This window comes from Oryctolagus cuniculus, chromosome 7, assembly GCF_964237555.1.
Source record: "Oryctolagus cuniculus chromosome 7, mOryCun1.1, whole genome shotgun sequence".
In the NCBI taxonomy this organism is placed as follows: Eukaryota; Metazoa; Chordata; class Mammalia; order Lagomorpha; family Leporidae; genus Oryctolagus; species Oryctolagus cuniculus.
The window spans coordinates 48,017,795-48,154,114 of NC_091438.1; the positions used below are offsets into that span (position 1 = coordinate 48,017,795).

A 136,320-nucleotide genomic window follows, 5' to 3' on the forward strand; every position below is an offset into this window, starting at 1 on the left:
TCCTGCCCCCTCACAGTTTCCAACACTCCAGAACCAGAAGATAAGATCTGGGCTCGGCTAGAGAAGGGAGTCTGAGTGTTTCTCTCCCGGTTCCCCAGTTTTCCCCATCTTTTTAAGGCTCCTCCATTTCCTCTCCACTCCTCCAGAACTGTGTGTCTTCTCCTTTAAGGGGCTGGGCATCCCTCCCGGCCTCTCCAGAGTCGACCGAAGTTCCCGAGGAGCCTACTCTGGCTGGGCTGGACACACCTTTCAAAAGACCCCCAAAACTACTCCGTGCACCTCAAATGCTCCTTCCCCTCGTGCCCTCCCCCCGCCCCTCCCCCAACCCCTCTCCTCTCAACTACAGGATTCAGCCTGTCCCCAGAGGGGCTGAGCATCCTTGAGGTTTCCCACCCTTAAAGGTTCCGTACCCGGATGGAGCCAGAGAAATGTGGTGGGGGGGCAGGGGCCAGAGTTTCAACATTGCCCCCCACAAGGAGGAGCCCGAGATGGGGGTAAGGAGAAGGAATTGGGGGATGGGGCTGGCAAGAGGGTGTGGATGGGGATGAGGTAGAGGTACAAGGGGGAAGAGAGGCATCTAGACAAGGAGGAGGAGGAGGAGGGTGTGTCCGTCATATCAGCTTTGGTTGATGGGGCCTGGTGTGCCCTTTTCAGTCTCAAGTTCGTGGTTCATTATCCATTAACCAGCCCCTCCCTTCACTGTCTGCCAGCCCTGGTCCTGAGCTCCCCATAGCCACCGATCTCAGTTTTCCCCCCTGAGAGTGTGTGTAGGTTTCCAAAGGAGGCTGCTGAGGTCATCCCAGACCCCAGCAGTGGAGAGGCCTGGGCATTAACCTCTACGCTTCTCAGCTCCGCGGACCCAAGTCTGACCAGGGTGGCAGGATGCCGGAGCCCAGGAGTCGTCGGCTTGGCGGTTGCCTGGCTTCTGGATGCCTCCCAGGTAATCATGCCCTCCCAATGCCTCTGACCCCCAGAGTCGCCTCCAGAATGCGCCCCAGCCAACCTAGTTTCATACCCTCACCAAAGACACCTGTGTGGTCCTCTCCCGGCTCCAAGTGCTCCTGCCTGAAGCTTGCTCTCCTCTCTGTCCTGAGCTGGTCCTTGATAGCCGCTCTGTTTCCTTGACCCTCTCACTCAGCACTTTTCTCATTTAATTATTCAATAAATACTTGAGTGTCGACTATGTGCCAGGCCCTGGTCTCGTTACAGAGCTAAAATAATACCACATCATTTCCTCATAAGCTTGCATTGTACTGCATTAGAGGAAGATTTTTTTTTTCTTTGTTTAAGATTTATTTATTTTGAAAGAGTTAGGAGGGAGGGAGGGAGGGAGAGAGAGACAGAGAGAGAGAGAGAGAGAGAGAGAGAACTATCTTTTATCTATTGGTTCGCCTCCCAGATGGCAGCAATGGCCAGTGCTGGGACAGGCTGAAGCCAGGAGACAGGAGCTTCATCCAGGTCTTCATCTGGATCTCCCACATGGGTGGCAGGGGCCTGAATACTTGGGTCATCTTGCACTGCTTTCCTAGGCACATTAGCAGGGAGCTGGATCAGAAGTGGAGCAGCTGGGACTTCAATCAGTGCCCATATAAGATACCGGCATCACAGATGATGGTTTACCTGCTACACTACAAAGCCAGTCCCTAGGAGAAGATTTTATTATTCCCTCTTGTCTCAGGAGTGGGTGTGTACAAGAAATGGTGATAACAGGGCTTCCTTTCTTCCCCTTTAGGGGAGCAGATCCTAGCATGGGCTCCAGGGCTGAGGAAGGGGCTGGAACCTGAATTGCCTGGCACCTTGATCTGCACCAACTTTAGGGTCACCTTCCAGCCCCATGGATGGCAGCGGAGTCAGGTGAGATGGTTAGAGCAACAGAAAGGGCACCTAGATGAGAATGGGTAGGGGAGTCCAGATGGATGTAGACAACCAGTGGGGGTTAAGGGCTGTTGTTTGAATGTTCCAGTAATGTTCAATGGGGACTATGTCTACGGGGGGCGCCCACAGAGGCAGTCGGGGGCTGCTAAGGTGGAAAGCGAGCTGATTTCAGACGTCTGTAACGTCAGCAATGTGTCTCTTCTAGGACACTCCCCTGAGCAGTGACTATGATTTTGCCCTGGTCAACATCGGGCGGTTAGAGGCTGGTGAGTCTGGAGGTTTGCTAAGGAGCTCGCTGGGGGCACCGGAAGCCCTCCTCTTCCTTGTAGCTCAGAAAACTGCCAGGGAAGGAGTGGACGGGCTGCCGTGGAGGGGGCTGGAAGAGTTCCTCCCGGAGGGACCCTGATCCGTGGTTACACTGCTTTCAGTGAGTGGCTTGTCCCGAGTCCAGCTCCTGCGTCCGGGGTCCCAGCTGAAGTTTGTCCCGGAGGAGCTTCTGATTCACGGCCGAGACTTCCGGCTGCTCAGAGTTGGTTTTGAGGCTGGAGGACTAGAGCCTCAAGCCTGGCAGGTAAGAGGCCCCTAGCCTGAGGATCCGACCTCTCCTCAGAACCTGGGGATCCTGTCCCAATACTCCCCACCGTCTGGGGTCCCTCCCATCATCCCCTCTACTGCTTTCCTCAAGGAGAGGCCAACGGGCTGCGGTAGATGGCCGTATTGGCGCGTAAGGGCCTGATTCTAGCCGGCTCTGCTGGTTACCAGCAGTGTGGTGAGGGTGGGTTTGGCCTCTGAAAAATGGGAAGGGAGAGGAGATTCTTCCCAAAATTGCTCCCAGGATGAACATTTCATGAGTCTGTGGTTCTAGATTTGTTCTCGCAATCCCAGTGCCCATGGCCTGCAGCAGCCCTTTCTCTGGCTACGTGTCCTCTGTTGGTGGCAAGGACAGTGGGGCAACACGTGGCTCCACTTCCTTCTCTCCACTTCTTCAGTCTGAGCCCGCAGGATGGGCTGCCCTTTCCTCCACAGGTGACCATGGCCATTGTCCAAGCCAGAGCTCAGAGCAGTCAAGCGCAGCAGTGTTTGGGGCTGCCACTGACCAAGGCTGGTGAGTGAGGGCGCTTTAGGGTGGGAAGTCTGACAAAGCAGAGGCTGCCTGAAGACCAAAGAGCTGAGAAGCTTCTCGGGTTCCTTTTCTTCTGTTTGGCCACCTCACACCTGCTCCAGGCCAGGGTTCTGACTCGAGAAAGCCACCTATTCCTCTCTTGGAGACATCGGAAGACTGGGAGTTTGAGCGGAAGAAGCAGGGGGCCAGAGGCTGGAGGGTGAGCACAGTCAATGAGAGGTTCGACGTAGCTACCAGGTGAGGTCCCAGTTCACCCCAACCCCTGTTGCCCTCCCAATCTCTCATGGTCCCAGATCCGATAAAGCTAGGACATCACCCTTGCCGCTAAGCCCCAGCTCCCTTGGGAATGGTCGCCCTAGAGCAGCTTTCTTTGCATGACAACGTGCCTACAAGCCACACTGCAATTTTGCACTCTCAATTTTGCAGCCTCCCCCGTTACTTCTTGGTTCCTAGCCGAGTTCTGGACAGTGAGGTCAGGAGAGCATTTGGCCACTTCCATCAGGGCCGTGGACCGGTCAGTGTGAGGGTGGGGACTGGGAGTCACAGGGGGTGGGTCAGGGGTCGATGTGGAGGGGGGGGGTCCCTGCAGGGTCACTGTGGGGGCAAGGGTGGCTGGGTCCAGAGGATCTCCTGCAGTGACCCTCTTTCACCCATCTGAAGCGCCTGTCCTGGCACCACCCTGGGGGCAGTGACCTTCTCCGCTGTGGAGGCTTCTACACAGCCAGTGACCCTAACAAGGAAGATATCAGGTGAGGGGAGGTGAGGGGAGGGGACGCAGGGTTCGGTGTTCAGGGCAGACTCCTTCCCTTATTTTCTGGCTCCATGGCCTCCAGAGCAGTGGAGTCGATGCTACAGGCTGGGCATTCTGACGTCGTCCTGGTAGACGTCGTGGATGAGCTGCCTGGTCTCGCTGATGTCCAGCTCGCCCACTTGAGGCTGAGGGCCCTCTGCGTGCCTGGTAAGAATGACCTTGGACGCCTCGCCCTCACCCCTAGGTCTGCTGACCCCAGCATGCTTTGCTCTTTTGCCCACTGTGCAGGAGTAGCCGTTCAGCCCGATGATTCTTAGTTTTCTATTCAACTCCCATCTCCTCCCAGACTCACTGCTTTTCTGTCTTCTGGACCCTAACTTAGATTTTTAAATAGCTTTATTGAGATACAATGTACAGACCACAAAACTCACCCTTCACCTATCTTTAATGTACAATTCAATTTACAGTGTTGTATAATCATTACCACACTTTAAATCTTAGAAACCTCATAGCCATTCACAGTTACTTTTCATTCCAACTCTCAGCCATAGGCAACCACTACCCAAGTTATTCTGTTAAGTGTTTACTTATTTGAAAGAGTGACTGGGGGTGGGGAGAGAGAGAGAGAGAAAGAAGGGTGTCTTTATCCACTGATTCACTCCCCAAATGCTGCATAGACCAAAACCAAGAGCCTAGCACTCTTCCTGGGCCTCCCACGCTGGTGGCAGGGATTCAAGCACTTGGGTCATCATCTGCTGCCTTCCCAGGTGCATTTGCAAGAAGCTGGATCAGAAACAGAGTATCTGGGAATCAAACCAGTGCTCGGATTTGAGACGTGAGCAGTGGTTTAACCCGCTGTGCAACAACACCTGTCCCCTATCCAACTTCTTCTTCTTCTTTTTTTTTTTTTTTAAGATTTATTTGAGGCAGAGTTATAGAGAGGCAGAGGCAGAGACAGACAGAGACAGAGAGAGAGGTCTTCCATCCACTGGTTCACTCCCCACATGGCCGCAATGGCAGGAGCTGGGCTGCTCCGAAGCCAGGAGCCAGGAGCTTCTTCCAGTTTCCCCACAAGGGTTCAGGGGTCCAAGGACCTGGGCCATCTTCTACTGTTTTCTCAGGCCATAGCAGAGAGCTGGATCGGAAGTGGTGCAGACGGGACTCGAACCAGCACCCTTTTAACCAATTAGCCTATAGACTTGAATCCTGTTCTCATCTCTGCCCTTATCCCTCTATTCGCTATCAGATTCATCTGTAGCTGAGGACAAATGGCTGTCAGCTCTGGAGGGAACACGATGGTTGGACTATGTCAGGTACTCCCAGCTTAATCTATAATTCAACCTTTCCCAGCCTTTCATGAACTTGGACTCCTAAATGGCCTTCCATTATGTTCTCCTGGTTTCCCGAGAAGACTGTCATCTGCTAGTCCTTGGAAGAAGGGGCAGGACTTTGGAGTCTGCCTCTATTCCATTCCCCCCTCTCTTCCTCAACTTCCCCTCCAGGTCTTGTCTTCGCAAGGCCAGCGACATCTCAGTCTTAGTGACATCCAGGGTTCGTTCTGTAGTTCTTCAAGGTGAGTCCCTTGGGTCCGCCTCCTCCATTCCTTTCCTTTTTCCTTCACCCACCTGACTGGATTTGTTCCTGGAGGAAGACCACAGGGCTTCCTGTCCCCTTCTAGTGCTAGCATCTTCCGGTCACTAGGAAGTACCCATCCTTGAGTGCCACCTCTGCTGACCACTGCAGCCTGGGGACCTGAACATGGCTGTGTTCTCAGCTCCTCCGTGCCCATCCTTCCGTTAGTGCACGGGTGCACGGGGATGGGGGTTGGATTGGGAAGAGCAATGCAGAAACTGCTTTGAGAATTGTGGTTCTGTCTCCTCTGTGTAAAACTGGGTATTTCTATCCAGGGGTAGTCTACAAAATGAATCATTCCTGGTCTTTGTTTTCTCTTCACTTCTACGTGCCCTCTCAATCCTACTTTCCCCAAACTTTTCCCTCTGTGCCTCCCACTTCTTGCTGTGTCTCCTTCTCTCCTTCTCTCTTGTCCTAGTTTCCTGGGCCTCCCTTCTTTGTCCCATCCCTTCTTCCTCTTTGTCACCCAGAGCGCGGTGATCGTGATCTCAATGGCCTCCTCTCTTCACTCGTCCAGCTGCTCTCAGCCCCTGAAGCCCGAACACTGTGTGGCTTCCAATCACTAGTGCAGCGAGAGTGGGTGGCCGCTGGACACCCTTTCCTGACCCGGCTTGGGGGAACAGGGGCCAGTGAGGAGGTAAGAATCATTTGGGAGTGTTTCGGGTGTTGCAGGGGAGTATTACCAAAGAAGTAAGGGGATAAGAAAAATTACATAGTGCAGTCCACAGAAAGTGCACCTGCTCACGATGGTCCTGAGGTTAACTAAGCTTGAGGAACCGGGATGAGTGAAGCTCCCAACACCCTACGCCCTCAGTTCATATTGTCATCCCTTCACCTTCATAATGCCCCTCATGTCCTGTGTCCCCCAGGCCCATCATTTGTCATCCTCCCTCCTTGGGTCTCTGCCACCCTTCCAACCTCTTGCCTTCCCTTCCCAGGCGCCGGTGTTCCTCCTGTTCCTAGACTGTGTCTGGCAGCTCCTCCAGCAGTTTCCAGCTGAGTTTGAATTCTCTGAGTTTTTCCTTCTTGCTCTTCATGACAGTGTCAGGGTTCCTGACACCCTTACTTTTCTGAGGAATACTCCCTGGGAGCGTGGAAAGCAGAGTGGACAGGTCAGCGACCTCTATATTTTTGACTGGTCATTTGTTCTCATTGAGAAGAGCTGTGTGAAGTTCAGTCTTGATCTGTTTTATGAGAAGTGCGGTCCATGGGTGGGGAGGGGAGGTCACGCTTGCTCTCAGGACTAGGTTTTGCCCTCCATCTGATTCCTGGAGTAAGAGGGGAGAGTTTCATAATGTCTAGATTCAGGAGGAGGATTATATTACTCTATGTAACCATCCTTTTTCCTGCTTCCTCGGTCCAGTTCAGTTCCTACACACAAGTCTATACCCCAGGGTACTCCCACCCCCCAGCTGGGAATTCCATTAACCTGCAGCTGTCTGTCTGGGACTGGGATTTACGCTACAGTAATGAACAGATACTACAATTCCATAATCCTGGCTATAACCCAGAACACGGCCCAGATGCCTGGCTTCCGAGACAGCAGGTGAGGCATCTGACTTCTTCAACTCCCTTGACTTTCTCCACAGGCTTATGCTACTAGATGCAGAGAGACATAATGTCTGAGTTCCTCCCGGGAAGCCTCCCCACTTCTCTTCTGCAGCTGTCAGTCTCTGACTTTCCCCAGGAAGACACAAGTCCTAGGACAGAATAGAGGCTTATACTTTTGTCTTTCTCATTCCTGTTTCTCAGTCTTCCTGTTTCACACATACATTTTACAAGTTGCCCTAAAATCAACTTTCATCGGTCCCGAGCCCTAGTTGCAGCCTGATGAGGACAGTTCTGAGCGCAGGCCTGGGGTTCTGGTTGCCAGTGCAAGTGTAGATAGGAGTCCCATGCCCTTCCTAACAGACTGGGGACACTGAGCTTGTCTGGTTTCTCAGTTGCCAGTTGATTTCCCTTTCCCATTTAGCCAAGCTTCCTGGTTCCTGGCCCTCCCAGTTCTGTGTGGCTGTTCTCTAAAGGGGCCCTGACCCCTCTACACCAGCTCTGTCCGTGGCGGGAGAGTCCCTCTCTGCTGGCGGTCTCTTCTCGTTGGCTACCCCGGATGGCTGTCTCCTCTGAAAGCCTGGCTGACCAAGAGTGGGGGCTCCCTTTACACTGGGGAGCTTGCCCTTTACCTCCAGGGCTGCTGCTGCCTGGGTATCTGGGACCTCAGATCAGGCTCTGGAGACGCTGCTACCTGAGGGGACGGCCCGAGGTCCAGGTGAGTAAAGAAGACAGGGACTGGGAGTGGGGGAAGGGGCTTGACAGCTGAACCAGATGAACAGAGCTGGGAAGGCAAGGGGCTGGGCGGGCTGGGAAATGAAGTACCGTTAGAGGAAACTGCTAGAAGCTTACATTAAATGGAATTTAGGGCAGAGTTGGGAGGGGAAAGACAATTAGGCACCACAAGTAGCGGGCAGATCTTAGAAGCAGGGGTCTAGAGCTGCAATGACGTTTCTCTCTGTCCCTATTGGCACCCTTCCCAGATGGGCCTCTCAGCTCTCACAGTCTCTGGCCTCCAGGATGAACTATCCCATCTTCAGGAACTATTAAGGAAGTGGACACCAAGAGCGTTTCCTGGTGATCACTCCAAGAAAAGAGATCCAAGTACCATTCTCTCTCATTCCTGCTGAAATTGCTGGCATTCTCAAAGAGCAGCGGGGGATCTGGGTTGAGGGAGAGTCCTAATACTGCAGTGTTTTGTATATGGCCTTGTTGCCTCAGCTTTCACACTCCAGCTCTTAAGCAAACTCACTTAGAATTGAGTTTGTTGTGGACGGTGGTGCTAATCTTTAATTCTTGTCCTTTTATTTGGTTCCTGAAGCTGTTGTTTCCTGGGAGTTGAAGAATTAAGAAACAAAACAATCCACAATGTAATTGCTTTATAGATAGCCAGCTATTTAAGTTGTGACACCAGAGACGCTGTTCACCAGTTCCAACAGTATGGCCTAAAGACCTCATTCTTGCCCCTTCTTGCTGCCTATTTTAATTCCAATTTCTGTTTCTTCCTGTATAGTTTCTTTTGGAAACAAAGTGGATATGAAACACACCCTCTCTTCCAACTGTACATTTTTGTAGTGGCATTTCTATTTAAGTTCATTAAAGCACAATATTTATACACATTGCTGGCACTGATTCTTGGATTTGAATGAAGGATCCTAGATAGCAAAGACTTGAGAAAAGGTCCCCATCGTATGATTTCTAAGAAAGGAATGGATTTGGACCACGTGAGGCTCAGAATTCTCATCTCCCATTTAGAGGCAGACAGCCAAGAGCATATTATGACGTTGCTGGGGCCAGAAAGTGCTCTTGGAGTTGCAGCTTTGGTCACACTCCATCCGGGGAGCCTCAGATTCTGCTCACACTCCGGCTCAGACATTACCTCGAGCCAGCCAGAGGCATGAGGCCAAAACTAAGACGCTTGTGGAGCAGAGTCCTTAGGTTGAGGGGTCCCTGAGAACCTTTTCCTTTGGGTGACAAAAGGATCAGCTGGCTACAAAATACACGAAGAGTTACTATTTTTAGCTTGAAAGAGAGGAACAGACAACTTCCATCCGCTGGTTCACTCCCCCAAATGCCTCTAACAGTCGGGGCCATGCCAGACGCAGACCGGGAGCGGGGAACAATCCAGGTCTCCGACATGGGTGGCAGGGACCAAACTTGGGGTTTCTGCTGCCTCCCAAGGTGTGCATTTACAGGAAGCTCGAGTCGGGGGAAACCGGGGCTCGGACCCTGTAATTCTTGACTGAGGATGCTGTGGCTTAACCGCTGTGCCAAACGCCCGCACCGGTGGGAGACGTCTGGCACTGCTTTCAGAGGGCCTGCGCTTTCCTGCCCCGCCCTCCTCGCTACGACCGCTCGCCCCGGAACCTCGGCGCAAATCCAAACGCCTCTGAACCGGGACGCCACAGCACCGTCAAGTCCCGCGGGATCCTAAGATGGCCGCAGCCGCTTCCGGCCCCGCCCCCGTCCGGGCCCCGCCCAGCGTCACGTAAGTCTTCGCCCCGGAAGTGGAAGTAGTGACCGCGGCCAGAGGGCGGAGCCGCTGCTTGGAGGCGGCGGGATTCTTTTCGCCATGGCTGCCGGGCCGATCTCCGAGCGGAACCAGGGTGACTGGGCGGGGAGACGAGTCCGGAATGGGCCCGGGAGGGTGGGAAGCCCCAGCTAAGGCCAGTAGCGTCTCCAAGGCGGGAAACTGGACCCCCGTCCCCCGGAGGGCGCGAGACTCGCTTCCGTGGCTGGTGCGGGCGGGTTGGCCGGGTGCAGGCTGAGGCCTGGACGTGTGATGTTTCGTGCAGTCCCCCTGCTGCCTTTTCTGAGTGGGACGGAATTTGCAGCAGACACTAAAGTGAACTTCAGAAGGGGCTCTAGGTCCTGCGAAGAGGACGATTTAGGGCTTATTTGGATGCTTTCCACCTCCCCCTTTTCGCTTCTGTCCCACATCCCCGCCTGCAGTTCCTCTAACTGGGTTCCATCTTTATGTCCCGGTCAGCTCCTTTCCTGTCATATTCGTCCCCATCCTAAATTCCTGCATCCTCCCTCCAGATGCTACTGTGTACGTGGGGGGCCTGGACGAGAAGGTTAGCGAACCTCTGCTGTGGGAGCTCTTCCTGCAGGCAGGACCGGTGGTCAACACTCACATGCCGAAGGACAGAGTCACTGGCCAGCACCAAGGTGAGTCCGCGCCAAGAGGCCACTTTATGTATCTGACAGCTGCTCCTGAGGGTCCCAGCGGTATTTATACTTGTTTCAGAATGAGCGACCAGAAGATTGCTTCCTCTTCTTTTCTCTTTTTTAAAGATTTATCTATTTACTTGGGAGGCAGAGTTACAGACAGAGAGAGGGAGAGACAGAGAGAGGCCTTCCATCCACTGATTCACTCCCCAAATGGCCGCACTGGCCGGAGCTGGGCCAGTCTGAAGCCAGGAGCTTCTTCAGGTCTCCCACCCTGGTGCAGAGACCCAGAGACTTGGGCCATCTTCTCCTGCTTTCCCAGGCCATCAGCAGGGAGCTGGATCAGAAGTAGGGTAGCTGGGACTTGAGCTGGCGCCCATATGGGATGCTGGTGCTGCAGGCAGATGCCCAACCCACTGTGCCTCAGCACCGGCCCCAGATTGCTTTCTCTTAATCCTCAGTTCACAGTTTGTTTCTAAAATCATTTTCTTGTTCTTTGTGATTGGAGGGTGGGTGAGTTTTACCCAGTTTCGGGTATCTTCGCTCTAGTTGCTAATCTCCTCTCTGCCTGCTTAGGCTATGGCTTTGTGGAATTCTTGAGTGAAGAAGATGCTGACTATGCCATTAAGATCATGAACATGATCAAACTCTATGGGAAGCCAATACGAGTGAACAAGGCATCAGCTCACAACAAAAACCTGGATGTCGGGGCCAACATTTTCATCGGGAACCTGGACCCGGAGATTGACGAGAAGCTGCTTTACGATACTTTTAGCGCCTTTGGGGTCATCTTACAAACCCCCAAGATCATGCGGGACCCTGACACAGGCAACTCCAAAGGTTATGCCTTTATTAATTTTGCTTCATTTGATGCCTCGGATGCAGCAATTGAGGCCATGAATGGGCAGTACCTCTGTAACCGCCCCATCACCGTGTCTTATGCCTTCAAGAAGGACTCCAAGGGTGAGCGCCATGGCTCCGCAGCTGAACGACTTCTGGCAGCCCAGAACCCACTCTCCCAGGCTGATCGCCCACATCAGCTGTTTGCAGATGCACCCCCTCCACCCTCTGCTCCCAACCCTGTGGTATCATCACTGGGGTCTGGGCTTCCTCCACCAGGTAAAGCTTTTGGTTCGCAAATACGTTTGTCTTGGGGCTGCAGTGAGGAGAACAAAGAACCTGGAAAGGGAAGATCTCCTGAGTCAGTGGGTGATGAGAAGGGAGTTAGGAGGTGGTGGGTGGGAGGGGTGTGAAGAACTCTGTCGGGCTTCTCCAGGGAGGTAGGATTATTTGAGTAGTGCAACATGGCTTGTGACCTTAGAGCACTGGGAGGAGGGGGCAAGAACTCACCCTGCATAGACAGGTCAAACTGGGACAGGTTCTTTAAAGGCATTCTTTGCCCACCGCCATTAATCCTTCTTCTGATTTCTATATAGGCATGCCTCCTCCTGGCTCTTTCCCACCCCCAGTGCCGCCTCCTGGAGCCCTCCCACCTGGAATACCTCCAGCCATGCCCCCCCCACCAATGCCTCCTGGGGCTGGAGGACATGGCCCTCCATCAGCAGGCACCCCGGGGGCTGGACATCCTGGTCATGGACACTCACATCCTCACCCCTTCCCACCAGGTGGCATGCCCCATCCAGGTAGGTGTTCTTGGCTGGGAAAGGGAGGGATGTGCGTGAACGAACAAAATGCTCTCTTTAGTTTACTACTTACCACCTGTCCTGTTGTGTAAGTCTTTCTGCAGAGTAGCCTATACTTGCTGTTTGTTTGTTCCCTGTTGTTTCCCTTCTCTCTGACTCAACCCCAGAGCAGTGGTCTAGGGGATACTTCGACTTCTTAGATGGTTTGCCCTCTGCTGTATTTGAAACTAGCTGTGTACTCCTGTTTGAAATTCTTGTCTGTTTTTTTCATCTGTTTTTTGGATTCTCCACCTGACACCTCAGTTTCAGTCAATTTGATAAACTGATTTTTCTCTGGGTCTAGATTAAGTATACACTGATGTCTCCTAGTCTGTATCTCTAGTTCATGATTATTAACAATCTAAATCCATAATCCTGTTGCTCAGTGGACAGATCCACTTTTGTACCTCTCCCCTTCAGACCTTTCTCTTTTTAAAAAAATACGTGTAGGGGCCAGCGCTGTGGCACAGCAGGTTAACACCCTGGCCTGAAGCTCCGGCATCCCATATAGGTGCTGGTTCTAGTCCCGGCTGCTCCTCTTCCAATACAGCTCTCTGCTATGGCCTGGGAAAGCAGTGGAAGATGGCCCAAGTCCTTGGGCTCTTGTACCCGCGTGGGAGACCCGGAGGAGGCTCCTGGCTCCTGGCTTCGGATCGGCACAGCTCTGGCCATTGCAGCCTATTGAGGAGTGAACCATCAGATGGAAGACCTTTCTCTTTCTCTGCCTCTTTTCTCTCTGTGAATAAAAAGAAAAAAAAGAAAAAAAAAAACAAAAAAAACCTAGGGAGTCCAAATGGATTGTGCGCTCACCTTTGCCTCTCTACTGAGCCGCCCTCCTGGCCTGCCCAGGTGTAATTCTCTCTTTTCAACCTTGTAACCTCGCTCTCCCCCAGTTTCAGCGACTGGGCACTCTGTCTCTTCCGTTCAAAAAAAATTTCTTTATGTAATTATTTATTTGAAAGGCAGAGTTACAAAGAAGATGAGACAGAGAAAGAGAGCTTCCATCTACTAGTTCAAATGGCTGCAATGGCCAGGGCTGGATCAGGCCAAAACCAGGAGCCAGGAACTCCATTTGTGTCTCCCATGTGGGTGAGCAAGGACCCAAGTACTTGGACCATCGTCTGCAGCTTTCCCGGGCTCACTAGCAGGGATCTGAAGTGGAGCAGTCAGAACTTGAGCCTTTGCTCCATGTGGGATGCTGGAGTTACCAGCAGCTGCTTGACTTGCTGTGCCACAGTGCGGGGCCCTCCCCCTTCAAACCTATTCTATAAGTCTTCCGTATTTTTCAGGTGCATAATTCATGAGTCTAGGGCTGTGTTTGATTATTCCCTGTCACCTCACTTCCTGCTTTTAAATATTAATTTTATTTATTTGAAAGGCAGAACTACAGAGAAATCAATCTTCATCTGCTGGTTTACTCCCCAAATGGCTGCAACGTCCTGGGCTGTGCCAGGCCAAAGCCAGGAGCCAGAAGCTTCATCTGGGTCTCAAACTGGCGCCCATAAGGATGCCAGCATTGTAGACAGCACTTAACCTGCTGTGCCACAGCACTGCGCCCTCGCCTCACTTGTCATACGAACTCTTAGACTTGTGGTATCTGCCTCCCCTGCCAGTGCCCTAGTGCAAGCTCTTAGTCCCTTGTTATTTCACACTTAACTGTGCTGATCTCTTGCCACTTTGATTACAGTGTTGTCCTGAATCTATTTTCCCAGATGTTTTTCCGCCAGGTATTCAGATACCCTTTCTCAAAATTCTGTTGTGCCCTTCTACCTGCAGAGTAAAGCTTCCCCACACACTCAGTACCGTGGCTTTCAGGGCGTTTCCTGATCTGGTCCTGCCATCACCCCCATAGCCACTGCTCCAGATTATTGCTGAGTTACTGGTATTTGCCGAGACGAGACGTCTGTGCTCTTTGACACGCCTGTGATTCTCAAATGCTCACCTTTCTGCCTTGGACAGTTTGTTTCCATGTTCTCATCCTCCTGAAACATTCTGTCCTTTAGGTGGCTGTTGGGGCAGCCTGTCCTGTCAGTGGAGTAATCCCTCCAGTGGTTACACACTTGTGCATTACTATTCCAGTGCCTGGGTCATTGAGGAACCATGACGTGCGGTGGTTTGTCCTGTTGGGGTGGGAGCAGGGACAGGAGCACCTTGGATTTTCTAGCCCCTTCTCTTCCTGATGTCATTTTCTTTCTCATGTTGCTCTCTTCTCCATCTTTGTTCTCTTCCTGATTTTCCCCTTGTCTCTTATTTTCACAGGGATGTCTCAGATGCAGCTGGCCCACCATGGCCCTCATGGCTTAGGACACCCCCATGCTGGGCCCCCAGGCTCTGGGGGACAGCCACCACCACGCCCACCTCCTGGAATGCCTCATCCTGGACCTCCTCCAATGGGCATGCCCCCCAGAGGACCTCCGTTTGGATCTCCCATGGGTGAGTGGGCTGTAGCCTCCTCCTGTCTGCATATGTATCATTCTCACAGCTTTCTTTGTCAGCTTTCCCATGCCTGTTCTTTTCTTTCTCACGTTTCTTTAAGTCACTTTTTCCTCTTCCCACAGGTCTTCCAACATCAACTGTCTCCTGTAACTCACTGCTACTAATTTCTGTTTCCCTTTTTGCAGGTCACCCAGGCCCTATGCCTCCACATGGTATGCGAGGACCCCCTCCACTGATGCCGCCTCATGGGTACACTGGTCCTCCACGGCCCCCGCCCTATGGCTACCAGCGGGGCCCCCTTCCTCCACCCAGACCCACTCCCCGGCCTCCAGTTCCCCCTCGAGGCCCACTTCGGGGCCCTCTTCCTCAATAAACTCCAATTCTCCTTCCTATTATTTTCAGCTGAAGTTTTTTCGATTCCTTGGACCAATCAGAGTTGCTGTAGCTAGCTTCTCTGAGCTCTCCATTTTTAATGTAATTTTTCCCCACAAGATTTTTCCTTTTTTATGTTGGTCCTAAGTGTTTTGCAAATGCACATGGAAAATAAAACTGTACTTGTTTATTCTTTGTGGTGTTATCCTTGGCAAAGTAACTTTTCTCTTTTTCTCCAAGAAGTGTCGGGTCTTGTGAGAGAAATGGTAAGGATTCTGTGATGTGCCGTTGGAATAGCTGGTCTCTGAGGTGCCCTGGAGTGGCTATTTCCTTGCATAGAGCTTATCTCTAGTTTATCCCATGGGGTCCCAGTATCTCGAACATAAGAGTATTATAGTAAGATGAGAAAAGAAGTAAGATGCCTAGAGATAGGCTGGCATAAATAGCAAGTAGAATGCACAAAGCTGTTCATTGTAACTCTCTTTGTGGTAAGAGGAGATTGGTAACACCTCACATATCCATCTGGTTTGACAAATAACAACACTGCCTGGTGTTGGAGGCAGGCTGAGGTCGGAGCTGGTTCGGATCATAGCTTTTCAACTCCTCCACAGTGAGGTACAGAACCATTGGAAACATCGAGGTAAAGGAGGAGAGCACTTGGGGCTGCAGGTTCTTGGCTCGGAATTCCAGCTGCTCTAGCTTGACGTGCTAAGTAGATATTCAGGCAGTGGTGTTGAGAAGGTAGACAGCGATTCTGAGGGCGGGCTTGATGGGGAGGTCTGGACTGGAGGGAAATGTGGGGAGCATGTGTTTAAATAGCATGCTCGTAGGACTGCCTGAGCGGAGCGAGAGAGTAGGTGAGAAGGGTCACAACTAAGCCCCTAGGGCCTCTTCAGTGGGCCCAGGTAAGGGGGCTGTGGCGCCTGAGGAAAATGATTATCTTCCCCCAGAACTTAAAAGTGCTTCTTCCAAGAGTACAAGATTTCTATTTTAGCAAGTAATGAATCAATAACGGGGAGTAGCGAAGTCCCCTGGAAGAGGAGAAATGGCTCCCTCCTTGCAGGACTTGGCTATAACCTAATTGCAATATTAACATTTAAATAAAGAATGTATCAACCTCAAGGGCCAGCAAGGAAAGCCTAGTAAAGGCAGAGTCCCTGAGGCCCAGTGGGCAGAGCCATTGCAAGTACCAAGTACCACCCTGGAAAGCGCGCTTTAGCCATAATTTTATAGAGGTCCAGGAGCATTGGCAAGGCTGCCTGCAGCACGGAGGTGAGGATATAGAGTTGTTGCCAGGAAGTTTTCTGGACCCGTTGGCATTTGGGGATTGTGGGGAAATTAGGCACACGAGGCAATTCAAAGGTGGGCAGTATCCAAAGTCGAGAAGGTAGACAGCGATTCTGAGGGCGGGCTTGATGGGGAGGTCTGGACTGGAGTCGTTTACCACCAAAGCTGATTGGCCGTGCAGCATCATGGGAGGTGACGACAACTGATGACCAGTGTACAGACATATGGGTGGTCCTGTAAAAAGTCGCCCTGTAAAATGACTTTTTAAGTAATTGGTTGGTCCTTATGCCCTGCCCCAGTAATCCTGCGGTCTTGTTTTAAAAGGCATTGCTACGCATGCAATAAATGAGTTCTTGCTTACTTGACTTGACTCCCTGCTGCGTCTGACTGACCCCGGGATGGGGGGGTAGGGCTGGGGAACCGGCGAGCGGCACACTTAGCTTTCTTCGGACCCAGTCCATCCTTGTTTGGGTGGACTAAGACCCTGCAGGGGATGGCGAGATGCCATTAAAGATACAGATACTCCAGTTCTGTCGTCGGGGCATTTATACATTGACATTGTCATTCTGATTTGGCTTCAAGGAGAAAAGACACATAGACATGAATTTTCAGTCTGGTTGACAGTAAAATTTTCATGGTGGGCTAATCCATGTTGTGGCTTTACATTTTAGTAAATGGTGAATTTTGTTCGCACACATGAGTATTTCCGAGACCCAGCTTTGGAGCCTATAAAACGTAGGCCTGCATCTCTCTCAGTGGTAAATTCAACATGGCAGATGCCCCCCGTGAGATCCCTTGGGACACAGCCTGTGAACCTTTTCCACGTCATATATCCCAGCACTCTGAAACTTCCGCATGGAATGAGGATCACATACTGTTAGATGTGAAAAGGATCGGATGAAGCATCCAGCCCAACCTCTCCACTTCCCAGATAAGAAAACTGAGTTTCGCAGAAGTTAGAGAGCTTGGAACCGGTGCATTTGGCACAAGGGTTAAGCCACCACTTGGGATGTGTGCATCCCATATTGGGATGCCTGGTTGAGTCCCAGCTACTTGACTTGTAATCCAGTTTCCAGCTAATGTGCACTGTGGGAGGCAACAGATGATGGCTCAAGTACTTGGGTCACCCATGTGGGAGACCCAGATTGAGTTCTAGGCTCCTGGCTTTGGCCTGGCTGAGCCCTAGATGTTGACAGGCGTTTGGAGAGTGAACCAGCAGATGGGAGACCCCCCCCCCCCTTTCCTTCTCTGTCCTTATGTTTTTCAAATAAAATGAAAAATACATTTTTAAAAATTAAAATGATATAAACTAAAAAGCTATAGGAAAAAAAAAAAGTAGAGAACTTGACCAAGAGCTGACAGCTTGTTAGAAGTGAGAACCCAGGTCAGGCCAGCCTATGCCAAGGCCCTGCCTGCAATAGGCTCGCTCAGGATGTACAGCCCCAAACCACCCCTGTAGCCTCTCATTGTCCCCGGAGTAGCCGTGGTCCCCCAGTGTCACCAAGTAGTATGTCCAGTTTATTGGTACAGGGACAAAGGAAAGATAGAACTGAAACCAATTCACGCCTGTCTGCCTGCAAGTGGGTGGCGGGGGGGGGGGGGGGAGTGAGAGTGAGAGTGAGAGTGAGAGATAGAGAGGCCGGGCTATGATGGAGGGAGGGAGTGAAGCAAAGAGGAGAAGGGCTTTGTGGGGGCTCCTGTTTAAGTCCTTGGAGCATGAATGGCAGGGGCACTCACTGCCAGATCTGCAAAAAGCCCCTTCGCTTCTGCAGTCCCCATCCCTGCTGCACCCAGTGCCCGGAGGAGCGGGCTGAAGGAGAGCTGGCAGGGCTCCAGCAGGCTTGGCCTCCGGCTGTGCGCGATGAAAGCCACACCTTGTTAGCCCCGCCATCTCCTAAACACCCAGGTAAAGGTGGAGCACTCTCCTTAGGGGAGGAGGCTGTGGGAAAGGGGTTTGCCTAGGAGCCGTGGAGCCCGTGGAAGGCGGGCGTTTTGCAGAGAGCAAGAGCCCCTGACCCTCGTGGGTTCTGCCACACTGGGTCGGGGGTGCCCAGGAAGGGGCTGCCTTCTCCCCCACCTCCCTGTCTGTGCGCTCCTCTTGTTGGCGTCACGATTTCTGTCTTTCCTTACTTCAGGGTTGACTGGGAAGGGGCTGCGAAGGGCTGTTGGGCATTTTCTGCTGTAGCCGCGACAGTCTCCTCTAGCCCCTCATCTTTCTCCACGGTGCCCTGGGTCCCTCCATCCTCTTTGCTTCGCCCCCCCAACAATGGTCTCTCCCGCCGCTCAGTGGCGCGGGGAGGGGGGGGGCGCGGAGGCGGGGCCGGGGGGGGGGGCAGGTCTGCATTGCCGCTTCCCCCGGTGCCCGAGCAGTCGCCGCTGCCGCCTCAGCCCGCCGCCCGGACCCCCGCCCTCTCCCGGGACCAGCTGGCCGGGGTAGCCCAGCCCAGGTGAGACCCTGCTCGCAGCCTCTCATCTCCACCCCGCCCTGCCAGAAGCATCCTTGCCTTGCCTTGCAGCCATTTTACCCTCGGATGCTTTGCTAACGGGGAGGGTGACAGTCCCCGCTCCAAGGGTGGGGTGGGGGGTGGTTTGAAGGTAGACGTTTATTTCAGAGGTTGGGCTGTTCAGGATAGAAAAACGTATGCGTATATGTGTACATTTATTATGTGTGCATATATATGGCGAAATGGGAGGAAGGGGTATATTTTTTCTCCATTCGCCAAGTCCCTACCTCCTCTGAAGATAAGTGAGGTGGGGGGGTTGTTAGGTGGGGTGGGGTTCCCTCAAACTCCAGTTCCCCCCTCATCTCATCCTCCCCTCTTTCTGCCCCCAGCCATGAATGAGAAATGACCTTGGCTGGGGCCAGGGAATGGATGCTGCCTTGGTCAGCTGGCCTGGACCAGGCTGGGTGGGGGCATGGAGGGAAGGGGGCCGAAGAAAGCCCCACTGGGGGGGGCAGAGATGGAACAGACCAGGTGTTGGGGGCACGGATGGGGTGGGGGAGGGGGGTTGAGTGACAGTGGGCACTTGTCCAGAGCAGCCCCAGGGTGCACAGGTGCTCAGAGGAGCAATTCTGTGGGTTATAGGGGCTCATCCTTTGTACCAGAGCTGAGGAGATGGGCGCAGTGGGGGTGGGGTGGGGGGTCAGCGCAGAGGCTGTGTCTGTGCCCCTGCCCGGGGAGGGGGGGGTCTCCCGCATCCCTGCCCCTCTGCCTGCCTCCCCGTGTGCATTCCTCCTGTGCTTTCTCAGCTGACACCTTCATTTTTTTTCTCTCAGGCTGTGGATGCTCCCCTTTTCCTAGCCCCTGGGGTAGGCTGTGGGCAAGAGAGACGCAGTCTTGTTCTTTGGGTAGGGGCTGAAGCCCAGTCACCCAGTTGCAGTTGGGAGGGGGCTCCAGCACCTTCTACCCCCCCCCCATGCCACCCTTGCATTTGATAAGTGGCTGCTTCCTACTGACCTTGTCCCTGGGGCTGGAGGGGACTGGGTGACAAGGTCTGGATGGCCCTCTAAGTCAGGGGCTTTGACTGGGCAGTGGGGGCTCTGGACCCCCTTACCCAGGGCTGGGCAGGTTGTCCTGAAAGGAAGTGTTTGCCCAGGAGTCGCTGCCCCCTTCTGCCCTCTGCAGAAAATCTCCTGGGCACGTTTTTCCGGTCAGGTGAAGCCAGTCAGCCTTAAAGGGCTGTGCAACCCTGAGTCTCCTCTCCTCCAACCTCTGCCTCCCCAAGTCTTGTCTCTCTCCCACAAGGCTCAGCCACCCTGTGCTGCTTTGGGGGCTAAAAATAGCATGACTGCCTCACCAGCTCAGAGAATGTGTCTCCTTTCTCTGCCTCCTGGCCGGGTGGGCCCTGGGGGAGCCGCGGGGCGGGCGTCGCCGCCAGGACTCTCAGTGTCAGCAGGAACAGGGCCGGCTCCTGGTGGTCCCTCTGCCTCCCTCGGGGTTTGAGGGGCGATCTTGGTGGGGAAGAGAGGGAAGGCCAGTGAATTGTCACACACTGGGGGGATCCCCCAGCTCCCTGTCTTTCGTGGGGGATGGTAGGGCCCTGAACCCTGGAGGAAGGAAGGTGATGTGGGGGTCACTGCTCTGGGTACCGTGGTCCAGTGCTTACATTTGTCCTGAGGGGGGAAGGCTCTGCTTGCCAGTGCTTCTCTCTGGAACCACATAGCATTACTTACCCTCTGCTAGGGAGCCGGGTGCGTGTGTGTGTGTGTGTGTGTGTGTGTGTCTGTGAGAGAGAGAGAGACTGAATGAAGGCCCTGGGTGGGCAGAAGGAGGCAGGATAATTCTAGGGCTGTGATCTCTGATTGGAATCTGGGCCTGCTTCCTCTCTTCTACGAAGGAAGGGAGGGTTATCCCAAGCCTTCTCCTGAAAGGTGTCTCGTCCAAGGAGGCCCAAGGCCCCCTTAGCTGTACGCCAGCCTCCTACGCAATGCAGTATTTGTGGACTCCTTTTCCTTGACTCCTGGAGAAGGAGCAGAAAGGATTAAGGAGGATTAAGGAGGGAGGCCCTGGAGGAATGAAGTACAACCATAGACCTCAGGTTCTCATGATGGAAACAAATGCGTTTGATCATATAGTTAGAGGGGAGAGAGAGAGAGAGAGAGAGAGAGAGGAGAGAGAGAGATCGATCTTCCATCTGTTCCATCTGTTGGTTCACTTCCCAAATGTCTACAACAGCCAGGATTGGGCCAGGTGGAAGCCAGGTGACAAGAACTCAATCCAGGTCTCTAACATGGGCAGCAGGGACCCAAGAACCTGGGCCATCATCTGCTACCTTCCCAGGTGCTTTAGCAGGAAGCTGGATCAGAAGCCAAGGAACCAGTACTCAAACCAGCACCCCTATATGGGATGCTGGCTCCCGAAGGGTAGCTTAACTCACTGTTCCACCATTGCCTGCCTCAGTGCTGGTACCCTCTGTGGCTGCCCTTAAAGGGCATCCAGTGACAGCTTGTGTTTTGGTCCTTGTGGCGGAGGACGGGGCATGTCACTCCATTGCCATCACCAACCGGCAATAGCCACTATTTATTCCTTGCTTTCTACGTGCCAGGCTCTGTGGTAAGGAGTTTATTGCATTGTGTCACTTAAGCCTTACTTTCCCCTTTCTAAATAAGAGGAAACTGAGGCTTGCATGCTCAGAAGCATGCCTGTGGTCACTTAGCTGCTAAGTGCTAAACCCAAGCCTGCCTGGCCAGGTGTGCCGGGCTCTTACCCACTTGGCTATGCTGGGAGGAGACCCCTCAGTGGGAGGCTTACACACGTGTAAGCAAAGGCCATGAAAGTCCAACCTTCAGATGCCCACTGTGGACTGAAGACAACAGTAGGAGGCCTTCTTCTCCTACTCCTCTTCCTCAAGCTCTGCCCCCAGCAAGCAGCCCAGACCAGAATAGCACAGGGAATTCTGGTTCCTCGTGTTTTCTGTTTTGTTCTTTGCAGATCGGTAGTAAGGCAAGGGGTCTGAACCGGGCGTGGGGCAGGGGATCAGGGAGCGGGTTCAGGGGAGGTGATTGCGACTCTGTAGCATTCCCCATGGTTCTAGTCCCCAAGGTCAAAGGAAAGGGACCTACACTTGAATGACCCATGGATGGCCCAGAGAGTCACCCCTCGTTACCGAGTGGGGCCCTGAGCAAGGAGGCCAGCTCTGCACTGCAAGACTTCCTCTCCCTCCCCCTTGTTTTTTTCCTTAGGTCTCCGGAGGCCCCTGGGAGAGACATAGGCAGCCCTGCCTGAGTTGTGGCTCCGCACCTTCTCCTCACCACCTGGCTCCTCTTCCCCTCCCCAGCTCCCCACTCCTTCTCTCCCTGCCCCATCCGCCCTGCTGAGCCGGGTGTAGACGGAAGCTCTCTGCTCTCCCCTCCTAGAGACTCACTGGCCAGGTCCCGTTTCCCCCTGTTCTGTGCACCCAGATCCTGGAACACAGAGGGGAGGGATCCTTTTGACTCCACAAGTCCTTAAGCAGAAAGACTGAAGACCGCGGAGAGCAGGGGCGTGCCGGTGAGCTGCCCCACAGCCCCATCATGGAAGAGGGCTTCCGGGACCGGGCAGCTTTCATCCGCGGGGCCAAGGACATCGCCAAGGAGGTGAAGAAGCATGCGACCAAGAAGGTGGTGAAAGGCCTGGACCGGGTCCAGGACGAATACTCGCGCAGATCCTACTCCCGCTTTGAGGAGGAGGACGATGACGATGACTACCCTGCCCCCGCTGATGGCTACTACCGTGGAGAAGGGGCCCAGGACGAGGAGGAAGGTGGGGCATCCAGTGACGCCACTGAGGGCCACGACGAGGAGGATGAGATCTACGAGGGGGAGTATCAGGGGATCCCCCGGGCAGAGTCAGGGGGCAAGGGCGAGCGCTTGGCAGATGGGGCGCCCCTGGCTGGAGTGCGGGGAGGCTTGAGTGACGGCGAGGGCCCCCCCGGAGGCCGGGGAGAAGCGCAGCGGCGGAAGGAGCGGGAAGAACTGGCTCAGCAGTATGAAGCCATCCTGCGGGAGTGCGGCCACGGCCGCTTCCAGTGGACGCTCTATTTCGTGCTTGGACTGGCTCTGATGGCTGATGGTGTGGAGATCTTTGTGGTGGGCTTCGTGCTGCCTAGCGCCGAGAAAGACATGTGCCTGTCCGACTCCAACAAGGGCATGCTGGGTAAGACGCCTCGGGGGTATTCCAGCTCTTTCCTGCCTCCAACTCTGTAAACACCCTTCCTCCTGGTAACTGTTCCAGGCTTACCGCTGAGCTTCCTGGGGTCCGGTTCCCAACATGTTTCCAAAGAGTTCTGCACACTCTCCCCGCTGGTCCCTGACCCACCCTCTTCTGGGGTTGGGTCTTGGTGAAATCGCATTTGACAGAGGGGCCTGGGCTGGTGGCTGCGTTGTGGTGTCTCTGCTGAGCCCTGCAGGAGGCAGCCACGGTGGCATAAATCACCATTTACTGTTTCTTCATAACCTTCTCCCTGCTCTCCTGTTCCCCCTCTCTCCCTGGTATACACTGGGAGGGTCAGACTGGGGTGATGCAGGTAGGAGAAGGGTCCTGAGACTCTCCCAGGCCGAGGAAGCTGGTCACACTGAGAGAGAGAGAGAGAGAGAGAACACCTTTGGTTCTCTCACTCACTTTTTTTTTTTTTTAAGATTTATTTATTTATTTGAAAGTCAGAGTTACAGAGAGAGGGAGAGACACACAGAGAGGTCTTCCATCTGCTGGTTCACTCCACAGATGGCTACAATAGCTAGGGCTGGGCCAGGCAGAAGCCAGGGACCAGGAGCCATGAGCTTCTTCCAGGGTGGCAGGCGCCTAAGCACTTGGGCCACCCTCAGCTACTTCCCCACATGCATTAGCAGAGAGCTGGATCGGAAGTAGAGCAGCCAGGCCAGGAACTGGAGCCCATATGGGATGCGGGTGCCACAGGCAGTGGCTTTTCCTGCTACATCACAACAACGACATCCCTCACGCACTGTTATCTGGTAGCTTCCAGAAGTTCTTCAGCGCTTAGATCCCTTCAGCTGCAGTTTGAGTGCCGGTGACCCCAGCTGTGCGCTAGTGGGAGAACTGAGGTTATCCTGTTTCCCACCCCCATTCCAGGGCTCATCGTCTACCTGGGCATGATGGTGGGAGCCTTCCTCTGGGGCGGTCTGGCTGATCGCCTGGGTCGCAGGCAGTGTCTGCTCATCTCGCTCTCAGTCAACAGCGTCTTCGCCTTCTTCTCGTCTTTTGTCCAGGGTTATGGCACTTTCCTCTTCTGCCGCCTCCTTTCCGGGGTTGGGTGAGTGTTCAGCTTCCTAAGCCCCTTGGAGGTAGTGCTGTGCCCTGGCCACTATCGCACCTTCAGGGCCTCTTACAGTGCCAGGCACACCAGGTGTGCTGAATGAATGAATGAATTCCTTTCTTCCCCCACCGTCTTTCCCCGTTTCTGCCGCTGTCCAGAATGCCAGCTCCTGTCTGGTCCCCTCCTAGCTCCTCTACCCACTTCCGGTTCTTCTGAGCCTGCCTCCCTGAGGAGGCCTCTGGGCACCTGTGGACCCTGGAATCGCCCCTCCCAGAGTCAGCGTATTTCCTGCATTTGGCCCAAACCTTGCACATGCCTGCAAGAGCCAGAACCAGAAGGCTTGGGGCATAGACACCTCCCGTCACCCAGGCAGCAGCAGGCACCTCCTCCACCCTCCGTCCACGCTGGCTTCTGGCTTGCTCTGTACCACTGCCCTCAGACCCCCACCCCCAGCTTTCTCTTCTTTTCTGCGAGTGTCTTCTTTCCCTCCCAACGCTGTAATCATCTTCAAGGTTGGATGCTTGTTCCTGCCCTCTCCCGGGGATCTGCTTGTTTTCTGCAGTCCCAGGGATGCGTGCTTGATGGCTGGTGGTGGTGGGGGGGGGGGGGGAGGAGGGGCTCAGTGGGCATTATATATGAGACGGAGTTTCTTCCAAAGGTGCAGGAGAGGAAAGGGGCTTGGGGATCCGGAGTGCGGGGGCAGGGGGTCAGGAAGGACGGTGGCCACTGTCTAATGCTGGATCCCTGAAATGCCCTCCAGGATTGGAGGGTCCATCCCCATCGTCTTCTCCTATTTCTCGGAGTTTCTGGCCCAGGAGAAACGTGGGGAACATTTGAGTTGGCTCTGCATGTTCTGGATGATTGGTGGCGTGTACGCAGCTGCGATGGCCTGGGCCATCATCCCCCACTACGGTGAGTGGCCCCTGGGAATTGCCCAGACTCCTCCTCCTCTCTGGTGCTCCCCGTGGAGGGAGCCCCCACCCCTGGGTTCCCTGTTGACACTGCGACTCTGTCTCTGCCAGGGTGGAGTTTCCAGATGGGCTCCGCTTACCAGTTCCACAGCTGGAGGGTCTTTGTCCTCGTCTGCGCCTTTCCTTCCGTGTTTGCCATTGGGGCCCTCACCACACAGCCTGAGAGCCCCCGCTTCTTCCTGGAGGTGAGCGGGGCTGGGCTGGGGTAGGGTGGAGAGGGCAGCGGGGGCTCCTGTGTTTAAACACCCACCGTGGGCTGCTTGCCGTCTCCACTGGGTCCCTGCTCTGGGGACTTTCTCTTGTTTCCTTTGGCTGAGAATGGATCTCCAGAGCAGTTCTGCGGGTGGAGAAACCGGGGTGGGGGGGTGTTAAGATTTTGCAGGCAGGGGCCTTGGTCCTGGCCCTGACTTCACAACTCAAGAGAAGTCCCCGCCTCCTGCCCCTGCCTGTCCTGCACCATCTCGGTCCAGCAGGGTTGGGCTGCTGCCCCTCTCCGCCTCCTCGCCCGTCACTTCCCTGTTCTCTCTACTGTAGTGGGGGTCCCAGGACCTGCGCTTGCATTTGTCCTCTGGGTCCCCTGCCCCATTCCTGCCCGGGGCTGGAGCGGGATCTTTCAGAGGGCATGATGCATGCCCACAGGTCGGGATTGGGGGTGGGAAAAGCCAAGCTGGAGGGAGGGAAGGAGGGAGCCTGTAACCCTGGGTCAGGGAGAGGCTGATCCTGGTGTGGGGCTTATGTTTGTGGCTCTAGAACGGGAAGCATGATGAGGCCTGGATGGTGCTGAAGCAAGTTCATGACACCAACATGCGAGCCAAGGGGCATCCTGAGCGAGTATTCTCAGTAAGCACCACCCCCACCCCCTATCTCCAACCCCTGCAGCCCCAGCCCCCACCTGGCTCTTCTGTGGACGTCTCAGAGCAGACCCCACCTCAGTGAGAGTCTCAGGGTGTCACGTATGTCCCCGCCTCTCATTCACTACTGTAGGGGAAACCGACCCGACTCACCTGCAAAGGGGGGAAGTACAGAGTGGTGCTCTTGACCCTAGGTAACCCACATCAAGACGATTCATCAGGAGGATGAATTGATTGAGATCCAGTCGGACACAGGGACCTGGTATCAGCGCTGGGGGGTCCGGGCCTTGAGCCTGGGGGGACAGGTAATGCAGAATGGGATGGGGGCGAGGAAGAAGGGAGTGGGAGGGCTGGAGGGAAAGATAGGGCTTGAGCCTGTGTTTGGGGGTGAGGGATGAACTGAAGGCAAGTGTAGGGCAGAAAAATGGAGCTCTATGGGTGCTAGAAGTTAGCCCCGCCTCCCTCTGCCTTTGCTGGCTTCTTGTAGGTCTGGGGAAATTTCCTCTCCTGCTTTGGTCCCGAATACCGGCGCATCACTCTGATGATGATGGGTGTGTGGTTCACCATGTCCTTCAGGTGAGGGGGGGCGGGCGCTGCAAGAGAGGGGGGAGGGGCATGTAAATGAGGGGGTGCAGAAAGAGGGAGGGGGTTGCTCAGATCCCCTCTGCTGCTCCCGCCAGCTCCTCCACTTCGTGCAGTAAGTCAGCAGACTTGGGTCACAGGCTCAGCAGCATGACATTTCTGTTCTGTGCTGGGATGCAACCAGCATCTGTGGTCTTGGTTCTCATGGAGTTTACGTTTGGTCTGAGTTAGGTTAAAACCAGCTAAGAGGCAGTGTGACAAGTGTCCCTGTGGGGGCAGAAGGGAGTGCTGTGGGAGCACCTGGGGGCTGGGGGCCGGACATAGGAACAGTAGCAGTTAGTTAGACAGGCTGAGTGGCTCAGGTTGCGGGCTGGGGAGAGGGCTGTAGGTCAAGGGAGGAGCAAATGGCTGGGAGGGAAGAAAGAGCCTCTGGTGGCCTGGAGGAGGCTGAAGACCTCACAGCCAGAGCCTTAGAGGAGGGAGGAGTTCGAGAGGCGGGGCTGGGGGTGAGTGGGTCCTGTGAGGAGCTGCCCCAGCATCCTCCTCCCTTTGAGCCGCCTGGTTCTTGTCTCTGAGCTCGGATTCCGTCCCCCTTGCTTCTTCAGCTACTATGGACTGACTGTCTGGTTTCCCGACATGATCCGCCATCTCCAGGCGGTGGACTACGCGGCCCGCACCAAAGTGTTCCCCGGGGAGCGCGTCGAGCACGTGACTTTTAACTTCACCCTGGAGAATCAGATCCACCGAGGGGGGCAGTACTTCAATGACAAGTATGTCAGGGACCACCGCCCCTGCCCTGGCCCTTCTACCCCCGGTCTCTTTCATGGGTCTGGGAGTTCAAGATGAGGCATTTTTGGGGCAAATCCCTGTGGTTTCTCCTCAGTGCTGAGCCTCTCGCTCACCCAGGGAGTGGTGCTGGAGGAGGGTGTGAGGATGAGGGGGAAGTGTCTCTCGTCACCTTGACCTTGCAGGTTCATTGGGCTGCGTCTGAAGTCAGTGTCCTTTGAGGACTCCCTGTTTGAGGAGTGTTATTTTGAGGATGTCACATCCACCAACACATTCTTCCGCAATTGCACGTTCATCAACACCGTGTTCTACAACACTGGTAAGGCGGGGTGCCCACTGGGCGTCGGACCAAAGGGTTGGGTGGTCGTTGGTGATGGGAGAAGGAACCGCTCTCACTGACCAGCTCTGGTTCTCGAAGGGCCCTCTGGAGTTCCAGAGGAAGGTGGTTTGGCAGTCTGATAGTTCTCACCAATTGTTCAGAAAATCTAGTGGAAATTAGACATTTTCCTGTGATTATCTGACAAAAACAAGTTTCTTTGACCTTGGCTGGGATTATTATAACTTAGTGTGATGATAACTCCAAACAGGGTCCTAGGGAGAAAGAAAATTAATAAAATGGGTATTTGGTGGGGAAAAGGTTGGGGACCGTTGCATTAATCCACTTCTTTAGCGGCAATTCTCAAACTCTGAAATTGCAGTTTTGTGAGCTAGACTGAGGTTTGCCATCATGGAGTGGAATACTGGGTGAGCTTTTCCTACCATGCAGAAAGAAGAAAGAGTGGATAGGAATTTTTGTTACTTTTAATATTTTTCCCAGAAAATTTTCCTTAACCCATGGCACTGCCACTGCTTCTATTCAGTTAGGGCAGACTGAAAGAATGAATAAGAACTGAAGACTGCCATTGGGAAAACTTGGAAGCAGACACCCCGCTTGATTGATCATGGTCATTTTCTGCTATAAAGGTTTCTGGTTCCCATGGTGATATTGTTTCATGTTTTACACTGAGTTCCCTGAATAATTCTGAGAGCGCCTCACTGCTAACCTCCGCAAATGCAGAGCTCTGAGCCACATGCTGTAGTGACCTCCATCTCACCTTGGCTGTGACCCCTGCCCATCTTGGCTTTCACCCCTAGACCTGTTTGAGTATAAGTTTGTGAACAGCCGTCTGGTGAACAGCACGTTCCTGCACAACAAGGAGGGCTGCCCGCTGGATGTGACGGGGACAGGCGAAGGAGCCTACATGGTGTACTTTGTCAGCTTCTTGGGGTCCCTGGCTGTGCTTCCCGGGAACATTGTGTCTGCCCTGCTCATGGACAAGATTGGCAGGCTCCGGATGCTTGGTAAGGAGGAGAGGCTGGGTGGTGGTGTCAGGACTGCTGGGGAGAGGGCGCTGTCCGGGGGAAGCTGGCCCTGGTCTTCTCACTTTGGGCTGCGGAAGAGATTGGTGTCCGAGTGTCTTGGGTGTTGTAGGATTGGGTGGGTCCTTGTACAGAGGCTTCTCTGGGGTTGGGGGAGGTAGGCAGAATAGCAAGTGGTTGGGGCACAGGCTTTGGGGCCAACCACAGGTTTGAGCTTTGGCTGCACCACCTACCCCGGACACTTTACTTAATCCCTTGGCACCTGGCTGGCTGAGCTGCAAAAAGGGGGTGGTCTTAGTGCCTGCCCAGTGGACTGGACCAAGACATGGAAGCAGTAAGCAGCAGCTTGGCCCAAAGGTGGCATTGCCTCGGTGGCTGTTACTGACATGGTTTGTAAACAGGTACTTATCAGGGAGGTGGAAGGCTGAGTGGAGAGTTGTCCTGGGCAGTCTCACAGCTGGCCGGAGGCCAGGCAGGCTGGGGGCTTTCACTGTGGTCACACTTGCACTCTCTCCTCTCCCGGCTCCAGCTGGCTCCAGCGTGATGTCCTGTGTCTCCTGCTTCTTCCTGTCCTTTGGGAACAGCGAGTCAGCCATGATTGCTTTGCTCTGCCTTTTTGGGGGGGTCAGCATTGCGTCCTGGAACGCGCTGGACGTGCTGACCGTCGAACTCTATCCCTCGGACAAAAGGTAGTTGGCGTTTGATGGGGACGGGGCAGCGGGTTTGGGGCCCTGCCTGGGGGAGTGGGGTGATGAAGGGGGCTGAGTGGGAAAAGCGTTCTGAGGGGTGAGAGGACACACAGGTCCACCAGGTCTCCTCTCACAGTGGCAGCTGTTGTGTCCACTCTTTGCCGTCTGCACTATTAACCTCACTTTCTCCTTTCTCCCCGACTCCCAATCTATCTACATTTCCCCTACATCCTTCTCCGTCTCTCTTGAACACTGCCTTCCATCTTCCTCCCCTTCATGTCCTTGGTCTCCCCCGGCGCCCTCCGCTTGCTCTGCCTCGGGCGATTCCCGAGCAGGACCACGGCCTTCGGCTTCCTGAACGCCCTGTGCAAGCTGGCGGCCGTGCTGGGCATCAGCATCTTCACGTCCTTTGTGGGAATCACCAAGGCCGCCCCCATCCTCTTTGCCTCAGCTGCCCTTGCCCTTGGCAGCTCTCTGGCCCTGAAGCTGCCCGAGACCCGGGGGCAGGTGCTGCAATGAGGGCGTCTCTGGAGCTTCAGGGGTGGCAGGCACACTGTGAGACCAACTCCTTCTTCCCCTCCCTGCCCTGCCATCCCGGCCCCCAGAGCCCTCGCTCCCCACTCCCCTGTGTTTGGTGTCTTCGCTGTGTGTGCGCGTGTGCATGTGTGACCCCCATGGGGAGGGACCACAGGGAAGGTTCCTTCACCCCAGCTTTGGGGTGAAGCTCCACTCCCCACCCCGTCACCCTGGACTTTGCACAAAAGAAGGCTAAGCCTCACCCTTCTCCCCCCAGTGTTAGCGAGGGCTCCTGCTTCCCTACTCCAGGGGTTCGAGAACAGGCCTCCTGCATCCCCCCACCATTCCCTCTGCCTAGGCCCTGGTGAAGCCATGAGTATGCAGTTCCGTTGGGGGCTGGGGCTTGGGTGTAGACCATGGACCAAAAGAACTTGCCGAGCTGGAAGGGCCTTGAGTGGCCTCTCACGCCTCCGGTGGGATGCTGGAGGAGTAGCAATAAACCTCAGCCGCTGGCCTCCACTTCCCCTCAACGTGGGCTACAAAGGTGAAGCCTGAGTTCTATGAAACGAGCTGATTATTTATTTATATGTTCAGTTCTGAGGCAGCTCAGCAGGACTGTGTGTGTGTGAATGTGTGTACTCCTGTGTGTGTGTGCGTGTGTGTGCGTGCGCTATGGGGCGGGGGTGTCACTATGCTGTCCTAAAATAGAAGCCAAGGGTAATTTCAGCAGACACACACGCAGCCCTGCCTCCCACAGTACCTCCCCTAACACTGTTTCCATGGCCGGCCTGGGAGCCTGGGAGGCAGGAGTGCTAGACCGGCTGGAGTAAGAGCCCCGCCATCCAGCGAGACGGGAGGGCATCGGGCAAGGTCTGTCTCTTTTCTTGTTCTTAAGAAGCACAGGCTGGCTGCCGTGAGAGGCTCCACCTACCACAGCGCAGACAGAAGCCGAGCAGCTGCCCTCCCACGCCCCCAGCCTGTCCCCACAGGGCCAGGAGAGCAGGGAGAGAAAGAAACCAGGCACATGGTCAAACCAGCAGATCAAAAAGCACAAGGAGCTAGGGCAGGGGCGGGAAATGGGGCACCCAACCCCCGTCAACTCCTCTAAAACCGGGAGAGGTTGGGCAGTAAATGGGGGACCCCCCAATGCAGGGACCAGAAGCCTCAGTTTCCCCATATCACCCTTCCACACAATAGCCTCTGTAGGTTAGGCTACCCCAGCCCCACCCAACTCTGTGTGGCTGCTTTCCCTGGTGCCCTCTCCCGGCCCCACTGTAGCTGTGATGTGTTGTAGTTTTTAGCCGTTTGTAAAATGTTAAAGAAAAACAAATGTGAAAAGGAAAAAAAAAAAGTGAAAATAACAAAAAAGAAAATCCAAATCACCTTCCTCATGCTGTGTCTGGTGCCCCCCCCCCCCCCCCCCAGTCACTCTGCCCATTTTGTAACACTGCACCAGGTGGTGTCTGTGCTCCAAGGACTGCCTCCTCCCCCAGCGCCCCCTGTGCGAGTGTGTGCCCTCTTTGCCGACCCTCACCTGCTGGACGTAGCCCTGCCCCTGCACTCCCTGGGAGGGCCCATCCATCTCCCTTGCTCTCCTGGGGAACCCTACGCCCAACTCTGTTGATGTGAATAATGAAATGAGAAATACTGATGACAAATAAAACAAATCCTGTAAATCTCAAATGGCCGTGTCTACTCCTTGGCTGCTCCACCTTTGACAGTGCTAGGAGGGAAAAATGGCAAGACAGAAAAACCTGGGGCCTGTGCAGTGGCACAGCTGGTGGAGCTGCCGCCTGCGATGCCCTCATCCCACATGGGCGTGTCCCAGCTGCTCCTCTTCCCATCCAGCTCCATTAATGGCCTGGGAAAAGCAGTGGAGGATGGCCCAGGCACTTGGGCCCCTACCACCTATGTGGGAGACCTGGAAGGAGTTCTTGGCTTCTGGCTTCAGCTTGGCTCAGCCCCGGTTGTTGCAGCTGTCTGAGGAGTGAACCAGCAGATGGAAGACCTCTCTCTCTGTCTTTCCCTCTCTCTGTGTGACTTTTTCAAATAAATAAATAAATAAATAAATAAATAAATAAATCTTGGCCGGCGCTGCGGCTCACTTGGCTAATCCTCCGCCTGCGGCGCCGGCACCCTGGGTTCTAGTCCCGGTTGGGGCGCTGGATTCCGTCCCGGTTGCTCCTCTTCCAGTCCAGCTCTCTGCTGTGGCCTGGGAGGGCAGTGGAGGATGGCCCAAGTGCTTGGGCCCTGCACCTGCATGGGAGACCAGGAAGAAGCACCTTGCTCCTGGCTTTGGATCAGTGCAGTGCGCTGGCCGTAGCAGCCACTTGGCGGGGGGGTGAACCAACGGAAAAGGAAGACCTTTCTCTCTCTCTCTCTCACTGTCTAACTCTGCCTGTCAAAAAAATAAAAAAAAATAAAAAAATAAAAAAAATCTTAAGGAAAAGAAAACCACAGCAAACCTCTCCAAAATCATATATGTATTACATTTATTACTAAACTTTGCCCCCTACCCCGACCTTTCCACTTTAAAAAAATATATATATATTTTAAAATATATATATTAAATTAAAAATATATATTTTACTTATTTGAAAGACAGAGAGAGTGAGAGAAACAGAGACATCTTCCATCTGCTGGTTCACTCCTCAAATAGCCACAATGGCTGGGGCTGGGCCAGGCTGGAGCTTCATCAGGGTCTCCCATGTGAGTAAAGGGGTCCAAACACTTGGGCCATCCTCTGCCATGCATTAGCAGGGAGCTGGATCGGAAGTGGAGCAGCAGCTGGGACTCAAACCGGTGCCCTTATGGGATGCTGGCATCGCAGGTGGTAGCTTAATTCACTACGCCCCAGCACTGGCCCCATGACTTTGCATTTCTACATTGAGGGCCCCAAATCTCCCAGATTTGAAAACTTGGAATAATGTTTCTTAAGAATTCAACTAAATCCCTCCAAATCTTTAGGTGCGCCTTTTAAAAATAGTTTCCAGACTCCATCCTTGACTTGTGGAATTACAATCTTTTTTTTTTTTTTTTTTTTTTTAAGGGAATGGACCTTGGATCTAAATTTTAAACAAGCTCCCTTGGGGTTTCTTATTCCTGAGGGAATCTCTGCCTGCAGGTTACCCCTTACTTCTCTAATCCTTTTGTGTTCTAATCTGATTTTTTTTTTTTTTTGGAAAGGCAGAGTTAGATAGTGAGAGAGAGAGAGAGAGAGAGAGAGAGAGAGAAAGGTCTTCCTTCCATTGGTTCACCCCCCAAATGGCTGCCACGGCCAACGTGCTGCGCTGATCCGAAGCCAGAAGCCAGGTGCTTCCTCCTGGTCTCCCATGCAGGTGCAGGGCCCAAGCACTTGGGCCATCCTCCACTGTACTCCTGGGCCACAGCAGAGAGCTGGACTGGAAGAGGGGCAACCGGGACAGAATCCGGCGCCCTACCGGGACTAGAACCCGGGGTGCCGGCGATGCAGGCAGAGAATTAGCCAAGTGAGCCAAGGCGCTGGCCCTAATCTGATTTTTTAAATGATAATTCTCAGCTAAACTCGTTCCTTTCCATTCTCACAGCTAAGCTCCAATTCAGGATTCCATCTTTCCTTTTTTTTTTTTTTTTTTTTTTTTTTTTAAGATTTATTTATTTATTTATTTGAAAGTCAGAGTAATACAGAAAGAGAAGGAGAGGCAGAGAGAGAGGTCTTCCTTCCACTGCTCACTCCCCAATTGGCCACAATGGCTGGAGCTGTGCCATTCTGAAGCCAGGAGCCAGGAGCTTCTTCTGGGTCTCCCACGCAGGTATAGGGGCCCAAGGACTTGGGCCATCTTCTACTGCTTTCCCAGGCCATAGCAGAGAGCTGGATTGGAAGAGGAGCAGCCAGGACTAGAACTGGCACCCATATGAGATGCTGGCACTGTAGGCAGCCTTACCTGTTACGCCACAGCGCTGGCCCCTACTTTTTTAAGATTTATTTATTTGAGGGGCCGGCACTGTGGCACAACAGGTAAAAGCCCTGGCCTGAAATGCTGGCATCCCAAATGGGCACTGGTTCTAGTCCCGCCTGCTCCTCTTCCAATCCAGCTCTCTGCTAAGGCCTGGGCAAGCAGAAGATGGCCTAAGTCCTTGGGCCCCTGCACCCACGTGGGAGACCCGGAAGAAGCTCTCACTCCAGGCTTCGGATCGGCACAGCTCTGGCCATTGCGGCCATCTGGGGAGTGAACCAGTAGATGGAAGACCTCTCTCTCTGTCTCTATCTATCTCTGTAACTCTTTCAAATAAATAAATCTTAAAAAAAAAAAGATTTATTTATTTGAAAGGCAAAGTTATACAGACAGATCTTTCATCTGCTGGTTCCCTCCCCAAATGGCCATAACAGCCAGGGCTGGGCCAGGAACTTCATCTAGGTCTTCCCATGAGTGGCAGGAGTCCAAGCACTTGGGCCATCTTCTGATGCTTTCCCAGACACATCAGCAAGGAGCTGCATTGGAAGCAGAGAAGCTGGATCTGGAACCAGTGCTCATACGGGATGCCAGCAACACAGGTGGCAGCTTAACCTGCTGTACCATGATCCTGGCTCCCCATGTTGACTTTTTGAAAAAAAATTTTCATTTTATTTGGAAAGTGGAGAGACACACACAGAGATAAATCTTTCCATCCAGTGTACTCCCTGAATGCCAGGATGAAGTTAGGAGCCTGGAACTCAATTTGGGTCTCCCACATGAGTGGCAGTGACTCAAACACTTGAATGATTACCTGCTGCGTCCAGGGTGCACACCAGCAGGAATGAGCCCAGGCACTCCAGTATGGGATGTGGCTGTCCCCAGAGCCATGTGAACTCACTACACCAAATGCCCATTTCCCCACCTCATGCTTCATCTCGTGCTTCCAATAACCCACTTACATTAATAGGTCATTCTGCCTCAAAACACTCTAAATTCTTCAGCCAGAAGTGATCAAGGTACATTAACAAAGCTTTTTCTCTAATCTCCACACTGATTATCAGAATATTGCATTTGTGGACATTATTTAGCTCCCCTCAAAAACAACTCAACATTTGGAAAGCTCCTAAGAGAAGGGACACATGTGGGGCCAGTATTGTGGTGCTGCCCGCTAACTGGCACCCCGTATCAGAGCAGGGGTGGGGAGTCCTGGCTGCACTGTTACCCATCCAGCTCCTTGCTAACGTGCCAGAGAGGCCGCAGATGATGACCCCAAGTACTTGGATTCCTGCCACCCATATGGGAGACCTGGCTCCTGGCTTTGGCTTAGCCCAGCTCTAATCATCGTGGCCACTTGGGGAGTGAATCGTTGGATGGAAGATCTGTTTGTCTTCTCCTCTCTGGTACTTTTCTTTTTGATAGGCAGCGTTAGACAGTGAGAGAGAGAGAGAGAGAAAGGTCTTCCTTCCGTTGGTTCAGCCCCCAAATGGCCGCTACGGCCGGCACTGCACCCATCCAAAGCCAGGAGCCAGGTGCTTCCTCCTGGTCTCCCATGCGGGTGCAGGGCCCAAGCACTTGGGCCATCCTCTACTGCCTTCCCAGGCCACAGCAGAGAGCTGGACTGGAAGAGGAGCAACCGGGACAGAATCTGGTGCCCCAACTGGGACTAGAACCCTGGGTACTGGTACCGCAGGCAGAGGATTAGTCTAGTGAGCTGCGGTGTCGGCCTACCTCTGTCACTTTGCTTTTCAAATAAATGAAATTCATTTTAAAAAAATGTAAAGAGCTACATAAATGTCTATCATCCGTAATCCTTTCTAGGTCGTTATCCTCTTTTCACTGCTACAGGGGTTTAAGAGACATTCCTTATAAACAAAATATAAGTACTTTTCAGAAATGGTCAGAAATCAAACTTCCTTCAATATCAAATTAAAAATACTTGGGGGCTGGTACTGTAGCACAGAAGGTTAAAGCCCCAGCCTGCAGTGCTGGCATCCCATATGGGCACCGGTTCAAGTCCCGGCTGCTCCACTTCAGATCCAGTCCCCTGCTAATGCGCCTGGGAAAGCAGAAGATGGCCCAAGTACTTGAGTCCCTGCTCCCACATGGGAGACCTGGAAGAAGCTCCTGGCTCCCGGCTTTGGATTGGCTCAGACTAAAAATGCCTGTGACCCCTGCCTTGTCCAACAACTCACTACCAAGTCCAGTTTCTATGTCATTACTCAGGTTCTTCCCACTGTTTGCAATCCCTTTCTTCTTTTTTGGTTTAATTCTGGGCTTTCCTTTGAAGATCCAACCAGGTCACTTCCCCCATCAAGCCCTTCATTACTACCCCGGTCTACAGGTATCTCTCTTCTCATCTGTAGCCCTCACTGATTCACGGAGCATTAGGAACACACACAGCAATGCACGTGGTATGGTAATTTCTGTTTTAATGTACAGAATTGTTTGCAACTCAAGTCTGGTGCAGTTTCTTAGTTATAACTTAACAAGGAGCAATTAGGCAGCACTTCCAGGACAGTCCAGGGCAAGAGCCGTAGCGAGAGAACCTGCTCTTGCCGCGAGTTAGCTGACTTGACATGCGCAGTCTTCTCCACAGGATGGATTTGCGGCACACTGCGTGGTCAGGAAAAAGGTCCTTTGTCCTCTCCCAGCCCATTTTGATCCTGGTCTTCCACCTCTCTTGGGGTTCAGGGAGTTTCTCGAGTCTTCTTGCTGCCACCTAGGCAGGGGGGGCTGGTGTCCAGCTGAGGGTTCTCCTTCCACTGGGCGGGGGTCCGTGCCTGGATGGCCAGCGCGTGGACAGGCCCGGCCAGCTCCTCGGCCAGCGCTGCATGGACCAGTCGGTGCCGCTGCAGGGGGCTCAGTCCTTCGAAGCGGGAGCTCACCACGGCCACGCGGAAATGCGTCTCGCTGCCGCGGGGGACCGCGTGGCCGCCGCTCTCATTGCGCAGCTCAAGCACCTCGGGGCTCAGGGCCTGCTCCAGCTTTGCACGGATGGCGGCTTCCACCGGACCAACGGGCCCAGATCCGGCGCTGGACCGGGACAAACAGACGCGGCCGGCCATGGAGACCAGCTGTCGGACCAACTGCCCCCTCAGCATCAGCTACGGCAGAGACGCGGACGCGAGGAGTGAGGGCCAGGGCCGAACCGAACCCCCACCCCCACCCCCAGGAAGTCCCCACCCGCCTCCTGTAGGGAGCCCGCCCAGGCACCGACAGGGAGACCCGAAGGGAACCGGACGCTGCCTCTTTTCTGTGCCGTGGGTTAGTCTGGCCTCCGGCTGCGGGCGGTGGAGCTACAAGAGGCTATCAGGCCTGCGCGCGAGGCGCGTTCATTACGAAGGGAATTTAGATGGAGTGGGCCTGAGGTTGCAAAACCAGGGTATGTGCAACTCCGTGGTTTTCGTTGTGCGAGTAACCCGGTGTCCCCTATGAACCCCAGGCGGGGACCCTTCTACCTGCAACTCAACCTCGGCAACCGCAATTCCCGCTCGGAGCCGGGACTCCCAGCGTTCTAGGGGGAAATGCAGGCCCGGCGTCCCGAAGCAAGCTGGGAAATGGAGTCCTCGCTCGCGGCAGCAGAACGGGCAGCGCCACGCGCTGGCCCGAGGGTTCATGGGAATTGTAGTCTCCGACATCTTCCCCCGCCTCCCCACCCCGCCCCGCCCCGGGAGGAACCCGAGCAAAGAAAAAAGGATTTCCCGCGGTGAGAGTATGCGATGTATTTTATTGCCAACAGATCTTGTGGATCAACAAGCCCAACTCCTTTATTTTACATACAAGAGAACGGAAGTCTGTTCCATTTATTGAGTACACGGTTGCTGTGTGCCGGAATAATGTTGGACCAATGCTGGGGCGTAGACCAGGCCCTGGCCTAGTTTACAGAATCCTGAAGAAGATGGACAAATGAGAGGGCGGCTGCCATACCAAGTGCTAAGTGTTCTGATGAACCGAAGCAAGGGAAGCTAAGCAGGCGCGTCCTTCAGAAGTGGGGGTGGGGTCGCAGGCCCAGCACACTTCCAGGAGGAGATTTAGGGGAGCAGAGCGGGAGAGATGGCACGAGAGATCGCCTTTCCCTTGCAGCCAGGCTGGGGTAGCTCCACGTGCACAGGTCAGGAGGAGGGAACTTTGAAGTTCCTTCCAGAGCCGTTACTGTGGGTCTGTAGGGAGCGGGTCCAGGGAGCAGCGATGTTGGGGAGAGGGCAGTCTTTTGGGTGGGCCCATGCGGGCCTTGTCGCATGATTTTATCTAAGCCCAGGAGCAGTGGGGAGCCACAGAGGGTTTTAAGCACGGGTGCAAGAAGATGAGATTTTTTTTACAAGATGAAATATAACTTTCAAATTTATTTAATTTTGTTTTGTATCCTTAATATTTTACATATTTATGAGCCTTCTCAGTATTGCTCCCCGACTTCTTATTTATTATTTTTTAAAGATATTAATGTTTTAAGATTTTTTTTTCTTTATTTGAAAGGCAGTTAGAGAGAGGAGGAGAGAAACAGAGAGAGGGAGAAACATACGTGGGTTCACTCCCCAGATGGCTGCAACAGCTGGGGTGGGGCTGGGCCAAGCTGAAACCAGGATCAAGGAGCTTCTTCCAGGTCTCCCAGGTGGGTGCAGGGCTGCTTTTCCAGGCACATTAATAGGGGGCTGTATCGGAAGTGGAGTAGCTGGGACTAGAACCGGCGCCTATATCGGCAGAGGCTTAACCTGCTACGCCACAACACCATCCCCCAAGTTCGTATTTTGGAAAATTTCAAGCACAAAAAAGCTGAATAGTCCAAAACAATGCCATCTAGCTTCCATGAAATTCACCACTTTTAATTTATATATTATATACTTATATGTTTAATCACCTCATATGTAGTTTTAAAATGCATTTATATACTTTTTCAGCTGAGCAATCTGAAAATAAGTTGCAGATGGATGACATTTCATTGCTAAGTTCTCCAACATGTATTTCCTAAAAACAAGGATGTTCTATGTAAACACAATACCTTTATCATATTCAAGAAGTTTAACATGTAATAACACAATATTTTCCCTAGCCTTTAAAAAAAATTAAAACTTCGAGAAAGTTTGCAAGACTAGTACAATGAGCGACTCATTTACCTTCTGGTCAGTCACCTTGATTTATTGATAACACTTTGCCCGACTTGCTCTTCAATATGTACATATGTGTGTAATAGCAGTAAAAATAAATATTTTTGCTGAATGACTTGAGTTAGGGGCAAATTTTTTTTTAAGTTAAAATTGTTTGGGAGGTAGCAGGGTGGGAGCATCCCCTATTCTCTAGTTTATTCCCCAAATGGAGCTGGGAATTCAATCCAGCTCTCCCACACTGGTGGCAGGGACCCAACTGCTTGAGTCATTACTTGTTGCATCCTAGGCTTGCCTTAGCAAGAAGCTGCAATTGGAAGCCAGAGCTTGGACTGAAACCCAAGTACTCTAATATGGGACACTTATTCCTACTCCGTCCATGTGTGAAATTCTTTACATTTCTCTGCTATGTATTTTCAACATATATCTCTAAGAGCAAGGACATTTGCCTATATAACCACAATGACATTTTCACAGCTAAGACATTTGATATTCATACAGTATTACTAAGATAGAGGCAACATTCAAATTTCCCCACTGGCCTCTATTTTCTGCCATGGTTTGAATATGTCTCTTCAAAATTAATGTTGAGGGGCCACGCTGTAGCACAGTGGGTTAAAGCCCTGGCCTGAAGCGCCAATTTCCCATATGGGCGCCGGTTCTAGTCCTTGCTGCTCCTCTTCCGATCCAGCTCTCTGTTATGGCCTGGGAAAGCAGTGGAAGATGGCCCAAGTCCTTGTTCCCCTGCACCCCCGTGGGAGACCCGGGAAGAAGCTCCTGGCTCCTGGCTTTGGATCGGTGCAGCTCCGGCCATTGAGGCCATCTGGGGAGTGAGCCAGCAGATGGAAGACTTCGCTCTCTGTCTCTACCTCTCTCTGTGATTCTGTCTTTCAAAAAAATAAAATAAATCTTTAAAAATAACAAAAAACCACCCCAAATTAATATTGAAACATAATCACCATTGTATTGGTTTTAAGGGGTGGGACCTGTAGGAAATGATGAGACCCTGAGGGCTGTGTTTTCATGAGTAGATTAGTGCCTTATAAAAGGGCTTGATGGGGCAAGTTTACCCCTTCTGCCCTGTGTCTGGGTGGCACCATTTATGAGGAACTGGCTTTCACTAGATCCTGAACCTGCTAGTGGTTTGATCTTGGACTTACCAGCTTCCAGAACTGTGAGAATACATCTCTGTTCTTTGTAAGCTACCCAGTCTGTGGTATTTTGTTATAGAAGCACAAATGGACTATGACAGTGCCCTTTATAAAGTTTAATTTTCAGAAACACAATCAGGGATCATGTATTGCATCCAGCTGACATTAAATTTTATTTTTCAAAGAGCATTGGCTGCAGTGTGGAGAATGGATTGCAGAGGAAACAACCATGGAAACAGAGAGACCAGTTGGGAGGTTAGTGAAGCAGCGTCGGTGAGAGATGCTGGCTTGGACCAAGGTGAAGGGAGTGGTGATGGAAAAAAATTGTGGCTACAAGATATACTTGTATATTAGGAAAGTAAAATCCATAGGATGTAGTAATAGGTTAGCTATGGGAAGGGGATTTTCAAGAATAATTACCAGGTTTGTGCATCTGAAGTTACAAAAATAGTAAATAATTTCTATATATCTTTCATATTGATACTCAAATTACTCAAATGTTAACATTTTATCAGGTTTACTTTATTTCTATGTATCTACCTATACATATATAGTTTTTTCTGAACCACTTGAAAGTTTCTAAGATAAAACTCATTACCTCTAAACCACCAGTGATGATTAATTTTATGTTTCCGCTTGCTTGAGATATGAGTGCCCAGCTATTTCGCCAACATATTCTTTTTTTTTTTTTTTTTTTTTTTGACAGGCAGAGTGGACAGTGAGAGAGAGAGACAGAGAGAAAGGTCCTCCCTTTGCCGTTGGTTCACCCTCCAATGGCTGCCACGGCTGGCTCACTATGGCCGGTGCACCGCGCTGATCCGGCAGGAGCCAGGTACTTATCCTGGTCTCCCATGGGGTGCAGGGCCCAAGCACTTGGGCCATCCTCCACTGCACTCCCTGGCCACAGCAGAGAGCTGGCCTGGAAGAGGGGCAACCGGGACAGAATCCGGCGCCCCAACCGGGACTAGAACCTGGTGTGCCAGCGCGCAAGGCAGAGGATTAGCCTATTGAGCCATGGAGCCGGCTGCCAAACATATTCTTGGTGTTTTAAATGCAATTAGGGCTAAGTAAAGCAAATTGCGCTCCCTAATGTGAGTGGGCCTCATCCAATCAGTTCAATAGAACAAAAAGTCTGACTCTCTCCTGGATAAGAGAGACTTCTTCCTGTTCAGTTGTCTTGGGACTGGACCATTGGCTTTTTCCTGCTTTCAGTCTCAAAACTGAAGCACTGCCTTCTCCTAGGTCTTGAGCCTGGCCTCTGGACTGGAAGTGCACCATTCTCAGGCCCTGGACTTGAACTGGAGCTATACCACCCACTCTCCTGGGTCTCCAGCTTGCCAATTCACCCTGAAGATCTTGGGAAACTTGGGACTTGCTATCCTCCATTATCAAAGAGCTAATTCCTTAGAATCAACCAATCTAGTATCATCCATTGATTCCGCTTCTCTGGAGAACCTTGACTAATATATATTTATATACATGTGCTTCTGAAAATAAAAAGGAATTTTTCCCAATTATTCCCCGGAATATAATTGTTATACTGTGGAAATTAACATGGCTATAGTATTATTATTTAATCTACAGACCTTACTCAAAATTTTCCAACTGTTCCATTCATGTCTCATACATAAAGTGAAAACAATTTAAGCTACCTCATGTATAATCAAACAAAACAAACGCCACTAAACACTAATCTGTAACATCAGGTTGGGATGCCTGACAAAGTACTTAGTGTTTCTCCTTATGATGATTATCTCAGTATTTTTTCATTAAAAAATTAGTTTATGGGGCTGATGTCATGGTATAGCTGGTAAACTGTCATTTGTGATGCCAGCATCCCATATGGGCACCACTTAGAGACAAGGCTGCTCCACTTCTGATCCAGCTCCCCGCTAATGCACCTGGGAAAGCAGTGGAGGATGGCCCAAGGGCTTGGGCCCCTGCACCTGCGTGGGGAACCCGGATGAATCTCCTGGCTTCCGCCTGGCTCAGCCTTAGCCATTTTGTGGCTGGGGAGTGAACCAGTGGATGGAAGGTCTCTCTCTCTCTCTCTCTTGCTGTAACTCTGACTTTCAAATAAATAAATAAATATTTTAAACTTTGTTCTTGTTGAGGTCTAATTTACCCATAAGTAATTCACAAATGTTATAGGTACAGCTTCATCTTGCGTAAGTACACCTATATATATCATGAGTCATCCACATCCGTGGCAGTAATTTGTTCATTGAATTGGCGTTGTGAAGGACAGTGCACAGATCCTACTGCATTCTTGTGTACACATTTTGTTGGAGATGAACGTTCATTTCTGTTTGCTTATATCCAGAAGTGGAATTACTGGGCTGTAGGATAAACCCAATGTTTATTTTTACAATGACAAATTCATCCAAAGAAGCTTTGGGATACCCCTGCTTTGTTGGTGGCAGGTACCATTCATAATGTCTGACATTTATCAACTCTTTTAATTCTTATAATAGCCCCATAAAGTAGTTACGGTTATCACCCTTGCTTCACATGAGGAAGCAGAGACTCTTAGAGGTTAGCTGACTTGCCCCTGGTCTCAGATCTGGAAAACAACCCAGAGAGTCAGGCTTCAGGCCTTAATCAGGGCTCTTGACTTCTCCAGAGAAACAGAACCACAGGACAGACAGGGAGCTAGAGAGGTGCAAAGACAGGAGATCTGTTAGGAGGACTCGGCTCATAAGCTTGTGGAGGCTGGGCAGCCCCATGATCTGCGGGCTGGAGAACCAGGAATGCCAGTGGTGTTTTACAGTCTAAACCCAAAGGCCTGAGACCCAGGGAAGCCAAGAGTGTAACTGTGGATCGGAGCCTGCAGGCCTAAGAACCGAGCTTATGCCGAGAGGCCCGACCCAAGTCTGAAGGCCCAAGACCCAGGAGTGCGATGTCCATGGGCACGAGAATGAGTCTGTCCTGCCCTTGTCTTTTTGGTCTTTGCTAAGGCCCATAATGGACTGGATGGTGCCCACCAGCATTGGTGGTGGTGGTGGGTCCTCTTTTCTCAGCCAATTCAGATGCTAATTTGGAAATACCCTGGCAGGTACACCGGGAAATAATGTTTTATTGCCTATTTGGCTCAGTCAAGTTGACACATAACATTAACCATCACAGTCTCCTAATCTGGCTTTGGGATCTCGAAGGTTCCTGCCTATTTACTGGGTTCTTTACATTTATTTGAACAAGTCTGTTGCGTCATGGTATATTATTTTTATTTAATTGATGAGCTTCTATTGTATGTTCCATCGTTCTATCTGCCACAGTGTACTATTTATGGTGGGCACTTGCGGAACAGTAGTTGACTAAAGAGAAATATTTTAGGAAAGAAAATGCTGATTTCCTAAGAGTATAGTCTTCATACCAGATACATTTAGTTAACCTGTTAAGAGCCAGACCGAAGGAATCAAGAGCTACTGCTTAAAGAATTCAAGGAAGAGATGGTCTCTGCCTTGAAATAGTTATGGAAAGGAGTGAGAGCAACATCAGAGCAGAATGGAAATGCTGTCGGCAGATGTGCACAGAGATGGGCCGCATCACGGCTGTGTGCAAAGAGTGAGGCATCCTGAAGCGAGGGGTGTCTGGGATGAAACTGGACCAGTGAAGATTTTGCTAGGTCGGGAGAAGGATGACGCAGTAGAGGCAGCCACGTGTGTAGTGGCAGGGGGCTGTGCAGAGGTCTTACTCCTCCTGTGAACGGTGTGCATCTCAGCCTGGAGGGGGTGGGGTGGCGAGGGGAAATGAGAAGTGGGATGGTGTGGGAATTGTAGTCAGGAGCTGCAGTGCAAAACAAATGTTTAACCAAATTGCCTGGGAAGAAACTCAGTTGCCTATGGTGAAAAATCCCAGAGGCAGTAAAGGAAATAAGATCCAGCCTGTTTGTCTGCGATGGCGTATGCTTTTACAAATGGCCTGCTCTATTTCATTTTATAATAGTCTGGAAAGAGTGCTGGGAAAGGAGCTCTGGGGAGCAGTATATACTAATTGAGTCTGTATAATCTGTAGGGTATTTGCCCATTTAGACCTATCTAATGAAGTTTGGTTTGGAGTCTAAAGTATTAAATCTAATTCTCTCTCTCTCTCTCTCTCTCTCTCGAAGAAAGCAAGTCTGGATAAGTGACTTCATTAAGCCTAAAATAGAATTAGTGAAGAGTATATTCTTTGAGTCAAGCAGACTTTGTTACTAATCATGTCTTTTTTAAAAAATTTTATTTACGTATTTAAAAGGCAGAATTAGAGAGAGGGAGAGAGAAGGAGAGATAGAGAGGTCTTCCAATTGCTGGTTCACTCCCCAAATGGCTGCAATGGTCGGCCAGGGCTTGGCCAGGTCAAAATCTGGAGCCAGGAACTCCATCCAGGTCTCTCACATGGGTGACAGGAGCCCAAACACTCGGACCATCTGCTGCTTTCCCAGGCACATTAGCAAGGAGCTGGATGAGAAGCAGAGCAGCTGAGACATGAACTGGCGCCCATATAGGATGCGGGCATGGTGGGCAGTGGCTTCACATAGAGTGCCACAGCCACGTCTTAATCAGCCGCTGTGTGACCTTTGGCAAATGCCTTAATCCTACTGAGCCTCAGTTCCTTTTCTGTGAAACAGTTATATCTGCTTTGTAACACAGGCCTTGTTACTTAGTAAGCTGCAGCAAATCTCCTTTCCCTTCACTCTTCCTCACAGCACAGAGCACCAAAATAGACAAACAAAACAGAGCTCAAATAGAAAGGGAGGGGGCCACTGTTGTGGCACAGCAACTTAAGCTTCTGACTGCAACATGGGCATCCCATATGGGTGCTGCTTCCAGTCCTGGTGCCTCCACTTCTGATCCAGCTCTCTGCTAATGGCCTAGGAAAGCAGCAGATGGGCCGAGGGCTTGGATCCCTGCACCCACAAGGGAGACTCGGAGGAAGCTCCTGGCTCCCCTGCACCCACAAGGGAGACTTGGAGGAAGCTCCTGGCTCCTGGCTTCAGTCTGGCCCAGCCCCAGCTGCTGTGGCTGTTCTGGGAGTGAACCAGCAGATGGAAGATCTCTTTATCTCTCTCCCTCTGTCTCTGTAACTCTGCCTTTCAAATATCAAATAGATAACATAAATCTTTTTTTTTTTTTTTAGAGAGAGAGAGAGAGAAAGGGTGGTCATCAGCCTCTCAAGCATGGCCTCTTAGGGTACCACCGTTGTGATGGGGTCCCTGTTACCTGGGTTTTATTCTCAGCCTGGTAGGGCTGAAAAGTTGACATTATTAGTAATTGCCTAGCTTCTTGGGGAGGAATCCACACTAATAGAATACTCAGGAAATAAATTACTGATTCAGAATGCAAATTCATTGACTTCTGGTGATTGATGTATCTTCCCATAACTGTCTCTCCCCGTTTCAGGCTCATGTTTTTATCTTGGAGTAGAATAAGCAGAAAGTTGTTCACTGAGCACAGACTCTGAGCTCTGCAGAGAGTTCACCCAGGCCTTGAGAAAAGGCTGTTACTGTGGGCATCGAGACCTCTTCTCAAGCAGCTCAAGCCTTTGTGGCTACAAGACACACACTCCGGACTGGACAAACAGCGTATTCCTCCTATAACTGCCTGCAAGACCCACACTTTCCTGCTAACATACTCATCTTTTCAAATGATATAATCAACTGGGTTTGACTTGTTTCAGTTATAGTCTACTATTGAGGGAACACCCTCAACACCTTTGACTGGACCTTGGTGGTCCCCAAATCTATGCCTGCATTCTTACCAGGGGTAATCTCCACAGATGGCTGGTACTGACTGATTTAACTCACATTTAACTCAGACCTCGCCAGATTCTCTCCATGTTCTGGAGATATTTCATCACAGACTTCTCCGTACTAGCCTCCATGACCTGTACACTCAATGCCCAACAGCACACACGCAACGCATGCTGGTTGAATAAAGGTGAGGATACCAAAGAGAGCTTCAGAAAAAGTCTTCAAGGCCAGAATTTAAGTGTGTCCTTTTGTCCAAAGCGTTCCACCTCCTGCCCTTATAGGCTCCTAAGGAAAGAATGAAAACAGAGTCGGGGGTGTAGAGCTCCCTGAGATGGGAGCAGGAGACAGAGGGAGTTTCAGGGGAGAAGCAGGGGCAGGTGGAGGGCGCCTGCCGGTCTGTGGAGCCTGACAGCCTGTGGAGCCTCATGGCCAAGTTCCAAGAGGGTGGTGAAGCAGATGAGGGAAGCAAGAAAAAATGGCCGAGGAAGTTACAGTAAAGACATGCTGTTGAGATGAAGGGAAGAGTAGAGTAGGTCCTAGATGTTGGTATAATTCAGAGCAAGAGGGAGGGGTTGTTTGCATGAGTTTGCTGTTTGGATAGGCGGCAGTTGAGTTTTTTGTTCTTTAGATTTATTTTTGTTAATTTGAAACACAGAATTACAGAGAGAGAAGTCTTCCATATGCTGGTTCACTCCCCCAAATAGCTGTAATTGCCAGAGCTGAGCTGACGCGAAGCCAGAAGCCAGGAGGAGCTTCTGGGTCTCCCACGTGGGTGCAGGGGCCCAAGGACTTGGGCCATCCTCTGCTGCTTTCCCAGGTGCATTAGTAGGGAGCTGATGGGCAGTGGAGCAGCCAGGACTTGAACTGCCGCCCGTTTGGGATGACGGCGCTGCTTGCAGGCCGCGGCTTTAACGCGCCAGGCCACAGCGTCAGCCTCATGAAGTTGAGTCGGAGGTGCTTGCTGGGACCAACAGGGCGAAGCATCCATGAAGCAGACAGAAGGGACTGAGCATTTGAAACAAACTAGTGCGTTAGTTGAAACGGGGAAAATGTCGGGAAGAGTGGCCTGGGGATAGGCAGAGCAGAGTCAAAGCAGAATCGCGTTTTTAGAGATGGCAGAGGAATAGGCCCAGGACAAGCGAAGCCAGAGAGGTAAGAAACGTGTGTGTGTGTGTGTGTGTGTGTGTGTGTGTGGTGGGTGGGTGGGGCACATGTTGAACGCCTAGGGGACGAATTCTAAGGCGGCCTAGGACGCCTCCTGGAGGTCACGAGCAGGACGGCAGACCAATTCTGCCCGTTAGCCAAACCCGATTCCGAGGGGCACAGGTGGGTGGCGAGGGGCACAGGTGGGTGGCGGAGGGAGGGCGAAGCCACTCTGAGGCCAGCGGCTGCACTGAGCTGACAGGAGACAGCCGTAATAATGTTTACCGAGAGAGTCTGGCTGTGACGCGGCAGGAAGGGCGGGCCTCGGTCATTAGGCCTCAGGGGACACTCGGTTTCACAACCCGGTACCTTGCGAGGGAGGGCTTTCCCTCTGAGAGTCCTTTGGGGGTCTTTTATGGAGTTCCATTACCCTAATGTGGAGTAAAAGAAACCCCACATGTTGCCACTCAGTGAAAAAGAAAGCATTTAAAAAAAAAAAAACACCTTCTCTCTTTAAAAATCCTGGCATGCAAATAAGGGGCTTTAATGTGGCTCTCAGCGATTGGTAGGTAGATACAAAAGCCGTCATTTCCTCGCAGCCGCAGGATGCAAACCGAAAGGCCGAGTGCCGCTTTCCTATTGGCTGCCGCTCTCGGCCAATAAAACTGCCTCCCTTCACCCCTCCCGGTAGCTCTTATAAATTACATCAAATTGCCTATCCTTTCCATAGCCTCTCCTAGAAAAACAAGCTGAAATCAGGTTTTTAGCCGTCATGTCTGGACGCGGAAAGCAAGGCGGCAAGGCGCGCGCCAAGGCCAAGTCGCGGTCATCGCGCGCCGGGCTGCAGTTCCCCGTGGGCCGGGTGCACCGGCTGCTGCGCAAGGGCAACTACGCCGAGCGCGTCGGCGCCGGCGCCCCGGTGTACCTGGCGGCCGTGCTCGAGTACCTGACGGCCGAGATCCTGGAGCTGGCGGGCAACGCGGCGCGCGACAACAAGAAGACGCGCATCATCCCGCGCCACCTGCAGCTGGCCGTGAGAAATGACGAGGAGCTCAACAAGTTACTCGGGGGTGTCACCATCGCGCAGGGCGGCGTGCTGCCCAACATCCAGGCCGTGCTGCTGCCCAAGAAGACGGAGAGCCACAAGCCTGGCAAGAGCAAGTGATTGATTAGGCGTGACACCACTCCCGTCCACCCAAAAGGCTCTTTTAAGAGCCACCACAGTGTCAAGCGGAGGGCTGATAACAAGCAGCGCGTTAGCTCTTTCTTTGACAACTTGGGTGGCTCTAAAAAGAGCCTTTGGTCTTTGGTTCAGGTCGTCAAATTTATTTGCTTTTGGCTTTGTGGCTTTCGGTTTTCTTTGGCAGCAGCACAGCCTGGATGTTGGGCAGCACGCCGCCCTGCGCGATCGTCACCTTGCCCAGCAGCTTGTTGAGCTCCTCGTCGTTGCGGATGGCCAGCTGCAGGTGGCGCGGGATGATGCGCGTCTTCTTGTTGTCGCGCGCCGCGTTGCCCGCCAGCTCCAGGATCTCGGCCGTCAGGTACTCGAGCACGGCCGCCATGTAGACGGGCGCGCCGGCGCCGACGCGCTCGGCGTAGTTGCCCTTGCGCAGCAGCCGGTGCACCCGGCCCACGGGGAACTGCAGCCCGGCGCGCGACGACCGCGACTTGGCCTTGGCGCGCGCCTTGCCTCCTTGCTTGCCACGACCAGACATAGTTAAGAAAAAGAAACCAAACCCAGCTAGGGCGCAGAACCTCGCAACAAAACAAGATTGAAAGGAACCCACGAAGAAAGCCTTTATAAGCTTCCCTGGGGGTGGGGTCAGGAACGAGCTTTTCATTGGTCCTAATATGGCTTCAGAAACAGCCAATAAAGTCGAGCTGTTGTCATTACGCAGGCTTTTACCGAAAACGCAACTTTCCTGCACGGACCAATGGAAACGAAAGCCATTTTGATTCCTAATTTGCATAAGATGGTTATAAGAGGATCAGGCCCGCCCATCCTCTTATTCCTTTTCCCCGCTGTATCGCGTTGGTGTGGTGTTTACCATGCCCGAGCCAGCCAAGTCCGCGCCCGCGCCCAAGAAGGGCTCCAAGAAAGCTGTCACCAAGGCGCAGAAGAAAGACGGCAAGAAGCGCAAGCGCAGCCGCAAGGAGAGCTACTCCATCTACGTGTACAAGGTGCTCAAGCAAGTGCACCCCGACACCGGCATCTCGTCCAAGGCCATGGGCATCATGAACTCGTTCGTCAACGACATCTTCGAGCGCATCGCCGGCGAGGCGTCGCGCCTGGCGCACTACAACAAGCGCTCGACCATCACGTCCCGGGAGATCCAGACGGCCGTGCGCCTGCTTCTGCCCGGCGAGCTGGCCAAGCACGCCGTGTCCGAGGGCACCAAGGCTGTCACCAAGTACACCAGCTCCAAGTGAGGCCCTGCCGTGCCGCTAACCCACAAAGGCTCTTTTCAGAGCCACCCATCTGATCGGGAAAGAGCCGTGTTCACATAACGTCCCCCCTTAGTCCCTTCGCACAAGTAAGTTACTGCAGCCCAGACGTAGTGGGGGTGGAGTACTTGGCATTCTCTAAGACGTTCCGACCCCGAGGTTCCCGGCGCGTGATTGGACTTGCGTTGAGTGCCAAGTGCGTCTTCACTCCTAACAGCGGCGATGGCCCGCCCCTACCCCTCTGCGTTGCGGCAGTGGCCGGGCGGCTTTGTTACACACGCTGGGCCGTCTTAAACTCGAGTGGCTGATTGCAGCTATTGGTTTAGGAAGACTGCAGGACACAAGTAGGCGCGTCCGGCGGCCGCTGTGTACAGCAGCAGCTTAGCACCGGAAGCGGCGGGGTGGCCAGCTCGGCGCGGGGAGGGCTCGGCCTGCGGGCCTGCGGGCCTGCGGGTGACCGGTGCTGTGCTCTGGGGCGGAGCCCGCGCCGCTGAGGGTCAGACTTTTCCTGATTGGGCGGCATGAATATTCAAAATTCGCGCCACTCGAGAATTCTTAAAGACTTTGTTTTCCGCCTCTGACGTTGTAGCTTGGAGAGTCCTAGGATTCCTTAAGTCCGTAAATGATTTTTGCATTTAATGCTCTGTGCTGGGAAGCCTGCCCCAGGTCACTGCAAGACACGGGTGGTTTAGCTCGGGGATTAAGAACCGCTGCCAGCGGCATCCGCTCAGGAGCCTGCCCTTTGGCCCTGTCTGTTGTGTGTTTTCATCTTCGTCCACGCAGCTGGCTGAAATTCGCTGGCTCATTTGCTTTCTCGTTAATGGTCTTTCTTCAAACCGGGACAAAGGCCCTGCTGGCCTGCTTTTCCTCCGTATCTTCAGCGCCCATCAGTGCCTGGCACGTAGCGGACACAAACGGCTTGAACCGATATCGACGGATTCGTTTTTCTATCCCGCCAATTTCGTAATCGCTTCCGTGGGTGGGGGGTGGGCGCTGTTTATTTCCATCAGATGTGAAGATACGATGAAGATGGAAATGTTTTTGTAGCTCCTTGACCAAATATGTCGTTAATCACCTCGGTGCAACTGCTTTGGGGCGGGTGAGGGGTGGGGGGAGGCCTGGTGCCAAGATTTTTTTTTTTTTTTGCATCGGGAGGAGGCGGCAGTAGCGGGTCTTCCCCGCAGGCTCCCCGCTTTAGGGTGACCCGTTTTAGGTTTCCGTTCAATTGAGAGCAGTGGTCAGCGAGAAGAGCCTTCACCCTCTGTTCACACTGGGAGGAGCTTTCAGTTCATCCCCACCAACCCGGCTGCTTTTTCAGGAGGCCCTAACAAGCAGAGCAGACAGAGCTGCAATATCCCTCACACAGCGAGCGCTGCTTTTGTCTTCTGCGATGTGATCACAGGTGTATTTTGGTCGTATCTGATGCAATTACGCAATACCGAATCTTCCTGTCCGAGCCTTGATGGTGCCAGGGGAGGTCCTGAGTGCTCAGTAACTGGACTCTGCTCAGGGCTCCTGGAGTTGATTGCAAGGGTTTTGTGAACCCAGATGTGCTCCACATAGCAAATCATAGGCTGAGATCTTGAGCCTGCTGCGCGTGTGCTTTCAAATCTGTGTAGATGCTGTTATTAATAAAGTGCCCAACTCATTTTAAGGCTTTGCTATATCCTTTTATCGGCCATATATGAAGTGAAATTGACAGGGACAGTCACCACTGGGTACATGTGTGGAAAGGGTGGAGAAGGAATATTTAGAAGCCGTCAGCTAAACTTTTACCCCAGATGGGCAATGGGGCTGAACCAGGCTGTCACAAGGCTTTCCGCAGTCCTTGCAAAATACGTGAGCATGAAGAAGAAGCACTACAAACAACGTGGAAGACATACAGTCCTTAACCAAGGTGGGCTAACACCGACAGACACTTAACATGTGTTCCCGATTCATGCACAACATTCTCTCATTCTCACAAGAGCCTCCTAAAGTAGGTAGACTTGTCATCTCCCACTGGACAGGGAGGGAAACTGAGCCACAGAGCGGCCTTTCCTCAGAAACTCACCAGAGAAAAAGCTCCTTGTTTAGTGCTAAAAGGATGTAAGAAAGCAGGGCTGCTCTCTGAGAACCTGGACTCCTCCCTGGATTAGGGGGGAAATAGCTGTGCTTTAAAATAAAGAAAAAAAAAAAGCCACCTGCTTTATCGTCCAGAATGCGACCTGGATGTGAATCTGCGCATGGTGGGGACTGGGAGTCCCCATTCCGGAGGCCGCAGCTCACTCAGGTCAGCTTGTCCCCACAGAGTGGGCAGTTCTGCACTCCCCCTTGGGCATGGTCACTGGGGAGGCAGCGATGGTGAGAAGGGAAGGCAGTCTGGAGGAGTCATCGCGGATGAGATTGCTCTCCTAAACAACCTCTGACCATTTCTCTCCTGCCCAGAGGCCTTTCAGCATGTGCTTACCTTGGGCTTGGCAACAGTGATTGTACTTACTGAATGCCTGACCATGAGCGTTCGCCCGATTCCCTGCTAAATGACTTACAGGCACTGCCCCACAGAATCTTCACAGCTGCCTTAGAAAGACAGGTTCCATGGTTAACAGCCTTATTCTACAGATGAAAGAAACAGGCTTAGAAAGCATAACTCCTCCAGAATCATTCAGCAAGTGCCTGGAACTGCAGTGCAATGCATACCCCTTAAAGCCTGGTTTCAGCATCTATCATCTGCCTCTTGGTTCTTGCACAGGTCTGTCTCCCACTGTTCTATCATGGGGGTTTTCTGCTCTAGTCAAAATGGTCTGTTTACCTCCTGCTGAACCTGCTGGCTTTTTCCCAGGTCTGGCTCGGCCAGAGTTTGCTTTCCAGTCAAGGCCATACCTTCTAAGATCCAGCTCAAATACCATTTCATAACTCACTCTTTTTTTTTTTTTTTTTTTGGACAGGCAGAGTGGACAGTGAGAGAGAGAGAGAGACAGAGAGAAAGGTCTTCCTTTGCCGTTGGTTCACCTTCCAATGACCACCGCAGCCGGCGCGCTGCGGCCGGCACACTGTGCTGATCCGAAGCCAGGAGCCAGGTGCTTCTCCTGGTCTCCCCACGGGTACAGGGCCAAGCACTTGGGCCAACCTCCACTGCACTCCCTGGCCACAGCAAAGAGCTGGCCTGGAAGAGGGGCAACCGGGACAGAATCCAGCGCCCCAACCAGGACTAGAACCCGGTGTGCCGGCGCCGCAAGGCAGAGGGTTAGCCTATTGAGCCACGGTGCCGGCCTTATAACTCACTTTTCTGTCAGCCAACAACTTTATTGTGAAATTGGCATGCAATAAACTCTGGGTATTTAAATTACAATGTGCTAAGTTTTGAAAGCATCGCCACAATAAAAATAAAGAGCGTGTCCATCATCCCCCAAGTTTCCTACAATCCTTCCCTTCTGTCTCCTCCACCAATGTTCTTCTTTGCTCCATCCCCATCCTCAGGCAACCATTGTTACTTTGTAGATGGTGTGCGCTTTCTGTATTTTATATAAATGGAAGCACACACTGTATTCTTTGTGTCTGCCTGCATTTACTCAGCACTATTGAGGTTCATTCATACTGCTACAGGTCTCCTAATTCATTTCTTTCTTTTTCTTGCTGAGTAGCATTCCATTGTAGGGTCACACTGGTTATAACCCAGTCACCTTTTGATGGACAACTGTGTTTTTGCTAGTGCTTTCTCCACTTTTTAATGCAGTCTAACTTTGGCATGTTGGTTTCACAGACGAGGGTGGGATGAAGTGTATACACAAATGTCTATTCTATTCTAGTGCGAGATAAGGTTTCACCTCTTCCCCTGGCTCAAAATCACTCTAACCCATTCTCTGTTCTGCTGTGAATATCATCTTTGACAGCCAGATTCAACCCCATCACTTACCTGGCTCACAAACCTCCCTTGGCTGCCTTCACAGCATCAGCATGGCCTTCAAAAAATAATAAAATAAAATATAGTAAAATGAAAGTGTGAAACTTCAGTAGCAATGCCTGTATCTTATCTGGCTTCACAGTGTGGGCTGGGAAGTCTTGTGCCTTTAGGAGGGAGACTCTTGAATCCCCAACGTGGCTCATCAGTGATCAGGGAGTAAGCTCTGGAGTTCTGTCTGCATTTCAGAGACTGACCCTTCACTGAGAGAATGTCTCTCTGACTGATGCGACCAAGTTTGATGGTTCATTTAATATATGTGAGTGAATAGTGTATTTACTAATTTTATTAATGCTTATTACCTATTAATACTGTTTTAAATTTTGTTTACTTATGTATTTTTATTTGAAGAGCAGAAAGATACATATGTACACACACCCACACCCACCCACCCACACCACACGCATGCACACACACAGAGCTTCCATCTGCTGGTGCACTCCACAAATGCCTACAACAGCTGGGACTGGGCCAGGTTGATCAAGAGCCAGAAACTCAATCCAGGTCTCTCATGCGGTTGGGGGGACCCAAGTACTTAAGCCATCACTTGCTATCTCCCAGGGTGCACATGAGCAGGCAGCTGGAATCAGGAGTAGAGCCAGGACTTGAATCCCGGTACTATGAAATGGGATGTGGGGGTCCCAAGTGGCATCTTAATGACCATGTGCCTGCCTGGGGTGTAATCTTTTTTGTGTAATTTAGTAATAACTCAAAATTCCCTTTTATATGTACACACAAAACAAAAACCCCAAAATGAAAAACTTTAAGATAAAGTGCTTATCTAGTGATGCTTAACAATCTAAAGAATTATCTTTTAAATTCTTGATAATAGAGAACTTCAAACATATACACAGATGGCACTGGGTGCATTGTCTAGCTTCAACAATGATCCACTCAACCATTCTGCAGCATTTTGAAGGCAATCCCAGGCAACATGTGACTTGTTTTCTCTCTTTTTTAAATTTATTTGAAAGGCAGAGTTATAGAGGGAGGGAGGGAGGAAGGGAGAGAGAGGAGAGAGAGAGAGAGAGAGAGATCCTCTATCTGCTGGTTCATTCCCCAAATGGCTACAACAGCCTGGAGCTTCTTCTGGATCTCCCAACGAATGCAGCGGCCCAAGGACCTGGGCCATCTTCCACTGCTTTCCCAGGCCATAGCAGAGAGCAGGATTGGAAGTGGAGCAGCCGGGACTCACTTGAACTGGTGTCCACAGGGATGCTGGCACAGCAGGCGGCAGCTTTACCTGCCTCATGTGTCATATCTTTTAAAAATACTTTGTCTCGGGGCTGGTGCTGTGGCATATCAGATTAACGCCCTGGTCTGAGGCGCTGGCATCCCATATGGGCACTGGTTTGAGACCCGGCTGCTCCACTTCCAATCCAGCTCTCTGCTATAGCCTGGGAAAGCAGTGGAAGATGGCCCAAGTCCTTGAGCCCCTGCACCCGCATGGGAGACCAGGAGGAAGCACCTGGCTCCTGGCTTCGGATTGGCGCAGTTCCGGCTGTTACAGCCAACTGGAGAGTGAACCAGCAGATGGAATACCTCTCTCTCTCTGCCTCTCCTCTCTCTGTGTAACTCTGACTTTCAAATAAATAAATATTTTTTTTAAATGCTTTGTCTCTCCCTCTCTCTGTAACTCTGCCTCTTACGTAAATAAAATAATCTTTAAAAAAAAATACTTTGTTGTTTTGGGGTCAGTGCTGTGGTGCAGTAGGTTAATCCTCTGCCTGTGGGGTCGGCATCCCATATGGGCGCCGGTTCGAGTTCCGGCTGCACCTCTTCCAATCCAGCTCCCTGCTATGGCCTGGGAAAGCAGTAGAAGATGGCCCAAGTCCTTGGGGCCCTGTACCCGTGTGAGAGACCTAGAAGAAGCACCCAGAAGAAGCTCCTGGCTTCTGATTGGCGCAGCTCTGGCTGTTGTGGCCAACGGAAGGAAGACCTTTCTCTCTGTCTCTCACTCTCACTGTCTATAACTCTACCTCTCTAATAAATAAATAAAATCTTAAAAAAAAAATCTTTGTTTGGAAGCCAGTGTTGTGACATAGCAGGTAAAGCTGCCACTGTCATCCCTTATGGGTACTGCTTTGAGACCAGGCTGCCCCTCTTCCAATCCAGTTCCCTGCTAATGCACCTAGGAAAGCAGTGGAAGATGGCTCAAGTACTTGGACTCCTGCACCTACATAGGAGGCCCGGAAGAAGCTCCTGGCTCCTGGCTTTGGATCGGTGCAGCTCTGGCCGTTGCGGCCAATTGGAGAGTAAACCAGTGGGTGGAAGACCTCTCTCTCTCTCTGCCTCTCCTTCTCTCTCTTTGTAACTCTGACTTTCAAATAAATAAATACATCTTAAAAAAAATTACTTTGACTCTGAAGCCAAAAATCCAACATATAGTGATGTTTCCTGTCCATCTCCTTTTCCTTGTAATTCCTTTGTTGAGGAAAATGGGTCTTTTCCAGCAGTGGAATGTAGACTTTGCTGACTGCTTCCCTCTCGCATAGTGCATCATAGCCCTTTGTCCTCTCTCTCCTCTCAGTGCTGGAGGCTTGTGTAGATTTGCATTCACTTTTCAACCCTGACAAGACTACTTCATGGGTGGTACTTTCCTTTTTTTTTTTCTCATCAGGAGACATAATGGCTACCTGCTTTGTGTTTCTGTTGTACTTTTTATTGATAGATAATTATTCATATTTATGATATAATATGATGTTTCAATACATATATGTTGTATAATAATTGATGAGAGGAGTTAGCATATCCATTGCTGCAAACATTTATCATTTCTCTGTAGTGAGAACATTAAAAATCTTAGCGTATCCTCTGCTACTATTGCTAACCACAGTCACCCCATTGTGTAGCAGAACACCGGAAGCTAATCCTTCTGTCTAACTCACATTGTGCCCACAGCCCACCCCTAGGTATCACTCCTTTCCACAGCCTCTGATAACCAGCATTCTATTCTCAACTTCTAAGACATCAACACTTTTGGACTCTACATATGAGTGAGATGTGTGGTATTTGTCTTTCTGTGCTGTGGGTACATCCATGTTGTCTCAAGTGACAGGATCTCAACCTTTCAATGGCTGAATAATATTCCACTAATGTATATAGAGCCCATGGTCTGTATCTGTTCATCTGTTGATGGACACCTGGGTGGATCTGATACCTTGGTTAATGTGAACAGTGCTGCAATAGACGTGGGAGTGCAGATGTCTCTTTGAAAGACTGATTTCTGGGATCGCCAGCAACTGCTTTTCTTTTTGTAATAATAGCAACTGCTGATTCTCAGTTTGTAATTAATTCATCAGTAATTATAAAATAATATTCTGTCACCCTTGTTCATATATGAGTATTAGCTAGAATATTTCAATAAAGAGAAGGTAGTAGTATTTTTAGCACTAGGTGTCTCAAGACAAATATGTCTATTAGGTGGCACTAAATTATTAGGGCTCCTTTTGGCATAAATAAGAGGATCTCTGTGTGTCAGTGCATCCCTAGGTATACTCTGGTGTGAAATAAAACGTTTTTCTGGAATTTCACACAACTGGTAATAATGACTTCTCTTAAGGAAAACTTGATGGGACCAGAGGGAGGCTTTTACTTTTTCCTTTACATCTTTCAGTACTGTCTGAATCAATGTGCAGTCAAAAACACTGATAGTACAATTTATATGGGCAACAGGATTATTAGTCATTAAAAAAAAGTGGTGTGAAATAAAAATATTTTTGGTGAAAATAATGCATTTAAAAATACCCATCCTAGTGTCTGGCCAGCTAGTAAAACCTCAGCACAATTTAGTTAATTATGAAAACAGTTAAAGATTCCCCAGCAACGCAAATAGTAATCAACGTAAACAAACTATAACAGCAAGATCCTGAAAGTCCCTGGGGATTATGGGCTGGCCTGTGGGCCTGGGCCTCTACTATTCCCAATCCTATTACAACGTAATCACTTAAGGGGCCGGCACTGTGGCAGCAGCCCATGTGGGCGCTGGTTTGAGTCCTGGCTGTTTCACTTCCAATCCAGCTCTCTGCTATGGCCTGGGAAAGCAGTAGAGGATGGCCCAGGTAGGTCCTTAGGCCCCTGCACCTGCGTGGGAGACCTGGAAGATGTTCCAGGCTCCTGGCTTTGGATGGGCCCAACTCCAGTCTTTGTGGCTATTTGGGGAGTGAACAAGCTAGATGGAAGACCCCTTCCCCCCTCCAACCTCTGCTTCTGAAACTCTGCCTTTCAAAGAAATACATAAATCTTAAAAAAAAAAAAAAAAAAGCACGTAATCACTTAAAACTGTGAGCACCTACTCTGCAGGAGGCACTCTGGAGTGATCCCCTTCCCTCCCCTCCCCTCCCCTCCCCTCCCCTGCATCTGTCAACTTCATTAATGAGGCCTTGGTCACAGGTTTGGTCAGCAGACAGGCAGAGAGGGTGGTCAGGCTCTTTAAGGAAGGCTGGAACCAGGTGTGGATTGAGAACGAATAGGACCAGCCCTGGAGGGTGGGTGTGGTTCTTGAAAGTCAGGGGCACTATTTTGGAAAGGTTATTCTGACCTTGCAAGCTTTATTTTGACAGAGATGTGTGGGATAGATAGAAGAGGGGAGCCCAGCACCTGGAAGCTGGTGGGGAGGCAATTGTGCTGCCTGTGGTGGAGTCTTAGTCAAGAACAGGGAAAGAAGAGACTGGATAAGCAAAAGCCGTTTTGAATGAAGGAGGCAAAAGAATTACATTGACTGTTTTTAATTTTCTTTTAAAAATTTGTATTTGGAAGGCTGAGGAAGACACACACACACACACACACACACACACACACCTTCCCATCTGCTGGTTTATAGCTGGGGCTGGGCCAGGCCAAGCCAATGCCAGGAGCTGGGGACCCAGTCTAGGTCTCCCATGTGGGTAGTGGGAACCCAATAATCTGAGCTACTGCTCTCCAGGGTACACATTTTTTTTTTTTTTAAGATTAGTTTATTTATTTGAAAGTCAGAGTTACACAGAAAGAGAAGGAGAGGCAGAGAGAGAGTCTTCAGTCTTCTATCCATTGGCTGCAACGGCCGGAGCTGTGCCGATCCGAAGCTTGGAGCGAGAGCTTCTTCCGGGTCTCCCACGTGGGTGCAGGGGCCCAAGGACTTGGGCCATCTTCTACTGCTTTCCCAGGCCATAGCAGAGAGCTGGATTGGAAGAGGAGCAACCGGGACTAGAACTGTCGCCCATATGGGATGCCGGTGCTTCAGGCCAGGGTGTTAACCCGCTGTGCCACAGCACTGGCCTCAGCCAAGTAGTGTCTTAACCATCTGGGTACTATTCCAGATGCCTGTGCCTATGTGAATTTTCTACTGATGTTTAATAAAGTATCACGGCCAGTGCCATGGCTCACTTGGTTAATCCTTCACCTGTGGTGCCGGCATCCCATATGGGCACTGGGTTCTAGTCCCGGTTGCTTCTCTTCCAGTCTAGTTCTCTGCTGTGGCCCAGGAAGGCAGTGGAGGATGGCCCAAGTGCTTGGGCCCCTGCACCCTCATGGGAGACCAGGAAGAAGCACCTGGCTCCTGGCTTTGGATCAGCGTATCTCTGGCTGTAGTGGCCATTTTGGGGGGTGAACCAATGGAAGGAAGACCTTTCTTTCAGTCTCTCTCTCTCTCACTGTCTAACTCTTATCTGTCAAATAAAAAAAAAAAAAGTATCAGGTTTAGTAGCTTGGACAGTACTCATTTATTATCTCATAGTTTTTGTAGGTCTGGGCAGGGCCTCAGTTGGATTGCTTCGAATCTAACAGGACTGAAATGAAGGTGTGCAACAGACTGACTGCCTTGTCATTCGCTCTCTGGACAGGGAGTTCAAATATCACTTCCTAGAGGACAGCTTTCTCGATTTGTGCCGCTGGCACTGACCCTTCCGTCTCAGCAGCCAGAGCTTAGCCTGCATTTTTCTCGGCCATCTGTCCATGTTGTCCCCTTCCCATAACCACAGACGTCAGGTTGTGTATGTGTGTGCACAGAGATTCAGAGAAATATTAAGACTTTTAAAATCAGAAGAGGATTTTTATTGTCTTCTTTGTAGTTTTCTCTAGCCAATATTTTTCAAACTCTAGGCTGCAATCCGATAGTGGGTTACAAAATGAATTTATGAGACTTGGCAGATTTCACCTTTTCTTTCATTTCACCCTTTTGTAAGAAGCAGAAGAGAAAATAGCAGGGTACATCACAAATAGTATTATTTTATGACACTGTTGTAACTTACATGTTTGTGTGTATGTGACCAGGAGGTGACGTACAATGGATTTTTCTGGCTATGGGTTGATTTCAGGTGGGGTCTATTGTACATATAGTGATAAGACTGTAGGCATCATCTTCTCCTGACACACTGAATCTCATCTGATAAGAAAAGCCAAGCACAAAACCTTGGTTCTAATTCCACCTTGACCACTTTGTAGCTGAGTAGCCTATGTTCTTAGTGTCTCATCTTCACCGGAAATTTCCTTATCTGTAAAACTGGAGGCAGAAAAGCTCTTTCTCCTTTCCAAGGTTGTTTTGGATTCAAAGGAGAGGACATCCGTGAAAGCCTTGTCTGGGTCATGAGGCGCCCAGGAACCCAATTATTTTTCCTGCCTCGGCCACACAGTCCAGATAAATCTCTAGATGCCAATTACCTAGAGATGCGATGACTTACCCGTTGTTTTCCTTTGTGTGTATCTTATTTTCCACCATATGACTGCACTATTCCCAAAGGGAAGATCTAGGCTCCATATTCAACACATGCTTATTGTAATATTAACGAAGTGGCTGGTAATTATTAATTGCCTTGTTGGGACTCTTCTCTAAGTACTTTGTATGGACTGTATTCATCTTAAGGCTTCCCTATATTAACCATAAGAGGTATGCACATTTCTTGTTTCCATCTGACACAGACTGAGACACTGAGCCCCTGTTCTAGCGCTGTGTCTATTCTCTCCCAGCTTTTCCCAGGTAGGTAGGTGGAGGGAGGCCACAGTCCACTGGTGGCCTGGACAAACCATGGTGGACCACAAGTGGGCCCAGTCCAATTCAATCACCTTCAGACGCCATAGTTGGATCAGTCCATGACTTTGGCACTTAAATGTTTTTAGGGGTTGGGGAGCCAAATCCTGTTTAAATATGGCACTCAGGTTCTTCAGTTGTTCACATCTGTAAAGTCCCGCTGCTATATACGGTAACATACTCGCAAATTCCAGGACTAGGATGCAGGTATATTTGGGGTACTATCGCTCTGGCTACAACTGTTTACCTCTCACTAAAGCATGTTCCTTCGAAGCTGATCATATTGAGGGGGTTGCTGGTGGTGGACTCTGTCCTCAGCCAAGGCCACTGGAAGCACACTAATCGTGAGCCTTAGCCGCTGTGGGCCAGGGCAGTTACCTGTTTCCTTCTGGGACAGTCTTGAGCAGTCTTGAGAAGTTCCTTCCAGAACCCAGGCTAGACTGGCTCCTGCCTGGCCTGCAGATTCCTGAGAAGTCCCCGAATGCTGGGAGAGGCCTGGGGACCCTGCACTTTTGAGCAAGAATTCAAGTCAGAGGACTGGGATCCTTTCCCAGGCATTTCCTGATCACCTGCTACACACTGGGCACACAAACGCCTACGCCTTCAGGCGCTCCCTCAGTGTCTAGCGATAAAAGGGAGGATTACTGGAGGAACTACCTGAGAACGCTGAGCAAGTGGCAGGCTGAGCGGTGCGCCCGCGACAGGCAGGCCCCTGCACAGAACAGTGTCTGGGGAGTTAAGGGTGTTGGGCAGAGCCCGGACAAACTTGTGCAGCTGGGCTAACACTCTCAGCTTCCTAAGGAGCATTTGGAACATCCATCTACTTGCTTAGCGGGGTGGCAGTTACAAATAAAAACATGAAACAAAACATGGTGAGTAGTCACCGAGCTGTGAACACCAGTCATCATTTCTGAACTTCAGAGTGCAACACGGTGCTGGGATGCCAACTGGGCCTCTTGGGACAACTCTGCCGGTGGTCCTTACACGACCCCTTCCTCAGCTGGCCTCTGTCCGGCAACACAACCATCTGCATTTCGGCTCCTGCTTCTAACCGGCCTGTGAACAATAAGGCCAAATCCCCAGGAGCGCCGGAGGTACTAAAAAGAAGCGGTGGCCGGCGCCGCGGCTCACTAGGCTAATCCTCCGCCTAGCGGCGCCGGCACACCGGGTTCTAGTCCCGGTCGGGGCGCCGGATTCTGTCCCGGTTGCCCCTCTTCCAGGCCAGCCCTCTGCTGTGGCCAGGGAGTGCAGTGGAGGATGGCCCAGGTGCTTGGGCCCTGCACCCCATGGGAGACCAGGAAAAGCACCTGGCTCCTGGCTCCTGCCATCGGATCAGCGCGGTGCGCCGGCTGCAGTGCGCCGGCCGTGGCGGCCATTGGAGGGTGAACCAACGGCAAAGGAAGACCTTTCTCTCTGTCTCTCTCTCTCACTGTCCACTCTGCCTGTCAAAAAAAAAAAAAAAAAAAAAAAAAAAAAAAAAAGAAGCGGTAAGCAGAGCCAACAGTCTCAGACCGGAAATCCGCAGCACGGGACCAGGCATCTCCAAGTGGACCGGAAGAATGGGGCGGAGCCGAGGCGGACATCCCAAAGCCGAAGCCGCGGTAGAGCGAGAGGCCGTTCCCGCGCACACGGGCGCGTCCCCGACAGCGAGCCCCGCGCGCACTCCGGGCGGCCGTTACCGCCCAGGACAGGGCGCGAGCGGGCGCAAACCGCCGTGCCAGGGACAGCGGCGACAAACGGGCCGAGGCCACAGGCGGTAGCGCGAGCCCCAGCGCCTTTAAACGGCTGCCAGGGGGAGACCCGGGCCCGAAGCCATCGCTCTCCACCCCACCCGACCGCACCCGACCGCCGGGGCCCCGGGGACGGAGCGCACAGCTGCTTTCTCGTGGTACGTGGGTGGCTCTGAAAAGAGCCTTTGGGCCGAGGATGGAAACCGGAGACGAGAGCGCGCTGCTTAAGCCCGCTCTCCGCGGATGCGGCGGGCCAGCTGGATGTCTTTGGGCATGATGGTGACGCGCTTGGCGTGGATGGCGCACAGGTTCGTGTCCTCGAACAGGCCCACCAGGTAGGCCTCGCTCGCCTCCTGCAGCGCCATGACGGCCGAGCTCTGGAAGCGCAGGTCCGTCTTGAAGTCCTGCGCGATCTCGCGCACCAGCCGCTGGAACGGCAGCTTGCGGATCAGCAGCTCGGTCGACTTCTGGTAGCGCCGGATCTCGCGCAGCGCCACGGTGCCCGGCCGGTAGCGGTGCGGCTTCTTGACGCCGCCCGTGGCCGGCGCGCTCTTGCGGGCCGCCTTGGTGGCCAGCTGCTTGCGGGGCGCCTTGCCGCCCGTCGACTTGCGCGCCGTCTGCTTCGTGCGAGCCATGCTCCCCCACCTGCGACTTCACTCACCGGCGCGCCGACACTGTCTCGAGCCGGCCGGCCGCCGCCGCGCGCTTTATAGGCGCCGTCTCTGCCCGATTGGGCGGCAGGACTTCAAAGTCCCCGCGCTGCTCGCTCATTGGCGACGACGTCACGCGCCCCGGCACCGCCCACTAGCTCCGGCAGAGGCCCTCTGCCCGCCCCGCCCCAGGCTGTCCGTTGGCCTCAAGTTTGCCCGCAGCGCCTTCCCGGGTTCTCTCTGGGTGCACGTCCGCTCCTGGCCCCCGCCCAGCCGACTGGCGGTTTAAGGCTGCGCGCCGGCCCCGCCGCTCAGAGGGCTATCCCCGTGGGCGCTGCGCGGGCCGAGTGGGAGCTCAACCTCGCGTGTGTTCCTAGCCCGCGGGCCGCCTCGCTGCGTGCCCAGGGTCTCGCGTCCTCCGAGTCGGCCCTGAGCAGGCCAGCACCCACCTGTGGGCAGGGGCAGCTGCCCGTCCCCAGGGCGCAGGACTGGGGCGGGGCCGAGAGGGCGGTTCCGTAATAGAGCCCCCCCCCCCCCCGCTCCCAACGCCCGGGGAAGGTATCCTTCCCTTCGACAGAGGCTGGGGTGGGGGTTACGTCTCTATCACACTAAGCACGGGGGTGTCCGGCGGGAGCCGCAGTTGCCGGCCGAACTCGCGGAGGCCGCTCTCCCGGCGACGGCGAGCCCCGCCTACGGGGGTGGGTCGAGGCCGGACAGCGTATGCACCTCACTCCCACCCCCCCCCCCCCCCCAGCTCCCTTCCCCACGAGGCCCGGGCCGGGCGCGACCGCGGACTAGCGTGTCTGCAACTCTTTCTCAGACGGGGTGGGTGGCTCTGAAAAGAGCCTTTGGTTTCGCGAGCGCCCCTCGCGGACGCGGGCAGGGCCGGGCTCCCGCCGCCGGCCTCACTTGCCCTTGGCCTTGTGGTGGCTCTCCGTCTTCTTGGGCAGCAGCACGGCCTGGATGTTGGGCAGCACGCCGCCCTGCGCGATCGTCACCTTGCCCAGCAGCTTGTTGAGCTCCTCGTCGTTGCGGATGGCCAGCTGCAGGTGGCGCGGGATGATGCGCGTCTTCTTGTTGTCGCGCGCCGCGTTGCCCGCCAGCTCCAGGATCTCGGCCGTCAGGTACTCGAGCACGGCCGCCATGTAGACGGGCGCGCCGGCGCCGACGCGCTCGGCGTAGTTGCCTTTGCGCAGCAGCCGGTGCACCCGGCCCACGGGGAACTGCAGCCCGGCGCGCGACGACCGCGACTTGGCCTTGGCGCGCGCCTTACCGCCTTGCTTCCCACGACCCGACATCACTGCCACGCTCACGCAACGCACTGGCCGCCTAGACACCCGCCGACTCGCCCGCCGCCGCGCCGCTCCACCCTTTTATAGCCAGGACGCCGATCGGCCACCGCCCGCTCCCATTGGCCACGGCGGCGTCCCGGCCTGCTGCCCAATCGCCGGGCTCGCCCAGAATCCGCTCATTTGCATGAGCTCCGCGCCCGCGGCGGAACCCGCGAATCACCACGCGGCCCCCTCGGAGCCTTCATTTGCCTACCGGGCCGCCGCCCCCGCGGCCCGGGCGCTTCCGGCGGGCGCCTGGCCTGCGGCTGCGCCCGCACCCGCGCCCGAGCGGGGCTCCGGGAAGGCCGTCCCCGCCGCGCGGGAGGAGGACGGCGAGTAGCGCAGCCGCAGCCGCAACCGCAACCGCAGAGAGCCGCTCCGTCTACGTGTACCAGGCGCTCTGGCAGGTGCGCCCGGCACCGGCGTCTCGTCCAAGGCCGCGGGCATCGCCAACGCACCGCCAGCCCACAAAGGCTCTTTTCAGATCCCACTGTCTCCCCGATTTGCGCACCACCCGTGACCACCGGTAGTATCGGTCTTCTCGGATGATGCAGAGGCGCACAGGTAGCACCTGTTATGTAGTGGATGGAGAGCTGGTGGACTATAGCTCTTTGTATATGTAGGATTAGTTCTGTCAAAGGCAATGATATGTGCTTGATACCCTTTATCCTAAGGCTGGCTAGAATGGAGAGGAAACACTAATAGTGCTGATCGTGTCCAGCACAAACACTACAGTGTACCAGGTACCTTGAGCCTGGTGAAGCCATTTTTAATTTACATACTCGTGTTTCAGCATGCTATTCCTTTTGGATACACTGAGTCAACTCAATCGCTTATATTTAAGAAGCTAAGCAAAAGCGGCTCCGGTGGATAGTAAACCTTTTCACTCAGGTGCTGATGCCTACACAATTTCCCATCGTTATTTTTTACCTTCGAATCTTCTGGGTAAGGGCTGGAAGAGCAAAGAGGATTTATTTATACTCAAGGATTTCAGCATATGGGAAAGAGGAACTACTAGTTATAAAATGTCCTTAAAACTGTGCCCCCTTCATGGAACAATTCATTCTTCTCTCTAGAAAATTAGATAATAAAAAAGGGCCTTGTTCCTATTTATGACAGGAAACCCTCAACAAGCAGTGTTTCCTGAAATGGTCCAAGGCCATTGTGGGGGGGGGGGCAGGGTTTCATTTCACTGCAGGTCCTTGCCTCATACTCAGCAGCAGTCAGCATAGGCAGACACGGTGTGCGAAGTAGAAAAGTTCAAAAGATGAAAAGGCACAGACAGCCATGGGCAGAGGTGAGGAGTGGAGAGGGAGAAAAGGGGTGAGGAACAGAGGAGGGTGGGTGCAGCCCAGCACCTCCGTTAGTCTTACGACCTCCATGGAATCCAAGTGGAACTGAAAACACATATTTACACGGCACTTTTCCCCACGTCCCAGATAAAACAAAGCATCCTGGGAAAGAGGTTTTCTGATAGACAAGTCAGCTAGAATAACATGGTGGGGGGAGGTTTGTGGTTTATGACCTTCAGCTCAGCTACCTACCTCTTCCCAGGTAGGCTGGACCCTGAATCTCTTGAAGTGCACACACACACACACAGAAATACATATTCTCTAACCACTGTATAGGTCCACTGAACCTGAATCATTGGATGTGAGGCAAAGATGAACAATGCATGGACACATCAGGTGATTCACATGTTTTGTAAGCACTAAGCTATGTGGTTATGCAGTTGCCATATTCCTTGATAAGAACCTGTTCATACTTTTCATTCACTACCCCCAGAGGTTTTCCCCATCCTTCCCTAGAATTGTTTTTAATGCTACATACAAAATTAGCCTCATTTAATCCCTGAATTCAGGGCACCACATACAGCAAAGGACTTTATACATTGCGGGGTGGGGTGGGTGGATATATTTTAAAAACAGATCAGGCCGGCGCCGCGGCTCAATAGGCTAATCCTCCACCTAGCGGCGCCAGCACACCGCGTTCTAGTCCCGGTCAGGGCACCAGATTCTGTCCCGGTTGCCCTTCTTCCAGGCCAGCTCTGCTGTGGGCTGGGAGTGCAGTGGAGGATGGCCCAAGTGCTTGGGCCCTGCACCCCATGGGAGACCAGGAGAAGCACCTGGCTCCTGCCTTTGGATCAGCGCGGTGCGCCGGCCGCAGCGGCCATTGGAGGGTGAACCAACGGCAAAGGAAGACCTTTCTCTCTGTCTCTCTCTCTCACTATCCACTCTGTAAAAACAAAAACAAAAAAAACAAAAACACAAATGAAAACAGAAGAACAAGTATTGAAATAAAGGCATAAACTTCCTAGGTAAATGCTAAGCATACTGTAACAATATTCTTAATACCATAGCAAAAATTCTTATACTATGAAAAGCAGCAGAAAAGCAAGTATAGAAGCCTAGAGAATAGGAAGGAGGCTGCAGAAACACAATTCAGCAGAGAGCCCAGTGGTAGCAGCAGAGATGGGGAAAAGGCAGGTTTTGGTTGCTTTAAGTTAAATCAATGAATTAAATGCAACATATGACACAACGAGGAATCAAGGATTACCACAGATTTTTTGTGCTGAGATCTGCAAAGAGCTGTGGTTTACTGACGTGCAGAGTAGGCTTGGAGAGAAAAGCCTTTTAGACTCCCGGTGACCATCACAAAGAAGAAAGTTGTATATACAAAAATTTGGAGCTCAGAAAAGAGAACAATTTATGACACCTGGGGCCGGTGATGTGGCATAGCTGGTAAAACCACCGCCTGCAGTGCTGGCACCCCTATGGGCACCGGTTTGAGTCCCAGCTGCTCCACTTCTGATCCAGCTCCCTGCTAATGGATCAGAAGTGGAGAAGCTGGGTCTGCAACCTGGGCTCCTGACATGACAGCATTACAAGCTGTGGCTTCACCTGCTGTGCCCCGTGCTAGCCCCCATCCAACTTCAGTTTCAACCTCACACAGAACAAGAAAAACAAAGTCAACGTCATTTGTGGCGTCACTGGTCTTGGGCAACCACCTGTCACCACTGTCTGCAATGAGTATAATAAAGTATTTTCAACAACGGATGTAATTCAGAGTTCCAGCTAATATCTGGATGATTGCTTTCAACATATAAGACTTTATTCAGTAGAACTCGGGAAGGGCGTGAAGTCTACGTATATGCTTTGTATGTTGAAATTTTGTCAATTAACAAATTTACTTGCTGCCAAAGTAAAATCACAAAACTGTGAAAGCTCCTTCTAATAATTTTTAATGTCTTTGATTACAAGTCTAAAATATTTTCCAACTTTTATTTTGAAACTTGCAAACTTCCAGAAAAATACTAAATTATATAGCATGTCTTAAAAATAAGGGGATTCTCCTACATAACCATAAAACTATACTATGTACCTAACAAATATGGATTCAAAAATATTAAGTGACACAGAATCCATTCAAATTTCTCCAGTTGTCAAAAAGTCCCCACACAGCTGTTGCATTAGCTTCCTATGGCTGCTATAATAAATTGACAAAGTTGGTAGCTTAAAATAACTCCACTGTCTTACAGTTCTGGGAAGCAAAAGTACAACATCGGTTTCACTGAGAAGTCAAGGTTGTGCTCCCTCCAGCAGTTCTAGGGGAACACAGTCTATGGTCCCTTCCTCAAAGCCACCATTGTGCACCATCTTTAAATGTGTCTCGGCTTCCGTCACCTGCCTTCTCTGTTTGACCTTCTTGCCTTTGCTTATGAGGACTCTGGTGAGCACAGCACCCGCCTCCCCCACCAGGATAAAGTCCCTTTAGCAGTATAAAGTCAGCACAGGCTGTGGGCATCAGAACATGCTCACGTGGGAGGACAGTAGTCAGCCTACAACTGCCGACAACCCTGAGGGGCTGAATTCTAGCCCCTAAGGAGAACTGCTGCAACGCAACCTCCAGTGCCTTAGAATCTTGCCTTATTTGGAACTAGGTCCCGGCAGGCAAGTTAAAGTGCATAGGGTAGCCTCGGAGCAGTATGACTGATATCCCCAGCAGACAGACATACAGGAAGGGAGAGGCAGACTGGAGTTGTGCAACTAGAAACCAAAGAATCCCCGAGGCTCCACACATGGAGAAGACGAGCAAAGGTTCTTGCTGCTTTGCAGGAGTATGGCCCTGCCAACACCTTGGCTTCACACCTCCAGCCTCTAGGGCAATGAGAAGAAATTTCTGTTGTTTCAAGCTAAGCAGTTTGTGGTACTTTGTCATTACAGCCCTAGGAAAGTAACACAAGTACTATACTTTTTAATAGGACTATAATTTATTTTTAAATTTTAAATAAAATTTCAGAATTTTTTTTTAAATCTCATGTCTTCTATGATGCAATATTAATTTTAGGCCTTGGTGAAACAGTGATTTTAACACTTGGATCAATTGAGCCCATGGATCACCTACTTCTGTTTTTCCTTATCCAACCTATTTGATTTTTTGAGATCTTTCAATATAAAAGGTCTGTTATCTTTCATTTAGAGAACACATTTATTTTTATTTCTGATATACTTGGAGATTCAAAATGGCTTAAGTGCATGTTAGACACACAGCTTCATCAGAGGTTCAAAGGCACAGTCAGCCTCTGCACGTGGCTGAGCTCCAGGAGTCGGCTCGGTCTCCATCCCCCCAGGTTGCCCTCATCTTCATATTGTCCGCTAGCCTTCCTGCTTCCACATCTGGACCATTCCATCTTGCTGCCGCCTCTTGAAAGCAATGAAACTTCTCTCCCACAAGCTTTCATTCTGCACTCCCCTATTCATTTACTCACTTCAAGTTCCAAAATGTTAAAAAAAATAAATCCTGTGAAAGTTAAATGTGAATTAGGGGGCCGGCGCTGCAGCTCACTAGGCTAATCCTCCGCCTTGCGGCACCGGCACACCGGGTTCTAGTCCCGGTATGGGCGCCGGATTCTGTCCCGGTTGCCCCGTCTTCCAGGCCCCAGGCCAGCTCTCTGCTGTGGCCAGGGAGTGCAGTGGAGGATGGCCCAAGTGCTTGGGCCCTGCACCCCATGGGAGACCAGGAGAAGCACCTGGCTCCTGGCTTCGGATCAGCACGGTGCGCCGGCTGCTGCAGACATTGGAGGGTGAACCAACAGCAAAGGAAGACCTTTCTCACTGTCTACTCTGCCTGTCAAAAAAAAAAAAAAGGCCGGCGCCGCGGCTCAATAGGCTAATCCTCCACCTAGCGGCGCCAGCACACCGCGTTCTAGTCCCGGTTGGGGCGCCGAATTCTGTCCCGGTTGCCCCTCTTCCAGGCCAGCTCTCTGCTGTGGCCAGGGAGTGCAGTGGAGGATGGCCCAGGTGCTTGGGCCCTGCACCCCATGGGAGACCAGGAAAAGCACCTGGCTCCTGGCTCCTGCCATCGGATCAGCGCGGTGCGCCGGCCGCAACATGCCGGCCGCGGCGGCCATTGGAGGGTGAACCAACGGCAAAAGGAAGACCTTTCTCTCTGTCTCTCTCTCTCACTGTCCACTCTGCCTGACAGAAAATAAAAAAAAAAATAAAAAAATTTAAAAAAAGTGAATTAGGTTGCTCTTAGATCCCTGAACTAATCTCAGCAGAGGAAAGTTTGGGACAGCATTTAAAGCAGCCAAGCCAGAGCTAAGAACTGTGGGTAAAATCTATTTTCTGGGAAACATACGTGGCAGTCCTACTATAGAAAGAATAACTACAGCAAGTGTTATCGACTACTGTTAGACTTCATAACAAACACACAAGAAATGAAGTGTGGAAAATAAGGCGATACCTTTATTCCCTCAGCTGTTTGGGTTGGGAGGTAGCCTTTAAGGGCCTTTGTGCTGCCTTTACTCAGTTCTAAATGCATCTGTACAATGGCCAACTCCATGTATGCACTTCAAGCCTGACACCCAGCCACGATTAAATCAACGCTGGGACCTCTTTGCTGCCCCAACCCACACCTCTTCCCAGGATTCCATCCTAATTAACAGCGTCATTGTCTCTCGACCCAGTTGTTTCTCTTCTGCCAAGGGTTTCTCTTCCCTATATTCTACTGCTCAGGAAAACCTAGCAATTTTACCTACAAAATGAAACCCTAATCACACTTCATCTCCATCACAACCTCTGTCTTGTAGGGCCAGTTCTTGCACTTTAACATGCATTGGAATTACCCAGGGAGCTTAACATAAATTATCGGGGTTTATTATCTTTAATAAATTCTCAGGCAGTGCTGATGTTGCTGACTGAATCGCTGCTCTGGCTCATTAATGACTGTCAACAGTCTCCTAACTGGTCTCCTGACTTTCCTTTATGGCCAACACAGGACCTGTGATGCCAAAAGCAAATGTAGGATTAATGTTATTTCAATGCCTTCTTTAAAGATTTATTTTATTTGAAAAGCAGAGATACAAAAGGGAGAAAGCAGGGGAGAGAGAGAGAGTAAGAGAGAGAGCGCTATCTTCCATTTACAGGTTTACTGTAAAGGCCAGAGCTGGGCCAGACCGAAGCCAGGAGCCAGGAGCTTCTCCCAGGTCTTCCACCACGTGGATGGCAGAGGCCCAACAACTTGGGCCATCTTCTGTTGCTTTCCCAGGTGACGTAGCAGGGAGCTGGATTGAAGTGGAGCAACTGGGAATCTAACCAGTGTCCTTATGGAATTCCAGCCCTGCAGGTGGAGGCTTAGCCTTCAAAGGTCACAGCTCGGGCCCTCAATGCCTTCTTTAAACAGTTCATAGTCTGCCAAACACCGAAATTAAATTTCCAAACCAATCAACCTCCCTTTTACCATATTTGGGCTCTCTCTGCTGCTCAAGCATTCCAAAGTCTGGCTTCAGGTCTGTGCTTTGTTGCCATTGCATGGAAACATTAAGTTGAACAAGCTCTTCTGAGTGATCATTTTTTGGGGAAAACTCGAGATGCCAGGTAGGTTTCATGGTATGTGACATGAAAAGGCAAACACAGCACCAACATTTATCAGTTAATTCCTAGGCCTCAAAACTAACCTATTTCCTCGGTAGTCTAACAAACATGGGAATAGAACAGATTTATGGAACCAAGACATACACTCAAGGAATTAGTCAGTACCGTATTTAAACTGAATCGCTTTCAGCTCACACATAATAGGCACAATTTAAGTTCTGCACTATTCTAGCAAAGGAAAACACGAGATCACATTATCTTTACTTAATTCCTGCAAATTCGCCTTACCGATACTACAACAGCACCTCACTGCCTAATTCAACGTTTTGATGGTTACCAGGCCAGCCAAATGCCGGTTTTAACAGTCTCTCAGGCAAACCTAAGCCACGCTACAATTCCTGTTTTTTTCGCCAATCAAGGTACCTGTATACATACTAGTGAATCTCAAAACAAAAAGCCACACAAAAACAAAACAAGCAAAAATATCCAAAAGCAAAGTATGTGTTGCAAGCCAGATAATGTAAACTTGAGAAAGTGAAAACAGGAAACTGGGAAAAGACGGGAGGAAAGACAGCCTCCTTCTCGGGGAAGGCAGGTGGCTCTGAAAAGAGCCTTTGTGGGCTAGCGGCGCGGCAGGGCCTCACTTGGAGCTGGTGTACACGGGGACGGCCTTGGTGCCCTCGGATATGTCGTGCTTGGACGGCTCGCCTGACTGCAGCAAGCGCACGGCCTTCTGCACCTCCCGGGACGTGATGGTGGAGCGTTTGTCGTAGTGCGCCAGGCGCGACACCACGCCGGCGTTGCGCCAACACGAGTTGGCGATGCCCGCGGCCTTGGACGAGACGCCGGTGCCGGGCGCACCTGCCAGAGCGCCTGGTACACGTAGACGGAGCGGCTCTCTGCGGTTGCGGTTGCGGCTGCGGCTGCGCTACTCGCCGTCCTCCTCCCGCGCGGCGGGGACGGCCTTCCCGGAGCCCCGCTCGGGCGCGGGTGCGGGCGCAGCCGCAGGCCAGGCGCCCGCCGGAAGCGCCCGGGCCGCGGGGGCGGCGGCCCGGTAGGCAAATGAAGGCTCCGAGGGGGCCGCGTGGTGATTCGCGGGTTCCGCCGCGGGCGCGGAGCTCATGCAAATGAGCGGATTCTGGGCGAGCCCGGCGATTGGGCAGCAGGCCGGGACGCCGCCGTGGCCAATGGGAGCGGGCGGTGGCCGATCGGCGTCCTGGCTATAAAAGGGTGGAGCGGCGCGGCGGCGGGCGAGTCGGCGGGTGTCTAGGCGGCCAGTGCGTTGCGTGAGCGTGGCAGTGATGTCGGGTCGTGGGAAGCAAGGCGGTAAGGCGCGCGCCAAGGCCAAGTCGCGGTCGTCGCGCGCCGGGCTGCAGTTCCCCGTGGGCCGGGTGCACCGGCTGCTGCGCAAAGGCAACTACGCCGAGCGCGTCGGCGCCGGCGCGCCCGTCTACATGGCGGCCGTGCTCGAGTACCTGACGGCCGAGATCCTGGAGCTGGCGGGCAACGCGGCGCGCGACAACAAGAAGACGCGCATCATCCCGCGCCACCTGCAGCTGGCCATCCGCAACGACGAGGAGCTCAACAAGCTGCTGGGCAAGGTGACGATCGCGCAGGGCGGCGTGCTGCCCAACATCCAGGCCGTGCTGCTGCCCAAGAAGACGGAGAGCCACCACAAGGCCAAGGGCAAGTGAGGCCGGCGGCGGGAGCCCGGCCCTGCCCGCGTCCGCGAGGGGCGCTCGCGAAACCAAAGGCTCTTTTCAGAGCCACCCACCCCGTCTGAGAAAGAGTTGCAGACACGCTAGTCCGCGGTCGCGCCCGGCCCGGGCCTCGTGGGGAAGGGAGCTGGGGGGGGGGGGTGGGAGTGAGGTGCATACGCTGTCCGGCCTCGACCCACCCCCGTAGGCGGGGCTCGCCGTCGCCGGGAGAGCGGCCTCCGCGAGTTCGGCCGGCAACTGCGGCTCCCGCCGGACACCCCCGTGCTTAGTGTGATAGAGACGTAACCCCCACCCCAGCCTCTGTCGAAGGGAAGGATACCTTCCCCGGGCGTTGGGAGCGGGGGGGGGGGGGGCTCTATTACGGAACCGCCCTCTCGGCCCCGCCCCAGTCCTGCGCCCTGGGGACGGGCAGCTGCCCCTGCCCACAGGTGGGTGCTGGCCTGCTCAGGGCCGACTCGGAGGACGCGAGACCCTGGGCACGCAGCGAGGCGGCCCGCGGGCTAGGAACACACGCGAGGTTGAGCTCCCACTCGGCCCGCGCAGCGCCCACGGGGATAGCCCTCTGAGCGGCGGGGCCGGCGCGCAGCCTTAAACCGCCAGTCGGCTGGGCGGGGGCCAGGAGCGGACGTGCACCCAGAGAGAACCCGGGAAGGCGCTGCGGGCAAACTTGAGGCCAACGGACAGCCTGGGGCGGGGCGGGCAGAGGGCCTCTGCCGGAGCTAGTGGGCGGTGCCGGGGCGCGTGACGTCGTCGCCAATGAGCGAGCAGCGCGGGGACTTTGAAGTCCTGCCGCCCAATCGGGCAGAGACGGCGCCTATAAAGCGCGCGGCGGCGGCCGGCCGGCTCGAGACAGTGTCGGCGCGCCGGTGAGTGAAGTCGCAGGTGGGGGAGCATGGCTCGCACGAAGCAGACGGCGCGCAAGTCGACGGGCGGCAAGGCGCCCCGCAAGCAGCTGGCCACCAAGGCGGCCCGCAAGAGCGCGCCGGCCACGGGCGGCGTCAAGAAGCCGCACCGCTACCGGCCGGGCACCGTGGCGCTGCGCGAGATCCGGCGCTACCAGAAGTCGACCGAGCTGCTGATCCGCAAGCTGCCGTTCCAGCGGCTGGTGCGCGAGATCGCGCAGGACTTCAAGACGGACCTGCGCTTCCAGAGCTCGGCCGTCATGGCGCTGCAGGAGGCGAGCGAGGCCTACCTGGTGGGCCTGTTCGAGGACACGAACCTGTGCGCCATCCACGCCAAGCGCGTCACCATCATGCCCAAAGACATCCAGCTGGCCCGCCGCATCCGCGGAGAGCGGGCTTAAGCAGCGCGCTCTCGTCTCCGGTTTCCATCCTCGGCCCAAAGGCTCTTTTCAGAGCCACCCACGTACCACGAGAAAGCAGCTGTGCGCTCCGTCCCCGGGGCCCCGGCGGTCGGGTGGGGTCGGGTGGGGGCTGGTGCGGGTGGTGGAGAGCGATGGCTTCGGGCCCGGGTCTCCCCCTGGCAGCCGTTTAAAGGCGCTGGGGCTCGCGCTACCGCCTGTGGCCTTGGCCCGTTTGCTACTGCCGTCTCTGGCACGGCGGTTTGCGCCCGCTCGCGCCCTGTCCTGGGCGGTAACGGCCGTCCGGAGTGCGCGCGGGGCTCGCTGTCGGGGGCGCGCCCGTGTGCGAGGGAACGGCGCGGGCTGTGACGTAGGCGTAGGCGACAGAAATGGCCGCCGCGGTGCCGCCTGCTCCTGCTGGCGGCTCCTCGTCGTCCCCGGCTGTAGGTGAATTCTGTGCCACTGGGAGCCCAAGTGGACATCCCTCGCATTCGCAGCGGCAGAACCCTGCTCTTTTCGTTTGCTTGCCTGTAGCTCGGGGCGGGAGAGGGCAGGGCCTGGCCGCCCGGAGAGGGAAGAGATACTTGTGCACTCCGCCCTGGCTCGGCACTTTAATCACTTGTTTCCTTTCGACGCGGAATTTGTTTTCAAGTGTTTGTGAGATTCCTGTTAGGGCTGGTATGGGCCCACGTTCAGTTCTTGGAGAGGGACTGGAGGAGCCATGTTGTAGCTGGGCCTCCGTCAGGTAACAGAGAGAAAGCCTTGGATTACTCGTTTCACGTTTGGGAGGCGAGAAACCCAGGCTCCTGGTGGGTACTGACGCCGGGCTCGGACAAATAGCTGTGTGAGTTAGGATGTCACCTGCTACTCTAGCACTGGGAGGAGGAGGGGGCTTGTTTTTAATTTAGGTAATTCCTTTCATCTGTGCACAATTGACGGGTTAAATGCATTTACTGCAGAGATCAGTGATAATTTACCGGTGTGACAAGGAAATGCAGAGGAAGCTGAGTTTTGCAGCACTGCCATTTGGAATCTCGAGGGCGTCAAGAAAGCAGCCTAGTGCTGGTGGGCTCCATGTCGCACTAGGGATTGCCACATGGGCCTGCTCCCAGGTCATGCCGATTTCTAAAGCGTGCCTCTGGGTCTCTGTCCAGTCCCTGTTTCTCTGGTTAGGCCTGCAATGGAGGATCCAAGGGGTGGTGACTTGCCGAGCAGGGTGGGGTACCACCTTTGCAGTGAGCAGACCCTGGGACCCCGGCGTGTCTGTATCAATGCCTTATGTCCGTGGCCGGCCCTCAAGATAACCCTCCTCCAAACTGGCAGTCTGGGCGCCTCCAAATTCCCTGAAGTCTCCCTGACAAAGGAAAGTTGGTGGCATTGTTGGTAGCAGTCAGAAACAGCACGGTTCTGTTGTGAAGGTCTGGATTCGGAGAATGCTTCAAGCTTCCTGTGTGTTTGGGAGACCAGCATAAGCTGGGTTCTTCAGTCCAAGGTTATTTAAAATGTAAGTTCTCACAATTACTTTTACTTAACATTCTGTATTCTCAGATGACAGTAAAACGAGCTGAGTACAACATATGTAAATGCTCTTCCTCTGATAATTGGCTTCCATGTGGCTAGCTTGGTTGGAGAAAAAGTCTGCCTGGACCCTAGGGTTCTTAAGAAATCTTAAACCTTTGTTCAGATGTAATTTTGTCTTAACTGTGGGGGGATGGCCATGGGTATGGAGGGAAACCATGTGGTTGTATACAGCCCTGCTGACACCCTTGGCCTTGGAGGAGGAGGACTTGTTCTTGGAGCCCATGCTCCCCGATCGTCCTTCTCCAGGTCCCGGTTCCGTCTTCTCATGGCCTCCTCCTCATCAGTATTTGCCATGCTCTTCTGGGCCATCTTTTTCTCCCTGAACTTGGAAGGTGTTCACTGATTTCCCTGCTCTCCAGACTGTCTGGTGGGCAGGTCCTTCTGCATAGATAATGGGCCCTTCGGACTCTGTTTATTGCTAAACTAGGCGCCATTTCCCCCAATGTATTTGTTCCTTCCATATTCACCATCTTCCTGAAAGACACCTTTGTTTTTACCCTCCTCAGGGTAAGGCTCTGTCATCTCCATGGCATTGGCGCCCAAGCAAGCAGGACCTGGCACACTGCAGGGCTCAGGAAAAGCTTGTCGAGGGAACTGCTTCTTCTGACTGTCTACTCTTGGCTGAGTGTGAGGGAGTTGGGCCCCTCGTTTTGGGGGTCCTTGTACTTAAAAACCAAGAGGAGGACTGGATTGAGTCTTTTGGAAGGACTTCCAAGGTCCTGGGGCAGGTGGTAGGCTCCCAGATGAAGGAAGTAGGGATGTGGAAGCCCACCAGTGGCTACAGTTCTAGCCTTTGCCTGCTCCTGGCAACAGTAATTGTAAAAGAGTCCCCAGGACTCTGTCCCCAAGCCCCAGCCAACTGTCCCTGCCCTTTCCGGAAGGCAGGTGATCTGGGGGAAGAGTGTCTGTTTTTATATCCCCCCAGACATCTGATTCATCCTTGCTGGTAGGATTTCTTTGGGGTGCAGTGGGAAGTTGAGGTGTGATCAACAGCAGTGAGTGAGTATGTCTAAAGAGAGGAGGGGAAGTGGGGAGAACAGTAGGCCGAGGACAGAGGGGACAGGACACAGATGCCTGGGGTCTTCATTGCTGTGGACAGGGGCATGAAGCCCCTTGAATGATACACCAGATCTCCTGACTCTTACCCAGAAAAAGGCTCAGAAAAGACCGAGGACTGCATCCACTTGAGGATTGATGTGAGGATGGAAAGACGTAGTCCACACAAAATGCATGGAACAGTCTCACATGTGGTAATAGATCAGTGCCAGTGGCATCATTTGCATTGATATTAATGAGTGATGTCAATATTGATGTAAGTCCCAGTTATAATCACATTATTCAAGAATGACACACAGAAGCAATTGGTGGGGCCAGCATTGTGGTGCAACGGTTTAAGCTGCTGCCTGCAACCCCCGCATCCCATGTCTGAGTGCAGGTTTGAGTCCTGGCTGCTCTGCTTCCACTCCAGTGTCCTGCTAATGCACCAGGGCAAAAAACAGCAGAAGACAGCCAATTACTTGGCACCTGCCACCAAGTAGAAGACCTGGGTGGAGTTCCAGGCTCCTGGCGTTGGGCCAGCCTTGTTTTTATGGCCATTTGGGCAGTAAACCAGCAGATGCATCTATTTCTGTCACTGTCTTTTGAATAAATAAACCTTGAAAGATAAAAGATAACAAAAGCAACTGGTGGATCGTTATAAACACATGCCCAGCCAGTTGATAGGCTGTGTGGCCCAGGTGTGAGAATACTGGGTTCCCAGAAGGCTTATCACTCACCTTTCACTTAATTACTGTTTTGTTTGATAGGAAACTCAGCTTCTCATCATACCTGGGGCAGGTGTGTAAGGTTGCAGGAACAAGAACCGGTCTCTGGGCTCTGTGAGAACTTGTGCATTAAATGGAAGGCATGTGGTGGTGGAAGGTGAAGAAGGATGGTAACTGAGCTATCTGGAAGTCAATGAAACGGGCTCACTCTGGAGCACTTGTAGGAAAACTTGGGACAGGAGCAGTCTACTGCAGGCGGAAGAACCGGGAGAATAAAAGGAGAATTGTGTGCAGGCCATGGGTGAGCAAAAGCCAGTAATGAGCTGTGGGGACTTTGGGGTAAGCTCATGTAGGGTGTCCAGAGTGCTAACCTGGGGCGAGGGCAGGTTTTATTCTGTAAGTAAATGACGTGATGTCACTTTACACAGGACAGGCCAGCAAATCCTGGGAGGTCGAAAAAGCCAAGGTGGGAGCTGAGCTGCTTGTGCTCTGCTGGCGGGAAGTAGACCAGGGCAGCCATTCTGAAGAGCAGCCTGGTGCTTTCTGGGCCAATTAAGGATACACAGATGATAGGAACCGTGGTTCTGTTCCAGGATATTTTTTCAGAAGAAATTCTCAGATCTCTATCAGGTGGGACATTGGAAACAATGTGTACATTTGTCACTGGAAGAATGGATACCTAGGGCCGGCGCTGTGGCTCAATGGGCTAATCTTCCACCTAGTGGCACCAGCACACTGGGTTCTAGTCCCAGTCGGGGCGCTGGATTCTGTCCCGGTTGCCCCTCTTCCAGGCCAGCTCTCTGCTGTGGCTCAGGAAGGCAGTGGAGGATGGCCCAAGTGCTTGGGCCCCGCATCCCATGGGAGACCAGGGGAAGCACCTGGCTCCTGCCTTCAGATCAGCGTGGTGCGCCGGCCGCAGCATCGGGGTGCGCGGGCCGTGGCGGCCATTGGAGGGTGAACCAACGGCAAAAAGGAAGACCTTTCTCTCTGTCTCTCTCACTATCCACTCTGCCTGTCAAAAAAAAAAAAAAAAAGATACATAAAACATGGTAGACAGTCCACCACGTACGCTGCAGCAGGAAGAAATCAAGTAGAGCATGGCCTTAGCCCCGTCAGGCTGCCGCAACACAGTAGCTTAGACTTCATAAATAGTTTATAAACAACGGAAATGCATTGCTCACAGTTCTGGGAAGCCCACACTCGAAGTGCCGGCCGCCTGCTTGTCTGGGGTGCTCCTCCTAGGTGGTGCCCTTCAACGTGTGTATTCTCATCACATGGGGGCTGAGGACAGCTCCCTCACATGTCGGTCCACCAGAGCCAGGCCCACATGACCTGATTGCCCCCTGAAGGTGCCCCCTCCCCCACTATCACACTGACACCTGTGGCTCAGTGTACGCATTCGATGGGGATGCATTCAGGCCATGGCAACACCTAACAAGAAAACAGCCTTCAAGGCATATTACTCTGTAGGGGGAAAAAATGAAGTGAAGTAGAAAACAATGCTCTTACGGAAATTAATATACTTGGCAATCATACATTTAAACAAGATGCTGGAAACACAGTAGAGTGGTTTTCCACAGGGGTGGAAAAAGACTGGGACCGAAGCTTGAAAAAGAGCCAGGAAAGCAAAGAACCAGGCCAGTTCCTTGAGCAGATAGGTAACAGTCAGAGCTGCACATGAAGAAGGTGAGTCCGGGGGCAGGGGACAAGAGCAATGGGAAGTGAGCAGCACCTGAGGCAGGGATGAGGCAGGGGAGAGGGGCTGAGGATGAGCACAGGGGACACCCCCCGCCGCCTGCTGTGGACTGGAGGGGAAGTGTTGACTTCGGGGCACAGAGAAAATTGCCTGAAGCTGGATGGGGGACAGGGCAGGCAGGGATCATGGAGGCAGAGGGGGGCCCCCCGGCTGACTCTGGGCCTCCCTGCCTGTGGGAGTGGGCAGCCCGGGAGTGCAAGCTGCCGAGGAGGCCGCTGGGGCCAGGGCTGTGGAGAGGTCCCGCTAGGGACCAGATGGGCCCAGGAAGGTAGGAAAGAGTCCTACCCTGAAGCCAGCAGAAAAACACAAGGAAACTGGGCCAGACGATTGTTTTTTGGTGCTTTCTAGCACTAATATTCTCTGGTTCTACTAAATAAATGACAAATATATTAATAGAGCCTCAGATTATTCATGATTTGCAAAGTGTGTGATATTTTAGACAAATGTCTTGGTAAAATTAGGAGCACGCACCATGGTGTATCAGAGAATGCCATGTTGTTTCCATCACCTAAACAGCAGCTTCCTCATTCATGATAGTGATACCATTTACCTTTTAGCGTTTTCAGGGATTTGAATATTCTTGAGTAATAACAGTCAAGTCAGTTGGGGAGTCCATTTGGTTCTTTAGGATGGCTTTGTTTTTTTGGTCCAGTCCTGAAGAGTCTGGCGTGTTGCAACCTCATCTTAATGCTCAGTCTTACTTGCTCCATATTCTAGCTGCTCCTCCCTTCAGTAATCCTCCCATGATTACAGGCATGTGGGAACTAGCTGGGGTTAAACAGGCAATAAATATATAACTTCTGGTTTCTTTATCACTTCTGGCCCTTTCATTTGATCCTTAAAAAAGTCCCCTCAAAAAGGCAGGAATTCAAGACCGATGCAGTGGCATAGCAGGTAAAGCTGCCATCTGCAGGGCCAGCATCCCATATGGATGCCCGTTTTGAGTCCCAGCTGCTCCACTTCCAATCCAGTTCCCTGCTAATGCACCTGGGAAAGCAGTGGAAGATGGCCCAAGTCTCTGGCTCCCTGCAGCCACACAGGAGACCTGCATGAAGCTCCTGGCTTCGGCCTGGTCCAGCTCTGGCCATTGTGGCCATTTGGAGAGTGAACCAACAGATTTTGAATAAAATAAACAAATATTAAGGAAAAAAGAAAAGGCAGGATTCTCTGTAACAACTAAATAAGAGAAACTAACTTTGGCTGAGATTTGCTGTGATTCACATCACAGATTCTCTGTTTTGAGGAAAATGATATTCATGCTTTTTAAAAGAAATTTTAAAAATTCAGAAATGTTCCATGAATGTTAACAAAAACCAACACCTACAAATATATATAAATCATTCTTAATATTTCAACATTCTTATTCACTCATACTTTTTATATACTAATAGCTGCACAAATGACAGTCCTTTTGGCTCAAGTAGAGAAATATATGGCATACATAAAGCTCAGAGTGAAAGGTTTCAAAGGAAGAAAAGTTAGAATACGGTCAAAGGTGCTCAGGAGCATTGACCTGGCTGTGGAGGAGTGTAGCGCTACCACGCAGGCAAGCAGGGAGCCTGGAAAGGGAGGTCTGATAGTGGGACACTCCAGTGCCCCTGTGGCCATGGTGATGGAAGTAGCTCCACACACTGGACTCTGTAATTGTTTCTGGTCAAATGGCAATGCAGAAAGGTGACTTCAGTTCTTGTCTCACATGGAAGAATTTCCACAGGGACAAGGCAGTGAGCAAAACAAGATTTATTGGAGTCAGAAACCTCTGGCCCCAGCAGCCAGGACAGCTCCACGAGAGGCAGACCTGAGAAACCAGTGGAAGCAGAGTCTTCTAAGCACAACTGGGGAGACAATCAATCAAAGGACGGGGACAAAACCCATCAGAAGGCCAGAACTGTAATCCTGTGTAACCCGCTCATGATAAAACAAAAAAGCTTCAGGCTGATGCTGTGGTGTAGTAGGTTAAGCCTCTGCCTGTGGGCTAGCATCCATATGGCTACTGGTTTGAGTCCCAGCTACTCTACTTCCCATCCAGCTTCCTGCCAATGACCTGGGAAAGCAGTGGAAGATGGCCCAAGTGCTTGGGGCCCTGCACCCCTGTGGGAAACTCAGAAGTTCCTGGATTCAACCTGGCTCAGTTCTTGCTGCTGTGGTCATCTGGGGAGTGAAACACTTCAGACCTCTCTCTCTCTTAAATAAATCTTTAAACCAAAAAACCACTTCAGTGTGCATTAAAATCACCTAGAAGAGACTGGAGACTGCTCCATCGCAGCCCCCCAGAGTTTCTCATTCGCCAGATCTGGGGTGGGACCCAAGACTGTGGTTCTAACAAGTCCCCAGGTTTCCTATGCAGCTAGATTTGAGATCACTAAGACAACTGACATGTTTTCCATCCACTCTTTCTCTATCCTTTTTCTTCAATCTTCATATCCTTTCTCAGAGCATCTGAGGATCAAATATATTCACTCTGCATTGCCTTGAAGTTAAAAAACAAAAGGGTGCTAAATAGACACTATAAATTACAGATTTTAAAGGGAAAAAGAAACATCATGCACACAGAAGCCTCCAATTTATTTCTCACATGGATGCCAAATAACAAACCACTCTCACAGGCAAATAGTGGCAAAATCATAATTAAGCTTCAGGATTAGAAGTGTGGACCCACCACATTTCAACCTGAACCAGAGCAGTTTAGAAGGAATGGCAGTGTACAGAACTGCCTGCCATGCTGATACAGAACCATTTCCTTCTGCCTTGTCAAAACTAAATTGAGGGGCCAGCGCTGTGGCGCAGCGGGTTAAAGCCCTGGCCTTATGGGTGCCGGTTCTAGTCCTGGCTGCTGCTCTTCCGATCCAGCTCCCAGCTATGGCCTGGGAAAGCAGTAGATGGCCCAAGTTCTTGGGGCCCCTGCACCTGTGTGGGAGACCCGGAAGAAGCTCCTGGCTCCTGATCAGCGCGGCTCCTGCCATTGCAGCCTTCTGGGGAGTGAACCAGCGGATGGAAGACCTCTGTCTCTACCTCTATCTGTAACTCTTTCAAATAAATAATAAAATCTTAAAACAAAATTGAGCTTTCTGTACCCGTGGTGGGTATGTTCCTGCAGGTGTCTTAGCAAGCAAGCAAGCAAGCAAGCCCTAATAGGTAAAATTCACCTGCCCGAATTACTTGTTTTTGCAAAAGACTTACTTCCACTGCAGGCTAACATTATGTAGTTTGCTCAAGTTTATAGGGACACATTAAAACCTGTCTCCACCCGTGTCCTTGCAATGCTAAGTTGAGAACTGTTTAACACATATCACAGAATACCATACTTCTCGTGCACTGGCCAGAAAACTTGCTAGAAGCAATTTACTTTTAAAACCGGCCCTGGGTTCATCCCTCAACTAATTACGTCTCATCCTTTTATTTGGCTTTAAATAGTTAACTGTCGTTGGCTTTTACAATCTCATCTTTATTGCAAACAACCAACTACAGGTCGGAAACCACCGGCCAAAATGGCCCTTAAGGGTGCTTTGGCTCACTCACTCCTTGGGCAGTGACAGAAAACGAAGGGGGCAAGTTAGCCAAGTCAAGCGGGGTCCAGCGATAGAATTGGCGCGGCCCAACTGCAGACCAAGGGCTGCCTTGGCTACTGTGCTGATCAAATTCGGACTGTTCGTGTTGACTCACTGGCCTCCACCTCCCCCGACACATCCCGGGAACCCGCGAAGCCCGGCACCCCCGGGATCGACAAGAGTACTGGAAATTTCGCTGCTCCGGGGAAACCCCGCCCCAGGACCACCCCGGTACCTACTAAAACTACCCCCCGAGTCTGACTGCCTGACTCGGCCATTACTCTCAGCCCGAGCGCCCAGCTCTTCCGAAGACCGCGTGGTCGGCCCTAAAAAGGGCCTTTGGGGTGGGAGGTGGAAGCGGACTGCAGCGGCAGTTCAGCCTCCGAAGCCGTAGAGGGTGCGGCCCTGGCGCTTGAGCGCGTACACCACGTCCATGGCCGTGACGGTCTTGCGCTTGGCGTGCTCGGTGTAGGTGACGGCGTCCCGGATAACGTTCTCCAGGAAGACCTTCAGCACGCCACGCGTCTCCTCGTAAATGAGGCCGGAGATGCGCTTGACGCCGCCGCGCCGAGCCAGCCGCCGGATGGCCGGCTTGGTGATGCCTTGGATGTTGTCCCTCAGGACCTTGCGGTGGCGCTTGGCGCCGCCCTTGCCCAAGCCTTTGCCGCCTTTGCCTCTGCCAGACATTGCTGCCGCGATTCAGAGAACGGACTGTGCCGCAGCCCGCCACGGCTTCCCTGGATATACAAGCGCGGCGGACCGGATTGGGAACGGAAAGCGCGCCGGCGGGAAGCCCGCTGGGCGGGCCCTGCTCCCCCGACCTTACGTCACTTCGCTTCCGTTTCCCCTCCCCCCCCCTTCCGCCTGCACGGGTCCCTTTACCACACTTTAACCTTTTTTCTTAAGGAGAGTTTGACTCAGAACTGTTAGCCTCCTGATTCCGCAGTCTTTTCGCCGCGGTCTCCCGCGCTGTGGGCCTGGGGTGGGCTTTCAGAGGGGACCTGGGGAAGGGCAAATGGAATCCGGGGTCGGAGGCAAAAGCGCCCGTGCCCGATCGAATCCACGCAGAGGATCCCCAAACACGATCGATCACATAAAACTGCCCAAAAGCTGTTTTCGCCGTGAGGCCCGGGCGACCCGAGAGCCGCGGAGCCTGGGCTGCGTGCTCAGAGGGAGGAGAGGGGCCGGGCGCCATCGTCCCTGGGGCTCGCGTTTTGTTGGTGTGAGGCACCATTTTTCAGCTCCCCCCAGGACGGATTAGGGACTAGGAAGGCCGGGAGGCCAGGAGTCTCCGTGCGCTGCCGTGCACCCTCTGCGGGTGGATAGTCGGGTGGGGTGGAGGTGGCGATTGCTTATTCGCATCTCCCAAGGGCTTTTTGCCGACGCCCTCTCGTCCCTGCAGAGCCTCTAAAATCTGCCCTTGTTTCGGCCTGGGTACAGTGGCCGGGTTGTGTCCCCGCTGGAGGACAGCTCCGGAACCGAGTCAGGACCAGAAACGGCCCCGCGCAATCCACACGGGTTCAACACTGCTTCCTTTACCAGGGCACTCCATAGGAGGATCTACGAGAAAAATGTTCCGCTTTCTGCATCAGAGCTTTTTTTTTCTGAAAAAAAAAAAATTTTTTTTTTAAACTTGTGCCATTTCCTCTCTCCTTCCGCTCTGATTTCTCTCAATATGTTGATGAGCGGCAGATCCCTTCCTGTCCAGATTTCTCTGTCTCAGACCTATACGTTCACCCGGAGACTTGAATCATGACGAACTCCAATCTCCCAAAATCAAAATATCTGAACTTCAGCGTGGGAGATACGTTGAATCTCCCTCCTCCTCTTCCGGTAAGCCTGATTCTCTTGTCTGCTCACGGAATGGTTCCACTCTGCATCAGTGTAGCCGCATGCATAAGCCAACACTTTAGAATTCACAACCAGGTACCTTCCTCTCCCTTAACGCTGCTGCACAGAAAAACACACGTGCTCTTTTCTGATCCTTGAGCACCGCCTGCAGAGCCTACCGTGCTATTTTGTCTGCGTCTTCCACATCTCATCTCCCTTGGACTCTGTTCTTTCCTGTAACGTTTTCCTTATTTTCCTTTTTAAGCTCACATGTGGTTCAGCGTCCAGTACAAGCTCAATCATCGTTTATCTGTTTAGGGGCTGAAAAGGTACTGCATTTGATAAATACTAGTAGGAAAGGACACCTAATTGCAACACGGTAAAAACTTCTGCAAGCCAAGGCGGACGGAAAATGACTTTTGGCGTCACAAGAACCAGGACTCTAGGTGGCATTGGAGGCAGAATGTCCGTCCACTTCCCTTTTGAAGGGACCAGGATTTGCTACCCCAAACCATGCCACTGTTGGCATAAAAATTCCTTTGAGCTAAAGGGATGGGATTTGAGTTCCTGAAATCCACCTATGGGGTAGCACATCCTCCTAAAGGCCGCAGTGGGTGTTAACAGCCGGTGCAAGCGAAGGAGCCCTGCGCAGGACCGCTTCTGCGCCATCAGGGCCACACCCACACAGGTATCGTCACAAGACACGGATCTGTTTTCCTAAGGGATCTTTGATCTTTCCAAAATGTCAATTGCTTTTCCATAAGTGTCTTTCCCTGCCTCTCCCTCTTGAGTTTGAGAACCCCAGTTCTAACCAGTCCTTTGAGTTCCTCACCTCCAAGGGGTGCTCCATGTGTGGGCCTCATGCACTGTTGATAAACTTTTGCTTGCTTTTCTCCTGTTAATCTGTCTTTGGTCAGTCTAGTTTATAGGGCTCCAACTGGAGAAGCTAGGACAGTAGACAGAAAACGGATTTGTTTCCTTCTCCACAGTTCAGCCGTCTTCATCCTCCTTTGAGGGGCCTAACCACCATTACATAAACCAAATCGCCTCCAAGTTTCCCTTCTCCTTACAAGTAAAATTTAGCTGGAGAAAGCAGTTCGTCGCAAGGCCTGACTCATAGGAACCAAATGGCAGGAGACTGAATCTTTTTGGTAGAATTAATAACGTGGTTATTGATGAATTGGGGTGGCTTTTCCCTGCAAAAAAACTTTCCTCCTAAAACAAGGGTTGGCATTGGCAGTTCTCTTCAGAGAAATCCAGGGGCAAAGTCTCAGAGAAGAACGTGAGAGTCTCCCATTAGCTCCAGGATTCTTTTCACAGCCAAGCAGCTAAGTCAGGAGCAGGGTGGAAGGGAGGGAGGGAGGGACAGCCACTTTGAGCTGTTGGCAGGAGGCAGTGGATTTCAACAACTTTGTGGAGAATTTGCATGTGCCATGCACTTCCTGCTAAATCTTTCATAGGAAAGACTGTGCTTCAAAATGGGCGCTTCCAACCTAACAAGACTCTTGTACAGATCATTCAGGCTCCTTCCCCTTGGTCCCTGTCTGCCTTGCCTGCTCTGTTCACCAACTACATGCATCTCACCCACTGTAGCCCAGCAAACTGCTCTGCAAATCTTGAAAACATTACAACGTACAGGGCCTTACAGGTGTCAAATCTGCTGGCTCGGGGCCTGGCTGTGGCACAGTTGGGTAGAGCCATTGCCTGTGGTGCCAGCATCCCATATAGGCAGCGGTTCGAATCCCGTTGCTCCACTTCCAATCCCACTTTCTGCTATGGCCTGGGAAAGCATTGGAAGATGGTCAAAGTTCTTGGGCCCCTGCACCCTGGAGATGCTCCTGGCTCCTGGCTTCAGATCAGCACAGCTTTGGCTGTTGTGGTCATCAGGGGAGTGAACCAGTGGATGAAAGACTTCTCTCTCTCTGCCTCTGCCTCTCTGTAACTTTGCCTTTCAAATAAATAAATAAATCTTTTAAAACAAAAGTCTACTGGTTCACTCCCAAAATGGCCACAATGGGCTGGAGCTGGGTCACTCCAAAGCCAGGAGCCAGGAGCTGCTTCTGGGTCTCTCACATGGGTGACTGCTTTTTCCAGGCCATTAGCAGGGAGCTGGATTGGAAGTGCAGCTAGCTGGGAATCGAACTGGTGACCATATGGGCTGCCAGCATTGCAGGCAGTGACCCTTATCCATATAAGCCACAGTGTTGGCCCTTTACATATGTCACATTTTGTAAGATTCAATTTTGGGGAGCTCTTGATATATGAAAAATAAAACAGGATATTACAATTTTGACTATAGTTAATGGCAATATATTGTATTGTTGAAAAATGCTGAGAGAAGTATTAAGTCTTCTCACCACAAACTGATAACTGTGAAGTAATGCATTTGTTACTAGCTAGATTTGACCATTCTACATTGTGAATATACTTCAAAACATTATGTTGTGAATGAGAAGTACATGTGATTTTATGTCGATTAAAAATAAACTTGAAAGAAATTTTATATATTCTCCAAGTTTGCATTTAATTAATCCGTGCTGTACCTACAGACACAATTATAAGACAAGATGTTAGGTAGGAAGTTAGGTATGAGCTTATGTGTGTATGACAGGCCTAAAGAGAAGACATCTATGTCCAGCATATGCATCTACATCTCAAAGTCATCCCGATATGATAATGTTTCAGGGGCAGCCAGGCCTTCGCATCCTGCCCTGTCCTCTTCTACCTGATAACCTGCCAGGTGGAGGTCCCTGCCCCTTCTGCCTGACAAATCTTCCACAATCTCCCAGATGCAGCCCAGTATCTGCATTTCAAACACCCTGCTCCGGATCCTGATTCTCCAGAGGGTCCTGCTCACCCTTCCTCTAACTCAGGACAGCGGTGCCAGCTAGCCTTCCTCCTGTCTGATACCTTCAAGGGAAAACTCAGATAGGAGCTTCTTAGTATTTACAGCCATAAAATCCTTTGTTTCAGGAGGAGATGTGTGAAGACAAAGACCCATCTCCTTAAAAACCCCCGGCCTCAACCAGATTGCACGCTCAGCCCTCTGCCTCTCTGCTGAGCCGCCCGCCTGGTCTGGCCAGGTGTACTCCACTCAACCCTGTAACCTTGCCCCCCCCCCCTCCCCCGCCAAGTCCGAGTGACTGCACTCTTTCCCAGGTCCTGTCTGGAGAGGTGCCCATCCGTCCTTACAGATGTCCCTTCCCTAATAAACCTTGCTATTTTACCTCCCACTACTCTCTGTCTCACGCCTGAATTCTTTCTTGCGCGAAGACAAGAACCCTGCAATTTCTCCAGTAACAAAGATATACCTTCATTTGTGGAATAGATAAAAAAGCAATCCTGAAGCCATTCAGAAACTGGAAGCCTGCCACAGTTCTGCTGAGTTCCCTACAGTAGGCTCTCTTGGTTCATGATTCCGGTCTCATGTTTTTGCATGCTGCTACCTTTCTCCAGTTTGTACTTTTATTCTGCTGGGTAAAATTTCTTTTTAAGTTCTTGCTTGAATGTCAGGTCCCTAGTTAGTTGTTTCCTTCTTCCAGTTCTCATACTAATTTGGGTGTATCTTTATTAATACTTAACCAGAATAGCTATCTTCTAGTGAGTGCTCACACGCTCCCAGTCTATACAACATTTTACATGGGTTGTCTTATTTACATAATTAGTTAACTCGCACTGGAACCCTGTGGGATGCTGGGGTTTGATTTTACCAATGAGAAGACCACTGGTTTCCGAGTTCTTCAAGGCTGTCAGGGAAATGGGGGCTGGGTTCTTTATTCTTTCCACGTCATTTTCCTCACCTGTAAGTTGGGGTTTATGTTTCTCCCAAAGCTGTCACTCACTATTAAATGAAATAATGAATATACATTTTTGATTATAAAAAAATAAAATAAATGATGGAGAAGAAGAAACTGTGAGAGGCCAGAATACGCCACTCTCAGATCTGAGGGATTGTTGAAGACAATTGAGTCGATGCAGGAAAACTCTGCCCTCTCTATTTGCTGAAAAACAGAGTGTAGATGTATGAAGCCAAAAGTTTCCTGCCAGCCCCACCCCTCTCCCTGGGGGAGCAAAGACTAGCCTGAGAGTACTAATCCTTATTGGCCTGAAGTGGTGGTAGAGGCACTCACATCAACAAGGCTAAGGAACTGGCCTTCAACTGCCTTTTATTTGCCTTCCCCAACCTGTAGCCCCTAGGGACTCAAAGTCCTTTTCCTTTGTCTTACCACCCCTCTAAAAAAAGTACTCTTCTTTGTTGAAGTTGTCAGATGGGCTGGAATTCAAAGCTACCTCTTTGATAATTTGATAATTACTCACTCCCTGGGTGTCTCCCACATGTGTATGGAATAAAGGTGTTAAACTTTTTTGTTTTTCCTCTTGTTGATCTTTTTGTGGCAGGGTTCTTTTTGTGGCAGGGTTCAGTTCCCACAAGAACTTATGAGGTTTGAAGAAAACATTGTTATTCTCCTACAATACACATTAAAATTTATTAAACATATTAAAAATACAATCCTTAAACATATATAGCTGTTAACATTTCTGCGCTATGTAGCTTAGCTCTCAATGAGAATGGTTACTGGAATAAAAATACATTTGTATAGCTTTAGAATACTGTGAATAACATACTTGATCCTCAAATTCCAGTGTAATACGTAATATATTAAAATCAAACATTTTATAAATTCTAAGTTGTACAGTACAGGTAGGTAGTGTCAAAAAATCAGTACAAAGAAGGGTGCTATGTTTTTATCCAATGATCAGGATGTGGAAGGAATGAGTTTATCTCCGAATGGAATAAGGGGAGAAGCTCAAAATCCTATGGCTTCCCAATTTAGCGCAGGCCTGCAGATCACTCACTCAAGATGAAACCAAATTGGGCGCAGGGCCTGACCAACCCACAAGCTGAAGATACGGTTGCCCTCAGCTTGGGATGCTCATAACCCAGATTGCACTGGAAACCAGAAACCAAACTCAAACTCTTTCCAGAACACCTGTTTTAACTTAGTCCATTACTTTTGCACTAAACGTAAACACCTGTACACATAAAGATGGTATTCCCAATAAGTCATGCATTGAAATCTTGTTTTCCTGCTGTTTCCTGCATGGTAGACCTTGAGCATCCTAGGCATTTCTCCCCACTGCAGCTCTGGGATCAAGTGATAAAATTCAAATTCTCTGTCTTTAACCTGAAGGTCCTTATAAGCTCTGATGAAAGAAGCTTCAGAAATTTTAGGAGGAAAAATATCCTGCCTCCTGCAGAGAAGCAGAGGTCCCCGCGCACCGGAAAGCAACAGATCGTGAACTGTCACGGAAGGGCGACGTGGTGTCCGCTGCGTGCACTGTAGAAATTCAGCCAATACGGGTCTGAGTTCTGTCACTGGAGGCGATTTCTAACGGAACTGTACGTGGGGTTATTGTATTCTTTTCCCGACTTAACCTTTTAACTGACACCCCCATTTCCTGAGCAGCAATTCTTTTTTTTTTTTTTTTTTTTTTTTTTGACAGGCAGAGTGGACAGTGAGAGAGAGAGAGACAGAGAGAAAGGTCTTCCTTTGCCGTTGGTTCACCCTCCAATGGCCGCTGCGGCCGGCGCACTGCGGCCGGCGCACTGCGCTGATCCGATGGCAGGAGCCAGGAGCCAGGTGCTTCTCCTGGTCTCCCATGGGGTGCAGGGCCCAAGCACTTGGGCCATCCTCCACTGCACTCCCGGGCCACAGCAGAGAGCTGGCCTGGAAGAGGGGCAACCGGGACAGAATCCGGCGCCCCAACCGGGACTAGAACCCGGTGTGCCAGCGCCGCTAGGCGGAGGATTAGCCTAGTGAGCCACGGCGCCGGCCGGCAATTCTTGTGTTATATTTTCCTTAAGCCAGAGGATGACTCTTGGAATTTTGTTATTCTTAATGTAATAAAAGTAAAATAGACCCCAAGACTCTTGGATTCTATCCCTGAATACAGTAGTTCCCTCTGATCTGTGGAATATACATTCTGAGACCCCCTGACTATACTGTGTATACATACACCAAGGAACAAGCTTAATTTATAAATTAGACACAATAAGAGATGAACGATATGGAACAATCAAATACAATTAAACAACATACCATACTGGAAGTGTGTGCTTTGAGGCCATTAGTAAGTATGATGGGGTTACTTGATCACCGGCGCTGGGACCTCCACAGTGCGGTAGCTGAGTGGCTGATGGGCAGGCAGCAAGTGCAGCAAGGAAATGCCGGGTACAGGGGCGATTCCTGTCCAAGTAGGAAGGAGTGAGGTTTCACACTCCTCCAAATGGCCTAACAATTTCAAACTTCAGTGTGGTTTATTTCTGGGAGTTTGCATTTAACATTTTCTGACTACAGCTGAACAAAATAATGGATAAAGAGAGATGCCACATAGAGCTGGAGAATCTTTATGACTTAAATGGACACAATCACACACACGTGATCAGGATTTCTGCATCATCAAGAAAGAAGACTGCAGAGAATCGTGGCGGTGGGCTCCCTTCAGCTGTCATCCAGGCCCCACTGGCACTTCTGGTGGGAATCATTAGATGGCTTGATTGCATGATGGGAAAATGCTCACATACCTTAATGGACTCCATAAGCCTAATGAAATGGGAAATTCTGTCATTTAATTTGATTCTCTTGCACTAGAATATTATGTAGGCTTTGTTTCTTATCAAGACAAGCCATGATTTCTCTGGGACTCAGTTTTTTTTTATCTGTAAAATGGGGGCAGATAATGTCACAGAGTTAGGATTAAAGGATATAGTGTATGCAGAAAAACTCTTAAACACTCACTAGTGCTCGACAGGAAGGGAATTTCAGGTGTCCCTAGGGAAGGTGATGATGCCCACGAGGGAGTGGATTCTTGAATGTGTTAATTAAGCCAACAAGTTCTTACAGTGTGCTTTATGTGCAGGAAACCCCCTCCAGGTCAGGGTTTTTTACTTTGATTTTTGAAATTCATACTGACAACAGCAAGGTCAGCTTCTTGGGCCTGCTATTGTTCTCAGGTTTGTGTTTTTATAAGATTTGTATGTAATGCTTTTTCAATAAAATAAGCATACAATTAAACATTTAATATTAACTAGTATAACTTTAAAATATCAGAAGCCTTTACGTAATCATGGACTTACACATTTTTGTGAACAATACTTCAAAGTATATGAAATATTCACAAGTAAAGGATCTTTGCTCTCCTCGTGGAAAACAGAAATATGAGACTTGTAATTAGAAGACATTTTACCTTTATTGAATAAAAAATGTTAACTCAATAACCAAGTACCAGTGTATTTCCTTTGAAACTGTAATTTAGAACCTGGCTGATAAGGCCTTGACTACTTAAAAACTTTTCCCAGTTGTAAAGGAGAAATTATGTTCGGTGTTAACCCTCTGCTTTAGAAACCGGTCATCTGCAGAGACCTAACCGGCCCTTGATGTGCGGGGGCGGGGGAGGGGAGACGACACGGGAACCACATCCCGGAGAAAAGGCGTAGGGACCACGAGTGTTCGAGAAGCAACTGGTCAGCCAAGAACGGATAACACGGCTTTGGCTGGGTTGAGAAGTCAGCGAAAGAGAAGTCCAACTTTTTAAATTGCCTTAACTGCCTTTTTTTTTTTTTTTTTCACTAGGAACTGCCTATTTTTTTATTCCGCTTCAGTCATGACGTGCACCCCACGCCTTGATTCCAAACACTGAATCCCAGCTCGCAGAGGGAGAAGCTTGTATTCGGAAGCAATCTGTTAGAATACGAAGTATGCAAAACAGACTAGCAATCACCTTTACAAAAGCGACATAACAGGTCTTAATAAAAAGATAAACCCTTTCGATGTGAGATTGTGGAAAAGAAAGGGGAGAAACGTTTGCCTTAACGGTCTCCCGCCGCAGCAAGCAGGATTGAACTCTAACCAATGGGATCCCACTTCAGAAATGCCCAGTTCTCCCGGCCCAATCGAGACGAGGTCATTTCTATAAATAGGACCGCCCCGGGGCTCCTGCCCTGAACAGCGCTATGGCCCGCACGAAGCAGACGGCGCGCAAGTCGACGGGCGGCAAGGCGCCCCGCAAGCAGCTGGCCACCAAGGCGGCCCGCAAGAGCGCGCCGGCCACGGGCGGCGTCAAGAAGCCGCACCGCTACCGGCCGGGCACCGTGGCGCTGCGCGAGATCCGGCGCTACCAGAAGTCGACCGAGCTGCTGATCCGCAAGCTGCCGTTCCAGCGGCTGGTGCGCGAGATCGCGCAGGACTTCAAGACGGACCTGCGCTTCCAGAGCTCGGCCGTCATGGCGCTGCAGGAGGCGAGCGAGGCCTACCTGGTGGGCCTGTTCGAGGACACGAACCTGTGCGCCATCCACGCCAAGCGCGTCACCATCATGCCCAAGGACATCCAGCTGGCCCGCCGCATCCGCGGAGAGCGGGCCTAGGGCGCGTGTCTATAGCAGTCAACCTAAAGGCTCTTTTCAGAGCCACCCACGTTGTCGCTGAGAGCAGCTGTACCAGCTTTCCACCGGGCGGGTTTCCTGGTGCTTGGGAGCCCTGGGCTCCCGGGCAGAGCTCGCATGCGCTGTGTAAGCAATCGGGGCCGGTTGATTGAGGTCGGGGATGTGACAGAGGCGTGGCTTTCGGGTAAATACAGAAAACTGGAAGCTAGAGACGAGCTAAAGGCAGAGACGTACGATTCAGATTCTGGCCCCTTTTCTTCTAGTTTAGGGATTTCATTTCAGACTCCAGTATTTCATAATAGGCTCGGAGGGAGTCCCTGGCGGGTCTTAGCGCTTCTTTGCCAGACGCAGGGGGAAACGCCTTCCACAGAGCACAGGGTAAGATGACCGAAAAGAGCAAGCTTAGTGGCCTAAGATCGAGTTTAAGATTCCTCCGCGTGTAGTCCGCGAACGTTTGAAAGCACTGGGCCCCAAACAGGTGAAACCAACACAATGCAGCTGGAGGTTGTGAAACGCACATTTTGATTGGCTAGCAAGCTCCTGTTCTAACGACCACTAGGAAAGCGCTCACAGAATCGTTTTTACACGGACTCCGCCTCTCTGTGACGACACTATTGCAAAGGAACCAATTAGAACGCAGCTCGATGTGAGCCTTCATTTGCATACGGGCTCTATAAGTAGCGCGTAAGCTCCCAGCTTGTCCGTAGTTGTGAGTGATCGGTTTCAGTGTCTGCTTCTGTTTTGCGCACCTGAAGGATGCCGGATCCGGCGAAATCCGCTCCTGCTCCTAAGAAGGGCTCCAAGAAAGCCGTGACGAAAGTGCAGAAGAAAGACGGCAAGAAGCGCAAGCGCAGCCGCAAGGAGAGCTACTCCGTGTACGTGTACAAGGTACTCAAGCAGGTGCACCCCGACACCGGCATCTCGTCCAAGGCCATGGGCATCATGAACTCGTTCGTCAACGACATCTTCGAGCGCATCGCCGGCGAGGCGTCGCGCCTGGCGCACTACAACAAGCGCTCGACCATCACGTCCCGGGAGATCCAGACGGCCGTGCGCCTGCTTCTGCCCGGCGAGCTGGCCAAGCACGCCGTGTCCGAGGGCACCAAGGCCGTCACCAAGTACACCAGCTCCAAGTAAGGGTCCACAGGGACGCGAGAGATAACCACCTGGCACCAAAGGCTCTTTTCAGAGCCACTCCCGTTTTCGGAAAGGGCGCTGTGAACACTGCGACAGGGCTGGGTAGGCAGGCTGGATGTGGCCGGCGAGACCGCAGAGCCTCACGGGTCTAGTGCCGCTGCCCGGCGAGGGAGCATCTACGTAGTCTGGAAAGATGGAGAAGCTCGGCTGGCTGTCGCCGCGCCAGTGTGCATATACACCTCCCCCACCCCGGTTGTGTCTGAAAGTACTAGGCAGATTTTCTCCCTTAACGTGCAGAGGGGGAGCCGTGTTCCAGCTCTCCTCACTGGGACACCTTAAGGCTAGGTTAAAACAACCAACATCAGTGCAGTGTGGCTTCGTTTTCCTGGGTCCTGGCCCGGCCACCGGCCCTGGGTTAATACAAGTCTCGGCGACTGCAGTCGGATGATTTTGCCCTGTGGTCCTATGGGACGCTTATATCGGGATGGATGCTGCTGAGCATCCTAAAACACGCAGGACAGGCGCCCCCTCCCCCACCCCACCCTAAAACACGCACACAGGTCCGAGGGTTGATCCCTGTGTGGGAACAGGCCTCTTCATCCAGGATTTCGTCAGCCACGCGGTCCCTCAGCTTCACCCAGCCCCTGTGCCGCTCTGCCCTTGGTGCGCAGGGTCTCCTGCAGGGCGCGCTTCGTGTAGCACTTTCCCCATTGCAAGTCGGCGCTGCGCGTTAAACGCTTGCAGGTGCTTCCTAGGTTTCCCAAGTCAATTCAGGTCGGCCTAGGTTTCCCAAGTCAATTCAGGTCGGGGGTGGGTCCTGGGGAAGCAGACTTGGATTAACAGGTTTTGGAGGTGCCTGTGTCTGGCGTCTATTTGTTAGGTAACCACAGATGGATATGTGAGCTCAGGCCTGTGTCACAAGTGTTCCGAGGGAGGAATTTGAGGAATCAGAAGGAATGACGCACGGTTCACAGAAACCCGGTGTGTAGAAGGAATGTCTCAAGACGGCAGTCTTTGCATAACTGAAGACTTCTCCCCACAACAGCTGGGCGAATTTTCATTTACTAAGTAAAACAGACCCTTGGGGCAATAGGAAACTTGGTTGACAATTCAAGCTTTGAAGTTGTCACTTTGTAGGAAATAGTTTTTCATTAAAAATGAATTTTATTACAGGAATTAACATTTACATCCAGCTAAAACTTGCATAAAATGTGCTGTGCATGACTTCATTCTCTTGCTGGACTTCTCTCATTTGAGTCATCTTTGCCTGGCTTTTTTTTAATGACCACTAGACAAGAGGCCAGACGAAGATGACTCAACTGAGAATGTAACGTGTCCAGCAAAAGAAATGAAATCATAGCACATTTTGTAGTAGGAGGAAGTAGTGAGGAGGCCAAGGGGGTCTTTTTCATGCCCAGTCACCCCAGTGGAAAGTCCCAGCCTAGGACGCTGAAGCTGAGGTCTCCCTGAAGACTCCGGATTAGGTCTCAGTCCTTCGAAGTTGCTAAAGCAGTGCCGGTTGATTCAACTAGGAACTCCTAAGCTGTCACTTGTTATTCATTGATCAAAGGATTAAGTCCCAACTAAAGGCCTTCTATCACCTGGTCAATTTCCCAGTCCTCCAGCTTAGCCCACGTGTTCTGCCCTGCAATGCATCTTCAGTGTCTCTTCTGTGCTTTTATTATATTTTCCTGAGTTTTAGTTCAGCTTCAGTCTATACTACTCAGGGTCAGTGCCCCTGCCAGTTCTTCAAACTCATGCTCAAACCTCCCTGAGAAATCTTTCCATCCCACACCATTTCACGAGGGAAGTCTTTCCCCTTTTAACTCTCAAGGCCTTGCTCCTTACACAATTAACAACTAATTGTATAGTGTTGTGGACCTATTCTTCAATTTCTTTTCTTGTTTCTTACATTTTCTTTTGTCTTCTATTAGAGGGCAGAATCTTCTTCTAAATACTTGGTATTCTTCCACGAAGACTACTATAAAATAGCTTCTTAATGAACGTTTGTTGGATGATTGCCCAGTCCATAGTACACTATAAAACTAATCCTTGGGGTGGTAGATTCTAATACTGCAGTAAACATTTTCCTGTACGTTTCTTCATTTTTTCTTGCTCTTTTAGTCCATGATAATCTTTCAGCCACCCTTTATAATTAGTGACCAGCTTAAATCACTATTAGAGATTCAGAAGTCTTAAGGGTGGTAGGTACTTAAGTACTACACTGATCAGCTTCCCTTCAGCCAATATCTTTGTAGTTAAACTAATGAGTGTAGAAGGGAGCTTGCACCTGGTTTGAGATGTTGGAGTGTTCTGCCTTTCCAGTGTTTTAAACAAGGGTGAGAGGGGAGGTACATTCCAGAGGATAAAAACTGTGGCATTTGGATAAAAGGCTTTAAATTTCAGAGAGCTTTACATATGTAAACTTGGTCTTGGCCTAAGTTGTGGGGTCAGATGTTATTGAGATTGGTATGTTTTTAAGGATTGAAGAATGGATCATAGTGTATTACAGAAGCCTACAAGAACAGTTTATCTTCATTTTTAGACAGGTTATTTTAAAACTAGGTGAAATTTCTAATGCTGATGTAAAAGATTTGGGCGCCTATAATTCGACCATAGGACTAAAGATGGGAAATAAGTGTGAGATCTCTGGGATAATTACTAGTTTTAATGGGAAACTTTTTGTTTACATTTGGCAATAGCTGAATTATGCAAATGCTTGGCAAAAATAGAAAACTTGATAAAGTTTTATAAATCTCCCAATGTCAACATCAGCAAAATTTTGAAAAGAGCCTGGCTGTGTTTTCCTATCATGTATTATCAAATATATATTGAGCACATAATGTGAACAAAGCCGTGAGATAGAGAATAAAAAAGCTATGAAGGCATCTGAGAGATCATCCTGATGTGAAGATCATTCTAATTCAAGCAAGCAATATTATTCCCAAAACAGGAGTCAAAGGCAATGTGGGTTGAGAGTGCAAGGTTGTATCTGGCTGGGAGTTCAGGAGACTTCTACTGGGAGGGCTTCCAAGTGTGCCAGACGCTGTGCCACTTGATGAGAGCCAGAAGTGTTGGCCTCCTCAAGTCCATAGGTTAAACTTGCATTTTCTTTATGACTGGTACCTGGAGTATCCTCTGGGATTTTTCACAGGAGCTTCTTTCAACTTTTTAATCATCTGATTTGAGTAGGTAGAATTCTCCATTTCATCTTTGTTCTGTGATTAAAGGTTATTAATTCCTCATCCCTCATCCAGGTTGTACTGTTTTTCTTTACATCTCCTTGAGTGTTTAAAATTTTCACAGATTACTTTGTCACTGAACAGTTCTGATTGTCCCACTCTTGTGCCTGCCGAGCACAAAGCCATTTAAGTCCCATCAGACCCAACTTACAGCTCTTCAGAACTGTCAGGGCTTTTTCCCCTGTGATCCTAGCCTGACAGAAATTAGGTTTTCCTGTTCCCTGTGAGGTTGTCTTTCCTTTGGATGTGATGGTTATAGTGGTGGGGATGTGTTAACTTTTTCTTTGTCACCCTGAGTGCAACTTATCAGAAAATCCTCTTGGCTAAAATACGTCCAATTTCTGAGTACATCTTGCCACTTCCCTGCTGTCACCCTGTCCCAGGCCATCACCATCTCCTCTGAATATTTACAGTGACCTTCTAAGTGGTCTCCTTGCTTTTGCCCTCTCCCTCCTCTATTTTCCACAAAATAGCTAGAGTAAATTTTTTGAAACAAGTCAGTTCATTTCCCTCCCATGTCCTCTTGTCCAGCTGAGAACCCTCTGAGTCAAATCCGGCACCCACATCAACCTCCCAGCCTCATCTCTTACCACTCTCCCTCGTTTGCTCCATTTCATTGCCCTCATCGCCTCTTCCTTGAATATACCAAAGTCTGTTTAAGGACCTTTGCATGTGCTATTTTCCCTTCTAGTAAAGGCTCTTCTCTGGATAATTGCATAATTTTTCTTATTTCTTTTGGGTTTCTAGTCATCGGTGACCTTACCATTGAGGTCTTCCCTGACCATTTTATGTCAGACAGCAAGCTCACCATCTCTGCTTCCCCTCACTTCTTGTTACCCCTTATCTCCACACCTTTCTTAGTTTTCCTCCAATCCCATCTGAATACCAGTGTATTTATTTACTTGTGTATTGCTGAATCAGAGATTGATATCCATAAGAACTCTTGTTGCCTGCTTGCTTTAACTCTCTGCTTTCTGGGTGTCTAGATTCTTAATTAAAGGCTAATTGAAGCTTCTCTTGGATTTGGGCTTCTCTATGAGCCAGGGTGCTAACCAAGGGGATGTTGAATGAACATTGTATTATTCCTAGTTTACTCCCTAAAAAAAAGGATCGGCGTGTGCTGCCCTTACCACCCCTGGCTGACATGCAGATGTGACAGCATAAACTGGGGCAACCGCCTGGGACCCAGAGACAGAAGCCAGGTGAAGAGGACAGCAGAGCTGCTGTATCAGCCTTGGATTGTTCCACGAGAGAAACTTGTGTCTTATTTTAGGCTGTGCTTTAAAATGCTTGTTAACGATAACTTAGATTGCATCTGACAAACACATCATCTCAACCCTGACTTCCCAGAGTAAGTCCTGTGAAGGGAGGTGAATGTTTTGTTCCTGTTCTTTCCCCAGCATCTAGTGTTACGTCTGGGGTAGAGTAGGCATTCAGTCAGTATTTTCAGGATGAATGGATGGATAGGAGAGGAAGAAGTAACTGAGAGGGAGGGAAATGGGATCATATAAATGAGAAGCAGAGCTCCAAGGGCTGTAGTAAGAAGAAAGGTTTGAGTTTGCAATCTTCTGCCTTCTGAACTAGAGGCACCACAGTGGAGTGACGTTCTGGGTAAAGTTGTAATCACTGTGGCCCACAAATTGGTTTAGAAGCCCCACAGTGTAAATCATGGATGTTCAAGGATCAACAGCAAAGCTAACTCAGGCAGTATAGACGTTAACTATCAGCAATCTCCTAAAAGAGTAGATGCTTTTAAGTGGATTGCAATTAAAAGTCAACTTTGGAGCTCAGCAATTGTTGTCTCCATTTTACAGAAGACTACGAGACCCAGATAAGTAGAGAAATCCCAAGGGTCAGTGAACTTAGTATTGTTAAGTCCCTGCTGGTTATTGAAATTATTTCCTTATCAGTGACAGCGATCAGGATTATCAAGGCTAATCTAATCTGCCTTGATTCTTCCAAAATGTCCTCATTTGGATGTGGAAGAAGCAATGAAAAGAGGAATGTGTACTGTTCCCATGCCATCGTATCTCCTGCCAAGGGCAGCTCAGAGGCAGCTGAGGTTGGAGAGAACTTTGAAGGTCATAGCTTGGAGCTGAAGCTGCAACATCATTAACAGTAGCTCCAGCTCTTCCAGCTGTGCCCATTTCTCTTGTTAGCCCTCTATTAGCCCTCTGCTAGCCTAAGTCCTGCAAGTGGTGCTTAGCATCTGCTTTGAGTCCCAGCTTCTCCACACAGAAACTGTATAAGCTTTGGAAAGTGTCTTTACCCCTTTGTTCCTCAATTCTTCTATAAAATGGGAACCAATCATGAATCTACCTTCTAGGCTTGCTGTGGGGGATTAAATGAGAGAATGTACTTGGAGAACTTGGTACGGTGGCTAGACACAGTGGATTCTTGCTCAGTGTTGCTGCCGTTACTCTTACATTAGGAAGCATTTGCAGGAGCACTGTCATACCTAAATGTGTTTTCCTCAAAGCAGTGTTGTCATAGATCTCTACTAATGTGAGGACCACTTCTCTAAGCAGCCACTGTGCCAGGTGCCCATCATAGTAAGGCCTTCTTTATTTCAAAAACACCATCCAATAAAGCATTTCTGCAGTTTACTTTCAGGGCTTATGATTCTGTAGACTCTTAAAAGTATCTGCTATTTGGCCCAATAGGAAAAAAAACAAAAGAAATAGAAAACTTTATAGGGTCTGTTACTAGTGCTTTACAAAAACCTGTAAAATCTTTGGCAAATACTTTCTTTTTCTACCAGAAGATGCTGGCAATATTTCACAGCAGCATTTTCAGAAAAATGGAACTGCATTTACTAAACAATTTTTTGTTTATTTAGTTGAAAGCCCTGGGTTTTGAGGATTTAATGCTCTTATGTAAAGCCATGTGAGTAGAAATTTCCTTGACCACTGTTAAGTAGCACAGAGCAGAACACACCTAATGCAGTTGACACAAGAATGTGAAAATAGCTTGGAAAATGTTTTAGATAGAAACTTAACAATGGATTTGGTGGATTCAGGTTGATGACTTCTGTGTTGATCATTTCTGCCTGTAAAATTATTTTGCAGCATTAAGAAGTTCCTGTTCTTTTCACCTATCGGATCTGAAGTTTTCCCAAGAATGCAAGGAAATCTTATTTTTCGAACTACAGTCTAGAGAATGGCCAACAAGTAAGATGAATTCCAAGCCCTCCAGGTTGTTTTTCTTTGGCTAAGAACTCATCACACAACTGATGATGTATTTCATAAGGTTCCGTTAAAGAGAGACTTAGGAATCTAGAGAGCATTGCGCTGTTGATCAACGCAGAGAACTTTGCTTTAGGTGGCCAAAGCCAGAAACGGCAAAATAGAACTAGAACTTGAAGTGCCTTAGGGTTTTTCCTTGGTGTGTGCACACCTGGATGCCAGTCCAGTGCCCTGAAGATGGTAAAGGGGTAGTGGCCTGGGACTGACTCAGTATTTAGAGGGAAAGAGAGATCTAGAGACTAGAGCAGGACAAGGCATCCAGAGAAAAGGAGTGTCTGACAAACAATGAAGGCTGCAAAGCAGTGAAGTAAGAAACAAATTATTTCATTTGTTTTATATGAATCAAAGGTAATAATTACAAATTACCAGAAGTCAAGGAAAAATACAGTGTCGATATTAGTGTTCTTAACACTCAGGGTAGAATATGCCTGGAGATATCAGCTCTCTTTTTTCCTCGGCAATGACGTTTTGACTTTGTATAAGTCTTAGTTTCCGTCTGTAGGATTATCATTTTCAGTGGCATCAAAGAAAAATGGGTTAGGCCAGGAGGGAGTATGAAACAATTCAAATATACCACAAATGTAACCCTGGGCAACAGTTGTTCAGAGTTCTTCAGAAAACTCCCAAATCTAGGGATGGACCTTGAATTACTTGAATTTCTCTCTGGAGATGCATTTCCAGATCATTTCTCCCTGGGACTGTATTTCATCCAGGTGGCCTGTCTGCCGACTGGCAACCATACATGGAGACACATGGATGTAGCATAATGGGCAGGAAAAATGTGTGCTGACTCACTTGCAGCAAGAGAGCAACTTTTTGGGAACCAGCGCTGTGGCGTAGAAGGTTAAGCCTTCACCTGCTGCTCCACTTCTTACCCACATCCCTGCTGACATGCCTAGAAAAGCAGTGGAGGATGGCCTAAATGTTTGGGCCCCTGCATCCACAGGAGAGATCTCAATGAAGCTCCTGGCTCCTGACTTTGGCCTGGTCAGGCCCCTGCTGTTGTGGCCGTTTGGGGAATGAACTAGCAGATGGAAGATCTCTCTCTCTCTCTCCTCTCTGTATCTCTGCCTTTCAAATAAATCTTAAAAAAAAAAAAAAAAAGGAGTAGCTTTTCATAAACTGCTTTAGTCTTCGCCCAGTTACATGATGGCAATTTGCATAATTTTTGCCTTTTGATCATTTTTATAAGGGATTTTCCCTGTGTCTGTCCAGTATTTAAACTCTGATTTTCATAATTTCTTTCTACATCATTATTAAGGTTTTAGAAAATGGAAATTGTTCTTAAATTCTCAGAAATAGTAAGTATGTATGGAGTAGAATATACTTTTAGAATCAACAAGAGAGCTAAGGTACAACATGAATTCTAAACCTTAGCCTAGAGAAGAAAGGTAAAAAAATTTTTTTTACCTAAATGGAACTAATTTCTTAGTATTTATGATTGTGGGGCTAATGTTTAGGAGGAAAATAGGCTTAATGGATTTTTTCTGGATTAGCATATGCAAATCATTTACAGAGAGGGAAAAAATAAAAGCTGCAAAGATTACAAAAGCAAGATAAACAACAAGTTGTGGCTCTCCTTGGTGTGGATTGCAGGCATGACTGAGTCATGGTCCCTCAGGCCATGGTAGGGCCACTTCTTGGCAGTGAGGAGGGATGATGTGTTTCTGAAATCTCCGGTTATGCCATTATGTGGTATATTAGTAAAGACTGCAGGTTCTTGAGACAGAGCCTCGGATGTGTAATTGGTTCTGTTATTTTTTTTTTTTTAAGATTTATTTATTTGAGAGAGAGTTACAGACAGTAAGAGTGAGAGACAGAAAGGTCTTCCATCCACTGGTTCACTCCCCAAATGGCTGCAAGCTTGGAGCTGAGCTGATCTGAAGCCAGGAGTCAGGAGCTCCCTCCAGGTCTCCCATGTGGGTCCAGGCCATAGCAGAGAGCTGGATTGGAAGAGGAGCAGCTGGGACTACAACCAGCGCCCATATGGGATGCTGGCGCAGCGGGTAGAGGATTAACCTACTGCACCATAGCGCCAGCCTGGTTCTGTTATTTATTAGTAGTACGATGAGGCAAAGTTTCTTTTTTTCCAAAGCTTGTTTACTTATTTATTGGAAAGGCAGAGCATCAGGAAGGGACAGATGGTGGGAGGGAAGGGAGAGCTCCATCCATATTCATCCACTGGTTCATTCCCCAAATGGCTGCAAAATCCAGGCCCGAGTTGGGCACAAGCCGAGAGCCGGGAACTCCAGCCTGGTCTCATGTGTGGCAGAAACTCAAGCGCTTGGTCCATTTTCCACTTTCTTCCCAGGCACATTAGCATGAATCTAGATCAGAAGCAGAGTAGCTGGGACTTACACTGGCACTTTGGGAGGGGATGCTAGTGTCTCAAGTGGTGACAATCCACCGCACCACAGTGCCATCCTCTCGAATACATTTTTAAATCAGTGTTTCCTTATCTTAAAGTTCAGAATAATACTAATCCTTACTCATGCAGGATCATTGAGTAAATACATATAGCTGTGCTTAATGTTTGACACTTAACAAACATCTCAAAAAATGTTGGTTGATGTTGGCAGTAGGGAAGCCCTGTGGAGTGCTGTGCAAGTTTCTTACCTCCAGTGCACCCCAAATGACTATGTCACATGCTTTCCAGCTCCATCCCAAACTCTTAGAAGTGATAAAAATAAAAAATTGACCAAAGTGTGAAGTAGAGAACTTCGACAGTAGACATGGACCGAAAAATAATTCACACTTTTTGGAACCAACATACCAGGATCAAAAGTTGATCCTGAGACAAGAGAAAAGATGACTCTTTGGGGACCACAGTGGGACCAGCTAGTGAGGTTTATCCCGTCTGCCCCCTCCTATCTGGGGAGAGGCAGTAGGATGTACCACGTGACTGGGAGCTGCCATCCTGAAAAGACTACTACTGGCCACTTACCCAACGTAAACTTCTCTCCCGCCCACAAGCGCTGCAGCAAAGCAGCTCCCCAACACAAAGATGAGCAATAGCCAGAGTCCTCAACACTGGGAATGAACCAGCAAAATCAGAGACCCAAACTGGGCAGAGTAGAACTCCAAGAAGCAGCATTAACAGGAGAGACCTCAGAATGAGTGTACCTGATCTCTTTGGAGGTACGGGAGAGAGAGAACATGCAGGAAAACTTAACTAAAGATCTTGGCAATTTAAATTTTGGTTATTGACATGAAAATTCAACAAGGGCCGAATCCAGAATAGGATACATGTAGCTGAGGGAAAATCAATGAGCTTAAGCCAGAAATCCCTCTAAGAAACCAAATAAAAATATATATATAAAAAATTAAAAAATAGGAAAGCAAGTGTACATGATGGTGAAGAATACATTCAGATAGCCCAAAATTCATCCAATAGGATGAGAAACTTGACGCAGGAATCAAAGTGTTAGCAATAAAGTGCAGATCTGTGGAATAAGGTTTGCTGGTCATGCAGTGCACACTTCAGGGAACACCATTCAAATCGTAATCTTTGACAGTGGTGTCTTCTGCCATTGTCTAGTGTACATCCAAAGTCCATCAGACAATGGGAGGATTATTTCCCAGGATCCAAATATGTGTAGATGTCCACGTCGGGCTGCAAGTCCTGTTAAATGCTGAACACACAAGCAAAGGACCTTTAATTCAATACACGGTGATATTTCAGAATAAAGAGCTAGAAGAGAAAGTTATAAAAACACTCAGAAAATACAAAGAAATGGACATCAAGTTTATATGAGATGCATTTGAGTACACTGGATATAAGACAATGAAGCATTATTTTTAAAAATCTAGGGAGAAATATAATGAAACGAAAGTCTGTCCAAACTCTCATTTAAGACAGCACCTTTTAGACTGAGTTACTAGAGATGCATTCCAGCAAGAACTAAAGATTGCAGGGGATGATGAGGGATTCCAGAAGCAAAGGTGCTCAGTACCTGGTTCAGCACATGGCTAAGTGTGAGTAAGCTTAAGTCTAAGAAATTAACCAACCTGGGATTCAGCTGCCAGATGATGTTAATGTGGGAGATGAGAGAGGGCAGGAGTGAAGAGAAGTGAAACAAGAGTTAGTAGATTCAGGAGGAGGATATAGATGTTATTACTGTGGAAGTTAGAAAACCGTAGGTTTAAAAATGTGACACTAGGAGGGAATTTCAAAACGGTGATACATTCATAAATGATCATGAATTGTTTTCATTGTAAACAGGTATACAGTGTGCATATACTTACACAAGTGTGCATACAAGGATTTCTGATAAGTGAATAATCACAGTGAAGGCTTTACACCTTTCTTAGCCATTAGATCAAGTGGACTAAAACACTGAAGAGATAGGGGATTTGAAGAACATGGTTAACAAGGTTAATCATGTAACTATACTCACACCAACACCATCTGGGATTCAAAATAACAAATTGCCTTGTTTTCAAATTCACATGGAATATTAACAAAAATTGACTAAGAGGGCAAATTAAATCTCAAGTGCTGAAAAAGGTTAAGCCATTCAGGATATATTCATGGACTATAAAGCAATAAAATAATCTACTCTCCTTAGTCTAGACTCGGGAAAAAGCACATGGATAAAGGGGATAACAAAAAGTTACATATTCTAAAAATCAGAACACTATATATTAAAACCTACATGAAGTGGGTAGAGGAAAATTCATAGTTTTAGAATGCATTTAAGAGGAAACTTGAAAATAACCTTTTAAACTCAAATACTAATAAAGAAACAACAAAAAGTTGAGAGGAGTGAATTAAGATAAAACAGAATCGATGGAGTGGATCACACCTTCCTATTCTGCTAAAATTAATAAAACCAAAGGCTGTTTCCTGAGCATTTAAATGGTTGATCCTTTAGTAAATTTAAAGAGAAAAAACATTAGATATAGAAGATAAGACATTTTTATATGAATATATATGTAAAATAGGTATTGAATTTTTTTCATACTACCAGAGCTGCTTCAAGAAAAGTAGAATAAAAATTGGTTATAGGTGCAACTGAAAAGGTAGTGACAGATTTTCCCTTAAAAATGCAACAGAGGCAGGTGTTTGGCGCAGCTGTTAAGATCCCAGTTGGGACACCCACAGCCTGTACTGAAAGTCCTGGTTCTGCTCCCAATTCCAGCTCCCAGGCTGCAGGTGATGGGGACTCAAGTTGGTGGGACCCTGCCCCCACATGGGAGAGCTGGGTTGAGTTCACAGGTGCCTGCAATTTCAGGAGTAAACCAGTGAACAGGAGCCCTCTGTCTGCCTGTGTGTCTCTAAAACAAATTGAATAAATTTTAAAAAGCCACTGCTTGGGATGCCTATGTTCCATATCAAAGTGCCTGAGAGCTAGTCACACCTCTGCTTCTGACCCAGCTTCCTGCTAATGCACCAAGGAGGCAGCAGGTGATGGCCCAAGTACCGGAGTCTCTGCCACCCACATGGGAGACCCAGAGGGAGTTTCTGGCTCCTGGCTGCAGTCTGGCCCCGTCCTGGCTGTTGCACATTTGGGAAGTAACCCAGTGGATGAAAGACTGCTCTGCCTTTCAAATGAAAATAAGTAAACAAACAGTAAGAAAAAAAGTTCAAGGCCCAGATAGTTTTTACTAAACGCTAATGGGAGATGATATTTAAATTGATCATGATAATACAAAAAATTAAGCCACCTATGGGTATTGTGAAGAAGTGACAGCAACAGATATTAGGAAGGTTAAATGAAATAATCTATGCAGGGCAAGTGTTTGATACACGAAAATACTACTAATAAAGTTATTACATGCCATGATACAGTTTCCTAGTGGGATGAGACAGAACTGGAATAAGAAGTTGCAATTCAAGGAGTTATTAAGTGTAAGGTTAAGGGTTGAATCCTGGTTTACAGTGACCAAGACTTGTGAAATTTCAGATCATGGTTGAATTAAAGTTAGAAAATGGTTATTTTCTAAAATAAATGATTCTGATAAGCCTATGTAAATGCCTATTTCTTCTTTTCAAGCTCTGTCTCTGCTCTTCCAGAAAAGGTGAGCCTCAAAGTCACAGCCAGATTGCATCCATGGTGCGGTTTCACTGGGAAACATGCCACTGCTGCTTCTAAATAAATCACCTTTGCAGAGACCTTGTGTGGGCAGTTCGTCTTACTTACTCTCCCGAGTGCCTAAACCAATTGTTTCTAGTCTTTTCTTCTGATTTGCAATCTCCGTTAACTCCAAACATGTCTGGGATCTTTCACTCTCCAAAATTTATTTTATTTTTATCCTCTTCAAGACTAAGGGTTAAGGAGTAGAATGTGCTGAGTGTGATGTGGGGGTGAAAGGGAGGGCAGGAAGATGAGCTTAATTTTGGGGGGTTTTGCCCCTACATTAAAAAACAAACCTAAACAATGGAAACAAAGGGAGAAGGAAGGAAACTATTTTATTGGCTCTCATTTTGCTGCCAGTGAGCATTAACAAAGATGTCTACACCTAAAAGACCACGTGGAGGCCCCGATTTTCAACTTCCTAGCCCTTTTCTTAGCTTTATGGACATCCTACTTTCCATTGCAAAATTCAACATACACTTCTCTTAGTTCATTCAGGTTTTATAGTGTGGGACTGGTAATAATATTAAAACACTAACAATCCCATTTACAGTAATTCACAACTATGAAGGGCCCAGGAATTAATGGAAACTCCTAAAGGATAAATGTAACATTGTGTTGAGACATCAACAAGGGCCTAAACAAATGGATAGTTACACCTTGCTAGGAGATTGAAAGTCAACATTGCAATACCAGTGCCCCTCTAATCCTGTCCTGCCCCCACCCCCAAATGATCTACAGATTTAATGCAGTTCTACTCCAAATCCAATTGTCTTCTCAGGAGAATTTGACCCAATAACATTTTAAAAGCATTTATTTGAAAGACGGAGAGAGGGAGACAGATCTACCATTCACTGCTTCACTCCCCAAGTGCCTGCACCAGCCTGGCACTGAGTCTGGGTCTCACTGGAAGCCAGGAGTTCCAATACAGCATTGGGAATACCAAGCGATGCCTTCACCACTGGGCCAACACGCCACCACTGCCCCCACGCCTGCGGTCAGCTTTTTACTGAGACACTGTCTTCTGTTTCTAGTCCAGGGTTCTTCCTTGGGCTCAACCCATGTCTCCATTGCCTTTCCGACAGTCACACTTACAACGTGCACTGGGAATCTTAACAGGTCCCATACACAACTTTGGCTTCCTGCTACCCCTTGGCCCCTGCCCAACCAGTGCTCTTTTCCAGGTCAGACAATGGCATGTTTACTGCGGTGGCCCCAAATCTAAGAGTTCCTCATTCTTCTTTTTCTCAGTTTGATACATCTGATGAATCTGAAAGCTTTGTTGGCATTTCCTACAAATTCCAAATGTGACCATTACTGCTACCATACTAGTCCAGACTGCCATTGTCTCACCTGAATTCCTGACTGGTTTCCTGGTTTCCACCGTTGTCCCTTTGAGAGCTCCTGGGGTCTGTCTCCAATGAAGGCTGGTGGCAGTGAGGACGGTAGCCTTCCGAAGTAGCTGCTAGCTATGTCTCCTTTCTGCCCGGAAAAGCTGTTTAGAGCTGGCTAATCCTTGGCCCCCTTCTAGGGGAAAGTCCCTTAAGGAAAGATCCAGAATGGACCCAGCTATTCCCGTGTTGCCGCAGCGTGATAGCCCACTTTGGGAATTCCATCTCAGGCTAGGCACCTGTGATCCGAACGGGGCTGGCCTCTTGTAAGAGAAGCGCCTGTGGTGCGCAAATGCATTTAGGGGTCTCCACATGGAGAAACGACCCTAACTGGCCCACCCTCTTCCCAACCGATTGCCTGCTCTGCTTCACTCCTGTCCACTCGGGTGATGTGCTTATGCCGAGCCCCTTGCATATGAAGCCTCGGTAGGTCCAAGAGGACCTGGATATTACTCCTGTCAAGTCTAGGGGTGAAGAACAACCCCTGCCCCCAAACACACACACACCCCCGCTCTGAGGTTCCCGAATTATTCTGGCGGATTCCTGTCCTCTGGCTTGCTGGCTGAGCTGACCTAGGGTCCCTCCCCGGCTCTGATGGTGACGGATCCAGCTGCCCTGTTCTTGGTTCTCTCTCGGCAGGCCGAGTAAGGGAGGCGCCTGCCGGGAGGCCAGCTGCCACCTCGCCGCTTTTGGCCTGCTTCTCCGGCGGCCATGTACACCTGCCGGGCTCCTGGCGCCCCGTAACGTGAGGCGCCCGCGAAGGCTGCAACTTCCAAGTCAGCCTCCAGGTGGCGCGACACCGCGGCCGCGAGCAGGTGGGCATGCGCACTACGGCTTCTCGCGATATTCCCATCCTGCAACTGGGTTCGCAGTAGGAGTTCTGCGTGAGCTGCGTTCTCCTACCTCAAACCGAGGCGGGTAGCGTACGGACGCCCTTTCGCTCTCTCCTGTCCCCTCCTGCCGCTGACCCAGTCTAGAACTCGTTTTTTGCTCCCGCCTGCCCTGGGAAAGTCAATAATTTCTCGTGGCTTGTTTCTGAGCGGGAGGAAGGGCGCAGAACGGGCGGTCAGCTTTCGCTCAGCTGAATCCCCGTGCGCAGGCTGAGCCGCAACGCACTAGGAGGTCACAAGGTGGCGCCAGCGGCCCGCCGCGGACAAGCGCCGGCCACGACGCCTCGGTTAGGTGTCATTTACAGTAGAGTTTACTGACATCCCTGTTTGGAGCACAGAATTGAGTGGTGGGTGATAGCAGATTTGCAATCAGGTAAGAATATGGAGTTGCAGCACCCGGTCCTTTTTTTTTTTTTTTTTTGGCCAAAAATTAATAAAACAATTGTTCGAGAACATATGAAATGCCGACTCACTTCAAGACATTGCTTTTACTTGGAGATACGTCGATCTGTTTCCATTTCCTTTTTGAAACCTTGTGAAACTGAGACTGAGCGGGCACATGAGCTAGCAACTCTTTCCGCTCACTGGAAGGGCGGAAATGCCAGCGAGTCGCTCGCCGTTACCCGTTTGGATACTGTGTGACGGCCTTTGTGCCGTTCGCGCCATGTGTCCAGCCTGGTCGTGCTCGCCGTGGCCTGGTCGCGCCGCGGACCTCCGTCTGCCCTGCGGGTGGAAGCGGAGGCGCGGGATGACTCGCGGGGACGCCGCCGAGCCCGCCTCCCTCTGCCTGGCGAGGCGCGCGTTCCGCATCCTGGGCACTTTGACAGAGTACAGGGCTGACTCCCAGACTGTTTTAATTTGCTGTTTTTTTTTTTTGTGTGTGTGTTGGGGGCATAATTTATTTCAGTTACAGAGATAAGTAAGCTATGAACCATTTTACTAAATAACTTATATTTTACTTGTAAACATTGATATGACTTGAATATTGTCCCCAGTTTTAACAAGGGAGGAAAGGAAAAGTCTTACTTTCTGTTTCAAACCCCTTTCTCTCTTATGTTTCCCTCTTCCCGGTAATGACGGTCTCTTTTAATTCAGTCAGTGCACAATTACGGCTTCAGACTGAATAATGACTAACAGATTTTTTTTTTAATCTTTTATTTAATGAATATAAATTTCCAAAGTACGACTCATGTGTTACAATGGCTTCCCCCCCCATACCGTCCCTCCCACCCACAACCCTCCCCTTTCCCACTCCCTCTCCCCTTCCATTCACATCAAGATTCATTTTCGATTATCTTAATATACAGAAGATCAGCTTAGTATACCTTAAGTAAGGATTTCAACAGTTTGCTCCCACACAGAAACATAAAGTGAAAAATAATAGATGATTTTTTTTAAATGATGATGAAATCAGATCTGACCTATTGTCATGTTTAATCCCAGTGAGAGTCAAGTTGGGAATTGATAATTTCTTTCTTTCTTTCTTTTTTTTTTTTTTTACAGAAGATCAGTTTAGTGTACATTAAGTAAAGATTTCAGTCGTTTGCACCCCCATAGAAACACAAAGTGAAATATACTGTTTGAGTACTCGTTATAGCATTAAGCCTCAGTGTACAGCACGTTAAGGACAGAGATCCTACATGAGGAGTAAGTGCACAGTGACTCCTGTTGTTGACTTTACCAATTGACACTCCTGTTTATGGCATCAGTAATCTCCCTATGCACCAGTTATGAGTTTCCAAGGCTATGGAAGCCCCTTGAGTTCTCCGACTCTTATCTTGTTTAGACACGGTCATAGTCAAAGTGGAGGTTCTCTCCTCCCTTCAGAGAAAGGCACCTCCCTCTTTGAAGACCTGTTCTTTCCACTGGGATCTCACTCACAGAGATCTTTTTGCCAGAGTGTCTTGGCTTTCCATGCCTGAAATACTCTCATGGGCTTTTCAGCCAGATCCGAGTGCCTTTAGGGCTGATTCTGAGGCCAGAGTGCTATTTAGGACATCCGCCATTCTATGAGTCTGCTGAGTATCTCACTTCCCATGTTGGATCACTCTCCCCTTTATTTATTCTATCGGTTGGTGTTAGCAGATACTAGACTTGTTTATGTGCTCCCTTTGACTCTTAGTCCTTTCATTATGATCAATTGTGAACTGAAATTGATCACTTGGAGTAGTGAGATGGCATTGGCACATGCCACCTTGATGGGATTGAATTGGAATCCCCTGGTATGTTTCCAACTCTACCAATTGGGGCAAGTCAGCCCGAGCATGCCCCAAATTATACATCTCTTCCCTCTCTTATTCCCACTCTTATGTTTAACAGGGATCATATTTCAGTTAATTTTCAACACTTAAGAATAACTGTGTGATAATTACAGAATTAAACCAGTCATATTAAGTAGAACAGACAAAAAAAAATACTATGGGGGATAATGTATTAAGTTGTCCATTAGCAGTCAGGGCTATGCTGATCAAGTCACCATTTCTCATAGTGTCCATTTCACTTCAGGAGGTTTCCTTTTTGGTGTTGAGTCAGTTGTCACCGATCAGGGAGAACATATGGTATTTGTCCCTTTGGGACTGGCTTACTTCACTCAGCATGATGTGTTCCAGATTCCTCCATTTTGTTGCAAATGACTGGATTTCGTTGTTTCTTACTGCGGTATAGTACTCTAAAGAATACATATCCCATAATTTCTTTATCCAGTCTACCGTTGATGGGCATTTAGGTTGGTTCCAGGTCTTGGCTATTGTGAATTGTGCTGCAATAAACATTAGGGTGCAGACCGCTTTTTTGTTTATCAATTTAAATTCCTTTGGGTAAATTCCAAGGAGTGGGATGGCTGGGTCGAATGGTAGGGTTATATTCAGGTTTCTGAGGAATCTCCAGACTGATTTCCATAGTGGCTTGACCAGTTTGCATTCCCACCAACAGTGTGTTAGTGTCCCTTTTTCCCCACATCCTCGCCAGCATCTGTTGTTGGTAGATTTCTGCATGTGAGCCATTCTAACCGGGGTGAGGTGAAACCTCATTGTGGTTTTGATTTGCATTTCCCTGATTGCTAGAGACCTTGAACATTTTTTCATGTGCCTGTTGGCCATTTGGATTTCCTCTTTTGAAAAATGTCTATTGAAGTCCTTGGCCCATCTCTTAAGTGGGTTGTTGGTTTTGTTTTTGTGGAGTTTCTTGATCTCTTTGTAGATTCTGTAGATTCTGCTGTTTTAAGGTGCTGAGGTTTGGAGCTGCCCGTTGAGGTCAGCGGGCCGGTCCTGCCACAGCCGAATCGGCACCTGCACAGAGCAGGTGCAGCGCTGTGCGCAGGGTGTTGCCATAGGTCGTCCTTACATTCCTGGCCTTTCTGTCCTGGGCCTCTTCCTTGGAAACCACACATTTTTAGTTATTAGTTTGGAAGTCAGAGTTACAGAGAGAGGGAGAGACAGAAAGCGATGCTCCATCTGCTGGTTCACTCCCCAGATGACCGCAACGGCCGGGGCTGGGTCAGGCTGGAGCCACGAGCTTCATCCAGGTCTCTCGCGTGGGCGCAGGGGCCCAAGCACTTGGGCCATCCTCTCTACTTTTTCCCAGGAAGCTGGATCAGAAGAAGAGCAGCCAGGACTTGGCACTGGTGCCCCTATGGGATGCTGGCATCACAGGTGGTGGCTTTACCTGCTACGACACAGCGTGGGCCCCAGCCATGCATTTTTTTTTTATAATAAAGAAGTAAAATCTTTAAATGAAAATGGTCATCAATTCTGCCATATCCTTCTCCAATATTCTGGTATTCAGAACATCAGCATACCCATTTCTAGTACCTAGCTTTGCTCTTGACCCAGGAAGGAACAAGAGCCTAAACCTCTGGTGTGTGGAGTCTTTGTCTCTCTGGTACTGCCAGACATTTCATCCCCAGGTCACTGTATGATGATTTGGAACAGGTCAGAGAGAGGCTTTGTTTGATGAACTGTGGGAAAGCTGAGTGGGAAGGAGCAGGCATGGTTCCAGGCAGGCCAGTAGTTTGCAAGTGTCCCTATGGAAGTTTATGAGCAGTTTGATTCCCTTAAGCTATTGTTGCCTCTCAAATAAATAAATCTCTTTTTAAAAAGGAAAGTGGAGCCCCTGGGACTTAAACCTGTACCCATATGGGATGTCAGTGTTGCAGGTGGCAGCTTAACACATTGTCACAAAAGACCTAATTCTGATTGACTCAAAAACCTAAAAGAAGTTTTGAAAAAATTCATGCAAATGTGTATTATAAAAAACTATACGTAGATTCCAAAACTACCTTCATTCATTCTGTTTTCCACAGTCTTATTGAAGTTCCTGTGTGTGTGTTTTTCCAGGCCCTTGTGGGTAAATTAAGGCTAGGTTTCGTAGCTCTTTGGGGTTGTAATCCCTTTCCTTTCTTCTCAGACATCTCTTGGGTTATCTGTGATGTAGCCTCGTCATGGCTAGCAGGAAGGGGTGGGGACAGACCCCGAGAGGGGGCACGTAGTGCCTTCTTGGGGAGAAGCCTGAATTTTCTTCTGGCACCTAAGAAGTGCTCACTCTTTCTAGAGAAGAGCCAACCATTTTCACAGGCTCAAAAGTTTGGAAGCGTTGAGAGCCAAAATAATTTGACCTGACAGTCAACATTCCTTTGAAGTTGTTCTACTTTTGCTTGGTCTTTCCTTTTCTCTGACCTTCCTCTTTGCAGGAGATGGGAGCTGCTTTGGAGATAAGTTGGGAGGTGCTGTGGCTTGTCCTGCCTGATACCCTCAGCTGCTCCTTATCTTTCTGAAGAGCGTGGAGGGCACTTAGCTGTGGCCCTCCTCTTCCGTCGTCCTCACGTTCACTCCTCATCCAGAAGCTTCAAACACCTGGGTGTTCCCTCCTCCACTGCACAGTGTCCCATTCCCCACCAGGAACAGTTTTGACGACTCAATCACCGCCTGTGCTAAGTGCTGACTGTGCCTCGCCTGCCAACCATGCTTGGGTCCTCATTGCTAGTTGGCTGGGTGAATTACTCAGATTACTCCAAAACCCTGTCTGCCCCCTGCTTTCACAGAGCCCTCACAGGATAAAGCATTGCCAGTTGTGTTTTCTGGAAGCAGACACTGAGATGGAGATTAGGGGGCAAGATTTTTGTTAGGACCAATACCTAGGAAGGGAAAGGACTGGGAAGAAAGGAAGACAGCAGGATTGGGCAGAGAAAGAAGCTGAGTGTAATCCAGGCTGGGTGAAGTCTTAGCCAACCCAGGAGGGTACTCTGGAGTGAGGATTGCTTATCAGAGCATCCCATACCTGGCTAACATGCCTTTGCAGATTATGGTGAGGCTGCTGTGTGTAGCTGAGGCAGGCAGCACCTAGTAGCTGGGGATTCTGCTGACCACATTCCCTAGCTGACAGCAAGAACGTCCTTTGGGGCATGTGGGCTGCAAATCTGGCTCTACCTCAAAGAATAGTCTGTAAAGAGAAGCCTGAAACTCCCATTTGCTGTGTTAATAATTTGTTGCCTTGGATATAATACCAAAAATAACGTCTTTGAATTCTCAATATAAATTCTTTCAAGCTCTGTGAGTCAATCAGAATTGAGTCACTTATATTTTTCTTTTTATAGGCATGATAGAAAGTAAAGGCTAGTGAGGCCGGTGCTGTGGTGTAGTGGATAAAGCCGCCGACTTCAGTGTCGGCATCCCATATGGGTGCTAATTCATGTTCTGGCTGCTCCACTTCTGGTCCAGCTCTCTGTTATGGCCTTGGAAAGCAGTAGAAGATGGCCCAAGTCCTTAGGCCCCTGCACCCATATGGAAGACCAGGAAGAAGCTCCTTGCTCCTAACTTTACATCGGCCCAGCTCCAGTTATTGCAGCCAACTGGAGAGTGAACCAGTAGATGGAAGACTCTTTCTCTGCCTTTCCTTCTCTCTCTGTGTAACTCTGATTTTCAAATAAATCAATAAATAAATATTTATAAAGTAAAGGCTAGTGACAGCTAAGTTAATTGTTTAACAAATAACGTCAAAGAATATTGTTTCATTTGAATTAACAAAAAGGGGGTATGCATTATGATGCTTGGGACACTCTTATCCCATATCATGGAGTGCTTGGGGTCAAGTCTTGCCTTTCTGATCCAGCTTCCTGCTAAGGTGTGTGAGAGGCAGCGGATGATGGCCAAGTACTTGGGTTCCTGCAACCCATGTGGGAGACCCAGATGGAGTTACTGGCTCTCAGCTGCAGCCTGCCCCAACCTTGGTGGTTGTGGGCATTTGGGGAGTGAACCAGCAGATGGAAGATTGATCTCTCTCTCTCTCTCTCCTTTCCCTCTCCCCCTCTCTCTGCCTTTCAAATAAATAATTTTTTAAAAATATATTTAGAAAAAGAAATTAACCAAGATTCTGTGTCCTTATCTGTCTAACTCTGCTACTGCTGTAGATGAAACCCCTCTCCCTGTTTTTATCCTTTAAAAAATTATTTGAGAGACAGGTCTAACCCTGGCAAAACAGATGGGAGCTTTCTGCTGGTTGATGGTATACTTCTTGCCAGTCTTGTTTGAAAGATGTGACCTGATTGTTTTTTTTTTTCAAAAGATTTATTTATTTATTTGAGAGGCAGAGTTACAGAGAGAGAGAGGGAGAGTCAGAGAGGTCTTCCATCTGCTGGCTTGCTCCCCAGATGGCTGCAATGGCTGGAGCTGGGTCAACCCAAGGCCAGGAGCCAGGAGCTTCTACCAGGTCTCCCATGTGCATGCAGGGGCCTAAGGACTTGGGCCATCTTCCACTGCTTTCCCAGGCCATTAGCAGGGAGCTGGATCAGAAATGGAACAGCTGGGGTTCAAACTGGTACCCATACGGGATGCCAGCACCATGGGTAGAGACTTAAATCTAGTATGCCATGGTGCTGGCCCCATTTTGTTTTTAAGATTTATTTATTTTACCTGAAAGGCAGAGTTCACAGAGAGAGAGAGAGAGAGAGAGAGAGAGGCAGAGACAGAGGAAGAGATCTTCCATCTGCTGTTTCACTCCCCAGGTGGCCTCAACAGCCAGAGCTGGACCAGTCTGGAGCCAGGAGCTGCTTCTGGGTCTCCCATCTTCTGCTGTTCTAAGTGCATTAGCAGGGAGCAGAATCAGAAGTAGAACAGCCAGATCTCGAACCGGTGACCTTTTGGGATACCAGCGAGCCTGTTGGTTCATTTCTCTCCCTAGGTCAGACCACTTCCAAGGGCAGTGGTTCTAGGCTGAGAGAAGGGATCACTGGGGCCAGCTTAGGTGGAGGAGATGTTGGGAGTAAATGTAGAACAAGAAAATAATTTAATTCTGTACCAAAGTGCCTAATACAGGGGGCTTGGCGAAATCTAATTGAGATGTTATGGTACCTGCAGAGCTGAGGATGCTGGGTACAAAGAGACCGGGGTCAGTGCTTCATGGAAGGTTCAGAGGGCTCGAGGCAGGAGATATTTAAAGAGTGAGCAGGAGTCCACTTGCTAACCATGACCACCCATTTGTCTCATTTTACACACAACTGAAGTTATAGGAAAACACCAGAAGAAAGATGACTTACAGACCAGTCAGTTGTTGGTGTCTCTGAGTGAGCCCACTTAAGACAGCCAAGCTCTTGTTGTTTAAGTTCCCCCAAAAAGAGGGCCCTGGGACCGGGATTTGGGTGTGGGAGGTAAATGCAATGAGCACCATCATGGGGGTGGAGAAGTGAGACAAGGAGGGGAGAAAGTCAGGAAAGGGTTGCCCCTGGGGGAAGGGGCTTAGTCCTGTGGGGAACCTTCTGAGAGGCCGGTGGAGCACAGCACAGCCTGTGGAGGGAGGAGAAAGTAGGGAACACTTACCTGCTAACCTCCGTCCCCTGTTGGTTGAGTATCCATCCTCAACTCGTGAGCCCTCCTGGCTTGCTGGGTACAAGCAAAGGGAGCTGGGGAGCCCATGCCTTTAGAGCCACTCCAGGGTGACCTCTGGGGCAAGCAGAGGAGACGTGGGGCTGACCACAGGTGCACAGAGGCCACAGGAAGCAGCAGGCTCTTCCCAGGGACAATGTTGAGATGCACTGGGAAGAAAGTGCAGGAGCAGCCGTGGTGATGTTTCAGCCTTGCCCCTTTCCACAACAGAAAAACTGGTGTGAAGAATCCCATCAGTCATTGTGTTTGTCTTTACGTGTGAAACAAGTGGATTTAGTGGCTGCAGATACAGGGAAACTTTCTCTTTCTTCCCTTGTCCCCAGATTGAGTAAGCCACCCCCAGCCATCCCTTGCCAACCTGCGTAGGCTCTTCCAAATGTGGACTATATGGAGCAAAGAATAGACCTAGTGCTTTGTGGCCTCTACTCATTACTGCAGTGTTTCTATGTATGTTTCCAGCACTAGGTGGAGTAATAGAGAGAGAGCCCTTAGAAAGGTATGGGTGAGTGAAGGAAGAGGTCACCCAGCCCCTGTGGGGAAACTGGGAGGTGGGAACCCACCTGGAGAAGGCGTGAGATGGTACCAGGATTGACCAGAACCCCCAAGGTTTAGGATAGAGTTTTCCAAGAACCTATTTGTAACACAGCTGTAAGCCAGCAATAAAGGTAGACAAATCATATTGCTCGATTAGGATATTTATTTAATAAGATCAATTACATATGCCTCTGAATTTAGAAAAGTTATAAGGAAGCCTCCAATGAAATAATAACGCAGCATTTCTCATCCTAGATTGCCCCTTTGTGTCCCTCCAACACTTATGGAAACATTCTCTGTTAGCAGACTAAAAGAGAAGAGTCGTAAAATTACTGTTCTGAACACAGGGCTGTGAGGGCTTTCAATCTCACAGCCCTCAGAAGTCATCTGCAGGTGCTATCTTCTTCCTTTCCATCTACACGATTCCCTCTGGTCTCCCTGAAACCCACGACCTCCATCTGTGTGCCTCTCTCTCTCACTCTGTCTCCCTTGCTCTCTTTCATTCTTTCCAGGTCTGAATCTTGTAGTTTGTACCTAGCTGTCAAAAAACAGACTGTTTTTCAAAGTATCTAATAACCAGGCTAGACTTGACTTCCAAGTTTTTAAAGGTGTCTCTAGATGTCATTTCTGATCATCCTTGATTAATAGATTTGTGAATTAATCTCTATCAAAGTCAGGTTACTTATTTGCTCTGTTTAATAAGAGTTACAGGACAGGAGACCCAGAGTTCCAGTGTCAGTCAGTTGTAGGATACGTGTGCCCTGGCACTGGGCCGGAGGGGAAGGGCTGGGGGACTGGCTTCGTCCTTTGGCTGCTGCCCCTCTCCCTCCTTGGACTTCTGATGTGCCTCTTTTTGTAGCTCTTTTTCTTCCTGAAACTTTAGCTCTTTTTCTACATATCTGTCTTTGTGAAGGTAGGAAGTTACATTCTTCCCATGATCAGAAGACAAAGAGACTTTTAAATTCTCCTTTTTGTTTCTTTGCAGTTCTTTATATATTATCCAACACAGAACAGTGCTCACCAAAAATATTACTCCCATTGCGAGATGGAAAAGGATGTGAAACCAGACAGGATTTGGTGCCTGGGAGCCTGCAACAGGAAAAGACAGAGGAGCTACTACTGGGAAGCCAGAGGGGTCTAGCCGCATTCTGTTTGGAAGAGAAGGTTGGCCAAGCTCTAATGAGCCCGCCCTCCATGGGGGCCCCGGGGTAGTCTCAGGAAGCCCGAGGGAGCTACAGCTGGGTGGTGTGGGACACAGATGGGGTGGCCTGCAAGAATATTACCTGCCAGGACCAGGCCAGATGACTTAGTCGCTGGTTTCAGAAATGACTGCCATCTCTATGTTAGCTAATGGTTGAAATCAATTTGGGTTGAAGATTAACCCTTTGTTCTTGGTGCTAACAAGGCCTTGGCCTCAGTAAGACAGAGACACCTGGGCAGGTAGAGCTGTGCAGTCCACTCACTCGCTCTCTGGTAAATCTGCCCTGTGAACAACCTCAAACCAAAAATTTCCCCAGACCCATGACAGTAGATGGCAGGAACTCAATATACTGTAGGTGCAATTGTTGGCACAGGGGAAGGAAGGAGCCTAGGGGAGAGTAATGGAGAGCAGGGAGGGAGGACAGGAGGGGAGCAGTAGGGAGCGAGCCCAGGGGAGGCAGACAGAAAACGAAGAAGAAAAGGAGGAATAAAGGAAAGCCGAAAGCAAAGAAATGGGGGAAGGAAAGGAACGACCATGCGGAGAAGGGTGAAGTCCTGAATCGAGGTGGGAACGGACTGGTGGGCGTTCCCGGGGCGGATTCCCCCTCCTGCCTGGGCCATGGACTCCCCTCAGCCCCTCCATGGCTCCCGCGTCCCCCCGGTGCGCCCACTCACCGAGCACCCCCAGCTCCAGCACGACGCTGCGCTTCCGCACCCCTCCGTCCTCCGTGGCCGCCTCACACCAGTACAAGCCCAAGTCCTCCCCTCCGACACGTGGTATCTGGTATTGGGAGGACACGTTCCTGGCCTGCACGGTCTTGTTGCCCACGTAGAAGGAGAAGTAAAGGCGCAAGGCGGGGCTGTCCGGGAGCAGCTTCGTCTCACAGCTCAGCGTCACCGCGCTCCCCTCCTGGAGGGGCAGAGGGGAGGACGCCCTCAGCACCGGAACCCGAAAGAGCTCTAAGAGAAAGATGAGGGGGACACTGGTGAGCGGGACCACGGAGGCCACATCATCCTTGAGAGAGAGGCGGGGCTGTGAGCATTTCCCATGTCTTCCTGGGTTCTGCCTAAATGGAGCGTTCATCCAGCACATCAGATTACTTTCTAATTATTCTCCCAGCTAGCTTGATGTCTGTTCCTTGCAACTAAAATAACAAAGGACGAACTGGATCTTGATTGTGCCCTGACTCCGAGTTGACCCTGGATCATTGATGAGACACTGTAATGTAATGGAAAGAACAATGGACTCAGACCCAGAGCCTCGGTTTTGGTTCCAGCCCGGCCACTGGTCTCCGTGGCCTTCAGCAGGGCAGTCCGCCTCTCTGGAGGATTCGGGAGGCTCTGCCATGGTCCCTGTGTGCCTGACCACTGCAGCTCTGACTACACAGACCCGTACCTTGCACAGTGACAGACACTCCTGCTGATGTGTAGCGATACCTTCCCATGGCCGAGCAGTGATAAATGCCATTGTGATTCACGTTGGCTTTTGGAATGGTGAGTTCAGAATCCTGAGAAGAAAACTTAAAGGCGTTGCCGTTTTGATAGAAAAGCACATTGTACACCATCTTGTTCTTCCACGCGTGACACCTCATGGTCAGAGGTTCCCCTTCAGTGAAGACTCTGCCAGAGACCTGGAGCAGCAGCCAATCTGAAAAACATAGACCCAAAATGTAGGAATACGGAGGAGCAGGAACAAGGAGGCCAACGCTTTATCCCAGGGGCGCTCTTATCTTTCCTGCCTTGCACATGAAAACTCAGAGCTCTGCTGAATCTCCACCCTAATCTTATTCTGCAAATATCTTTAGATCTGGCAGGAAGAAAAGTAGTTATTACCAGCAGTTGAATATCCAGTCCCTTCTTATTTTCCCTTCCCAGATCTCAGAAGTTGTTTGGGGCTTAGACAGTTTACGTGGTAGGCAGAATTCTAAGATGACCCCCCAATGGACCATGTCCTTGTACATCCTCTTCAGTGTGTGTGGATCCAGTTACTTGCTTCTAGACAACAGAATATGACAAAGGAGATGGGGTCCCTCTTAACAGCTGTTAAAGAAGACTCTGTCTAGCATATTGGGTGGAAAGCTTTCCCGCTGGCCTGAAGAAGTAAGTTCTCACGTTGTCGGGGGTCCCTGAGAGGGCCACATGGCAGAGGGCTCTTGGAGCTGAGAGCAGACCCCAGTTTACAGCCAGCAAGAAAGCGAGGACCTCAGGCCTATAACCACAAGGCACTGAACTCAGCCAATGACCTTTGCAAGACCTGCCCAAGGGAGCACAGCCCAGCCAGCTCCCTGATTGCAACCATGGAAGACCCTGAGCAGAGCACCCACAGCTAAGCCAAGCTGTGCCTCACTTCCTCCCCATGGAAACTGGGACATAAGAGGCGTATGCTGTTTTAAGCTACTAAGTCTTTGGTTATTTGGAATGCTGCAATAGAAAAACAATACGCACTAACTCCTGTCACAGTTGTTAATAGGATCAGACATTCTGAGGCAAACACACAGAATGGCAACCATCCAGATGTGGATCCCCTACCAGGCTGGCAGGAACACCTGCAGATCAGTGATGGGGGGCAAAAACAAGCTGCTACTGAAAAGGCCCTTTCCTCTTGATGCAATCTCTGCATGTAACCAAGAATGCCTCCTTCTCCAGGCCCAGTTGGTTTGGCCAAATGGAGATGGGGTGATTTGGGGACCAAGGAGAAGAGACAACGGAATTCCTCCCTTCTTTTTTTTTCTGATTTCTTTTTTTTCTTTTTTGACAGGCAGAGTGGACCGTGAGAGAGAGAGACAGAAAGAAAGGTCTTCCTTTGCCGTTGGTTCACCCTCCAATGGCTGCCATGGCTGGCGCACCACGCTGATCCCAAGGCAGGAGCCAGGTGCTTCTCCTGGTCTCCCATGGGGTGCAGGGCCCAAGCACTTGGGCCATCCTCCACTGCACTCCCTGGCCACAGCAGAGAGCTAGCCTGGAAGAGGGGCAACCGGTACAGAATCCGGTGCCCTGACTGGGACTAGAACCCAGTGTGCCAGCACCACAGGCAAAGGATTAGCCTTCTCCACAAAACTCAGAATGGAGAGCAGGTGTTGCAGTGTTGTGTGTATGCAGCATGATGTTTACAGCCTTGGATGCTGCCATGGGGTTTCCAGATGAAATAATACTCTTCCCTCCCGTATTCCTATCCCCAAGTGCTCAAACACTCTACTTCCAAAACACACAGACATCTTTGCTTTATAAATCCAAAGCAGGAAGGGAAATTTTAATGTGTCTCCATCAGATGCTCTCTAAGTGCTAGTAATGTTAGAAAATATTTGAATGACACAGTGAATAGACTTCAGTTTGTGGAATACAGTGTCTTAGAGGAAGTTCATATACTTTTTTTCTTAAATATTATAACTTTTAAAATATTTATTTGAAAGGCAGAGCTACAGAGAGAGGGAGAGACAGATCTTCCATCCAATGGTTCACTCCATAAATGGCCACCACAGCTCAAACTGGGCCAGACTGAAGCTGGGAGCTTCTTCAGGTCTTCCACCTGGGTGCAGGGGCCGGAGCACGTGGGTCATCTTCCACTGCCCTCCTACCCACACCAGCAGGGAGCTGGATGGGAAGTGAAGCAGCTGGGACTTGAACCAGTGTGCATATGGGATGTTGGCATCACAAGTGGTGGGTAAACCTGCTGTGCCACAATACTGGCCACCATATACTTTCTAAACATGTGCATCAGTCATAAAAATTGAGCATGTTCCAGTGAGGCTGCAAAGCAATTTTCAACAAATACCAAGAAACTGATACCATAATTACCAAAAATTCTGAAAAAAGTTTGTAAAATTAGAAATCACAATGAGAAATCTCTCTCCAAAAAACTTCTAAATAATTTATGAGTAACTGAGAGGCAGAGAGGAAGAGAGAGGGAGAGAGAGAGAGAGAGAAAGATTAAAATGGGGATTTAAAATTTTTAACCTTAGTTGATAATGGGATGTTACATATCAAAACTTGTGAGATGCAGCTATTAGCTGACATTTCCTACTAAATTTCTTATCAAAAACCAATCATCTCCACAACCAGACCCTCAGAATAGGAAGGGAAAACTCATTCTAAGCCTTGTGATTGGCATGTGGGTCCACCTCAGCTTCATTTTCTTGGTCTCAGCATTCACAGATTTCCATGAAGTGGCTGAGAGTCAATGAAACTGCAATTGAACCTTCCCCCACTGAATAACTGTGGGAAAATATTTTTCCAATAGGACATAGAGAGCACCAACCACAAATTTGATTTATGCTAGTGAAATTAAGAACTTATGGTCATTGAAAAACAAAGAAATCACAATATGATGGTGAAAAGGCAAGCCACAGAGTAGGAGGAGATATTTGCAACACTTGGAAAAGGATTCACATCCAGAAATTCCTGTGAGTAAGAAAAAGACAATAGGAAAATTGGCTGAAAGACCAGATCATGTACATTACAAAAGAGGATATCAAAATAGGTAATAAATAAATAAATAAAAATAGTGTAAGGACTACTCAGCCAGGTCATTGTTGTGGCGTTGTGGGTAAAGCGGCTGCCTGTGATGCTGGCTTCCCATGTGGGTGCTGCTTTGAGACCCAGTTGCTCCACTTCCATTCCAGCTCTCAGCTAACGAACCTGGGGAAGCAGTGGAAGATGGCCCAAGTGCTTGGACCCCTGCCCTCTGTGAGAGACCTGGAAGGAGTTCCTGACTCTTGACTTTGGTCTGGCCCAGCCCTGGCTGTTTCGGCCATCTGGGAAGTGAACCAGTGGATGCAAGATTTCTCTCTCTCTCTCTCTCTTTTTCTCTCTTTCTCTCTCTGTGACCTTGCCTTTCAAATACATAATAAATAAATCTTAAGAAAAAAATAAATAGTGAACATCATAGTCACTAGGGAAATGCAAATTAAAGCTTCAGTTGTGGTACTATTGCACATCCACCAGAATAGCAAAAATAAAAATATGGAAAGCTTTTAGCATTGACAGATGAAGAGCAACTAAAACTCACACTCTGTGGACATGTAAACTGGGACAACCACTTTGAAAAAAGCATCTAGCAGTATCCACTAATGGTGAACATATGCATACTTTGTGTCTTGACAGCTCTACAAATCCACATCCAAAAACCACCCTACTATAAACTTCTAAATAACTTGTAATGACTATGACCCCTAGACATTTCCCAACAGGTGCATATCTGAATGTGCACCAAAACACAGGTAAAAAATATGACACTTTCCATCAGCACCATTAGTAAGAGGCTGAAACTGGGACAGCCCGAGTTGATCGATAGAGAATGTTAAACAGTATCAAGAACAAGTGAACTTCAACTTTGTGCATGAATTTCACAATGTGCAGAGGTAAGGAAAACAGACTCCCCCCTGCTGGGATCTATTTCTCCTCACTTGATCTATGGAACACTTCTGCTTCTGCTCGGATGATACTAGCACAGCTAGCACAGCTCTGTCAGCTCCCCGCCCTCTCCTTCCCAGAATTTAGTTCCAGAGTCCCGAGTGCCACAAGAGGAACCACTGGCTCCCCACAAACATTCTCAACATTTCTGTAGCTAAACTGCATTTCCTCTAAAACAACCAAGTCTGCATAAATGTGATTCTGCCTCCAGTGTGGATGACCTGTTCTAATATCCATGGCAAGGGAGTTTGAGCCATTGCTTCTGAGTAACTAAAAGATACCTTTGGTGTGTTGTCCTCAATAAGACGAACTTGGCCCTAAAGAATATTTCAGTCTCTATCTCTTCACAAATAGAAACTACATACAAGATTGAGTGGGTGGTGGGTTTTGCTTTTTTTTTTTTCCTTCTACACATTAATGTCTCACAGTAATTCCATGTCCAGGATACTATGGAATGTTCCTCAGATTAAATGCAGAAGGATGTTCATTGCAACATTGCTTGTAAAAGCAGAAGAATGGGAATGCCGTAGAAGCTTATGAACAGGCCAAGAGAGCAGAGAGGGTTGCAGTAACTAAGATACAGCTGAAGGAGAGGGCTGCAGAAAGTTGAGGAATAATCTGCGTTAGACTTTATTTCTAGTTTTCAATGAACTTTGTGAATCCTCATATCCAGCAGACATTTCAGACTGCATTCCTAGTGACAGACACAGACCTCCTTTTCAAGGGATGAAACTAAGATGTGGGGCAGTAAATAGAGCATCCTGCCAAACTCAGTGTTTCAAAAAGCTCCCCAGTTTTGTTTCTGTGGTAGGTAACCGAAGGATCAGGATTTTGGGATGGGAAGGGGATGTTCATTGTTCAGCATTGCACATTTGCCGGGACTGTTATTTACTCTGTTCAGGTGTACGTTTGAATAATGATAAAATTGCAGGGCTGAGTTTTGCTCCACTTGCTCCACTCACATCCAACTCAGTTGAGGCGCTGCAGGAGCACAGGCTGACTGCTGTGATGTTTGAGTGCACTGATTTAATGTTACGCGGTGGCACACAGGGCTGAGTCCCAGACCCGGATAAAGCAACACACACACATCTGCATCCAGCAAGGAGAAAACCAAGGATGACCACGGGGTTTCCAGGCCGTCTGCGCCAGGCCTTGCTTACCTCTGTGCACCTGCAGCTGCACGGGCTCACTTGGTGCTGAGAGCTCCGTCTGGCACCTGTATTCACCACTGTCATTGGCCTGGGCACCAGTGATGTAGTACCTGGGGGTCAGGGTCCGAATGGCTGTGCCATTGAGAAACCACTGTGCAGAGCTGTCCCCAGGCTGACGTGGCCCCTCACACTGTAAGGTCACGGCTTCCTCTTGGAACACATCGACCCACGGAGGCTGCAGGGTGATCACGGCCTTCGTGGGGTCTGCTTGGGGAGAAGACAGAATCAAAAGCAGCCAAGAGAGCAAAGGGAGTCCTTAAGACTCTGGGCCCTGGCACAGCTCTGTGGGTGACAGGAGAGACTGTGTTCAGGGTCATTAGAGAAGCAGGTGAGGGTGTCTGACTGGTGCAGAGAGCTCTGCTCGGGCTGTTAAGTCCTCAGTCTGGGCGTTGGGCTCTGGGGTTCCTGTAGGCACCCCCGTTGGTGAGCAATGAATCAGGGCTTTAAGGTAGGGCCACCTGGAGTTACTTTCCTTACCCTTAGTGCCTGCCTGACCCTGCAGGCGCAGCCCAGAGCTGCGTGAGCTTCTGCATGGAGACAGAGGTGCAGGCATCCCCTGGAGCCATCAGTAAGGCCTGGCTCGCTCCCAGGGGGAAAACCCAGCTAAGCTTGCTCATGAAATTACTGATTTGGAGGATGTTGGAAAAAACAGCAGAGCTGGGCTTCTATTTGAGCTGTGGTTTCTTCTTCCTTTATTTTGCAATTCAGGCTTTTTTTAATTTATTTTTTGACAGGCAGAGTGGACAGTGAGAGAGAGAGACAGAGAGAAAGTTCTTCCTTTGCTGTTGGTTCACCCTCCAATGGCCGCCGCGGTCGGCACACTGCGGCCGGCGCACCATGCTGATCCGATGGCAGGAGCCAGATACTTATCCTGGTCTCCCATGGGGTGCAGGGCCCAAGCACTTGGGCCATCCTCCACTGCACTCCCGGGCCATAGCAGAGAGCCAGCCTGGAAGAGGGGCAACCGGGACAGAATCCGGCACCCCGACCGGGACTAGAACCCAGTGTACCAGCGCCGCAAGGCAGAGGATTAGCCTAGTGAGCCGCGGCGCCGGCCTGCAATTCAGGCATTTTTAAGCATTTATTCCAGAGGTCTCAGCTCATTCAGAAATTTGGAAAAAAAAATTTTTAAGAATCAGAGTTTCATCAAACTAACATCTGAATATGGGGATTTTACACAATTTATAAATCTTTCCCCCTTCTGTCCACTCCCTAGTTCTCTCTGCTGCAGGTTAGGGACCCATGTTTTGAAGTGGAAAAGTGGCATGGGAGAAGTCGAGTTAGAAATCACTCACCCTCTTGCCCACCAACTGGAACTGCAAGAGACCAGAGAATAGAGACGTCAGCCGGTCAGCAGCAGGTGACAAGGAAGGGAGAACCGGGGAGACAGAATCAGTGTGGCATTAGAGATGCCAGCCTCGCTCCCTGGAATTCTCTCTGACCCCCTCCTCCAAAATCACTTACCAGCAGGACCAAACAGCCTACAGGTGGTTATCGACCCTTTGTTTTGATTTGAGGCTTCTGGGTTTAATGCTAGTTCAAGGCTCTTTTCCCCATCCTTTTGGTATAGTAAGTCCCACTAAACAGTGAAACCACAGATAGAGCTGCCTCCATACTCATGGCTGAATATACCAAAGGAAGAAAAAAAAATCTTGATTCCGCATAACCAGAGCCCATGTCCTTCTAGCCCCCTCTGAGCCCAACTCACCCCACAGGAGTAGAGCTGTCCACAGCCACATGTTGTCTCCAAGCTGGTGAGGGCCGTGAAATCTGTAACAGGCAAACCAATGAAGACGCTTGGTTAGAGGCTCTGGAGCCAAGATTAGAAAGAGGAAGGAAACTGCCACTTCTGACCATGTCCTTCATGGTCCTTTTCTGGGAAATACATCCCTGGCTTGTGAAGCGTGTGTTTCCAATTCTTGAGCCTCTTCTCTCCTCTCTCCAGTTTGAAGCTCTGGTTTTTGGGTCTTGAACTCTCCAAATCTATTGACATTGTTTTCTGATGATACTCTTCCTCTGCTATTTGTGTACTTAGGGCTAGAATTTGTCAAAACCTCATTTTAATATTTTATTTATTTACTTACATAGTTTATTTGAAAGGCAAAGAGACAGAGAGCAAGAAAAAGATATACAGAGACAGAGAGGCAGAACTCCTATCTGCTAGTTTATTCCCCAAATCCTGGCATTGGCCAGGGCTGGGCCAGGCCTTAGCTAGGAGCTGTGAACACAATCTGTGTCTCCCATTTGGGTGGCAGAACCCCAAGTGCATTAGCCATCACCTGCTTCTCTCCAGTGTGTGCCATTAGCAGGAAGCTGAAATAGGTATTGAGACTCAAGCGCTCTGACATGGGATACAGGTGCCCCTGGTGTGACTTAATTGCTTTATCAAAACCTTGCCTCCCTCATCTTTATAATGGTTTGAGGCCTGGTTATTGCCTCCAAAGCTTGATCATTTGAATCCAGAAGATTCTACATCAGTATCTATAAGTCATGTGAGAAGTTACTCATCTGTAGGAGCTCTCCTAATACAAACCCAACAACTATTTCTGGGAAATGCAGGTCAGATACGTCTCCATTGGGTAAAGGAAAAAAAAAGCCATCTTCCTGAAAGATATTATGACTTTGGAGTGTTTATCTTGGATAAATCCAAGGGAAAAAAAGGTTTAATAGAAATGCTTGTATTAGTCCATTTTCATTACTATAATCAAATGCCCAAAGCTGCAGAACTTTATAAAGACAAGAGGTTTGGGGGACTGCATGAGTTCAGCCTCTGGTGAGGGCCTAATTACAGGTGATGTTGTGGTGGGAGCAAGTGCAGAAGGGAGAGATCACATTAGTAGACAGGAACAGACAGTGAGCAGTTCAGGGGTGCAGTGAGCTCTTATCACAACTCACTCTCCTGAGAACCCACTCAGGGATCCCCAAGAACACCCTCGACTCCTACAGAGGGCAGCACCACGGATGACCTGAGGGCCACCAGGCCTCACCTCTTACAGTTCCCATCACCTCCACAGCACCACACTGAGGACCAAGTCTCCAGCGCATGAGCCCCTGAGCTAACACACTGCGCGCCAACCACAGCGATGCAGTCAGGAAGGAAAACAGCTGGTACCCAAGTGTAGAAATGTCTCTAGGAGGGAGGTTTCAGAATATGCGTGGGAAGCTCTGCATCACCTAGGTGAGTTGGTTCCTGAGGCAGCATGCTAAAAATTCTATAAGGTAGTCTACTGAGAAAGCAAGCTAAACAGAAGCTAGGATATGTTCACTGAGTGCCAAGAGACTTAGGTGGCTGTGGGGAGCAACTCGGACTAGACTGTTACTGGAATTAAGACTTACTCTATGCATCTGCTCTCCCACAATATGGCGCTGGGAGAGGAGGAAACAGCTTCTACACAGCTGCCTCCAGTTCAACCAACAAGCTGCAGGACCTGCTCCTGATTGGAGGAGAGCAGCGTACTTGGCGTGTGGGTAGCAGAGTTGGGATTGGTGGAAGAGGACTATAAAGGAGGAGAGAGACAACATGCACCAGGAACATCTAAGAGGAACATCTATCTGAAGGAACATCTGAGCAGCCCCCGAGAGAGCTGGCCGGCGGTGTGCCGCTCCCCCGCGGAAGTGGGGAAAGTGGCAGGGGGAACCGCCCTTCCACGGAGGTGGAAGGGACGGTAGCCAACCCGGGAAGAACCAGCAGCAAACCCGGGGAGGGCCAAGCAGACAAAAGAACAGCGCAGGGTCCTGTGTCGTTCCTCTGCGAAGAGGGGGAGCGACATAATGGTGCCGTGACTCGGATATGAAGCCTAGGCAGGGTTTAGTGTCGTTCCTCCACGAAGAGGCGGAGCGACATAATGGTGCCGTGACTCGGATAGGAAACTTAGGAGGGAAGAAACGGGAAGAAGTGGGAAAATACCGGAGAGAGAGACTAGCAAAGAGCCTAGGGAAAAGCCGGACGGAAAAGGTGCCGGAAGAAGCTATCGAAAGCCTAGGCATAGACTCGGATACGGACTGTGGGAAAGAAGTTAGGATTGAAAGCTAGGATTTAAAGTGAAAACAAGAAGAAACTTAGACTCAGATACAGACTGCAGGTTGAAAGTGAAAGTGAAACCTAGAAGAAACTTAGACTCGGATACGGACTGTGGGGAGAAGCCAGGAGAAATGAGAGGGGAATATTGTTGGAAGAAAAGTTAGCAAACATACCGGTTAGAGAAAAATGTTAGGGAGGATGAAGCCGTGGGGGCAGGCTGAGGCGGAGATGTAAGCTAGCTTTGGGATTCATCAGGTCAGCCCGGGGAGCAAAAGGCAAAAATCTGGAACCAGAGGCGGAGACGTGGGCCAGGTTGGAATCCGTCAGATTAGCCCGGGGAGCAAAAGACGGGAAGCCAAACCGAAAGGCGCAGACGTGAGCTAGGTTGAATTCGCCAGGTTAGCCCGGGGAACTTAGACTGAATATCGGTGGCGGAAACGTGAGCTAGGCTGTGTGACTCGCGGAAGCCGCCACGTGCAGAGAGAGCGCGCGGAGCACAAACGGGGAGAGCGCACAGAGCGTGAGTAGGAAACGTGGGGCTAGCACGAAGGCTGTGGTGCGGGCGCAAAGGGCGCGGAGACCGCGGAGCGCGCAGAGCCAGGAAGCCACCGCGTGGCGAGGCGCAGAGAAGCTGCCTCTGGGCGGGCGCCGGGAAGCCGCGGGGATAAGAGAAACAGAAGTTTAGAAGTAAAATGAGAGAAATAGGAATGCTGGCAGATAGAAGTAAAATAGGAGAAATAGGAATGCCCGGAGATAGAGAAATAGAGAAAAATAAGGCCTCCCCACAACACGACAATGAGAGAGCTTGGATTCAGTCTGCCTGATTAGTAAGACGATAAGCACCTGTGGGCGGCTGCAGGTCACCGAAGACAGGCACGTTATCAACATCAATTAGTCTCCCCACAATACGGCCTGATTGGTAGGGCTTGTAAGCACCTGTGGGCAACTCTAGCAAGCAGAGCAGAGTGTGTGCCGTGGGGCACCGAAGACAGGTGCGTATCAACGCCAAAAAATAAAAAGAAAGGGGGAGCTGTGGGGAGTAACTCGGACTAGACTGTTACTGGAATTAAGACTTACTCTATGCATCTGCTCTCCCACAATATGGCGCTGGGAGAGGAGGAAACAGCTTCTACACAGCTGCCTCCAGTTCAACCAACAAGCTGCAGGACTTGCTCCTGATTGGAGGAGAGCAGCGTACTCGGCGTGTGAGTAGCAGAGTTGGGATTGGTGGAAGAGGACTATAAAGGAGGAGAGAGACAACATGCACCAGGAACATCTAAGAGGAACATCTATCTGAAGGAACATCTGAGCAGCCCCTGAGAGAGCTGGCCGGCGGTGTGCCGCTCCCCCGCGGAAGTGGGGAAATTGGCAGGGGGAACCGCCCTTCCACGGAGGTGGAAGGGATGGTAGCCAACCCGGGAAGAACCAGCAGCAAACCCGGGGAGGGCCGAGCAGACAAAAGAACAGCGCAGGGTCCTGTGTCGTTCCTCCGTGAAGAGGGGGAGCGACAGGTGGCAATCTCACAAAGAAGAAAAAATGATTAACTATAGTTTTAATGATCTGTGATTACTTTAAAATTTACTGTAGATAGGGGAAATGGTCATCTTTCCTATTGATTACTGTTTATAGCCCTTGCCTATATTTGCTTTTTATTTATTTATTTATTTAACTTTTTATTCAGTGGAGCATTAAGTCTTTAGCCATAATGTAAGTCAAAAATTGTTATCTCAAAAACTACAAAAAAAAAAAAGATAAAAAGAAAGGGAGAGGGGTCGGTGCTGTGGTGTAGCAGGTAAAGCCGCTGCCTGCAGTGCTGGCATCTCATATGGGTGCTGGTTTGCATCCTGGCTGCTCCACTTCTGATCCAGCTCTCTGCTATGGCTTGGGAAAGCAGTAGAAGATGGCCCACGTCCTTGGGCTCCTGCACCCATGCCAGAGACCTGGAAGAAGTTCCTGGCTCCCGGCTCCTGGCTTTTTTTTTTTTTCTTCTCCTGGCTTCTGATTGGTGCAGCTCCAGCTGCTGTGGCCATCTGGTGAGTGAACCAGCAGATGGAAGACCCCCCCCCCCACCTCTCTGTACTCTGCCTTTCAAATAAATAAATAAATATTTTAAAAAAGGAAAAAAGAAGGCAGTAGGTGTGAAGAAGAGAGGAAGAGGAAAGGAGGGAGGAAGGGAATATCATTATATTCTTAAAATTGCATCTATGAACTATATGGAATCTGTTAAAAACTAAGAAAATTAAAAATAAATTAAAAAAAGAATGATGACAAATGATGTTGTACATTGACTGCTGGTTCCAACTTCTCACCCTTCTCTGAATCCACATGATCTCCTGTTAAATTAAATCACCCAGAGACTGTTGTTTTGATGTAGGTGCCTGCACTAGGGGCCAGCAGACCAGACTAAAGCAGAATGCAGTCAGTCACACTAGGTGCCACGGGCTCGAATGGTGCTCTGAAACAGGCCAGTTTCCAAAACCCGGCAATCAGTCAGTTTTTTTTTTTTTTTTTTTTTTTTTTTTTTTTTTTTTTACAGGCAGAGCAGATAGTGTGAGAGAGAGACAGAGAGAAAAGTCTTCCTTAGCCGTTGGTTCACCCTCCAATGGCCGCTGCTGCCGGTGCGCTGCGGCCGGCGCATCGCGCTGATCCGAAGCCAGGAGCCAGGTACTTCTCCTGGTCTCCCATGGGGTGCAGGGCCCAAGCACTTGGGCCATCCTCCACTGCACTCCCTGGCCACAGCAGCGAGCTGGCCTGGAAGAGGGGCAACCGGGACAGAATCTGGTGCCCTGACCGGGACTAGAACCCGGTGTGCCAGCGCTGCAAGTTGGAGGATTAGCCTAGTGAGCCACAGCACCAGCCAGCATGATGGGTTAAGTTACCCCTTGGATGCCTGCATCCTGTGTTTTAGTGCCTGGCTCCAGTCTCCAGCTTCCTGCTTATGCCCGTTCTAGGAGGCAACAAATGATGGCCCAAATGCTTGGGCCTCTGCCAACTATGTGGGAGACCCAGAAGGAGTCCTGTGCTCCTGGCTTTGGCCTGGCCCAGTCCTGGCTGTTTCAGACACTGGGGTATGAGGCAGAGGATGGAAGATCTCTGTCAATGCCTCTCACTCTTTCTCTCCTACCCCTTTTCAAATAAAATGAAGATTCAAAAATATTTTTAAAAAGGGGGGCCGAGTTTATCTGAGCCGGCACGCTACGGGAATCCCTCTGCTTTATCTCTGTCAGGAAACTAGCACAAACACTGCCGATCCGCTTTTTGTCCTGTTTCTGTTCGCCTCAGCCCTTGTCTCTTTATAAAGCCAGCTCTCTCGGCTCAGCTCATCAGCCCAACTCTAGGATCACAGACACAAACAAACCACACCTCTAAATGCCATGTCTGAGACTCCACAGCCTCCTGAGAGACGGAGGGATCCTCCCCGACTCCTGACGGTGGCTTCTCCATGCGGCTTTCACCAGGCAGTGCGATGTGGAGGATGACAAGGCGCTAACTGGAATTTAGAACTTACGACTTCACCCGCTGTGTCTCACTCTCGTGCTCTTGCGGTCGTCACGCTCTCTGGCTGCCCAGCACAGAGGGGCGCAGAGCTGCCCCAGCCATCTCGCGAGCTGGGGCACCAGGAATCCATGCTTGCTGGGGCGCCACTGGGAGTTTCAGACAGCTACAGAGCAACAGCTGAGTGACGCAGGCGGAAGTTAGGAAGAACTGGGGAGAATGCGGTTGTTCTCAGAGATAAGCCTCCTCACAGGATGTTCACATTCAGTGTCTGCATTCGTACCCATTATACCCCTCTGTTTTGCCTCCGAGTCTTCCACTGTATCGCTGTACCATGATTTATTGCATTAATCCTTCCTCATACACATGTAGTTTACATGTCATTTTTTTACTGCTATGTCCAGCTCAGTGGTGAACTGTTTTGAACCTACCCTTAAGTACTGGACTCATTATTTCTTTAGGACACATTCCTAGAGTCTGCAGTGTCCAAAGGAAACACATATTTTTTTCTTTGGATAGATTCAGTCAGATTGCCTGTCATCACCATTGCTGCCTGTATCTGTAGAGTGCATATTATAGGCCAGACAAGCACAATAACCTGTGAGGACACGGTATTGTTATCGCCATTGTAAATGAGAAAACTCATCCGAGGGGAGTTCATAGCTTGGATTGAAAACCAGGCAGCTTTGTTTCCTTTATAGTCTCATTAATAGAGCCTAACAGTGACCACCTCATCCCTGGCAATTCTTGTCGCTTACTTTTGGGTGGAGAATGGTTTAGAATGGTCTACAGCACAATGTTTAATATGTCTTTCTTTTAAGATTTATTTATTTATTTGAAAGTCAGAGTTACACACAGAGAGAAGGAGAGGTGGAGAGATGTCTTCCATCCGCTGGTTCACTCCCCAGTTGGCTGCACCAATCAGGAACCAGGAGCAAGAAGCTTCCTCTGGGTCTCCCATGTGGGTGCAGGGAACCAAGGACTTGGTTCCCGGCCATCTTCTACTGCTTTCCCAGGCCACAGCAGAGAGTTTGATTGGAAGTGGAACAGCCAAGACTCGAACTGGCACCCATATGGGATGCCGGCACTGCAGGCAGCGGTTTTACCCACTACACCACAGTGCCGGCCTCTGCTTAATATGTTTTGTGTGCTGTTGTAGCAGTTCCTAAACAGCTGACATATACTACTTTAAAAAGTTACATTTATTTATTTGAAATGCAGAGAGGCAAATGGATAACAGGGGAAGGGAGGGAGGGAGGGAGAGAGAGAGAGAGAGACAGACAGACAGACAGACTCATATTTGCTGGTTCACTCCCCAAATACCTGAAATGGCTGGTGCTGGGTGGGACCAAATCCAGGATCTCGGAACTCAATCCTGATCTCCCACATGGGCAACAGGAACCCAACTACTTAAGCCATCCTTCCTGCCTTCCAAGGTCTGCACCAATGAGAAGCCCGAATTAGGAGCCAGAGCTAGGCATTGAACTCAGACACTGTAATGTACGACATGGGTATCTTGTCATCTTAACCACTAGGTGAAATGTCCACCCCATACTACTTTTATATACTTTTTGCTAATGCTAGAAGTGATTTAAAGAGCTTTGCCTAAAGTTTACCTGATATTTTTCTTCAAATGCCACTCATTCTAAAAACTTCCTGATTGGTTCATCTTTAAGTTTCTATTGGAAACTCCCATTGTGGAAGACAGTATGGAGATTCCTCAGAAGTCTGAAAATAGATCTATCACATGACCCAGCCATCCTACTCCTGGGAATTTACCCAAAGGAAATGAAAGCACATGAAAGATTTATTTGTACCTCCATGTTCAGCTCAATTCACAATAGCTAAGATATGGAACCAACCCAGATGTCCATCACCTGATTACTGGATAAAGAAAATGTGGTATATATACATGATGGATACTACTCAGTCATAAAGAAAGAATGAGATCCTGTCTTTTGCAACAAAATGTATGCAACTGCAAACCATTATGCTTAGTGAAATAAGCCAGTCCCCAAAAGACAAATATCATGTTTTCTTGATTTGCAGTAGTTAATATAGAATACAAAAAAACTGATATGTAAGAATGAACTTGACATCTTATGGTTTGATTATTGGTTATAGCCCCGGCAGTCATGGCTGTGGGCCGGGGAAGGCAGAGCTGAGCCCCGTGGTCTTCCCGCGCGGCGCAGGCAGAGGGTCTCCAGGCTGTGGTGCGGGGAGGGGGACTCAGGCGGGCCCAGTGGAGTCCCTGAGTGAGAAGAGGAACCCGAGGGGCTTTCTTAGAGTGGACAGGCCAAGGCCTGGAAGGGAGGAAGCTGCCCGCAAAGGGAGAATTCCAGGGACCTGCAGAGGGCACCCCAAGAACCCAGCAGAGGAGTGAGCCGCGCAGGTGTGTGGAGAGCGGGGCCGGGCGTGGGCTTGGGGAGGAACCACGGGAAGGGATTCGCTGGCACCGTACTCGGCGCGCACGGCCGGCCACAAACAACGCCCGTTCCCGATTCGTAAATGATGAAGTTTCAGGAAAGGGTGCTCCGGAGCATGCACTGTTGTTTGATGGCGTTTGACCTTCAACCCGGCTTCTTTCAAATCCTTTCAAACCTGGCTGCCCCTTTATCAGCTACATTTAGGTAATACACTAAATCCTTTGGTATCATCTCAACAGTGTTCACAGCATCCTTACCCGAAGTGGATTCCACCTCGCAAAACCACCCTGTTCACCCCTAAGAAGCAACTCCTCATCCGCTAAGGCTCCATCAGGAGATTGCAACGATTCAGTCCCTGCTCCAGCTCCACTTCTAATTCCATTGCTGCCCCCTCTGCAGCTACTGCGTGCACCCGACCCCTCACAGCCAGTGCTGATGGCTGCAATCAGCTTCTTCCAGTCTCCTGTTGAGGCTGACATTTTGGCCTCCTCTCCTGCCTAAATGAAGGATGTCCTTATTAGCATCGAGAGGGTGAATCATTTCCAGAAGGTTTTCCATTTACCTTACCCATATTCATCAGAGGAATTGCTACCTACAGTAGCTATAGCCTTACAAAATGCATTACTTAAATAACAAACCTTGAAAGTCACAATGGGTCCTTGACCCATGAGGGCAGAGTGGATGTTGCATTCACAGGCATGGAAACAGCATTAACTTCACGGAACATCTCCATCAGCACCCTTGAGACACCAGGCGCATTGCCAGTGAAAGGAATCTTCTCTCTCCTGAGCAGCAGGTCACAACAGTGTTACAGCTATTCAGCAAACTCCCCTGAAACCTGCGCGCTGGCAACCAGACTCTGGCTGTCTCCGAAACACGGGCACAGTAGATTTTCCGTATTTCTTCAGGGCCCTGGCATTTCACGTGGCAGATGAGCATTTTCAGCTGAAAGCCGCCAGCTGCATCAGCCCCTAACAAGAGAATTATCTGTGCTTTGGAGCTCTGAAGCCAGTCGCTGGCTTTTCATCTCTGACCTTCCTAGGTGGCTCCTTCCATCATAAGGCGGTGGCGCCCACACTGAGAAAATCCACATTGAGAAAAGCCTTCACCCATCGCCTTAGCTCCACCTTCCGGATAGCGCGCTGCTGCTTCTACAGGGGCACCTGAAGCTTCACCATTTGCACCTGAGAGGCCCCTCTGGACCAATCGCTGCCAGCTCCTGGTGCTTCCTCCGCAGCTTCCGTGCCTTTCTCTCAGCCTTCATTGAATGCAGGGAGTTGGGTCTCGCTCTGGGTTATGCCTCGGCATCAGGGAACGGTGTGGTGGGTCTAGTCGTCGTCCAGACTGCTGGAACTTTCTCCACCAGCGCTAAGGCTGCTTCCCTCGCTCATCATGGCACTGCAGTCGAGCTTAGTTCCCTCCAGGAACCTTTCCTTTGCAGCCGCCACTGGGCTCAGGGGCGCAAGAGGCCCAGTGTGCAGCCCCACTTGACTTCCCATTTGTTCCTCACTACGCTTCATCGTCCCTAGCGTTTGATTTAATGGGAGAGGTCGCTGATCCTCGTGCTCATTCAACACGGGAGGCCACTGTATAATTATTAATTGGCCTAATAGTTGTGCCTTGGGGAATAAAGAGATCTGGGGAGGTGAGGGATGGGGGAATGGTCATTTGGTTGGTGGAGCTGTCAGACATAGACATTTTCGATTCAGCTTGCCATCTTATATGGGTGCAGTTTGCGACACCCCAAAACAATTACAAGAGGAACACCAGATGTGACTGAGCAGAGATCACCATAACAGGTATAATGATGATG

At 50.2% G+C, this 136,320-nt stretch overlaps 15 protein-coding genes, 1 long non-coding RNA gene and 1 pseudogene across 31 annotated transcripts in view; 10 read left to right on the top strand and 7 right to left on the bottom strand.

The window, feature by feature from the left end:
• Positions 1–224: 224 nt before the first annotated feature.
• Positions 225–8,548, top strand: MTMR11 (myotubularin related protein 11). Its single transcript, XM_051858715.2, is given in 18 exon segments — positions 225–494; positions 850–940; positions 1,733–1,854; positions 2,081–2,141; positions 2,304–2,446; positions 2,902–2,980; positions 3,100–3,235; positions 3,425–3,512; positions 3,659–3,747; positions 3,832–3,956; positions 4,996–5,062; positions 5,252–5,322; positions 5,852–6,018; positions 6,320–6,493; positions 6,745–6,927; positions 7,354–7,647; positions 7,913–8,047; positions 8,049–8,548. Coding segments are annotated over 18 exon segments (2,157 nt in total). The 5' UTR covers positions 225–428; the 3' UTR covers positions 8,115–8,548.
• An 864-nt stretch (positions 8,549–9,412) lies between these two features.
• Positions 9,413–14,783, top strand: SF3B4 (splicing factor 3b subunit 4). The gene is made up of 6 exons (XM_008264501.3): positions 9,413–9,535; positions 9,972–10,100; positions 10,677–11,219; positions 11,537–11,743; positions 14,042–14,215; positions 14,404–14,783. Exons 1-6 carry the CDS (start codon positions 9,502–9,504, stop codon positions 14,589–14,591), a joined length of 1,275 nt encoding a protein of 424 aa, XP_008262723.1. The 5' UTR covers positions 9,413–9,501; the 3' UTR covers positions 14,592–14,783.
• Positions 14,784–17,548: 2,765 nt separating this feature from the next.
• On the top strand, positions 17,549–31,066 carry SV2A (synaptic vesicle glycoprotein 2A). 3 transcript variants are annotated; one of them, XM_051858716.2, is made up of 13 exons: positions 17,549–17,783; positions 21,561–22,512; positions 23,446–23,626; positions 24,390–24,541; positions 24,652–24,785; positions 25,351–25,440; positions 25,646–25,756; positions 25,939–26,027; positions 26,639–26,803; positions 27,005–27,138; positions 27,954–28,160; positions 28,708–28,867; positions 29,203–31,066. In XM_051858716.2, exons 2-13 carry the CDS (start codon positions 21,891–21,893, stop codon positions 29,384–29,386), a joined length of 2,229 nt encoding a protein of 742 aa, XP_051714676.1. In that variant the 5' UTR covers positions 17,549–17,783; positions 21,561–21,890; the 3' UTR covers positions 29,387–31,066. The 3 variants fall into 3 exon arrangements, with proteins under 3 accessions (XP_051714676.1, XP_002715673.1, XP_069933861.1); XM_002715627.5 differs by lacking the exon at positions 17,549–17,783 and adding an exon at positions 18,169–18,324; XM_070077760.1 differs by lacking the exon at positions 17,549–17,783 and adding an exon at positions 18,191–18,324 and having other exon boundaries at positions 21,780–22,512.
• A 4,664-nt stretch (positions 31,067–35,730) lies between these two features.
• On the bottom strand, positions 35,731–36,919 carry BOLA1 (bolA family member 1). Its single transcript, XM_002715369.5, has 2 exons — positions 36,777–36,919; positions 35,731–36,422 (listed from the first exon to the last, which is right to left on the bottom strand). Exon 2 carries the CDS (start codon positions 36,417–36,419, stop codon positions 36,006–36,008), a length of 414 nt encoding a protein of 137 aa, XP_002715415.2. The 5' UTR covers positions 36,420–36,422; positions 36,777–36,919; the 3' UTR covers positions 35,731–36,005.
• A 23-nt stretch (positions 36,920–36,942) lies between these two features.
• On the top strand, positions 36,943–41,671 carry LOC108177676 (uncharacterized). Of its 7 annotated transcripts, none has more exons than XR_007924291.2 (4): positions 36,943–37,024; positions 37,792–37,927; positions 39,754–39,823; positions 40,811–41,671. It is a non-coding gene; the product is annotated as an uncharacterized lncRNA (long non-coding RNA). The 7 variants fall into 7 exon arrangements; XR_007924290.2 differs by having other exon boundaries at positions 37,003–37,429; XR_011390451.1 differs by lacking the exon at positions 36,943–37,024 and adding an exon at positions 37,315–37,429 and having other exon boundaries at positions 37,792–37,837.
• A 5,431-nt stretch (positions 41,672–47,102) lies between these two features.
• LOC100350918 (histone H2A type 2-B) lies at positions 47,103–47,746 on the top strand. Its single transcript, XM_008264503.4, has one exon. The coding sequence runs from the start codon at positions 47,215–47,217 to the stop codon at positions 47,605–47,607; it is 393 nt and encodes a 130-aa protein (XP_008262725.2). The 5' UTR covers positions 47,103–47,214; the 3' UTR covers positions 47,608–47,746.
• Positions 47,722–48,220, bottom strand: LOC100357913 (histone H2A type 2-C). Its single transcript, XM_002715370.5, has one exon. The coding sequence runs from the start codon at positions 48,155–48,157 to the stop codon at positions 47,768–47,770; it is 390 nt and encodes a 129-aa protein (XP_002715416.4). The 5' UTR covers positions 48,158–48,220; the 3' UTR covers positions 47,722–47,767.
• Positions 48,221–48,437: 217 nt separating this feature from the next.
• On the top strand, positions 48,438–50,541 carry LOC100351672 (histone H2B type 2-E). Its single transcript, XM_008264504.3, has one exon. The coding sequence runs from the start codon at positions 48,492–48,494 to the stop codon at positions 48,870–48,872; it is 381 nt and encodes a 126-aa protein (XP_008262726.1). The 5' UTR covers positions 48,438–48,491; the 3' UTR covers positions 48,873–50,541.
• Positions 50,542–61,723: 11,182 nt separating this feature from the next.
• LOC103350067 (histone H3) lies at positions 61,724–62,336 on the bottom strand. The gene has a single exon (XM_070077762.1). The coding sequence runs from the start codon at positions 62,193–62,195 to the stop codon at positions 61,785–61,787; it is 411 nt and encodes a 136-aa protein (XP_069933863.1). The 5' UTR covers positions 62,196–62,336; the 3' UTR covers positions 61,724–61,784.
• Positions 62,337–63,036: 700 nt separating this feature from the next.
• Positions 63,037–63,574, bottom strand: LOC100353691 (histone H2A type 2-A). Its single transcript, XM_002715638.5, has one exon. It carries the CDS (start codon positions 63,506–63,508, stop codon positions 63,116–63,118), a length of 393 nt encoding a protein of 130 aa, XP_002715684.1. The 5' UTR covers positions 63,509–63,574; the 3' UTR covers positions 63,037–63,115.
• A 7,332-nt stretch (positions 63,575–70,906) lies between these two features.
• Positions 70,907–71,625, bottom strand: LOC127493658 (histone H2B type 2-E-like; annotated as a pseudogene).
• Positions 71,626–71,717: 92 nt separating this feature from the next.
• LOC138843269 (histone H2A type 2-A) lies at positions 71,718–73,498 on the top strand. Its single transcript, XM_070077763.1, has one exon. The coding sequence runs from the start codon at positions 71,718–71,720 to the stop codon at positions 72,108–72,110; it is 393 nt and encodes a 130-aa protein (XP_069933864.1). The 3' UTR covers positions 72,111–73,498.
• Positions 73,027–75,012, top strand: LOC138850547 (histone H3). Its single transcript, XM_070077761.1, has one exon. It carries the CDS (start codon positions 73,027–73,029, stop codon positions 73,435–73,437), a length of 411 nt encoding a protein of 136 aa, XP_069933862.1. The 3' UTR covers positions 73,438–75,012.
• A 5,953-nt stretch (positions 75,013–80,965) lies between these two features.
• H4C14 (H4 clustered histone 14) lies at positions 80,966–82,880 on the bottom strand. The gene has a single exon (XM_051858718.2). It carries the CDS (start codon positions 82,767–82,769, stop codon positions 82,458–82,460), a length of 312 nt encoding a protein of 103 aa, XP_051714678.1. The 5' UTR covers positions 82,770–82,880; the 3' UTR covers positions 80,966–82,457.
• A 9,027-nt stretch (positions 82,881–91,907) lies between these two features.
• LOC100354195 (histone H3) lies at positions 91,908–92,338 on the top strand. Its single transcript, XM_017345564.3, has one exon. The coding sequence runs from the start codon at positions 91,927–91,929 to the stop codon at positions 92,335–92,337; it is 411 nt and encodes a 136-aa protein (XP_017201053.2). The 5' UTR covers positions 91,908–91,926; the 3' UTR covers position 92,338.
• Positions 92,339–93,021: 683 nt separating this feature from the next.
• LOC100355462 (histone H2B type 2-F) lies at positions 93,022–106,094 on the top strand. 2 transcript variants are annotated; one of them, XM_008264506.4, is made up of 3 exons: positions 93,022–93,488; positions 99,803–99,904; positions 105,996–106,094. In XM_008264506.4, the coding sequence occupies exons 1-2, from the start codon at positions 93,112–93,114 to the stop codon at positions 99,888–99,890; spliced, it is 465 nt and encodes a 154-aa protein (XP_008262728.1). In that variant the 5' UTR covers positions 93,022–93,111; the 3' UTR covers positions 99,891–99,904; positions 105,996–106,094. The 2 variants fall into 2 exon arrangements, with proteins under 2 accessions (XP_008262728.1, XP_008262727.1); XM_008264505.4 differs by having other exon boundaries at positions 93,023–93,488; positions 105,976–106,094.
• Positions 106,095–116,888: 10,794 nt separating this feature from the next.
• FCGR1A (Fc gamma receptor Ia) overlaps positions 116,889–136,320 on the bottom strand; it is an 85,909-nt gene continuing 66,477 nt past the window's right edge. For 5 of the 7 annotated variants that reach the window (XM_051858720.2, XM_070077765.1, XM_051858728.2 and 2 more), the window contains 5 exons: positions 125,861–125,881; positions 124,515–124,769; positions 119,342–119,593; positions 118,621–118,905; positions 116,889–117,834 (listed from right to left, as the gene is read on the bottom strand). In XM_051858720.2, the coding sequence (XP_051714680.2) occupies positions 117,485–117,834; positions 118,621–118,905; positions 119,342–119,593; positions 124,515–124,769; positions 125,861–125,881 (1,163 nt within the window). In that variant the 3' untranslated portion in view covers positions 116,889–117,484. Of the gene's footprint in view, positions 117,835–118,620; positions 118,906–119,341; positions 119,594–124,514; positions 124,770–125,860; positions 125,882–126,273; positions 126,336–136,320 lie in introns of all 7 variants that reach the window. The other 2 variants (XM_008264511.3, XM_051858729.2) reach the window with 2 other exon arrangements.

Excerpts from the sequence above, each read along its gene's own strand:
- SF3B4 (XM_008264501.3), top strand. The coding sequence starts at position 9,502 with ATGGCTGCCGGGCCGATCTCCGAGCGGAACCAGG. Across the intron at positions 11,220-11,536 it reads GTCTGGGCTTCCTCCACCAG|GCATGCCTCCTCCTGGCTCT; the intron begins GTAAAGCTTTTG and ends ATTTCTATATAG. Across the intron at positions 14,216-14,403 it reads TCCGTTTGGATCTCCCATGG|GTCACCCAGGCCCTATGCCT; the intron begins GTGAGTGGGCTG and ends CCCTTTTTGCAG.
- SV2A (XM_051858716.2), top strand. The coding sequence starts at position 21,891 with ATGGAAGAGGGCTTCCGGGACCGGGCAGCTTTCATCCGCGGGGCCAAG. Across the intron at positions 23,627-24,389 it reads CGCCTCCTTTCCGGGGTTGG|GATTGGAGGGTCCATCCCCA; the intron begins GTGAGTGTTCAG and ends AATGCCCTCCAG. Across the intron at positions 26,028-26,638 it reads TGGTTCACCATGTCCTTCAG|CTACTATGGACTGACTGTCT; the intron begins GTGAGGGGGGGC and ends TTGCTTCTTCAG.
- BOLA1 (XM_002715369.5), bottom strand. The coding sequence starts at position 36,419 with ATGCTGAGGGGGCAGTTGGTCCGACAGCTGGTCTCCATGGCCGGCCGC.
- LOC100350918 (XM_008264503.4), top strand. The coding sequence starts at position 47,215 with ATGTCTGGACGCGGAAAGCAAGGCGGCAAGGCGCGCGCCAAGGCCAAG.
- LOC100357913 (XM_002715370.5), bottom strand. The coding sequence starts at position 48,157 with ATGTCTGGTCGTGGCAAGCAAGGAGGCAAGGCGCGCGCCAAGGCCAAG.
- LOC100351672 (XM_008264504.3), top strand. The coding sequence starts at position 48,492 with ATGCCCGAGCCAGCCAAGTCCGCGCCCGCGCCCAAGAAGGGCTCCAAG.
- LOC103350067 (XM_070077762.1), bottom strand. The coding sequence starts at position 62,195 with ATGGCTCGCACGAAGCAGACGGCGCGCAAGTCGACGGGCGGCAAGGCG.
- LOC100353691 (XM_002715638.5), bottom strand. The coding sequence starts at position 63,508 with ATGTCGGGTCGTGGGAAGCAAGGCGGTAAGGCGCGCGCCAAGGCCAAG.
- LOC138843269 (XM_070077763.1), top strand. The coding sequence starts at position 71,718 with ATGTCGGGTCGTGGGAAGCAAGGCGGTAAGGCGCGCGCCAAGGCCAAG.
- LOC138850547 (XM_070077761.1), top strand. The coding sequence starts at position 73,027 with ATGGCTCGCACGAAGCAGACGGCGCGCAAGTCGACGGGCGGCAAGGCG.
- H4C14 (XM_051858718.2), bottom strand. The coding sequence starts at position 82,769 with ATGTCTGGCAGAGGCAAAGGCGGCAAAGGCTTGGGCAAGGGCGGCGCC.
- LOC100354195 (XM_017345564.3), top strand. The coding sequence starts at position 91,927 with ATGGCCCGCACGAAGCAGACGGCGCGCAAGTCGACGGGCGGCAAGGCG.
- LOC100355462 (XM_008264506.4), top strand. The coding sequence starts at position 93,112 with ATGCCGGATCCGGCGAAATCCGCTCCTGCTCCTAAGAAGGGCTCCAAG. Across the intron at positions 93,489-99,802 it reads ACCAAGTACACCAGCTCCAA|CATTAAGAAGTTCCTGTTCT; the intron begins GTAAGGGTCCAC and ends ATTATTTTGCAG.